Here is a 144,179-nt window from a genome sequence, read left to right as displayed (position 1 = left end):
CCCCATGGTGGCCTCAGCCTTATACCAGGGCACTGATAGAAGCGGCACAAAAGAAAAGATACCCCATGTGTAGTAGAAATGATCATACTACAGGTGCTTAGCATAACCCAGAAGAAACCACCCCGGGGTAAGCCTCTGATGTGACCCTTGCTTGGCACCCAACGAGAAGGGAAACATGGAGGATGTGATGACCACCCCATGACCCTAATTTGCAAATCATTCAGAGAAGAATTTGAATCTTTTTTTTGTTCTTTTAATGTATAAACTTGCTGTTTTTACTATTTTAGAATAAAGTGAATTAAAATAAACCAACTTTAATTATTTTAAATGTAATGTGCATTTAATGTGTAAAATTAAACAAAACTATTTGTTTATTTCCTTCTTATTTCTTCTGATTAACAAAGTCCAAGCATGCACGGTCAGCACATGATATTCAGTAGTGATTTATCTTCTGGACTTCAGAGCAGGAGGGTCCTTCTTTGGTGTCCACGTTGCTGCTTGGATTGGATGAACGCTTCTTTGCGGTCCAGAGGTGAAGATTGCAGTGGTGTGAGGATGTCACAGAGGAAGGCAGCAATGGGACCAGTCAGCAGTGGGCATGGATTCCACCAATGAATCACTAGTCTTCACTCCTGGAAAAGATACTGGAAAGGGATACCAAAGGTAAGTAAAAAAAACTACTTTCAAAGTGGTTTGGAGGTAGGTGAGAGGAAGGGAAAGATGGAAGTTGGGAAAAGTTTATATTTGCATATAAACCAGGGCCTGTATCTCTGGATTTATGGATTTTTTTCAACTTGCAATTTTCACAGAAAAACTTTTTCTGTAAAAATTGCTCCAGCAGCTCCCTTCTCCCCTCCTCACTGACAGGAGTGCCTGCAGTGTCACTCCTGTCAGCAGGGCTTTTTTTTCATTTGGAACGTGGCGGTACTCGGTCTGGAGGCACCTCTGGCCCTGCACTAACTGCTTTGATTTTTGAAAAAAGAAGCCAACTTCCTGGTTTGTGGGATGCCAAGGAGGGTGGGGGCACAGTTTCCCATCTTTGCCCTGGGCATTGGATGACCTTGCCCTGTTGCTGCCATTATGGAAATTTGCTCTCTGTCACAGGAAATAAAAGTGAGGGTAAATCCAACATTTTTTGTTGCATCCTGAAATACAGGGGAACTTTTTCAGTGAGAACACTTGATCCTGTGAGCTCTCAAAAAGGGGATTTCCTACATTCTGCTTGAGTCTACAGGTCAGAAAGTAAAGGGTAATCTTCCTAATGAGACACAGATGGCAAAAAACAGAACTTACAGAGGTTTCCACTAATCTATTCAAAATGAAAATAAGTTTTAGCATTAGATGTGCCTAAAATACCTTAAATACCAATGTATAAAGTACCATTTGCAAAAATGCAAAAACTACAGCTTTGTAATGTATATATTGCTGATCAGATGTTGCCGTAGGTAGGTAAAAGATAAAAAACAAACCAAGAAATCACTTGCGTATAAACCAGAAGTCTCTGTACATCAATTGTCTTTTGCTGGTATAAGATGTTCTTTTGCTCTAAGCTAAGGCATGGGCCAGACATAGCAATCAGTGAGTGGTTTCTGCTGCTAAACTGTGAGAAATGCACAAAGAAGTCATACTTGTGCTTCCTGCCTACCAACATGCAGAAATAATATAAGCACTGGGGGGACTGGGACGCTCCAGTTAGAGCAAGTAAGAGCATAAAATGTATGTTCTGTAAGAAGCAGAAATTTTACCTTTAGATTGTCGAGTTGTAGGATAAATGTACAGATATAGCAGGAAACTTCTTTAATACTGGATTCAGAAAATGTAAATATATTATCCACTTCCGGACCGCCGCACGCCGATATACGTCCTAACTTTGAAGCGGAATACCGTTGTTATTTCTGATAATAGTGGTCTCTGTGGTGGATTCGCCGCGAGATCACTTTTATCGGTGGCGGGAGAGGGGACCCCCTCCCGCTGTGCTACGATGCCCTCTGCCGCTTACTGGAGCCGTCAGCAGTGGCGGAGGCGATTGAATCCTTTCTCCTCTGTGGTGTGGAGACGAGTGAGGGCCATAGCTCTTAAAGGGCCATTTTTTTTTTAATTACATTTTTTATTGCATTTTAGTGTAAATATGAGATCTGGGGTCTTTTCGACCCCAGATCTCATATTTAAGAGGTCCTGTAATGCTTTTTTCCATTACAAGGGATGTTTACATTCCTTGTAAGAGGAATAAAAGTGACACAATATATTTTTTTTTGAAAGAACAGTGTAAAAATAAAAAATAAAAGGTAAAATAAATAAGAAAAAAAAATGTTTTTAAACGTGCCCTGTCCCGAGCTCGCGTGCAGAAGCGAAAGCATAAGTGAGTAGTGCCCGCATATGAAAGCGGTATCCAAACCACCACATGTGAGGTATTGCCACGATCAGTGGAGCAAGAGCAATAATTCTAGCCCTAGACCTCCTCTGTAACTCAAAACATGCAACCTGTAGAATTTTTTAACCGTTGGGTATGGAGATTTTTAAGGGTTTAAATTTTTCTTGCCATTCCACGAGCTGGCGCAATTTTGAAGCGTGACATGTTGGGTATCAATTTACTCAGCGTAACATTATCTTTCACAATATAAAAAAATTGGACTAACTTTACTGTTGTCTGATTTTTTAATTCAAAAAATATATTTTTTCCAAAAAAAGTGTGCTTGTAAGACCGGTGCGCAAATACGGTGCGACAGAAAGTGTTGCAACGACCGCCATTTTATTCTCTAGGGTGTTAGAAAAAAAAAAGTATAATGTTTGGGGGTTCTAAGTAATTTTCTAGCAAAAAAAACTGTTTTTAACTTGTAAACAACAAATCTCAAAAAGAGGCTCGGTCCTTAAGTGGTTAAACAATTAACTTTACCTATAGGTGTTTAACTAATGAAACCTATATAAAAGACAGCATTTTTGGGAGTGGAAGTATTTAACTTAAAATCAAGGCCAAAACCCACCAAATAATTACCATGATTACTGGATTTAACTACACTAACTTCTTTTACATGTAGTGCTACCCCTATCCATTCCTTGGTTGAGGGTGGATCAGTCGACTTCCAGCGTCTAAGAATAAGTTTGCGTGCTTGGAACAGAGCTCTTGCTATTGCCTTATTTGTAACATCCTCCACCAGCAAATGGTCCAGGATACCTAGAACACAAGGTTTGCGATCCACCAGGATAACCTGGAATACCCTATTCAGACTATCCAGGACTTTTCTCCAATAGCGGTGAAGCTTGAGGCACCTCCACAGGAGATGGATCAGATCCCCATGTTCTCTAGAATACCTGGTACAAGTTGGGTTCTCTCTTATCCCCATTTTAAATAATCTCGCAGGAGTAAAGTGTACCCAAAGGAGAATATATAACAGAAGAAGAATATATAACTGCACAAACTTTGGGTGACATTAAGGGAACAGGATTGTACCGCTTGTAGGGCCTCCTCCCACTGTTCCTCCTCAAACGCTCCCACATCCTGCTCCCATCTACTCTCAGCTCTCAATGGAAAGCCTTTTAGAAAAATACACAATAGCATATAATAGCATCTTGATATGAACCCTTTATAAATTTCCACTTCCGATATGTAGTTAAATATTGGGGTTGGTGACTGTACCCAATCATCAATGCCGGTTTGTGCCCTGCTAGCATGATGAAGTTGTAAGTAATAAAAATACATGGATTGTGGAAGGCAAAATTTATTTTGTAGTTCCGGAAAAGGAGCACAGCCTACCATTCTCGAAAATGTGGAATAAATGTGTGATCCCATACTTTTTACATTTGGCCCTGTATTGTAAGGATTTTGTAATGAGCGTTCTTCCAAATTGGGCTGAATCTAGTAAAGCCCTCCACCTCCTGCATCTGCCTCACTTTATTCCATTCTTTTTGCAGAAGAGAGTATGTAGGGAAACGTTTATTGAATTTACTGAAGGTCATAGCCTCCAGGCCCATGGCCACACTATTTACGCCCATCACATAAACGAGAATGAGCTTAGGTGGATCTTCAGGACCTCTTTTTGGAACGATGGATCTGGCAATGTGTTGCAATTGGGCTGCAAGGTAATATAACCAGGGGTTTGGTAAGGCCAATCCTCCACCTTCCTTGGGTCTCTGCAATTGTTCCAATTTAATTCTAGGGGGGCTAGAGTGCCATATTAAAGATCCAAATAAAGAATTAATAATGCAAAACATTTTTAGGGGAATAACCATCCGGGTGTTATGTAAGGCATATAGAAACTGTGGCATGAAAATCATTTTTATTGAGTTGACTTTCCCTACCACTGACACTGAGAGTTTAAGTCTAGACCAAATTTTGGCCTTATCTCTAATGCGGTTAAGTAGTGGGGATAAGTTCAAATGGACATACTCAAGCCGGTCAGGGGTAACGTAAATACCCAAATATTTAAATCTAGATGAAACGGGAATGTTATGGTGGACTGTCCCGGTATTACCAGAAGTATCATCCAGGAGCATGACAGACGATTTAGACCAGTTTATTGTGAGTCCTGAGTACTTGCCAAATTGGATAATGACAGCCATGGCCTACCGAAGAGAAACGTCAGTATCTCTCAGAAGAAGCATGGTGTCATCTGCATACAGCATTATTTTATCTTGAATGTCCCCATATTTAAACCCACAAATAGAAGAATTATTACGGATGAGGACCTCCTGTTGTCCAGGTCTTCCCATGCTAGCGAGGGTGTCTTCTAGAAGAGGCTGAAGGGTAGTAGAGATTCCTCTCTATTTACACAGCTCACAGCCTGGAGTCAGAGCCCCCTCAGCCCTGGGGTTCCCTCCCAGGCTCCACGACACAGTCTCAGAACTCCATCTTCCACCCGACAACAGCAACTTCCCTGCTGGCAGGACTCCACAATATTTATGGGCTGACCCAACCACCCTGCCATTCCTCCTGTCTGGGGATTATTATTATTATTATACAGGATTTATATAGCGCCAACAGTTTGCGCAGCGCTTTACAACATGGGGCAGACAGTACACTTACAATACAAATCAATACAGGAGGGATCAGAGGGCCCTGCTCGTTAGAGCTTACAATCTAGAAGGGAGGGTCAAGTGAAGACAAAAGGTAATAACTGTGGGGGATGAGCTGATGGGAAAAAACAACTGTACTTTTTTTTTTTTTTTTAGGTGTGGGTAGGATAGGCTTCTCTGAAGAGAAGGGTTTTCAGGGATCTTCTGAAAGCTAATAAAGTAGGAGATAAGCGGACAGATTGGGGTAAGGAGTTCCATAGGATTGGAGAGGCTTTGGAAAAGGCCTGGAGGCGAGCATGGGAGGAGGTGACAAGGGAGCTAGAGAGCAGGAGGTCTTGAGAGGAACGAAGAGAGCGAGTAGGTTGGTATTTAGAGACAAAGCAAGTGATGTAGCTGGGGGCGAAATTGTGGATGGCTTTGTACGTAGTTGTTAGAATCTTGAATTTAATTCTTTGGCCGAGCGGAAGCCAGTGGAGGGATTGACATAGAGGAGTGGCAGACACAGAGCAACTGGTAAGGTGGATGAGTCTGGCAGCGGCATTCATAATGGTTTGAAGAGGTGATAGACTATGTAGAGGTAAGCCAATGAAAAGGGAGTTGCAGTAGTCAAGGCGAGAGATGACCAGCGAGTGAATTAAGAGCTTTGTTGTGTCATTGGTTAGAAAGGGGCGTATTTTGGAGATGTTGCGGAGGTTGAGGCGGCAGGATTTGGACAGTGATTGGATGTGTTGCTTGAAGGAGAGTTCAGAGTCTAGGACTACACCTAGAACCTTGGCATGTGGGGATGGGCTTATAGTTGTCCCATCGATTTTGACAGAGAGATCAGAGGAAGAGGCATAGGGGGGAGGGAAAATTAGAAGTTCGGTTTTGGCTAGATTGAGTTTAAGGAAGTGGTGAGACATCCAGACTGATATATCTGAGAGTAAATTACTGATACATGAGGAGACAGAGGGAGTGAGCTGAGGGGTAGAGAAATAGATTTGGGTGTCATCAGCGTAGAGGTGGTATTGGAAGCCATGGGAGGCTATCAGTTGACCCAGGGAGGCAGTGTAGATTGAAAATAGTAGAGGTCCAAGAACAGAACCCTGAGGGACCCCAACAGAGAAAGGAAGAGGAGAGGAGGAAGAAGAGTTATAAGAAACGCTAAAGGTGCGGTTGGATAAGTAGGAAGAGAACCAGCGAAGTGTACAGTCACGGAGACCAAAGGCGTGGAGTTTTTTGAGGAGGAGAGGGTGGTCAACCGTATCAAAGGCAGCAGAGAGGTCCAGGAGTAGGAGTACAGAATAGTGTCGATTGGTTTTGGCCGTTAGTAGATCGTTTGTTAGTTTTAGGAGAGCAGTTTCTGTGGAGTGTTGAGGACGAAATCCAGACTGAAGGGGATCGAGAAGGCCATTATCAGCGAGGTGGACGCTCAGTCGGTTGCAGACCAGACGTTCGAGGAGTTTGGATAAGAAGGGGAGCAAGGAGATGGGGCGTAGGTTGTTAAGATTGGATGGGTCCAGTGAGGGCTTTTTAAGTATGGGTCTGACAAGTGCATGTTTTAGAGAGTTAGGGAAGATGCCAGAAGAGAGGGAGAGATTGAAGATGTGGGTTAGAGAGTGTAGTATAGGGCCAGAGGGTGAACGTAGCATTTGTGAGGGAACAGGATCCAGAGGGCAGGTGGTAAGGTGGACATTAGCAAGTAGTTTAGCAACTTCATCTGTAGTGGTGGGGTTGAAAGAGGGAAATAGTGATTGTGCCTGTGGGCATGAAGTGTAAAGCGTGGAAGGTGTCGGCACAGTAGAGATCTCAGCGCGAATAGTATCAATCTTCTGTTTGAAGTGATTGGCGATCTCCTGTGCAGTGAGTGAGTTGGCGGGTGGAGGCGGTGGAGGACGAAGTAGAGAGTTGAAGGTGGAGAAGAGTTGACGGGGACAGGATGATAAGTTGCTAATGAGAGTGGTAAAATAGGTCTGCTTGGCAGAGAGGAGGCTGGAGTTGTATTTTTGGAGGGCAGATTTATATTGGTAGAAATCTCTCTGGGACTTAGTCTTACGCCACAGGCGCTCCAGAGCACGACTACGTTTTTTAAGACTTCTAGTATCATCTGTTTGCCAAGGTTGAGGGGGTCTGGGCTTGATTCTGTGTGTAGTGAGGGGGGCCAGTGAGTTAAGTGAGGCTAGAAGTGAAGCGTTGTACACAGAAGTGGCTAGGTTGGTGCAGGATAGGGGAGAGATTTTGTCGTAGAGGTTGTTGATGGCAGAGTAGAGAAGAGAAGGGTTGAGATGACGTGGGTTTCTGCGGGTAACTTTAAGGTGGTTGGAGGGAGAGGAGGTGAAGAAGAGGGAGAGAGTGAAACTAATAAGGTGGTGATCAGAGAGAGGGGATGGATAGTTAGAGAGGTTGCATGGAGTGCAAAGGCGAGAGAACACGAGGTCAAGGATATTGCCTTCTGAGTGAGTTGGAGCATGTATCCACTGCTTCAGGTCAAAGGAGGATGTTAGGCTGAGAAGTTTGGAAGTGGAAGGAGTGTTAGTATTAATAGGGATGTTGAAGTCCCCGAGAATGATAGTGGGGATTTCAGAAGAAAGAAAGTAGGGTAGCCAGGCAGAGAAGTCTTCAAGAAAGGTTGATACTGGTCCAGGGGGCCTGTAGATCACAGCTATCCTTAGAGAAATTGGAGAGAAAAGGCGAATACAGTGTGCTTCGAAAGAGGAGAGTGACAGAGAGGGAGGTGGCTGAAGTACCTGAAAGGTGCTATGTGGGGCTAGCAGGATTCCGACACCTCCTCCTTTACGTCCGCGGGATCTGGGGGAGTGAGTCCAGAGAAGACCACCATGGGATAGGGCAGCAGAAGATGCAGTGTCGGATTCGTGGAGCCAGGTTTCGGTAATGGCGAGTAGGTTAAATGAGTTGGCAATAAAGAGGTCATGGAGAGAGGTGAGCTTGTTACAGACAGAGCGCGAGTTCCAAAGGGCACAGGAGAAAGGGAGTCTGGATTTGGGAAGAATAGAAATGGGAATTAAATTGTGTTGATTGCGGTGGCTGCTGCCAGGGGGTGCAGGGTGATGGGCGCATGGGGTACAGTTATATGATGGAGGCCCAGGGTTTGGGGATATATCTCCAGAGGTTAGGAGAAGCAAGAGGGTGAGGGAGGTAATATGGGAGTGGGATTTATATGAAGTGACATGCCCCAGGGTCTTGGAGATTTTTAGTGTATGTGGATTTAGAATTAGCAGGAGTTGGTGGGTGCAGTAATAAGGACAGGACAGGAGTGAGGGTGATATATATATGCTGTGGGGGGGAGAAGAGGGGTGAAGGAGAGATAGTTTAAGGATGGAGGATAGAGTTGTCAAAAGCAGTGGTAGAGAAAGCATGTTCCAAGGAAAAAGAGCTAAAGGAGTAAACAAGTTCACCTGATGTCTGTGTGCTGGTTTTCAAAGTGTTTATCTTGTGTCCTTTCGCTGAAGTGCAGAGTCAGAAGTGCATTTCACTTGTAGAAATCGCCACTTTGAGAAAGAGCCAAGTTGCAAATGTGTACCCCCTGCAAATGCTTCCCCCAAGAGAAGCTTAAATATATACTGATCGGGGTAGGGTGTGGGCGGATTTCAATTAGCAATCAAGAGGTTATAAAGCTTGGCTGGTTAATAGGGCAAAATTCTTAAGTCACAAACAGACTAGCAAGAGGGCACTAAAGTTCAGAGGGCCATAATTTTGGGTAAGACAAGGGAGATAATAAAGCATTGTAATGTGGACAGGTCTACAGACAGTTAAGTAAAAATAACATACCAGCATTATTAGAGACACATAAGAAAAAGAAAAAAAAAAAAGAAGTGTTTCAGTTTTTGGCTGGAGCTGTAGTAGTAGGAGCATACCAGAGTTAAGAGACATAGGAGACAGATTTCACTAATGCAATTCTGGCTGGAGCTGTAGTAGTAGGAGCATACCAGAGTTAAGAGACATAGGAGACAGATTTCACTAATGCGATTCTGGCTGGAGCTGTAGTAGTAGGAGCATACCAGAGTTAAGAGACATAGGAGACAGATTTCACTAATGCGATTCTGGCTGGAGCTGTAGTAGTAGGAGCATACCAGAGTTAAGAGACATAGGAGACAGATTTCACTAATGCGATTCTGGCTGGAGCTGTAGTAGTAGGAGCATACCAGAGTTAAGAGACATAGGAGACAGATTTGACTATATTTCCATGAATAGGCAGATCTCAGCCTCTTTGCCTCCATCCTCCAGCTTCTAGAAACATCTCCAAGTATCTAGAACCAGGGGGAGGTACCAGAGGCCTGACCTGTAGAGCCCTCCAGCCTGACCTACAGTAACTCCAACCAATTCCCAGACTTACACAAGCTACTGTGAGTCAGAATACATTTTCCTCACAACTAGTCTGTACACTAGAGGGTGTTACATATATATCACTTGCACAGCGTACAGACAGCACTACCGTTCTCAATGGAAAATACACAAAAATACCAGCTGCACTACATTCATATTCCTCTATTAGAGGAATGGGGGTCTATTAGACCCTCAATGTGTCCTCTGCCCTACTCTGCAGTTAATCAGCTAATCAACCACAGATGGTAAAGACTGGGGGGACGAGGCATACCTTTAGCTCCCCATAACAAAAATCCAGATTATCTGAAAGCAATTCACCAGCTATTAAGCCTGCTTGCTTAACCATGTGTATATCATACCATTTATTAACATACCTTGCTAGACATGAGGTTAAACCCCTGTAGGTTTTTTTTTTTTTTTTGCCGTTGCATTCTATTGGGGAGATTTCATTTACTTCTTGTCCTAGAAACACAACAGAAAGTGATAGAAAATCTTTAGAAAATGAAAAGAAATACCTTCAGTCTCACAGAGAAGAGTTTCTTCATTGGAGGACTTCTAAATGCCTCTTGGCTCTCCGATCACTTTCTGTCCCAGTGACAGTGGGCATAATTCTTATCTACTATATTCAAAACAAAACTGGAAGGTATAGGCTTCAGATACACTTTTGGGTAATCTGAGTGGACTTCTGACTTCAACACAGTTGTAGTGTTTGCTGCATATTATTAATACGTGCTGTCTGTTGGTGAAACATTGCTTAATAACCCTTTCATGACTAAGCCTATTTTTGAAATTTGGTGTTTACAAGTTAAAATCCATATTTTTTGCTAGAAAATTACTTAGAACCCCCAAACATTATATATATTTTTATAGCAGAGAATCTAGAGAATAAAATGGCGATTGTTGCAATATTTTATGTCACATTGTATTTGTGCAGCGGTGTTTTAAACGCAAATTTTTGGGAAAAGGGACACTTTCATGAATTTTAAAAAAACCAAACAGTAAAGTTACCCCAATTTTTTTGTATAATGTGAAAGATGATGTTAGGCTGAGTAAATAGATACCAAACATGTCAAGCTTTATAATTGCACGCACTCGTGGAATGGCGACAAACTACGGTACCTAAGAATTTCCATAGGCGATGCTTTAATTTTTTTTTACTGTTACCAGGTTAGAGTTACAGAGGAGGTCTAGTGCTAGAATTATTGCTCTCGCTCTGACGATCGCGGCGATACCTCACATGTGTGATTTGAACACCGTTTACATATGCGGGCGCGACTTCCGTATGCGTTTTCTTTGCTGCGCGAGCTCGCGGGGACGGGAGCGCTTTAAAAAAAAAATGTTTCTCTCATTTATTTTATTTATTTTTATATTTATAAATTGTGTTTAAAAAAAAAAAAATTATGATTTTTATTGCTGTCACAAGGGATGTAAACATCCCTTGTGACAGTAATAGGTGGTGACAGGTACTCTTTATGGAGGGATCGGGGGTCTAAAAGACCCTCGATCCCTCCTTTGCACTTCAAAGTATACAGATCGCCGAAAACGGCGATTCTGAATACTGTGTATTTTTTTAAAACCAGCGCCATTAGCAGTCGAGTAAACGGGAAGTGACGTCATGACGTCACTTCCGTGTTTACGATTAGGAGGCTGGAACGAAGCCGCCCACGGCTTCGTTCCAGCCTGCCCCCAGCCGCAGGAGGCAGCCGATTGGTCACCGGGCCTCCCGATGTAACGGGAGGCCCGGTAAGAACGGCGGGAGGCGGCGGGAGGGGGGACGTCCCCTCCCGCCCCACCGGTATAACAGCCGAGCGGCTTTTAGCCGCATCGGTTGTTATACCAGGAAAGCCGATCGCCCGCTCTAAAAAACAGTACCGGGATGATGCCTGCAGCTGCGGGCATCATCCCGGTATAACCCCGGGAAGCCGAGTACGCACATCTGCGTACGCTCAGCGGGAAGGGGACTAGAATTTAATTTATAAAAGACTTCCATACTGTGACAAAACATCCTTCTATACATTTATTCAGGGCTTTGTTTTTCAGAAAATACGTGCAGGAACTTAAAGAGGAACTGCAGTCTGCTCACATAATTTGTAATAAAATTTGTGATAAAAACATCTTTTCCAATCTGAAGCTTCATCCCAACCACTTTGCATATTATTTTATACATACTGTGAGTCTGTACTTGCCAAATATGCTGCAGAAATCTCCCTCCACTGAGTCTGGCTGCATCCATTTTAACTGTGGGCAGCTGAAGCTGCTGCCTGTTAACTTCCTAGATTTACACAGACACACACCGCCAGCTCTGAAGCTCTCATTGGCCCTCTTATGACTCATCCCCCTCCCTTCCTGGCAAACTCTCACATGATGTCATAAGCCTAGGCTTTTTACCAGACAAGAAACAGGAAGTGGGCTGTATAAGGTATTTACTGTCAGAAAAAAAATGTTTTACTATCCAAAGTTAAAAGAACAAGGGCAGAAGATTTAACCACTTGACGACCGCCTCACGCCGATGTACGTCGGCAAGGTGGCACGGACAGGCAAAATCACGTACATATACGTGATTTGCCTTCCGCGGGTGGGGGGTCCGATCGGACCCCCCCGGTGCCCGAGGCGGTCGTCTTTTGTCCCACGGCGATCGGAGGTGAGGGGGAGGCCATCCGTTCGTGGCCCCCCCCTCGCGATCGCCGCCGGCCAATCGAATCATTCCTTTGCTGCTGTATGCTAAACAGCAGCAAAGGAAATGATGTCATCTCTCCTCGGCTCGGTAATTTCCGTTCCGGCCCGAGGAGAGAAGACAGGTATGTGAGTGCACCAACACTACACAACACAGTAGAACATGCCAGGCACACAAAACACCCCGATCCCCCCCCCCGATCCCCCCCCAATCACCCCCCCCCCCCCGTCACAAACTGACACCAGCAGGTTTTTTTGTTTTTTTTGTTTTTTTTTTCTGATTACTGCATTGGTGTCAGTTTGTGACAGTTACAGTGTTGGGACAGTGAGTATTAGCCCCTTGTAGGTCTAGGATACCCCCCTAACCCCCCCTAATAAAGTTTTAACCCCTTGATCACCCCCTGTCACCAGTGTCGCTAAGCGATCATTTTTCTGATCGCTGTATTAGTGTCGCTGGTGACGCTAGTTAGGGACCTAAATATTTAGGTTCGCCGTCAGCGTTTTATAGCGTCAGGGACAACCATATACTACCGAATAAATGTTTTAACCCCTTGATGGCCCCCTAGTTAACCCTTTCACCACTGATCACCGTATAACCGTTACGGGTGACGCTGGTTAGTTTGTTTATTTTTTATAGTGTCAGGGCACCCGCCGTTTATTACCGAATAAAGGTTTAGCCCCCTAATCGCCCGGCGGTGATATGCGTCGCCCCAGGCAGCATCAGATTAGCGCCAGTACCGCTAACACCCACGCACGCAGCATACGCCTCCCTTAGTGGTATAGTATCTGAACGGATCAATATCTGATCCGATCAGATCTATACTAGCGTCCCCAGCAGTTTGGGTTCCCAAAAACGCAGTGTTAGCGGGATCAGCCCAGATACCTGCTAGCACCTGCGTTTTGCCCCTCCGCCCAGCCCACCCAAGTGCAGTATCGATCGATCACTGTCACTTACAAAACACTAAACACATAACTGCAGCGTTCGCAGAGTCAGGCCTGATCCCTGCGATCGCTAACAGTTTTTTTGGTAGTATTTTGGTGAACTGGCAAGCACCAGCCCCAGGCAGCGTCAGGTTAGCACCAGTAGCGCTAACACCCACGCACGCACCGTACAGCTCCCTTAGTGGTATAGTATCTGAACGGATCAATATCTGGTCCGATCAGATCTATACTAGCGTCCCCAGCAGTTTAGGGTTCCCAAAAACACAGTGTTAGCGGGATCAGCCCAGATACCTGCTAGCACCTGCGTTTTGCCCCTCCGCCCGGCCCAGCCCAGCCCACCCAAGTGCAGTATCGATCGATCACTGACACTTACAAAACACTAAATGCATAACTGCAGCGTTCGCAGAGTCAGGCCTGATCCCTGCGATCGCTAACAGTTTTTTTGGTAGTATTTTGGTGAAATGGCAAGCACCAGCCCCAAGCAGCGTCAGATTAGCGCCAGTAACGCTAACACCCACGCACGCAGCATACGCCTCCCTTAGTGGTATAGTATCTGAACGGATCAATATCTGATCCGATCAGATCTATACTAGCGTCCCCAGCAGTTTAGGGTTCCCAAAAACGCAGTGTTAGCGGGATCAGCCCAGATACCTGCTAGCACCTGCATTTTGCCCCTCCGCCCGGCCCAGCCCACCCAAGTGCAGTATCGATCGATCACTGTCACTTACAAAACACTTAACGCATAACTGCAGCGTTCGCAGAGTCAGGCCTGATCCCTGCGATCGCTAACAGTTTTTTTTGTAGCTTTTTATTGAACTGGCAAGCACCAGCGGCCTAGTACACCCCGGTCGTAGTCAAACCAGCACTGCAGTAACACTTGGTGACGTGGTGAGTCCCATAAGTGCAGTTCAAGCTGGTGAGGTGGCAAGCACAAGTAGTGTCCTGCTGCCACCAAGAAGACAAACACAGGCCCGTCGTGCCCATAATGCCCTTCCTGCTGCATTCGCCAATCCTAATTGGGAACCCACCGCTTCTGCAGCGCCCGTACTTCCCCCATTCACATCCCCAACCAAATGCAGACGCTGCATGAGAGGCATTTTCTTTATGTCCTCCCGAGTACCCCTACCCAACGAACCTCCCCAAAAAAGATGTTGTGTCTGCAGCAAGCGCGGATATAGGCGTGACACCCGCTATTATTGTCCCTCCTGTCCTGACAATCCTGGTCTTTGCATTGGTGAATGTTTTGAACGCTACCATTCATTAGTTGAGTATTAGCGTAGGGTACACAGCATTCCACAGACTAGGCACACTTTCACAGGGTCTCCCAAGATGCCATCGCATTTTGAGAGACCCAAACCTGGAACCGGTTACCGTTATAAAAGTTAGTTACAAAAAAAGTGTAAAAAAAAAATATATAAAATAAAAAAAAATAGTTGTCGTTTCATTGTTCTCTCTCTCTCTATTCTCTCTATTGTTCTGCTCTTTTTTACTGTATTCTATTCTGCAATGTTTTATTGTTAATATGTTTTATCATGTTTGCTTTTCAGGTATGCAATTTTTTTATACTTTACCGTTTACTGTGCTTTATTGTTGTTTTTTTGTCTTCAGGTACGCCATTCACGACTTTGAATGGTTATACCAGAATGATGCCTGCAGGTTTAGGTATCATCTTGGTATCATTCTTTTCAGCCAGCGGTTGGCTTTCATGTAAAAGCAATCCTAGCAGCTAATTAGCCTCTAGACTGCTTTTACAAGCCGTGGGAGGGAATGCCCCCCCCCACCGTCTTCTGTGTTTTTCTCTGGCTCTCCTGTCTCAACAGGGAACCTGAGAATGCAGCCGGTGATTCAGCCAGCTGACCATAGAGCTGATCAGAGACCAGAGTGGCTCCAAACATCTCTATGGCCTAAGAAACCGGAAGCTACGAGCATTTTATGACTTAGATTTCGCCGGATGTAAATAGCGCCATTGGGAAATTGGGGAAGCATTTTATCACACCGATCTTGGTGTCGTCAGATGCTTTGAGGGCAGAGGAGAGATCTAGGGTCTAATAGACCCCAATTTTTTCAAAAAAGAGTACCTGTCACTACCTATTGCTATCATAGGGGATATTTACATTCCCCGAGATAACAATAAAAATGATTAAAAAAAAAAAAAAATGAAAGGAACAGTTTAAAAATAAGATAAAAAAGCAAAAAAATAATAAAGAAAAAAAAAAAAAAGCACCCCTGTCGCCCCCTGCTCTCGCGCTAAGGAGAACGCAAGCGGCGGTATGTCATCAAATGTAAACAGCAATTGCACCATGCATGTGAGGTATCGCCGCGAAGGTCAGATTGTGGGCAGTAATTTTTGCAGTAGACCTCCTCTGTAAATCTAAAGTGGTAACCTGTAAAGGCTTTTAAAGGCTTTTAAAAATGTATTTATTTTGTTGCCACTGCACGTTTGTGCGCAATTTTAAAGCATGTCATGTTTGGTATCCATGTACTCGGCCTAAGATCATCTTTTTTATTTCATCAAACATTTGGGCAATATAGTGTGTTTTAGTGCATTCAAGTTTAAAAAAGTGTGTTTTTTTCCCCAAAAAATGCGTTTGAAAAATCGCTGCGCAAATACTGTGTGAAAAAAAAAAATGAAACACCCACCATTTTAATCTGTAGGGCATTTGCTTTAAAAAAATATATAATGTTTGGGGGTTCAAAGTAATTTTTTTGCAAAAAAAAATAACTTTTTCATGTAAACAATGAGTGTCAGAAAGGGCTTTGTCTTCAAGTGGTTAGAAGAGTGAGTGATGTGTGACATAAGCTTCTAAATGTTGTGCATAAAATGCCAGGACAGTTCAAAACCCCCCCAAATGACCCCATTTTGGAAAGTAGACACCCCAAGCTATTTGCTGAGAGGCATGTCGAGTCCATGGAATATTTTATATTGCGACACAAGTTGCAGGAAAGACAAATTTTTTTTTTTTTTTTTGCACAAAGTTGTCACTAAATGATATATTGCTCAAACATGCCATGGGAATATGTGAAATTACACCCCAAATACATTCTGCTGCTTCTCCTGAGTACAGGGATACCACATGTGTGAGACTTTTTGGGAGCCTAGCCGCGTACGGGACCCCAAAAACCAAGCACCGCCTTCAGGCTTTCTAAGGGCGTGAATTTTTGATTTCACTCTTCACTGCCTATCACAGTTTCGGAGGCCATGGAAAGCCCAGGTGGCACAAAACCCCCCCAAATGACCCCATTTTGGAAAGTAGACACCCCAAGCTATTTGCTGAGAGGTATAGTGAGTATTTTGCAGACCTCACTTTTTGTCACAAAGTTTTGAAAATTGAAAAAAGAAAAAAAAAATGTTTTTTCTTGTCTTTCTTCATTTTCAAAAACAAATGAGAGCTGCAAAATACTCACCATGCCTCTCAGCAAATAGCTTGGGGTGTCTACTTTCCAAAATGGGGTCATTTGGGGGGGTTTGTGCCACCTGGGCATTCCATGGCCTCCGAAACTGTGATAGGCAGTGAAGAGTGAAATCAAAAATTTTCACCCTTAGAAATCCTGAAGGCGGTGATTGGATTTCGGGGCCCCGTACGCGGCTAGGCTCCCAAAAAGTCCCACACATGTGGTATCCCCATACTCAGGAGAAGCAGCTAAATGTATTTTGGGGTGCAATTCCACATATGCCCATGGCCTGTGTGAGCAATATATCATTTAGTGACAACTTTGTGCAAAAAAAAAAAAAAAAAGTGTCACTTTCCCACAACTTGTGTCAAAATATAAAATATTCCATGGACTCAATATGCCTCTCAGAAAATAGCTTGGGGTGTCTACTTTCCAAAATGGGGTCATTTGGGGGGGTTTTGTGCCACCTGGGCATTCCATGGCCTCCGAAACTGTGATAGGCAGTGAAGAGTGAAATAAAAAATTTACACCCTTAGAAATCCTGAAGGCGGTGCTTGGTTTTCGGGGCCCCGTACGCGGCTAAGCTCCCAAAAAGTCCCACACATGTAGTATCCCTATACTCAGGAGAAGCAGCTGAATGTATTTTGGGGTGCAATTCCACATAGGCCCATGGCCTGTGTGAGCAATATATCATTTAGTGACAACTTTTTGTAAATATTTTTTTTTTTTTTGTCATTATTCAATCACTTGGGACAAAAAAAATAAATATTCAATGGGTTCAACATGCCTCTCAGCAATTTCCTTGGGGTGTCTACTTTCCAAAATGGGGTCATTTGGGGGGGGTTTGTACTGCCCTGCCATTTTAGCACCTCAAGAAATGACATAGGCAGTCATAAACTAAAAGCTGTGTAAATTACAGAAAATGTACCCTAGTTTGTAGACGCTATAACTTTTGCGCAAACCAATAAATATACGCTTATTGACATTTTTTTTACCAAAGACATGTGGCCGAATACATTTTGGCCTAAATGTATGACTAAAATTTAGTTTATTGGATTTTTTTTATAACAAAAAGTAGAAAATATCATTTTTTTTCAAAATTTTCGGTCTTTTTCCGTTTATAGCGCAAAAAATAAAAACTGCAGAGGTGATCAAATACCATCAAAAGAAAGCTCTATTTGTGGGAAGAAAAGGACGCAAATTTCGTTTGGGTACAGCATTGCATGACCGCGCAATTAGCAGTTAAAGCGACGCAGTGCCAAATTGGAAAAAGACCTCTGGTCCTTAGGCAGCATAATGGTCCGGGGCTCAAGTGGTTAATAGATGGAAAGTTGAAAAAATGACTGAAGTTCCGCTTTAACCACAACTCCCCTCCCCCATACACACATCTTCCAAACCTCATCAAAAAGTGGGTGTGGTCTAATTTCACTAACCATGGAAGGGTTTTAAAGGGGTATTAAATACCAGGAGTGCATTACATACAGAGTGATTACACACAGAGTGCAGGGGTGCGTTACTGTCAGGGCTTGGACTTGAACCTGGGACCTCTGCTTTGTCTGGCAATGACTCTTCTCGCTGAGCTACCTGAGATGCTGGACAGCACCTTGTCTAATCCATTGGACAACCCTGCCTTGTGCCTTGACTTCTGATGGACCTTGAACTCTTTGCTCCTCCTATGAACTTCCTGATTTAAGCCATATCTGTTTGCCAGATTATTATGCTCTCTCCAGCCAACATATTGTTTTTGTCTTTCTTACCGCCGTCCATATCTTTCCCGTATCTTTCCAAGTAAAACAGACATAACCACAGTCCTTACATTCTTAGCTCCACAGGCAGACTTGTCTGAAAAGCCTGTGTTTTTTTTATTTATTGTACTTTGCATAGTCAAAACAATAGAGCTCGGTAGCTTCACATTCAGCCAATCAAGCACAGGCAAACAAGAGGAGTTATACAAATCTCAACCAATGAACAATGACTAGGGGATTGTATGGGCGTGTCTGTGCAGGGGCAGTGTGTATGATTTCCTGCCCCCTGTCCTTGTAAGCCATCCTCTTCAGCTAGACAAAGAAATCATGAACGCTGTCTCCGACCAAAACGCACTCAAAGACTCCCGTTTTTACCATTGGCGTGAATCCTTATTCTGCATTGTTCAGATGTTCACAGATCAACGCATACCCAGATTATTCTACCATTCCTGTAAATGGGAGATTATCTGCAGGGACACGCAATAGCCCCCCATGTGCTGATCAGACACACACAGAGACAGGAGCGTACATCCCCCCATAACAGATAATGTCTTCGCAGTGTGAACACTCCCCCCCAGACAATCCTTTGTGCATTGCACAGGGGCCCTTCGCTGGCGGACATATCCTCATTCTACAAACACTTCTCTACATCTTACAGTAAGCTTTCCACTACCAAATGGGCCTTAAACTGGCATCAGTCTGCCCCAACTCGCTCTTTAGACCGGGCTGCAGCAGAACTAACACTGGGAGACACTGTGACAATACATTATGAATACAACTTAATAACATTTCCACAACAGTCCCTCCTCTTTTGTCCCCATGTGTCCCTTGATGAATCTTGATCTTCTTCTTACACCTGGAAATGAATCAGTCTTTGCAGTCCATATGAGTCCATAAAAAGGAAAACATGGCTTGGCTTGTAGACTCTGTTCTTCAGGAGGGATGACTTAAAGGAGGACATGAAGGCCGGTCGGTCTGGGATCCTCTGTGTCTTGTACGTGGGTTGGGATTTGGGGCGTCTCATCTTAGCACAGAAGATGTGGTCATCTGCTTGAGCTCTGTTCACTCGTCCAATCAGGCAACAGTAGCACCTCATCACAGCATATAGAAGGAAAAGAAAAAAAACAACATGAGTATATATACCCCTACTTCCTTCAACCATGATCCGATGAAAAATTAAAAAAATCCCCAAAGATTGTCAGACCCTTAAAAGGATTCCAACCTTCACTAGATATAGCTCTGGCTTTGCTTTGCAGGGATCTAACCTTAGCCATATGGGCCTGAACTTTGTCACTAGTATTTTTGATCCAGGTACAACAATCTTTACCTATGAATTCACAGAAACCCCCCTTGGATGCCAACAGATAATCATGGGCCATCTTTTAATAGAAGGGTCTTGATCTGCCGTTGTTCCTGTGGGATCTTCCTTGCAGCTTCAACACTTTCATTGAACATACCATCCACAATGGATGAGAAATCGTTCAATCGTTTCACAACTTCAATCCCCCCCTCTGTCCAAGCAGGAAACCATACCCAGACCTGGTCGGGGTTGGTGAACAATTCCATTCTAGCTCTTCCTGCCATTCTTACCTTCTCTCGCGCCATCAGATCCTCACGATCGCCCGCGACATAAGATGCTGGGACGAGTTTCACCAGGACACATGAGCCTCTTGCATTAGGAGGAATTACCTTATAAGCTGTAGAACCACATAAGTACCAAACTAAAGTTGAAGCACACTTGTGAGCTACCTAGTTGTCCCGATACCCAAACTGGCAAGAACCAGAGCTGTTGTTAAAACTATAACTAATTTTACCCTGTAGGGATGTATAATTAAGTTCTAGTGACAAGAGTCTGTTTGGAGTTTTTACTCGTTTTTCAAAATTCCTCATACCAATATGAACATCATATATGGCATGTACCGCTGTCATCGTTGGGGTACTAAAGCTCAGTGGAGATTTAGAGTAGACCCAGCAATTGGTCCTGTTCACTTTCTTAGCTAGTTGGAAAACACACTAAGCTAAAAAAAATATAAATAAACAAAGATACTCCTCATTCTTTGGTGTGGTTGAGCAGCTTCTTGCAGTGGCTGGCGTGGATCCAGTTGTCTCGTCCCTCAAGCTTTTACCAATGACCCAGTCACCTGGTTGGAAAGAATGTAAACCAGGTATTGTGTCAGGGTCCAGGAGGGACTCATGAACCTTGTGGACCTTTTGAAGTTCATGTTACAGAGACTGCACCTACCCCATCAGCTGAGAATGTAAGCAACAGCTGCTGAGGAAAGTACAACTCTGTTTTTGGTTGATCTCCAAACAAACCCCATATGGTGATAACCCAGACATGCGGGAACTCAATGACTGTGGTCACTGCATAACCGGTGCATGGCTTACCATCTGGGGTGTAATACCTGGAACCATTGACAAAAAGGTTCTTAGCATTTGGGATGAGAGCCTCGTTCACCAGTACAAAATATTTGACAGCACACACATACAAGAATGACATTTCCTGCAAGGCTAGTTAAAAACACCTGAACATATTCAAAAAATATGGGGGTTTGGTCACACTATATGGTCATATAGTGCTAAGCCCACTTAATGCGACAAAGTACCCTGAATTAGACCCACTAATTCGGGGGACCCACTGAGTGCTGGAGTGACCGTTCACTCCAGCAGACAGCATAGAACCTGTGCTCTGTGCTGGATGCTGGAGTGAACGGTCACAAGTTCAATAGTTGTGGTGACTGTGCTCTCTACAACAAATAACATTCTTTGCACACTCAAGTGGTTCTTACTCACCATTGGCAGGGTCTTTTTCCTCTTTTTGGTCCCAGTGGGTCCCCTGGCCTCCCCTCTTGGTCTGGTTTATGTGTGGGGGAACTGGGTCAGCTTTTCAGGCTAGGCACCCCTCTTTTTGAGGCACGCCACTTGTGTTGGATCTCCGGCTCAAGCAAACTGGGAACATCTTTTTGCATTCATATGTTTTTAATCTGCATGGTCTGAAAGGGTTGTCATCTCAATATATATAACACTTAGTATTCTCGCTTAATTATACCCTTGAGAAAGGAGATACACATATGTGCTCCGAAACGCGTCGGATGCAAGAATTACTGGCTTACTGCTTGTACTATGTTGTGATGACAGCACTGTAAATTTGTTTTCAATCTTAGTTTATTTTCAAAAGTAAGAACACAAAGAATATAACAGAAAAATACCATTCTTTACAGTTTGGCAACACATATAGTATACATAGAATAGTGAGGTGTACTTTACCCATGTATAAACAGGAGTGATCATTTTAACATACAGCTTTCGGTGAACTACTGGTATATCATATTGTATATTGAAATCTTTATTCTAAGAGAGGAATAATATACGGGTGGGGGCCAACATATAATGAACCTTGTAGTTTCGCGGGTTGGTGTTATCTGAGGGTTCCCTCTCAACGAATTAGACTGCTGTAGAAGTCTTTTATTCACCTATTATAGATAATCAAGTCATTTAGCTAGTCCAAAGATATGATCTTTAACTATATATGTGAGTGGTCGGTTCAGTACTTAACAAAGAGGAGACAGAAAAAGTCAGAAATAAGAACGTGAGTAGAAGTGTGGGATGGTACCTGAGGCACCAGGCACTCCAGCATGGCTAATCGGCGGGTAAGGGTGGGGTATCTCTGACCCAAAGGGAAAACTCATCAGAATAGCGAAACATGGACCATGAGGTCCAGGTGGCGGTAAACTGCTCCTCCTTTCCCACTTCCTCCGCCAACAGGCGCTCCAGATCTCTTATCTGGTCCACTTCAACCACCCATTCTCCCAAGGAAGGCACATCTGTCGTTTTCCAATGTCGGGGGATCACTGTCCTAACTGCTGCCAGAAAGTGGCGCAGTACATCTTTTTTAATCGACTTGAGGGGGCCTGGGAGTATAGATAATAGGGCTATCTCTGGTGTGGGTTTGATTGATGTCGCCATCAGCCTGCTGTAAAGATCAAAGACCTTTTGCCATAGTTTCCAGATTGGAGGGCAAGCCCACCAGATGTGAAGCATTGTCCCGCTAGAGGACAGGCATCTCCAACACACGTCTGTCAAAGAGGGGTTAAACTTTTTAATATCTACTGGGCATCTGTACCACCTCGTTAATAATTTAAACCCTTTTTCTTGGTTCTTGGTTGCCAGGGAAATCCTATGCGTTAGGATAAAGCTTTTTTGCCAATCAGTGGGGGAGATGGAGTGTTGCAGCTCCGCTTCCCATTTCTGTGTATATGTTGGAAGGTCAGGGGCATATTCGTTCAGTAGTAGGGAATACAACAGTGATACTACATGTATTGGTGGGTCTGGTTGTAAAAGCAGTTCGTCAAAGTCTGATGGGTCGGCCAGTATCTCTGAGATGGATGAGAAAGTGCGTATGTATGACGTTATTTGACCCCTTTGTAACCACATTGTTGAGGTCCCTAATTCCGTCCGAGAGGGTATGTCCGTTCTCAAGGATGGGTCAGCGCGTAAGACCTGTGCTAAACGTCTATGGCTATCCCTACTCCAGGGTCCAAATCTTAACTTGTTCGCTGCTGGGGGGAAAGCCGGAGTCCCGAAGAGAGGGGTCATTGGGCCCTGGATTTTAGACAATTTACTCGCTGAGATCATGCGGTCCCAAATCTGGAGAGTTTGGCGAGTAAGAGCAGTGGAGAATAAGCCGTCCCCACGCCCAGCCATAGGGGTCCATGGCAGGGCGCAAAGATCAGCCTCATTAAGATATTTCTCTAGTTGAACCCAAAGTTTGGAGGAAGAGTGGTGGAACCAATCCACTATACGCACGAGTACCGCTGCCTTATGGTATATAGAGGCATCTGGGACCCCCGCACCCCCCCTGACTTTCGGGAGAATCATTGTGTCATGTTTTATCCTGGGGCGACGTCCCTGCCATATAAATTTAGAGAAGATCTGACGGAGCCTTTTGAAGAACGAGGTGGGGATATAGATAGGAATGGTCTGGAAAAGGTATAAGAATCGAGGGAGAACATCCATCTTCAAGACATTCACCCTACCCAGCCAGGAGAGCTGTTTAGAGGCATATGTGGTCAGATCCGCTTGAGTTCTGGTAAGTAAAGGGGTGAAGTTGCTGGAGAATAGTTGGGATGAGACTGTTGGAATATGGATTCCTAGATAGCGGATAGATGTGGAGCTTGTCTTAAAAGGGAAGGAAGTCGTAAGCTGTTGTAGAACCGCTGTTGGGAGTGAAATGTTGAGGATTTCTGACTTATTTAGATTAACTTTAAAATTACTAACCTCTCCATACCTCTGAAACTCCTGCATAATGGAGGGTAGAGAAATTTGTGGTTGGGTTACAAATATGAGTAGATCATCAGCAAATAGGGCAATTTTAGTGTGTAGTGGGCCTACTCTAACGCCATGTATGGCCGGATTGTTTCTAAGGGCAATGGCTAGGTGTTCCATGACAATTACATAAAGAATGGGGGACAAGGGGCACCCCTGCCGCGTTCCGTTGTGTATAGTAAACTTAGGGGATAGGGAGCCGTTTAGTCTAATCCTAGCGGAAGGAGATGTGTAGAGGGACATTATTCTGGAGATCATGTTTTGGCCTAGACCTAGTTGTTGTAATGATAAGCGGAGAAATTGCCAGTCGACACGGTCGAAGGCTTTTTCCGCATCGACTGTGAGAAGGCACAATGGGATATTGTGGGCCCGAGCATAATCAGCAATGAGGAGTGTTTTTAGGGTGTTGTCACGCGCCTCCCTTCCACTCACAAAGCCAACCTGATCTAGGTGTATTAAACGGGGTAACAATGGTTGCAACCTATTAGCTAAAATTTTTGCGTACACCTTTAGATCTACTCCTATTAGCGAAATAGGTCGGTAATTAGCGCAAACATTCAGGTCTTTGTCTGGTTTGGGGATGAGGGTAATATGTGCCTCTAAGGTTTGTGGTGGGAACACTGATCGTTCAGAGATGGAGTTAAATACTTTTGTCAAGAAGGGAGTAAGAAGGGTAGCAAATTGTTTATAGAATTTCGGAGTAAAGCCATCAGGACCCGGGCTTTTACCAGATGGGGTAGAAGTAATGGCGCGGGCAACCTCGTCTTCCGAAATCGGGGCCTCAAGGTCCTCTATCGTCTCGCCATCTAGAGTGGGTAATGCAGTTTGCTCGATGTATAAGGCTTGTGTTTCCGCTGTAGTGAGGGGAGGATCAGTGGAGCTCGCTGCAGGTATATTATATAGGGATTGATAAAAGTCCCGGAACACCTGTCCCATCTCGGAAGGTGATGAGACAGTTTTCCCAGAGCTGTCCCGTATATGAGGTATAAAGGAGTTAGGTTGTTTGGTGTGGAGGGTACGAGCCAGGGATCTACCACATTTATCTCTAAATTTATATTGATGAAAAGCTAGTTTGTTCGCAAACGTGCGGGCTGATGCCTCATATAACTCTCTAAGCTGGGTGCGAGCAGAAGAAACCTCCGTAAGCAGTTCAACCGTCGGGGAGCGTTTATGAGTAGTTTCTAGTGTCCTTAGCTTATGTACTGCCGTAACTATCGCAGTTGAACGTTCTTTTTTCATGCGAGCACCCATCTGAATAAACCTACCCCGTAATACCGCCTTCAATGCTTCCCATTTCATGGGTGGTGAGGTGTCATCAGATGTGTGATCTGTGAAAAAGTTTGATATCGTCTCTGCTATCTGTGTTTCAAACCCTGGTTCAGTCAAGAGAGAGTCATTTAACCTCCATGTCCATTCTTTTATTGGTGTAGAGGGGATTGTAAGCGTCAGGAATATGGGTGAGTGGTCGGACCAAACCATAGGGTCTATTTCACAATTGGGGGACCAATCTAAGCAGCCGTGCTCGACTAAAAAATAATCTATACGACTGTATGATTGGTGGATGTTGGAGAAGTGTGTGTAGTTTCATGAGTCCGGGTACAGTATTCGCCATACGTCTATGAGATGCATATTGTAGATGGTACGTTTTAGGGCCCGTATTTTTGGAAAGGATATAGACGGACGGGATGTCGATGAATCCAAAAGTGGATCCAGGGGAGTATTGAAGTCCCCTCCGAGTATGAGCTTGCCCTCCGTGAAACCCGCCAAAATCTTTAGGTATTGCAAGGCTGATGGGACTTGGTGTGTGTTAGGCAAGTATACGTTGGCAATTGTAAATTTAGTCCCCCATAATAAAATTTTTACAAAGACATACCTGCCTTGGGGGTCCGTCACCTGATCAAGCAGCTCAATAGGGAGTGTTTTATGAAACGCAATAGATACTCCTTTAGATTTTTGTGTCGGGTTGGTACTGTGTATCCATCTATTGAAATATCTATTGGAGCAGGAAGGAGTGGAGTCAGAATGGAAGTGGGTCTCCTGCAGCAAGAGTATGCTGACCTGTCTTTTGTGCATCTGATATAGAATTTGCCCACGTTTCGACGCTATGTTAAGTCCGTTTACATTATACGAACAAAGTTTCAGGTGTGGGCGCAAAGTCACCGTGTGAGCCATGCTGGAGTGCCAAAAGCTGTAAAAGGGAGAAAGTATTAAGATATGGAGGAAAGGTATAGGGAGCAGGAAAGAAAAAGAAAGAAGAGATGAAGAAAAAGATAAACAGACAAAGGAGGGGAAGAGAGGGAGGGGAGGAAGAAAAATGAAAGGAGCGTGAGGATAATGGAAGAAATACGATATAAATGAAAAGACACCTAAAAAGATGTGTCTGGAAAACTAATGTGTCCGCGAACGCAGAACACTGCGTGAAAATTCACGTTTTAGGCACAAACCGTGCCTGTCCTATTGTGGGGGAAAAGTCGAGATGAATGGGTCTGAGCCGTGTTCCCGACAGCATATCAGGCATGCAAGTAGTATGTGTGGCACACTTGATATTTAAAACGAGTGTGGGGCATAAGGCAGCTTAACCACAACAAATGATAACAATCAACCAAGTGTGTGCATTGGATTTAAATAAGTAACCCTGAGGTATATATAAAACTATTGCATTGTCTCATGTATATAAAGAAAGTTATTGCGCCAAGACAATTGGGTGGGTATATGGAGGGCAGGGAGAGTGGGGGATCCCTCCATGGGGGCAATCCTCTGCTCCATGTGTAACGTCCTTTAAACCCTATATTCTCTGTAGCAGAGACCGAGTAAAACCGGGTACCAAACCCCCCTCCGAGGAAGGTATCCCCCCACTCCCGCTACACCTCCCCCACTGCATATATCATCATGGGAAGGTGAGAGGAATCAATCTGAGACAATGCAAAACATCTTTAGAAAAAACGTCAGATAAAAAGGAAAAAAGAAAAACACAAAAACATAGCATTGGTAGACATTCGCATTACCTGACGCTCTTCATAATGAGAGGCATAAGATTGACTCCAATCTATGTTCTCACCCGAACCCCAGCCAAATTATAAATTGGCAAAGAGCAGGGAAAGAACCAGTGGAGACAAAACAAGCCATCAGTCTCTAATTAACTGTTGAGTTAATCTTCTGGGGAAGTAGGTCTTCTTATCCCTGGGCCAGAGGAAACTGATCTGGACCTAGGACGTCTGCGGCGCTGTGGAAGTGGACCAAGTCCCACCTGGCCTGATCTATCCTCTGGAGGGTCTAACCAGTTCAAAACTTCCACTGGATCTTGTTCGATAAAGAGGAAAAAGTCGGGCAGTTGGTCTGGATCAGAGAGCGTAAACCTGTTGCCGCCCCGTGTCACCTTGATGCTGAAGGGGTGACCCCATGTATAGGTAGCTCCAGCTTGCCGTATAAGGTCAAGTAGAGGGCGCACCACTCTACGCATATACAGCGTATTGCGAGATAAGTCAGGGTATAGGTGAATAGGGGCACCAAAGAAGTCAACAGGACCCAAGTTCCATGCCTTTCGCATGATCTCTTCTTTTAAAGTGTAATAGTGGACCCGACATAGAACATCGCGGGGGCGACCATCTCGGGCCCCCCCTGGTCCTCCTACTCTGTGAACACGATCCAGTTCAATTGGTGATGTTGCCTCTCTTCCCAGTGCTTTATTGAGGATAGTTATGACAGTGGGTTTCAATTCTGCTCCAGATGTTGCCTCCGGTATGCCTTGCAGTCTAATGTTATTTCTGCGACTGCGATTTTCGCTGTCTTCTATGCGGAGTTGCTGGTGACGTATGCGCCTAAGATGTGTCGCGGATGAGGATTCAAGGGCTGTTATACGTGCCTCGTGGTCATCCTGAGCCGTGGTTAAGACCGATACTGCTTCCTCGTTAGCTGTGACTTGTTGCCTCAGGGCGTTCAGCTCCACGTGGAGGGAATCTTCCATTTTGCTTGCCCAGGATTCGAAATCCATTCTGAAGGCAGAGAGGAGGGCAGCAGCTTCCGATCTAATGGGTTCTCCTGATAGGGGATGCGTAGCAGACTGGGATTCCCCGGTGCCTGTGTCGGACGATGAGACTGACCTTGTGGAGGAGGCTGAGGGCTCTCCCGTAGAATTCTGAAGTCTCTCATTATTGTCCTCTGCCGTGTGAGCTGCTGCTGAGGCGGGAGGCTTGGTCTTCCCCGGGTTGCGGCCGGGTGCCATCTTGTCTTTGGGAGTTCGGGGATCAATCGGCGTAGTTCTAAGTAGATACCTCTGTATGGTGCCTTGTTGGGGGTCGGTAAGCTCCGTGGAGTGTGAGCTAGCTGCCGCCATGTATTATGTGGGTGTGCTATGCTATGTAAATAGCCTGTAGCTGTCGGGATAGCACGGGACTCAGGGGTGCGGGTCTTCAGCCATCCATAGTTAGTCTCTCTCCATCAAAACCTATCTTCCACGGAGATGAGGGGGACTGGGGAGGGTGACCAGGCCTGCGGGAGCAGCGGTGTCACCCTATTAACATGGGCGCAAGGCTGGGACACCGTATGGGTTCAAGGGGGAGAGCACCGTCCAGCCAGGGCACAGTTTCTGATAGTGCGGGCCCGTCTTGTAAGCTAGGCCGCAAGATGGTAAGATGGCGGCCGTCACTGGAAGTCTCTAGTGTTACCGGGGTCAGCGATGGGTCTGAGCTGGCTATAAACTTGTCAGATATGCCCAGGGGGGGCCACTTTAAGTGAGGGTGAATTATATGACCCCCTTACCTCCGGTCGTGGCGCCAAGATGCGGTGATGCTGGGGGCCTCACAGGCCTCGGGCCTGCCGCAAGCATCCAGTGCCTGCTTTCTCTGCCTTGTCTGGTGTCCCCTCCGCTCCGGATACAGCCCTCCCGGCCCCAGGGCCCCCGATCGCCCTCCGCGGCACCCGAGACCGGGGATTCTGTGTGTCTCGTAGGCCGCAAGATGGCGGCCGGCGTCTGTGGAGTGAGGCCGGCCGCGGCCCGAAAACAAGCAATCCGTCAGCCAATCTACTTAAATATTCTCAGGGAAGGACTCCTCCAGTGCCCAGTGGCTACCAGGTAGGCTTTGGGGCAGCTTTTGATGTCTGTGGAGGCCGGATGGCTGTAGATTGTAGAAGGCCGGCCGCGGCCTGAAAACAAAGTAGTCCGCCGGCTAATCTGCTCCAATGTCCTCAGTAAAAGGCTCTCCTAGTGCCCAGTGGTTATTAGATAGGCTTTGGGGCAGTTTTTGATGTTTGTAGATGCCGGATGGCTGTAGATTGTAGAAGGCCGGCCGCGGCCTGAAAACAAAGTAGTCCGCCGGCTAATCTGCTCCAATGTCCTCAGTAAAAGGCTCTCCTAGTGCCCAGTGGTTATTAGATAGGCTTTGGGGCAGTTTTTGATGTTTGTGGATGCCGGATGGCAGTGGATTGCAGAGGGCTAGACAGAGCTCCTCTGCAGTGCGTCCATTCACCTCGCCATTCGGACACGCCCCCAGCACTGTAAATTTGTTTCATTGTATCTTTGTTATGTGTTTTTTATATTTTGTACTTATTATACAGAATAAACACTTTTCAAACTAGATTAATTTTTCTCAAACAATTTCTGTGCCTTAAAAGTCCACCACAAGATGATTTAGTTTAATTTCTTTTTTGAGATATTTCATAGTTTCCAAAACAAAAACAAAAAAACAACCAGACGGAATGCTGCCTTCACTCTTTTAGCAATAGAAAAAAATACAGTGGGTAAAACATGAGAGAAGCTCGAAAACCTTGCATGGGCCAGCCACACAAAGTTGAAAAACAGGCAGGAGAATTTTAACCACACAAACGTGTACTACATATCCAACCCACTCATCATTACAGATTTCTGAAGCCACAGCCGAGTTACTTCCAAGGTATTTTTATTCTGGGGTCTCATACCTCTAGGCATCAAAAGTACCTTCCAAAGGAATACACCTTACTGTACCCTCTGACCATATATGCCAATCTTTAAGGGGTTTCAAGTCCGGAGCCCCAAACCCAATCCTCATGTACTGTGCAGCTGTCTGACTGGTGTGGAGCCTAATTTTTTTCCTCCAACGAATGGACGGCACATTACCCATGACGATTCGAATTGCTTATGACGTGTCCCTGCGTCCAGGGCACCCTTGCACTAGCTTTTGGAGCAGTACTGCCTAGTGCCCATTTTTACAGTACTGGCACCCGGCATTTCCAATTATTATACACAGCCTCCTGGTATGTTAGAATCTACTCCTCACATTTACATGTTCTACAATAGATTATTGGCAGCTTTATAAATGTGTTCGTCAGACAACTACAAAGCACAATGGAATCCTCTGCTATTCAAAACAATATTATGGCTTCTATCTGTACCTAGATGTTACAACAATAATGGGGATGCCTCCTCTACAAAACAACTGGAATTAAATTTAAAAACCAAAGTGATTTCCATCGTCCTTCCAAACACAAGTCCCTTTGTGTCCCCATGTTTGTTTCCAAAGACCCCAAGCCCCTCCCACCAACTTCCTGTTGCATACATTACATTCTGCAAAGAACTTCCTGTTCTCTGCTCAGCTCTAGAAAAATCTATCCAACTGGTTTATTTACATATCAGTGAACAAGAAGAGGGAGGGGGCAGGGAAGGCTCGTTTCCCCAGAAAGCCTCTCCCTTACATCAGGGTCCCCAGAGAGCCTCTCCCTTACATCAGGGTCCCCAGAGAGCCCATCCTTACATCAGGGTCCCCAGAGAGCCTCCCCTTGCATCAGGATCCCCAGAGAGTGCCTCCTTACTTTAGGGTCCCCAGAGAGCCTGCCCCTTACATCAAGATCCCCAGAAAGCCTCCCCTTTACACCAGGGTCCCCAGAGAGCCTCCTCCTTCCACATAGTCCCCAGAGAGCCTCCCCCTTACATCAGGGTCTCCAGAGAGCCCCTCCTTAACCTGCACTCTTACCCTCTACATAGTAACTTTGTCTCAGGAGCAGCTGCTTGTTTTCTGCCTTTGCCAACAGTACATCCTTATATTCTTGTTGTACCATTTCCCAGTTAAGGAATGCCTCCGGATTAGGTCTTGCCAGATTTTGCCTTTCTTCCTCTACAACCTTATTCATAATACATTTTTCCCGTTCACTGTTTTGCCTTTTTTTTCTTGCTACCCGTTGTATTAAGGACCCGCTGAGAAATACCTTGAGGGTATCCCAGACCACCCCCAAGGGTGCTGTGTCATTGTTTATATTCCAGAATTATACAATGGACGATATCATGCCCTCTTTATCCCCTATTATCTCTAACCAGTATGGCATACTCCTCCCCCTGGCATATCAACACTACCAGTGGGAAGTGGTCTGAGAGACCCTTAGGCATATAGTTTATACTCCTAACAAGATGCAATAATTCCACACTACCCAGAGCCAGGTTAATTCTGGAAAGCGTAGCATGAGTTTTTGAATAACAGGAATACTGTCGTTCCGTTGGGTTTCTCATCCTCCACATATCCAGCAATCCTATATCTCCCACTATTTGCGAGAGATGTTTCAATGCCTTTTCCTATATGCATTCCTGGGAGACATCTATCTGCACTCTCATCCAGTACCATATTAAAATCACCTATTACCAGTATTGGGACATCAGGCTTATTGGAGATAAATTTCATCAACTGATATAAAATCTCAGCCTTAAATGGAGGCGGAATATATCCATTAGCCAAGATACATCCTATACCTTCAAAAGTGCGATGTAGAAAAGATATACCGGCCTTTTTCATCTATACTAGTCTGTCTGCAGGAGAACCCCGCCCTCAAACCATTTAGAGTACTTACTCCTCTGAAGTATGACATATACACAGACTGGTATTGGGTTTGAAAGTTTCTCCAATTTAACCACTTCCATACCAGGCACTTTCCCCCCTTCCTGCCCAGGACAATTTTTAGCTTTCAGCGCTGTCGCACTTTGAATGACAATTGCGCAGTCATGAAACACTGTACCCAAACTAAATTTTTATAATTTTCTTCCCACAAATAGAGCTTTCTTTGGTGGTATTTTATCACCTCTGTGGTTTTAAATTTTTGCGCTATAAATGAAAAAAAAAACAATTAAAAAGAAAAACTGATAGGCACTGATAGGCGGCACTGACGGCACTGATAGGCAGCACTGATGCCCACTGATAGGCGGCACTGATGGGCACTGATAGGTGGCACTGGATAGGCAGCACTGATGCCCACTGATAGGCGGCACTGATAGGCAGCACTGATGAGGAGCTGACAGGCATTACTGAGTGGCACTGATTGGCACTTTGATGGGGTACTGACAGGCATTACTGATGGGGCACTGATTGGCACTTTTCCTCTGCAATTCTGGGGAGTAATCCAAAAAGAATTAAACTTTGATTCCATTATAGAGTATGTTTCTCCTTTCTCTTGCCTTCTGAAGTATAATATCTTTGTCCTTAAACCCCATGTACACGGGACGCTGCTAAACACATGTTCAGAGGCAGTTGGACGCTTTTTTCAATTGCCCCTGAACTCAATTAATGTTATCCTATGTGACCAGGTACACATTGTCATTTATTGCCGTTTTTAGGCAGTTGCGTTTAACAGCGTTTCTTTGAAAGCAAAAAATGGGTTCAGACGCCAAAGATTTTCACGTTTCAGACGCCAAACGTGGCTAAACGCGGGTACCGGCATTTAGCCGCGTTTTCATTTATAAGCGTTTTTAAAGGTGCCCTATTTTTTTTACATTAGAAATTTCAAAAATGATGGCAAATGATGAAAAACCATTAAAAAAATATTTTTAAAAATTGTAATTGCTTGCAATGAATCATAGACCATTTATATACCCTAATGAGCCCTTGATCCAATCCAATACACCACTAGCATTGCTGTTACCTGAAGTATAATTGGAATTTGACCCATATGTTGTTAGATTTGAACAAGCAACTTGTGGCAGGTGACGTGGCAAGTGGACAATCCACAACTTGTGGCAGGTGACGTGGCAAATGACAATCCACAGCTTGTGGCAGGTGACGTAGCAAGTGGACAATCCACAACTTGTGGCAGGTGACGTGGCAAATGACAATCCGCAACTTGTGGCAGGTGACTTGGCAAATGGCAATCCGCAACTTGTGGCAGGTGACGTATCAAGTGGACAATCCACAACTTGTGGCACGTGATGTGGCAAATGACAATCCACAACTTGTGACAGGTGACATGGCAAGTGGACAATCCGCAACTTGTGGCAGGTGACGTGGGAAGTAGACAATCCACAACTTGTGGCAGGTGACGTGGCAAATGACAATCCAAAATTTGTGGCAGGTGACATGGCAAGTGACGTTGCAAGTGGACAATCCACAACTTGTGGCAGGTGACGTGGCAAGTGGACAATCCACAACTTGTGGCAGGTGACATGGCAAATTACAATCTGCAACTTGTGGCAGGTGACGTGGCAAGTGACATGGCAAGTGGACAATCCACAACTTGTGGCAGGTGACATGGCAAGTGGACAATCCACAACTTGTGGCAGGTGACATGGCAAGTGGACAATCCATAACTTGTGGCAGGTGATGTGGCAAATGACAATCCGCAACTTGTGGCAGGTGACGTGGCAAGTGGACAATCTACAACTTGTGGCAGATGATGTGCCAAGTGGACAATCCACAACTTGTGGCAGGTGAAGTGGCAAGTGGACAATCCACAACTTGTGGCAGGTGACGTGACAAGTGGACAATGCACAACTTGTGGCAGGTGACGTGGCAAGTGGACAGTCCACAACTTGTGGCAGGTGACGTGGTAAGTGGACAATCCACAACTTGTGGCAGGTGACTCTGGATCTCTCACGCAATTTTCTACGTCGTTCAGACAGAAATAGAGGCGAATACAAGTAGACAACTGCTCTCTTTGCTGCTGCTACTCACTCTGGTCAAAATGGCTGAAATAGTTAACTAACAATGTTTTTTGAGCTTGGGGAGGGTCTTAAATGAGGTAATCTTAATAAACGCTTCTAGACGCAAACACGGTTATACGCGGCATGCAAGCACGGCTAAACTGGCATTTTAAATGCCGGTTTCAAGGTGTCAAACAAATTCGATCAGAGGACTTTGCCTCAGCGTCCTGTGTACATGGGGTCTTAAAATAAAACATTCTTACCAAATATTGCCTGGGCTGCCCCCTTGTGGTGGCACTTTGTATGGCACTCTCTGTGCTCTCTCTATTGCAAAGGGGGAGAAGGATTCCTTCCCAAAAATTTCCACAAGCCACTTTTCCATGAAGCCTGCAGGGTTTGGACCCTCACAGCGTTCGGGGAGCCCTAATATTCTTACGTTGTTTCTGCACATTCTTTTCTCCATATCTTTCATTTTAAAGGTATAAACATTCATTTTTTCACTCATTATTTTCAATTCCTTCTGTAATGGGTTCAGATCGTCCTCTACTGAGCTCACCCTCCTTTAGTACTTCCTTCAGAGAGGGTTCTTCCCCTCCTACCGCACCCTTTTCCTTGGATAATACTGAGTTCTCTGTTGCCCTTACTTCTTTTGTGCCTATATCAGTCCCTTTCGGGCCTAGGCTTTTCTTTAGCCAGCCTGATTTTTAGCTTGTAAAGCAATTTGATTACTTTTAGCAGGTGTGTGTGCAAACTTCTCTAGTTTAGCTGCTGCCTGGCTTCCTTTATCCTTTGCTGAGCACTGTGACTGTGGGTTTGCACTCCCCTGTTGCAGGGCCTCCTTCCCCTTCTTCCTTGTGATATTTATTTTTGCTGATATTGGTGTCCTTTTATGAAAGTGCGGTAAAATACCGCTTTTCAGTTCTCAGGCATTCTCAGAGGAGATCGCTCTCCTCTGAGTGCCTGTTTATGAAAGTGTGTAGATCGCTTCTCATGTTGAGTTGAGGAGCGATCTACAAATGCCAGGAACTCTTGAGAACGGCTCCTCTCACTATAATCTCCCGTGATATAGCGGGATTACAGTATGAGGAACCATAAAATACAAAAGTTTAACACAAATCAGCACACATTATTCCCCAACATATTAATAAAATAATAAAGTTAAATTCCCCCTACACAATATACATTAACCTAATTATAAAAAAAACATTGTTTTTATCAATATTTAAAGATCATACATGTCCCTATTTAAATGTGAATGGTGTATAGTAAATGAATGTAATGCACATATGTAATGCAGCTATACACCATTCATATAAATGCAAAATAAATTTATAATCATTAAAAAAATAATTTTAATAAAGTATACAAGTATAAATATTTATTAATAAATTAAAATAAATTATATTTCATAATTGATAAACATAAAAATTGATAAACTGGTGCAATGCGAGAACACTGCGAATCCACTGCGGGTTCCTGCATCGCACCGACTCGCATGTCAGTTCACACTGCCATATGCGAATCGCTGGGGGGTGTCAATACATTGTTAACGACACTCCCAGTTCAGCTTGCATATCGCACTGCGAACTGACAGTCCGGACATGAATCGGATCGCATATGTGTGAACACACATGCGATCCGATTCTGGTCCGAACAGAAAAAAGGGTCCTGTGCGTGTTTGCACCGAATGCGGTGCAATATCAGCCATACTATCTGTACAGCTGATATCGCACCGCACAGACATCGCATGTAATGTGAATGGCAGTGTGCTGCGAATAACATGCGATGCCTGTGCGATGTCCGGCATCGCACAAGTGTGAACTGGGTCTAAAAGTTAACAACACCCCCAAATCAGTTCGCATATCGCAGTGCGATCTGCAAACTTGGACAGTAATCGAATCACATGGGTGTGAACACCCATGCGATCCGATTCTGCTGTGGACCAAAAAAAGGGTCCTGTAAGAGTTTGGTCCGAGGGCAATGCAAATGTAGCAATACTATCTGTATGGCTGAAATCGCATCGCACAGAGATCGGATGTGATTTTGCACTGCAGTGCGGTGCGAATCACATCCGATCTCGGACACCGCAGCAGTGGGAACTGGCCCTAAATCATATTGCATTTGCACCAAAATGGTACAGGACCCTTTATTTGGTCCGCACTGGAATCGGATCGCATGGGTGTGAACACCCATGCGATCCGACTCCTGCACCATTACATAGTTCGCACTGCGATCTGTGAAATGATCTGGGGGTGTCATTAACTTTACATTGACACCTGCAGTGGTGCGCAGATGTCAATGTAGGTGCGATGTGAAAACCCACACAGGAATCACGCTGGTTCACGCATCGCACAAGTGTGACCCCAGCCAGAGACGTGAACATCTAGAAAAAAATATATCTATCTATCTATCTATATATATATATATATATATATATATATATATATATATATATATATATATATATATATATATATATATATATGTATATGTATATATATATATATACACACATATATATATATATATACACACTATAAATTTCTATCCTGCTGGTTTTGGGGTGTGTAATGGTGGGGAAGGTGTGCTCTGACTGTTTGGTGAAAGAAAGAAGTCAAAAGACTTCTTTCTTTCTCCAGAATATCAGCCAGTTTCAGGCTTCTCACTCTGATTCTACACTTCTGAAATGGTGAATCAGAAAGTGAGAATTCTGTCACAGATCGCCAGTGAGGTGCTGAGATCGCACCTTCATAAACTGGCCGTTTCTGTGAAGTCAGTTACAAATTCTCACTGTGCTGAGATAATCAGCGGAGAACATGTTCTCCGCTGATTATCTCAGTTTCATAAACTGGTAATGAGCTGAGATCAGCGGTGAGACTCGAGATCGCCGCTGATCTCAGTTTCATAAAAGGACACCATTAATATTAAAAGCAAAGTATCAAAGCAGCAAGCAAATCAGAAAAAATAAGGGAAGGCACCAGAGCCTCCTTTGCGGGAGAGTCTATCAATTTGCCAAGGTAAAAAGAAAACAGCCCTGCAAATTCCCCAGACCTGTTCTCACCTCCTCCTTGCAGGTCACCAGCAGTGTCCTTGTCTCCACTGATGGCTTGATCCATGCATTCTGAGTGCAAAGCACTCCTGATCCCTGCATTCTGAGTGTATCGCACTCCTGATCTCTGCATTCTGAGTGCAATGCACTCCTGATCCCTGGATTTGGAGCGCAACGCACTCCTGATGCCTGCATTCTTAGTCAAACACACTCCTGATCCCTGCATTCTGAGCGTAACACACTCCCAAACCCTGCACTCTGAGCATATGGCAAACCTGATCCTTGCATTCTGAGCACAACACACTTCTGATCCCTGCATTTTGAGCGCAACACACTCCTGATCCCTGCATTCTGAGCGCAACTCACTCTTGATCCCTGCATTCTGAGCGCAACGCACTTCTGAACCCTGCATTCTGAGTGTAATGCACTCGTAAATCATGCACTCTCTTGTAATACTTATTTTTATTTTTTTGCTCACAAACACACTGCGTTTGTGAACTAGGTTTGGGGTTAACAATGTATTATCACCCACAGTAGATCACAAAGGCAGTGTGTTCTAACCATGGTGCAGGAAGCACACATGGAACATGCCTTTCTGGCACCACGTTCTGGTGTAAACTGGCCCTAACAATGGGATACTGAGCCCGGTGATCTTTGACTTCATCAGTGTTGTTCAAGTAGATCTCCATCTCTCTAAGGTTGCCTACCCCTGCTCTAAACAATATTTCCATGTGCAATTCCCATGTTTCTAGCACGACGAATGATTTGGACGGTCTCTGTTGTCTGTGACCTATAGCGAATTTGATTTTGTTGAGTATTTTTTACCGAGCGCTATAGTGAATTCCATTTTCACTTTAATTTACATGGTTTGGCTATTTTGTGAATATTTATTCGTGCATTCGCATATTCGCGTTATAGTGAGTCAACATTTGGTAATTTTTTATGAAGGAGCACTTCACTGTGATTGGGCAATATTGAGACTAGTGTGGTGATTGCACAGTGGAGTGATAGCTGCTCTTTGACGTTTTTGTTATTCAGTTTATTTTATTTTTTATGAGAGTATAATTGCGTGGGGTTTTTGCACTAAATTTTACATCTGCAGGAGAACTTGTTTTGAAAAACAAGACTTATGCCCCGTACACGCGGTCGGATTTTCCAACAGAAAATGTGTAATAGGACTTTGTTGTCGGAAATTCCGACTGTGTGTGGGCTCCATCACACATTTTCCATCGGATTTTCCGACACACAAAGTTTGAGAGCATGCTATAAAATTTTCCGACAACAAAATCCGTTGTCGGAATTTCCGATCGTATGTACACAAATCTGATGCACAAAGTGCCACGCATGCTCAGAATAAATAAAGAGATTAAAGCTATTGGCTACTGCCCTGTTTATAGTCCTGATGTACGTGTTTTACGCCACCGCGTTCAGAACGATCGGATTTTCCGACAACTTTGTGTGACCGTGTGTATGCAAGACAAGTTTGAGCCAACATCCGTCGGAAAAAATCCTAGGATTTTGTTGTCGGAATGTCCGATCAATGTCCGACCGTGTGTATGGGGCATAAGAATTGGTAAGCTACATATAATAAATGTTTGCTTTTGAGTTTAATACCAGCAGAATACATTGAAAAATTAGGGCTAGGTGCAAATTTACTATAGAAAAACTGCACAAGCTAGGGTTTTATCACAAGAATTAGGATGCGCAAAGGCTACAGAAATAAAAAAATGGCCAGTAGCAGGACAATTTCAATAAGGTATAGTGGACATAACTGGTATTACGGTATTATGCCTAACTATAATTTATCTATGGGTATAAGGGGGTGCAGTGAATGTGAGTTTTATAATGTGAGGTGGTTTAGGTGTACATCGTTCTTGCATCTCTTTCTTTCAAATGATGCGGCAACTTGCTGCAAACAAAAGGTAGCTCCAAGATCAGATGGTCAGTAACAAGTGAATGCTGTGCTTGAGCATCTAAACCCTAAAAAAATGAACTATTGACATGATATAAATATTTAAACAGCCACAAAAACCCCAGAAATGAAAATCCTAAAATACCACTCTAAAAATAAAAGTCCATGTTTGCCTTGGACTGCTGGTCATATGTTAAAGCCGTGCAGTGCAATATGGTTTACAAAAGTCTACAAATAAATTGTCTGGAACCGCTAATCTCAAACCTGCAGGATTTACCTCACACTCAGGCTACAGTGCCTTGCAAAAATATTCATCCCTCTTGGCATTTTTCGTGTTTTGTTGCCTCCCAACCTGGAATTAACATGGATTGTTTGAGGATTTGCATCATTTAATTAACAGAACATGCCCACAAGCAAACAACAAATAGGACAAAATAACAGAAAAAGTCAATGTGCATAACTATTCACCCCCCTAAAGTCAATACTTTGTAGAGCCACCTTTTTGTGGCTATCACAGCTCCAAGTCACTTTGGATTAGTCTCTATGAGCTTGCCACATCTTACCACTGGGATTTTTGCCCATTCCTCCTTGCAAAACTGCTCCAGATCCTTCAAGTTGGATGGTTTGCATTTGTGAACAGCAATCTTTAAGTCTGACCACAGATTTTCTATTGGATTGAGGTCTGGGCTTTGACTAGGCCATTCCAACACATTTACATGTTTTCCCTTAAACCACTCAAGTGTTGCTTTAGCAGTGTGTTTGGGGTCATTGTCCTGCTGGAAGGTGAACCTCCGTCCTAGCCTCAAATCACACACAGAGTGGTACAGGTTTTGCTCAAGAATATCCCTGTATTTAGCACCATCCATCTTTCCCTCAACTCTGACCAGTTTTCCAGTCCCGACTGCTGAAAAACATCCCCACAGCATGATGCTGCCACCACCATGTTTTACTGTGGGGATGGTGTTCTTTGGGTGATGTGATGTGTTGGGTCTGTGCCAGACATAGTGTTTTCTTTGGTGGCCAAAAAGTTTAATTTTAGTCTCATCAGACCAGAGCACCTTCCTTCATACATTTTAGGAGTCTCCCAGGTGCCTTTTCGCAAACTTCAAACTTACCATTTTGTTTTTTGCTGAAAGTAATGGCTTTCTTCTGGCCACTCTGCCATAAAGCCCAGCTCTATGGAGCATACGGATTATTGTCATCCTATGTACAGATACTCCAGTCTCTGCTGTGGAACTCTGCAGCTCCTCCAGTGTTACCTTAGGTCTCTGTGCTGCCTCTCTTATTAATGCCCTCCTTGCCCGGTCCATGAGTTTTGGTGTGCGGCCGTCTCTTGGCAAGTTTGCTGTTGTGCCATGCTCTTTCTATTTGGTTATGATAGATTTGATTGTGCTCCTAGGGATCATGAAAGATTTGGATATTTTTTTTATAACCTAACCCTGACTTGTACTTCTCAACAACATTGTCCCTTACTTGTTTGGAGAGTTCCTTGGTCTTCATGGCAGTGTTTGGTTAGTGGTGCGCTTAGGGGGCCTTTCAAAAAGGTGTGTATATGTAATGACAGATCATGTGACACTTAGATTGCACACAGGTGGACATCATTTCGCTAATTATGTGACTTCTGAAGGTAATTGGTTGCACAGGAGCTTTTTATGGGCTTCATAACAAAGGAGGTGAATACATACGCACATGCCAATTATCATTTTTTTTATTTCTGAAAAATCGTTTAATGTATATATTTTTCTAATTTTACTTCACCAACTTAGACTATTGTGTTCTGATCCATCACATATAATTCAGATTAAAAAAACATTGAGCTAAAGGCTGTAATGTAACAAAATAGGTAATACTTTTGCAAGGCACTGTAGCTGCAAACCTGAACCTCATCCCAACTGTTCAATGATTTAGAAAGCACCATAGCCAAAGGCTAGAATGATGTCATCAGTGGAAGCCTACATATTCCTCTGCACCGGTTTCCATTATTGCAATGATCAGCACATGCCAGCAGAGGTCATTGTTTACCAGTATACAACATCAAGTAGAGGATAAAAGCAGATCATGAACTATACAGGCAATGACAGCTCTTTTTAACTTGTATCAAGGGACCGAATCCCATTCCCCGATACATGTAACAAAGCTAAACAATAAAAGCAATCCTCAAAGGGAGATTTGTTGCCATATATATCCCATGTTGCATCTACAAATACACTAATAACATACATTTTCCATTCAGGCCACATGCACATTTTCTTTTATTCCTAGAATACAATGATAAACCAGGTGACATACTGCCAGGTACAAAGGTTTGATTGGTGACTGCAGAAGGGCGAACAAGAACAGCCATTGTCATTTTTTTTGTTGTGATATCTAAGGTCAACAAACAGGTGATGATAATAGATGACAGGCAACAGACCTTGTCCTCACTCTGGGACTGTGCACATAATGCTTTCTAAGCTACACAATGGGTAATTCGGTGAAGAAAGGGAAGCTTGTCTTAGCGGATCAGAATAAAGTTAAGAGCCTGAGTCTCTACAAAGCAGGTAAGCTGGCATTTTGTTTGTCTTAATATGTTTACTTGCATATTACTTCTAGGTAGTATATTACATAATTAAACATTTATTTAACTTTTTTTTATAATGTGGCTTTTTTTTTTTAAACATATTAAGATTACATTTTCATATAGCTGTTTGTTTCTTACTTGACACATTGTTCAGCCTTCTTTGTGCTTAATGTTTGTTAAAACGGCATATATTTTACTGAAGCAGTATTTAGCAGACTATTTGAGTAGGTCAAAGAGAAGTAATAGCAGCAACAGGTCAGAAATAAACTTTCTTTAGTTTTCCAAGTTTTTGAAAATGTATTGGATTGGTTGCAATGAGTTATTGCAACATAACTAATCTTTGTAGCATGTAGTTAGGAAAGCATACGTGTGTCCTGTGAATTGTTAATGCTGTAGTATCAGAACTAAAAACATCTTGCTTATACCATCTCTTCTATCAATGTATCTGAGCAGAAAAGATGACAAACAGGTGTATCTATTAAAATTAAAAAAAGGTTTCAGTTGGCTAAAGCAACCAGTAAGAATCATCAGCTCATTTTAATTTCTGCATTGCATAGAAGCTAATTGGTTGCTGTGAGCACACGATAAAGTTTCTTGTTAATACAATTTTCATTAACAAGTCTCAGAGATATTGTTGCATACCTTATTTGGAGCTGTATCATTTGTTGGGTAGACTACCTATATGATTACGATTATATAAATTTATTTTAAAAACTAGAATAAGTGGGATTCTCTATATGCTCCCACATATGAATAATAGATACCCTTTCTTTCAGAAGAAGGAAATAGGCCTTTTTCTTCTTCTTCTTTATGCTCTAAAACAGTGATTTTTGTACAGTATCGCACAAAAGTGAGTACACCACTCAAATTTCTCTAACATCCACCAGCTCAGTGATGTCGTCATGGAGGAGTGGAAGAGGCAATCTGTGAAGCTCTGGTGAACCCCATACCCAAGAAGGTTAAGGCAGTGCTGGAAAATAATGGTGGCCACCAAAAATATTGACACTTTGGGCCCAATTTGGACATTTTTCGCTTAGGGGTGTACTCACTTTTGTTGCCAGCGGTTTAGACATTAATGGCTGTGTGTTGAGTTATTTTGAGCGGAAAGAAAATGTACACCGTTATACAAGCTGTACACTCACTACTTTACATTGTAGCAAAGTGTTATTTCTTCAGTGTTGTCTCATGAAAAGATATAATAAAATATTTACAAATATGTGAGGGGTGTACTCACTTTTGTGAGATACTGTATCTTGAATTAAATAATTTAGTATCAGACTGGGGTACCTGAGGCCCACCACAGAAATATACATTAATGGCCCACCCTTAGTAAAAACAGGATAAAAATGATAAGAGGTAACTTGAAAGCTTACATTAGTGATGGGATGTAGCATATTTGGAATTGCAGTGGTTAAAGTGTTTGTTATCCCAACATTTCATATTCCTGATACGTGCCTGCTGTACCATATGCTTGTATGAGAAAGTATCCTGTTCTCTTTGTATTGCTTCCTTTGTGTGAAATCCCTGGTGTTTCTACCAGTCGCTTTGCTTTCCTATTAAAAACTGACCACACTAAGCAGTAGAGCACACTGTGGTCAGTTCTCTAGCTGTGCTGGGAGCTCAGTGTGCTCTCCTCCAATGATCAGACTTGTCCTGACACACCTCCCCTACACAGTCATTCACTGGGAAGCTCAGTGTACTCTTTCTTCTCCTCCATCTTAGCTCCTATGCAGCCGAGAACAGAAGGAAGAGAGGGAAGGTGATCACTTATAAAAAAAAGGGGGGAAAAGGATATTTATATATTTTTTTATATCTATACACAAATGTTTTGCCTTTCATTTATATTGTAAACTGAATGGGTTGTTTTACAAGGCCATTGTTTACAATCACTTTAAGCCCAGCATGAAATGGTAGGTGTGCATGCCTCATAGAGTCCTGATAGGCAGGCCAGCAGGCGACTAAAGGAGTGCACAAAACAGACTGTTACTAATTAAGAGTTAATAGCTTAGCATTGTCACCCTACAGCAGGAAGTGCTATTACTGGCAGGATCTCCAGGTAAGAATCTTAGCAATGGATTAAAAAAAAAAAAGATTTGCTAAAAGTACAACTAAAGGTTCCCGTAAATTGTTCTAAATACCTACATTCAGCTGATGCACAAGCCTCATAAAGTTAAAAAAAAAAAGACTTCCTTTTCCTTCCCTGACTGCGCCAAATCCTCTTTCATTTGTTTCTCAACTGCTCCCCCTCTCAGACACTGCAGCTCACAGTGGGATGGTTAAAGCAACAGAGGCAGTTCAGAAAGAAGTGGGCAGGGTATGGTGTGGCCAGGTACCGATTGATGAAATATAGGCTTGTAATTCAGCAGTGACATTGCTGATAACTGTATGCCTCCTGCAATTTTTTTTCACCCCACTTTAGTGCAAGCAGGCACAGCCTACATGAGAATGGCATCTCTTCTGTGAATTCACGAGCAGTGCAGCATTGTTGTCACACCATCACAGGGAGCTGGATTAGGTGGATTTCACTGGTATCTGTGGGACTTTGCAGGGGGACTAAAAGGAAACTGTAAGTGCAGATATACTCATAATTGTTGTAACAGTGGAACCTCGGATTACGAGCATAATCCATTCCAGGAGTATGCTCGTAATCCAATATACTCGCACATCAAAGCGTGTTTTCCTATTAAAGTCAATGGAAACGAAAATAATTTTTTCCGCATTGACTTCAATGGGATGCAATACCGCATGCGGCCAGAGGCGGAGGGCGCTTAAGAGCCTCGGAAATGGCCGAAAAGGCCTGAGCACACTTCAGTGGACCTTGGCAAACCTCAGAAAGACTCCGTTTGCGAGCCTTTGCCGAGGTCAGCCGAACTGTCCTCGGGCCTTTCCGTGCATTTCCGACTTTCGGCTCTGCTCGGCTCCGGCGCCCCCCACCTCAGGCCAAAAGCGGTACTGCACACCGCTTTTGGCCTGAATCCTGCTCGTTTTGCGAGACAACAATCGCAAACCGAGTTAGGATTTTTAGAAATACAGTGCTCGTTTTGCGAAACGCTTGTTAACCGCGTTACTCGCAAACCAAGGTTCCATTGTATTTTGTTAATATATTTATTTATTATAGGTATTTATATAGCACCGTTAATTTACGTAGCTTTTCACATATATATCGAATTTACATCAGTCCCTGCCCTCAAGGAGCTTACATTCTAAGGTCCCTATCTCACATTCATAAATATACTGGGGCCAATTTAAATAGGACTCAATCAACCTACCAGCATGTCTTTGGAATGTGGGAGGAAACCGGAGTACTTGGAGGAAACCCACGCAGGCACAGGGAGAACATGCAAACTCCAGGCAGGTAGTGTCATGGTTGGGATTTGAACCCTAATGCTGCTAGGTGTAAGTGCCAACAATTTTCTGCCACCGTGCTGCCCACCACTTAGCCACTGTGCTGCAATATATATCTACTTTTTTTAATTGGTAGGCTATCATTCTGCTTTCAGTTGAAAGGAATGTACAGTGAGCCATTATGTCGAACATAATGAAAAACTGATTTAGGGTTAAAAAAAATGCAATATTCACAAGGAAATCCATGTTCTCACTCAAACATATCTTCATCCCAGAGAAGCATAATTAAATGGAAAATAATAGGGACTTTCTTGCTATGACTCAGTTATCGTTTCACAACGTAAGACAGGTTATTATATTGTTAATGAGTATAATTAAAATATTTCAATTGATGTTCTCTATGTGGTACTATTAAAAACAATGAGGGAAATAAAAAAAGTAGATCTACTTCAAGTGTAACTAAAGGCAGAACTTTCTTATAGTATTGGATAGAGTGGAAGGGATTAGAGCACCTGTTCATTTTTTATTGCTGTATGTATCCCCGTTAGAGAGATTCACCCTATCTGTTTGTCCTGTTTATTGTTATCATTGAAAATAAAAGAAAATCACAAATTTTGGGTTGACATCAGAACATTACAGGGGAAATCTTCCAAAAATGACACTAGTTCTGGTGACACACTGGGATTCCGTTAGTTTGCAGGGATTTCTTCTCACTTCCTGTTTTGGCTATGGGATAGGACCTGTCAGATCGGACCTCGAATATGGGATGCACACTTTCGAATATGGGATGTGAAAAAAAGAAAAAAAGATTGTTTTTTCCATGAAATGTGTCATCCATAGTACATTATATGCCCTGCACTGACATTTAAAGGGGAAGTACAGCCAAAGCTCATTTGGCTGTACATCTTCTGTGGATCAGAGGAGCGCTGTTCGTTCTGCACTCCTGTGACCCGTTTCCGGCCTGACATCACAGAGCTGGTCGTGGCTGGGGAAAGATCATAACCATATGGTCGGGATCCACCTAAGAGCCTGGACCGGCACCTGTCTCAGCCTTTCAGGGATTCGCTGAGAGCCTGAGCCAGCCGCTCCCACCCCCTCCACAGCCCAGCACTCTAGTGAGCACATGGGGGCAGAGCAGACAGCGGTGACCGACAGTCACCAGCTCTCTGCTCAGAGTGGCAGGGAGAACTGAGCGATCAGCAGTGTTTGATCGCTCAGCTCTCACGCTTAGAGCCGGCGGGGGACAGATGCAGCATTGGATCAATGCCGTATCCACCTAGGTAAGTATGATTTTTAAAACAACGTCAAACCCATACTTCTCTTTTAATATATGAATCACTGCAAGGATACCACTTCGATTTTAATGGTACGCCACAGTAAAGCTCTATAAAAAAATGTTAATTATAATGTACAACAATGAAATAACCTGTTTAATTTGTTAGTGATTTGATTATTGAGTTGTACAAAGAAAGTCCTGATATTTTTTTTTTTTTTTTTTTACAGATTTAGGATTTACAGACAATTTGATAATTGGCATATGTCCCAGTCTCTTTGGCTTTCAGTGTTATATGGCACTGTACCTCTAGCAAATGTTTATTCAGCCCTAAGCTCTTGTCTATGAATGTGTATGTAAATATTTGTTATAGGATGCTATACTAAACATTTAGGAGACAAGGAGGATTTTTTGGGGAATGTTATATTAAATATAATTTTGCGCTGAAACCTAATTGTGCTGTTTATATACATCTTTTTCTCCCCGACATTCAACAATTTGTTGAATTTTAATACTAGCATTATAGGTGGACAGGACAAATATTTTTATTTACCCACCAACACTGAGGCACTGATTTTATTAGCTTTATCATTTTTTTTTCTATTTATCTGTTTTTTTTTTTCACATTATGTACTAGACAACCTTTTTATATCTTTATTCTTTTTAAAATGATGTGCAGCACTGGATCTACCAACCTGCTATATTGCCCTTTACTACCCTAGATCTCCTACCCTGTTTCCCCGAAAATAAGACCTAGCGTGATTGTCGGTGATGGCTGCAATATAAGCCCTACCCCCCAAATAAGCCCTACCCTGAAAATAAGACCTACAAGGACTTTAACTAGGGCTTATTTGGGGGGTAGGGCTTATATTGCAGCCATCACCGACAATCACGCTAGGTCTTATTTTCGGGGAAACAGGGTAACAGTTACTTATCACTATCATTGTTTTATGAAGCACTTGCATTTTGATCAGCATTGTATTAACAAATTAGGAATGAAATTACAAACTTCAGACAAGTCTGGAATATGATACAAGGACAGCCCTAACTTCTGACCAAATGGGGTTACAGTCTAAGAGGTCAGGGAATATTAATATAGCAGATAAGCTACTCATGCAGTCAGTGCAGACACAAGAGGCAGGCCTACTCTCAAATCATATACCGCCTGGAAAGCGATGGAAACTTCCTTTGATTCCCTGCACCTCCATGTTATATAACAGATCAAATGGGACACAGTTAACGAGATCCAGGATTTTAGCGACTGATCTTTTGAGCCTGCTTCTTCTGTCTACAATGACTGAAAAGCAAATGGTAGGAGAGTAGGGAGTCAGATATGTATGCTTACACGGTAAGACACAGTGGACCCACTGGAGAATACTCTGGTCTTCCTCTGGGGAAATTTTCCTCTGAACACAAACTGTCTTGCACAGATTGCTAGGATACAAGAACTTATAGTCATTTGATAAGTAACAAGGAAAGAGCCTGTTTGGGCAGTAAAGGGTCCCAGAATGATCAGAACAGGCATTCCCAACAGAGGAGACTGGACAGACAGGTGTTGCCTACCAGTGGTAAGATGTTTCCAATCAGTCAAGGTTCCCGTCTGTTGCAATAGTAGCATGTGTGAGGACACATAAAGAACACATGTCTAGGCCTATCTGGTCCAACAGACAGGCACTGAAATCAGTGAGAGCTGGAGACTGTTTACAGACAGAGGGAGTCTGTGTCTGAGCTGAAGAACCACTAGCCTGTGTATAATCAGACTGATGTCCCAGTTTGATGAATTTGAGAACCAGTTCACCAGAAAGGCTTGTAGGCGGTTGCAGTCTATTTTCTCCACTGTAGGTGGCGCTCTTTTGCAGCAGCACTATTGTTGGAGAGGAAGTCAAGAGGAGCTGTGATATGGGGGGCTTTGATGTGAAAGGGGGGGTAGTGTTGGGGGTGGGGGTGCTGTGATTGCAAAGGGGGTTGTGATGTGAGAAGGGGGATGGAGCTGTGATGTGGAGGGTTGTGATTGCAAGGGGGATTGTGATGTTAGGGGGGCTTTGTTGTGAGGAGGGGGACTCTGATGTTAAAGGGTGGGTCTGTCATGTTAGTGGGAGCTGCGATGTAAGTGGGGGTTGTGATGTAAAGGGGGGGTTGTCATTTCCAAGAGGGGACTGAAGACACTAATGTAAAGGGGGCTGTGATGATAAGGCGGGGGGACAGCGCAGTGATGTGAAGGACCTGAGTCATAGAACAGAAATTAGATTCAGGCCACTGAAGAAAGAAAATGTTACAGACCGGACCTCTGTGAATTTTAATTCAGTACCCCTGCTCTATGGTTTCCTGTGTTACTGGGGAAGCTATCCTATTGGAAACTGCGGCTCCATATGACTCAATCAGCCATTTTGGGTCAGGCAGAGCCTATTTAAGGCCCTGGATCCCATAGGTATCCTGTCTGTTAGGGACAGTTCTAGCAGTAGGGAAAGGTTCCTGATAAGGAGGGAAAGCAAAGAGCCGTCTTGATTCGGGAACATTTTGCTCCTCTCTTCAGATGATGTCAGTCCAGCTGGAACCTGCTCTGTTCACATTGCTGGAAACAGTGAGTGCACCTGGCTGGAAAGTCTTTCCACGAGGTTTGTTGTGAACTGTTGCTGCATTACTTGAATACATGTTTTATATTGCACCTACTGCCGCTGCACCACGCTGCACCTCTCCTACACTCTGGGACTGATGAAGCTCTGTCTTGTTGAGGAAATAGAGCATTCCCTGCACCGTAAGAACAATTATAGCGGTAGTTCAGCCGCTTGATTGCTCTTACAGGCGGCGGAAGGGGACATCCCCCTCCTCCCATCACCCTCTGCTACTGGTCCATGTGATCCGGCGCCAGTGGATTCCTTCTCTGGCTCGCGGAAGTTGATCATAGAGATTTTTGTGGAACAGGTGGTCCCTAGTCATCTCTATGACTCTCGGAGGCCCGGGCGCAATGTTATGATGTCAGTTGTAAATACTGCCATATACTCGGCTGGAAAGCTGAGATTGTCCTGTTTTTCTTTTTTTACCTCAGGCTTTCCAGCTTGGAGCAGAGATGTGGCGTCTTATTGACCCCACATCTCTTTATAAAGAGGACCTGTCATGCCCTATTCCTATTACAAGGGATGTTACATTCCTTGTAATAGGACTAAAAGTGATAAAAAAAAAAAAAAATTTAACGTGAAAGTGTAAAAATCAAAGAATGAAAATAAAATAAACAATAAAAAAAAAAAAAATTTAAAGCGCCTCTGTGCCCGCGAGCTCGCACGCAGAAGTGAACACATATGTACGTCGCACCCACATGTGTAAACGGCATTCAAACCACACATTTGAGGTATCACTGTGAACGTTAGAGTGAGAGCAATAATTTTATACCAAGACCTCCTCTGTAACTCTAAACAGGTAACCTATAAAAAAATGTAAAATGTTGCCTTTGGAGATTTTTTAGTACCAAAGTCTGGCGCCATTCCACGAGCGTGCGCAATTTGCAGGCGTGACATGTTGGGTATCTATTTACTCAGCGTAATATCATCTTTTACATTATACGAAAAAATTGAGCTAAGTTTAGTGTGTTTTTTTGTTTTAATTCATGAAACTGTTTTTATTTTTTTTTAAAAACACGTTTGAAAAATTGCTGTGCAAATACCATGTGACATAAAAAGTTGCAATGAGCGCCATTTTATTCCCTAGAATGTCCTACAATAAAATTGCAGGTAAAAGTGCGGAAACAATCAGAATTGTAAATTGCTGTCTGATTTGTTTCATAAATGAATGTACTAGAAAATATTACGACTCCGGGATGAGTCAATTTCCTAGCACAGCCTATTTCCCCCTTTGCATGAAATAGCCCTCTACTCCTCTAGGAGTGTGTAACTAGTCTCTGTGCTGGCCCAGCTACTCCACATCTCCCTTCACCTTCCTACATAACCTTTTATGAAGTTGCTGGGGGAGGAGAGAAGTGGAATTCTATGGAGTGTCAGTTGAGGAACAGCTCTGAGTCTGCTAGGACTGCTGACATCACATGAAAGATGGCAGGGAACGGCAGCAGCAGTTTCAGGATTTTTGGATGCCTACAGAAGGGAGTCTTTTACAGCTATATAACATGCATACATTTTTTTGTTAAATACACATATAATCTCATGAGAAGATTTTTGTTGAAATTAAAACTTTGGCGACAGGGTCTCTTTAAGGGTTTGTCCATGCCATGTCTATTGAACTGAATTTTTCTGCACACCATGCATGTATGGTGTGAACAGGGAACATAGAAAACTATTGTTGAAGACTGATTTGTTCTTTCAGACTTCATTGTACAGCTCATCTACGTTTTCCATTCAATGCTTGTAACATGCTGAAAATTTCCATTTATGCCTCTAAAGTCAATGAAGCTGTTAGACTGATAAAAGAAACACCCCAAGCAATTACCCAAGATAGACTTTGTAACATAGTGCTGTCATTATTGATTGATTGACTGTTTCTGATTAAAAAGATTCCAAAACGTCTTTCAGGGAAAAGTAAAAGATATAGATGTGTCTAGATGTCATGTGCGTAAACGTTAATATTGTTATTATAATGTATCTCCAGCTAAATTTTTTTTTTTACATTTTGGATACAGCAGGGAAGGCTTAGTATATATATTTACTCTTTTTGTGGATTTGGGTTCTTGGACAATGCTGTCACCAGCAGGGTGGATTTCATTTAAATCAAGTCCATTTAAATCATGATTTAAATCACTAGTAAAAAGGCTTGAATTAAATCAACTCGATTTGAATCATAATTTTTTAAGAGCTACTGTCATCTCTGTCCCGCCACGGCTCCTCCTCTGACCCGCTGTTGACTCACCAAAAGTCCCATTCACTTTAATGGGACGGCTGGTGATGTGGCAGTGACACAACAAGGTGAGGGACGTGGCGGCAGCAGGTGAGTGGATGCCCGCTAGCAGGCGCTGCCACGATGGATCTGAAATGACAGATGCTCTTTAAATGTAAGGACTCATTCTTTCTGGTAGTTAAAATCTTTAATATTTGCAAACAAAATGAAGGTTACCTATTTAGAATAATAAGCTGTCAGGTTAGTAAAACAGTGATATCAGAACCGATTTAATCATACAGTTTGTAGGGTATGTAGATTTGCAAAACAATGAGATAAAGTAATATTCCTGAACATGGTTACTGTGAAATTGTGTGAATGCATCAATTCAGTGCATGTTATCCAAATTATTAATGTATCTTAAATAGAAAACTATCTTTAGATTTTTACTCCAAAAGCATTTTATTAAAATACATTTTATAAAAATCCAAAAAATCGATTTAAATAAAAAAAATCAGATTAAAATTTTTTTTTTTTAAATCATTGATTTTTATCCACCCTGGTCACCAGGACAGAAAACGAGGGGGAAAAAAAATATTTTAAGTAAGATGGGGAATTTGGAATTCCCACTGCTTTGTCCATTACTGATTTTCCCCTAATGCCTGTCTGGTAGTAACGTTGTCACTAGGACCAAGAGTGTGGAAAATCTCCTATCTTTGGAAGTTGAGTAACTGAAAATTTGTATTTTATTTGGATTTTATGTGATAGACCAACACAAAGTGGCACATTATTGTGAAACACAAAAAAGGATAAATGGCGCTAGAACATACAAACATGCATATAAAGAGTCCAAAGTAAATGTGAAAAAACATCCAGGGTGTGATAGTCAATAAAATTATATATATATAGAAAAATTAGACTACTTGCACATCCTAACGTGGACAGCGCTTCCAGGAGAACCTGCACCATGCACTTTGCCCACATCTGAGGAGGACGTCCCTGGACCCATTACTTGTCCTTGCCTTAACCTATTTCATCTTTGTGAGTAGCCATTTGGCTGTTTGTCCGTTTATAATTATCTCATTAAAGTTTCATGATACTGCACTTAGATTGGCGCTTCTTGCTGTTTTTTACATTGTTTTTTGCACATTATTGTGAAGTGGAAGGAAAATGATAGTTTTCCAAATTTTTTACAAATAAATATCTGAAAAATGTGGTGTGCATTTGTATTCAGCCCCCTTCACTGTGATACCCCTATTTAAAATCTAGTGAAACCAATTGCCTTCAGAAGTCACTTAATTTGTAAATAGAGTCCACCTGTGTGTAATTTAATCTCGGTATAAATACAGCTGTTCTGTGAAGCCCTCAGAGGTTTGTTAGAGAACCTTTGTAAACAAACAGCATCATGAAGGCCAAATAACACACCAGACAGGTTAGTGGAAAAGTTTAAAGCAGGGTTGGGTTATTAAAAAATATCCCAAGCTTTAAACATCTCACAGAGCACTTTTCAATCCATCATCTGAAAATGGAAAGAGTATGGCACAACTGCAAACCTACTAAGACATGGCCATCCCCCTAAACTGACAGGCCAGGCAAGGAGAGCATTAATCAGAGAAGCAGCCAAGAGGCCTATTGTAACTCTGGAGGAGCTGCAGAGATCCATAGCTCATTGGGAGAACCTGTCCACAGGACAACTATTAGTTGTCCACAAATCTGGCCTTTATGGAAGAGTGGCAATAAGAAAGCCATTGGTGAAAAAAAGCCTTAAGAAATCCCTTTTGCAGTTTGCGAGAAGCCATGTGGGGGACACATCAAACATGTGGAAGAAGGTGCTTTGATCAGATGAGACCAAAATTTAGCCTTTTGGTCTAAAAGCAAAACGCTATGTGTGGCGGAAAACTAACACTGCACATCACCCTGAACACACCATCCCCACCATGAAGCAGGGACAACGAAGATGATCAGAGTTGATGGTAAGATGGATGGAGCCAAAACCTGTTACAGTCTGCAAAAGACCTGAGACTGGGGCAGAGGTTCACCTTCCAGCAGGACAACGATCCTAAACATACAGCCAGATCTACAATGGAATGGTTTAGATCAAAGCATATTCATGTGTTAGAGTGACCCATTCAAAGTCCAGACCTAAATCCAATTAAGAATCTGTGGCAAGACTTGAAAATTGCTGTTCACAGATGCTCTCCATCCAATCTGCCATAGCTTGAGCTATTTTGCAAAGAAGAATGGGCAAAAATGTCACTACCCAAAAAGACTTGTAGCTGTAATTGCAGCAAAAGGTTGGTTCTACAAAGTATTTATTCAGGTGGCTGAATACAACTGCAAGCCACACTTTTCAGATATTTATTTATAAAAAAATTTGAAAAACATTTATCATTTTCCTTCCACTTCACAATTATGTGCCACTTTGTGTTGGTCTATCACATAAAATCCCAATAAAATACATTTAGGTTTTTGGTTGTAACATGACAAAATGTGGAAAGTTTCAAGGGGTGTGAATACTTTTTCAAGGCATTGTACTCACAAAATAACCTTTAATTACTATACTTTGTATGGGAATTCCATGTGCATAAACCTAAAGTATAGAATCTTATAGAATAATCCCTGCTTCTTTACTTTATTTGGATATTTCTATTATTCTTCCACAGATGCAAGATATTCCCTATGGCTACCCCTAGCATAGCCATAGCAACTAATAAGGGCCATCCCTTCATGACTCTAATGTAGTATGGGAAAATAAAAGTTTTAGTGGTTAGCATGCCTTACAGGGGCAAATACTTGTAAGGCCTATTATTTTCATAATAAATATGTAAGGTGGCTTGCAAAAGGCTGTGTATTGGTATCAAGAGCACAAGTCCCTGCCCCGCTTCTTTCTGCTAGAACAACCTCTTGCTTGAGGCCTTAACCCTCTGCCATATTGTGCCCATCTCCATGCCAAAGGCCTCCCCATGACATTGCCAGCAATTAGCCTTTGTATCCCGAAGAACGGAATGTCTGCTGTTGGATAAGAAAGTCGCTGCATTTCACTGATGTTACTAAATGGCATTTACAGTCACATCACATACACATACTATCTGGGTAACTTGACAGTGCTTTGTCAATCACATAAAGTGGACGTCCTGCAGCAGTCACATGTGAAAAGCATCCCACAGTACACCTCTATTAAGCCATCTGCCCTTACTTAGTCCCTCTCCTTTTCAGGGTCATTAGTAGTCACTCAGAGGGCTCTGGCTTGCCTTAAGCTATCTGTATCCAGCTCACAACTTTTTGCATGTAGTTCCTGAGACAGGATCAGTGCAGTTTACCTTTGCTTTAGTATACTTCTCAGGTCCTCCAGGGGGATATACTCACTTCAGGGAACACTTGGCCTGGCCTAAAGGGTCTTTAAAATCCCACTCTAGCCTTCATAACCATAAGAGACAGGATGACTACAGCCAACTCTTCTGAGTGCAGAACTACCTCACTCTGTCCTCCAGCCCTGTCCAGGGCCACCATTTAGCTGACTACATCTGCATGCTGGGGATGTATGTGTAACTTAAGAAGAAAAAACTGAATTTAGCTCAACCACCTCCACTCTAGACAAGACAAAAAACTCTCACAGCCTACCGTACATCTCAATAAGGCAAAAAGTTTAATAGTATAAAAAAGTTATAGAAAGCTACATGCAAAAATACACATATGACAAAACACATACATTGCTAAAAGAATGTGACCACCTATATAGTTATATTGTAAAACCATAGGTGCTATTATGTTGTATGCATTATATATAATGTCCTCTATATAAGCACTAAGCTACTTGGAGGAAGAGACATTGATGGGATAATATACCCTGCTAGTGGGCAAAATTGTCCTGTGAGGTAAAGAATTAAAGATGATCCACAAAAAACATGGATGTTGCACCAAAATCCCAACTCCAAATGAAGACGGATCAATGGCAGTGGTGAAAGCAATCAAACACTGGATTAAATGTATCTGGAAGCTGGAAATAGTGGTCTAGAGGAGGTTCAAATGTCAGGAACAAGATTATGAAAATAAAAGTAAAATGTCTTTTATATATTCATATATCCTCCCTCCCTCGCACTAAAAGTAGATTTACAGTCTATAAAGCACTGGGCTACCAATGAGAAGCCAGTGCGGTCCTTGTGGAGTGCATAGTTCGGACTAGGTGATTTGTTATACAGTCAATATTCCTTTAAGATAAAATATGAACAGGTACTGTTTGATTACTTTCACCACTGCCATCGGTCCGTGTTCATTTGGAGTTGGGATTTTGGTGCAACATCCATGTTTTCTGTGGATCATCTTTAATTTTTTACCTCACAGGACAATTTTGCCCACTAACAGGGTGTATTATTCCATAAACGTCTCTTCCTCCAAGTAGCTTAGTCTTTATATAGAGGACATTATATATAATGCATACAACATAATAGCACCTATGGTTTTACAATACAACTATATAGGTGGTCACATTCTTTTAGAAATGTATGTGATTTGTCATATGTGTGTTTTTACATGTAGCTTTCTATAACTTTTTCATACCATTAAACTTTTTGCCTTATTGAGATGTACGGTGGGCTGTGAGAGTTTTTTGTCTTGTCTAGTGTGGAGGTGGTCGAGCTAAATTCAGGTTTTTTATTGTTTAGTAACACATATATGATTTTTGCTGAAAGCTCCCGCTCCTATTCTTTTCCTCCTCCCCATCTATTTGATGTGGACACATAAATACTTTTTTATTTTCATTGACATTAGTATAAATAGACTTTACCTTGAGGGTTCTTTCTTTTCTGAGTGTTGCATGCTGGTGCGGTATCTGGCTCCCATGCCCCAACTGCACTCAGGCTCCTCCTAGCCTGGCTTAGATATGGACACTGACTCCCCCATGACATTACTGCAGGAGGGCTCTAGCCAAAAGGACCCAGCTCCTGATTGCACTATTCTCTGTCAACACACGCTATTTTAGGACAGAGTCACCACGTGGCAGACTAGCTGAATGCACCTGTTTACGATTTCTATTCAATTTAAACATCTCATATTGGATTAAGTGGATGCTACAAAACAATGTTCAAACATTAGGTTGCCTGAACACAATCTAGTATTTGGAAGTGATTTAACTAAGGCAGGCCATTCGTGGTTAATTTTTTTTTCGTTCAATCAGCGGGTTGAACGGAAAAAAAAAAGATCAGATTCCCCCATCCACACTGCATTCCCACTGAGCTCTTGTATTTTGCCAGCAGGGAGGCTTCCCCGCTCACAGAACACAATGATCCGTGTTCCTGGCTATAGCCAACATTGTTTGGGAAAAACCCATAGTTTGGGAAAAACCGAACAAGCTGGTTGTACACAAGTCGATCATTAGCCAGCATTGTTTGGGAAAAACCATAGGTTGGGAAAAACCCAACAGGCTGGTTGTATACAGGTCGATCAATTGATCGACTTGTGTACAACCAGCTAGCCCATACATGGATGGAAGTTCGGTCAGTCACTGCTTAATCAGACGAGTTTTGGTTTAAGTATGGCTGGCCTAAATCACTTGTCATTATTGGATAACATGGGGAATAACAACAAGCAAACATGAGAATCAGAAGTGTCTGTGGTTGCTTATAGAGTGTTTCCCACATGAAAACTATTTTAGGATCTTGCTCCTTTCTCAAAGAAAGGCGTCATCAGGAAGTTCCGGTGAAATGCATTGAGGTGTTGGTAGTGGCAGAACTTTGGGGTCTTGCTGACGTCACGTCCTGCTCCGGTGGAACGCACGCCGGCTCCTAAGGGCGAGCAGCGGGAATTATAATTTTACAGGTGGTTTAAGCTGGTGCCGCTTATGGCGCACTAAAATGTAAATGAATTGGCATACAGGCAGTCCACGAGTTACGAACCCCCGAGTTACAAACGGACCTCAATGCCGGCCATTTGCTCTCCACGCTGGTCCTGGATACTTCCGAGCAGCTATCTTGCAGCGCTGGACACATCCCACACTGCAGTACTACATGTACTGCATGGCCAGAAGAGCCCCAGATAACATAACTGCATGCCCAGAAGCATCCGGAACACCCCACATCCCTGCACAGGCTGAAGTTACACCTAAAAATGCACTGTTCTGACTTACACACAAATTCCACTTAAGAAAAAACCTACAGTCCCTATTGTGTTTGTAACCCGGGGACCACCTGTATATGTATTTTAAATAAGGATTTTTTAAATAAACTTATTGCACGATTATTGTTTCCTATTCTGGGATTTCTCTATACTGTTGGACATGAGAGGAGAGGAGGAGGATGCAGAGCACGTACCATCCATAGGATTGTAATTGTTAAAGCTGAGAGGGTCCTGGTGGCCCAAAGAGATCTGGTGAGTGGCTCCCCATACAATAGATTGTGGAGCACAAAGAATGGTGAAGCACTAATGAGTGTGAAGAGCATGTTTTACTAGTGCCACGTGGTGAAATAATAAATTGGTGGAATAGAAGATTTCTTCCAGAGATACACTAAAAGTGGACTTTATTTGTTTTAAGTTTGATCAATTAAGAATTTTGTGCTGTAATAATACACTTGCACGTATACATGGTTGTATTAGTAGTTGTTTAGGTTTTTACACTTGAAATAAGTAATCACTGGTTTAAGCTAGCGCCTCATTTATTTGGTTTCTTTTAGCATTGACATGAGCCCTCCTGTACCTATTAGAATCCTCCCCTTTCACACCCTCCTACCTCCTCCTGCACCATTAGAATCCTCTTCTTTATACCCCCTCCTGCCTCCCATGCATTCCTATTGATCATAGTGATAAACCAATGGGAATGATGGAAAGTGGGAGGAAAACACAAGCTCCGACACAACCCGGAAGCATCAGGATGCAATTAAAGTAATTGTACATATTTGCAGGCACCTCCATAGTCACAATAAATTATTAAACTAATATAACTTATATTAAATTGATAACATTCACATGTGTATTAAAAGCACTGAACACATACTACAGTTTAACCTTTAGGAAACAAGTTAATAAATATTTTTAACAAAGTTTATAATCTCACTGACCAATATCAATGTTATCAAAGTACTAAGAAAATTAGGTTATACTTGTTCTTGTTTTACTATTTAGCTTAAAAATATATTTGTACAAAATATAAAATCCATAGTCTTTTTTAATAATAGTGCTTTGATTTTACCAGCTGTAGCTGCAGGAGATCAATGTGTAAAGACACCGGAAAACAGACCAGCCAATATGAATGGGAAAGGCCAAAACATGCAAGAGCAGAAAAAGGGAAAGACTCAATTAAGAATTCAAATCCAGGAATACATCAGCAGTAGTGATGTTGTGATCTTCAGCAAGACGACTTGTGAAAACTGCTCCAAGGTACCATATATACTTTCCAAAGGGTCACCATTTCATGCACACACATTTCAATCAATTAGTAGTTTTCTTACTACAATGAAAAAAATATATTACAGAAGCTCCCTTGGGTATTTCATAGTCTAAAATGGTTTGATTTGTAAACCCCGACGTTCCGGTTACGCTTCAAATTTTCCAGAGCATTTTAAACCCAAACTGACTATGTTTTTTTTGGCGATTTTGCACAGAGCAGCCCCAATCCTCCTCTTCTCGGGTCCCTCGCCGGCACCCCTGGCCCCTCCCTCCTACCGAGTGCCCCCAGAGCCAACAGCTTGCAATGTGGGCACCCGAGCCGAGCCACTGGTTCTGCATGTCCATTCACACACACTGTCTCAGCCAATGAGGAGGGAGAAAATGCATAAAGGTAAAAAAGCTTCAGCTTTTACAACCAGTTTAATATATATAAGGAAGCAGGTGTACCTGCCAAAGGTTTCCTGTCATCAGATTTACATAGTTCTGCCATACATCACAACCGTGTCTTGCAGGGTAGAAGTCCTCATTTTTCTCTACTACACTTAAGTAACACAGGTCTCTTTCCTCCGCCAGCATGTGAATAATGAAAGCAAAAGCAGAAGACTGATAAACTCATCTCTCAGCATGTTCCCTATTATTATATGAACACTTCAGCACAACTGACTGGGTCCTGGTGCATCTAAAAATACATTTAATATTTAATGAAAGCTGTAGTAAACCACATTTTTTTAAAGCCTGCTAGGCAATTGCATAATGCGCTAGTATGCTTTGCATACTAGCATATTATTAAATATTTACCTTAGAATGAAGCCCTCCAGCGTCGCTGTTGCCACTGACAGAGCTTCCATCTTCACCCGGTTTTCCTTCTGGGTTTGCACCCTCTGGCCATCTGATTGGCTGCGCCGTGATGGCATCACTCCCTCGAATGCATGCGGGAGTCACGGACTGTGACATGGAGCTCTGAAGGGACAACACGGGTATTCAAAATCTAGTGGAGAAAAAAATTAACACTGCCCCAGCACAGCCTTTCCATAACCTTAGTGTGGCGGAGAGACGAGCCCTTATTGACCTCAAAGCTCACAAAGAGCACCTACTAGTGGATCACCCAGTTGTCCCAGTGTTCCACCACTTACCCAAAATTCACAAGCAGGATATCCCCATAAAAGGTCGTCAAAAGGTAGCAGGTATAGGTTCTCTTTTACAGAAACTAGGTGAGTGGGTGGACCAATACTTACAACCCTTAGTAACGAGACTGCCAGGTTACATAAAAGACGCGGCTTCAATTTTAAAACATGTAAATGACATTTACTGGCAAAATGATTTTTCTTGGGTCACTTTGGATGTAAAGTCCTTGTACTCCTGCATCCCACATTCCCTGGCACTGGATGCATTGAAATTTAATTTGTCCAAACACAGTACATATAATTCCCCTAGTGAACCATAATAATAATCCAATATATAATATAGGTGCTATACAATAAAAATAATAAATGAATAATAAATAATAAATAATAATTACACACCAAAATATGGGGATCAAATAGCCTCTATATGTACAAGGTTAGCCATAAACTGCCAAAGTACAAACAATAAAAACAAATAGTGGATAGGCAATGAATCCCCGCTATTTAATAGGCGGAATCAGTCCTACAGGGAAAACTGTCCAATCTTATGCCTATAAACTTGCTTGCTGCTCCACTCGACACGTCGGGAGGAGGAGCCAGTGACGGCATCTAATGTGATTGTCAGCACAGCAGATGCTGTGTGAGGAGCGGTGTCAAACTTCTGACCATTGCAACCCAAGCGCTATAGCTACTACACAAATGTGAGTGGATTCAATTAATTTCTTATTTATTTCATGTGAATCATCATTTAAACTGTGAATCTGAGTGGAGCAGCAATATTATATATTGGATTATTATTATGCTTCACTATGGGTATACTTACCAATCATCCATTTAGCAGGCTGGGAGGTTGATCTCAGCGCATCAATACATTTATATTTTATTTTCAGTCTTGGTGTCAGAGCACTATCAGATTGGTTGCAGCTTGCATCATTTAGTTATTTCTCACTATTTGCACTTATCTATATCAGCGCTATTAGTATGTTTCTATATACACATATACTGTAATTCCCCGTTGAAAGAATTCATCATTTTATCAGTTTCATTTTTATTGCAACATAATTATTTCATTTTCCATTAAGTTTTTTTATGTACAATGCTGTGGGGCTTCCATGGGAGCCAAATTTTCCCAGTCATTAGCCAATCTCTATATGGGCTGGTGGGAGGAATACGTCCTTTTTTCTCAACAGAACATCTATGCCTCCCATATACATTGGTATGGGAGGTATACAGATGATCTAATCCTTATTTGGAATCATACAGACTCTGCTCTTCTTTGTTTCATATCTAATTGACAACAGCCTTAATCTCAAATTTTCTTATAAAAGCAGCAAAGATAGAATTGATTTTCTTGATATTACTCTCAAAGGAGACCAGAGCACAGACAAAATAGATACCAGGACCTTTCGCAAATCCATTGCAGGCAATTCCTTACTCCTCCTATAAATCATATCTAAGATTACCATTTTTTTTATTTGTTGAGACAGCGCTGGTTATATATACTGGTACTTATAATTCTTTACTCCTGGCCTCCAGTTGCCATCCTTCCCATACAATAAATTTGCCAACTGGAATAGAATGTATCAGGGCTAGGCGCAATTGTTCCACTCCTGACAGCTTCCAATCAGAATGTCTTAACATTTCTTCACGCTTAAAAAACCAAGGCTATCAAGAGTGGCACATAAACAGAGCCATTGCCATTGCCACAAATAGGGACAGAAACAACTTAATCTGCAATAAAAATAGTTCCTCACACAATAAAAATAAATCGCTCCATTACTTTTGTTACCACTTTCTCCAGAGATTTCAAGCAAATCAAACATATAATCAAAAAAAATCTTCCTGTTTTCTATAGTGATAAGGACCTTAATGAAGTACTCTGCAATGGTTGCAACTTCTCTTGACACCGTGCCCGTATTTTGGGGAACTCATTGACTCCCAGATTGTATCAATTATCCCCCACAGCTAATACCTGGCTCAGCACCAGGGGCTGGTATAGTTGTTAAATACCTGCCGATAATGTGATAACCACAATAGAAATCACAAATCAATCACCTCATACCACAATGGCAAAGTATTCGCTATTAAGGATTTTATTAATTGCAGTACAAAATATGTGGTATACGTGGTTGAATGGGGTCTCTGTAAGTTACCTTATGTGGGATGCACTTCAAGGGCCTTACACATATAGATTAGTGAATATTTTAATGGGGTAGCTTATAGCTATGAGAAAAAGATGTCTTTTTTTTTTTTTTAAATCAAAAGGAGTTTATTGAACAAGTTTAACCAATTTCCAATGTACAACCATGCATTTGCATAAAGTTACATTTACATTTCGTGTTCATCTCAATGCTCTTTACATTTATCCTGTCTTCATGACCGTCAGATCCACCATATATTGAGGTACATGTATTCATACATTTTAAATGGAGTTTAGCATTTCAAGCTTATTATTGGGCTCCTCCCGTATTGCCCTGTAAGATTCTAGACATCACCAATTCCCTGGGGCTAAATCCAGGGGTGTCTAGCCAGGGTGACCAGATTCTTTGAATCTACCTGGGCTTCCCCTATGTTGGTAAATATATCTTTCCATGATCAATGTGTTCCCCATATGTGTTATCCATGAGGCTACTGTGGGCGGTGAGAGGGGACGGCTGTCTGGAACACTTGATTAAGCGTCCCAAGCACCGCCTTCCAGTACTGGTGGTACTTTGGGCATCTCCATAGCAGGTGAATTAGATCTCCCTGGTGTTGCCTACACCTGTCACATAGGGGGTCTGGCCTCCTACCCATCTTATGTACTCTGAGCAGGTTATAATGCACCTGGAGCACTATGTATAATTGGGAAACTTTTTGGCCCACATTAAGAGAACATGTGGTGATTGATTGCACAGCTTCCTCCCATTGGTCTCCCGTCAGCGTGCCTACGTCTTTTTCCCATAGGGACAGTGCCTTAGTGGGGTGTTCCCTTAGATGGTGCATCAGTAACATTTGGTAGCAACTTAAAATGATCCCTTTGGTTTCAGTGCTTGTGTGTAAAAGGTGAAAGATGGGGGTAGTAGACATAGTCCAATGGGTAGCCTCTCCTTGCGCGCCCACTGCGCGCCTGAGCTGGAGATAGAAGTAATACATGGTAGATTCAACATAGGAAAGGTTCCCTCATATCGGGCTATATTCAGTGAAGCCTAGCACCTCCTGCAACTGTCTGCCCCTGTTCCATACTTTTTTGGATTAGAGTAAGGGTGGGCGTCTGTTTGTTAGATTTATGAAACCTCTGTGCCTCCAGGCCCATTGGAATAGTTTCCGCTCCAGAGCCGATCAGCATCAATCTTGCTGAGGAGCCCTGGTATACGTATCCCTGCAGGCAGGGGCGTCTTTAATATTGACTGGACCCTGGGCAAACATTTTCTTGGGCCCCTCTTCCATGCATTTTCACTCTCCGCATGATTTGAGACATACAATAAATACCAGATAGACTCAAAATCAGTTTACTGAATCAGATCAGGCAGCGATTGCGATTGGTTGCCAGAGGTTACAGCACACATTATGGCTCACTGTTATTTTCTAGAGGTTACAGCACATGACTTCCGCTTGTTGATTGGTTGCTAGAGATTACTGTACATCATAACTGCTCACTGATTGAATGCTAGAGGTTACTGAACATGTTTACCACACACTAATTGGTTGTTAGAGATTACTGCACATTATTACTGCTCACTGATTGGTTGCAAGAGGTTAGTGCACAGCATTACTGCTCACTGATTGGTTGCTAAAGGTTACAGCACATCATCGCCTCACTGTTTGCCTGCGTATTCACATGCACCAAAATTCAGGCTGCTGGGGCACCATATTATTTTGAAGAAGGGTTCCACCTCCAATTTGCTTACTTTTGCAGAACATGATGGTAGGCTTAATGACCACAATTTTAGGCAGGACTTTCAAGCATGCTCCTTTACCTCCCCAGTGGGCAGCATTTAGCAGAAGTGATGGTGGATGTGACCTCAGGGGGACATTATATACATATGAATGCCCACTCTATTTAAATATCAATGCCGCAGTCCACGACTGTTTACATATTAATGCTGCCACTATTTACATATCAATGCAGGTTATTTACATGTAAACACAGGGTCTGCAGGTGAGTCATCTGTACATGGCAATAGGGCAGAGCTGGGCAGCAGCAGCAGAAGTTTACACTGAGATATCCAAACAAGATATTTGGGGGGCACACTCTAAAAAATGCATTAAAGATGGTGCAGCCATAAGACCATACAGTAGAAGAAAATATTACAGCGCACACATGCAAAAATACATTTACCTCAAGCAAGGCTAGTTTAAAACACCTAAGCATTTCTAGAAAAACATTATCAAAAAATATGGGGATTTGGTCACACCATATTGCTATATGGTGCTAAGCCCACTTACTGCGACAAAGTACCCCATAATCAGTGGGTCCTACACTATCCATGGAGTGGGAGAACCTGCATCTCTGAACCATGAGAGCATTGCACTCTTCTAAATGGGAGAATCATAAGGTCTCCACCCATGACACAAGTGGACACTAATTAAAGGTACTTATGTTATGTAGTGAGGTGCTCCGCACCCAAAAGGATTTGGTCAGAATCCATACAATATACAAACAAGATATTTGGGGGGCACACTCTAAAAAATGCATTAAAGATGGTGCAGCCATAAGACCATACAGTAGAAGAAAATATTACAGCGCACACATGCAAAAAAGACATTTACCTCAAGCAAGGCTAGTTTAAAACACCTAAGCATTTCTAGAAAAACATTATCAAAAAATATGGGGATTTGGTCACACCATATTGCTATATGGTGCTAAGCCCACTTACTGCGACAAAGTACCCCATAATCAGTTGGTCCTACACTATCCATGGAGTGGGAGAACCTGCATCTCTGAACCATGAGAGCATTGCACTCTTCTAAATGGGAGAATCATAAGGTCTCCACCCATGACACAAGTGGACACTAATTAAAGGTACTTATGTTATGTAGTGAGGTGCTCCGCACCCAAAAATCTTTAGAGTGTGCCCCCCAAATATCTTGTTTGTATATTGTATGGATTCTGACCAAATCCTTTTGGGTGCGGAGCACCTCACTACATAACATAAGTACCTTTAATTAGTGTCCACTTGTGTCATGGGTGGAGACCTTATGATTCTCCCATTTAGAAGAGTGCAATGCTCTCATGGTTCAGAGATGCAGGTTCTCCCACTCCATGGATAGTGTAGGACCCACTGATTATGGGGTACTTTGTCGCAGTAAGTGGGCTTAGCACCATAAAGCAGTATGGTGTGACCAAATCCCCATATTTTTTGATAATGTTTTTCTAGAAATGCTTAGGTGTTTTAAACTAGCCTTGCTTGAGGTAAATGTCTTTTTTGCATGTGTGCGCTGTAATATTTTCTTCTACACTGAGATATCGGGACACAGCATGGGACTAAAACTTCAAGGGATAAGGGAATTTAAACTGGGATAGTTGGCAAGTATGAGGCAACTGCTTTGGGCCACACTACAATGATGGGGCCCAGGGCAGCTGCCCCTTTTGCCCTGCCTTAAAAATGGTCCTGCCTGCAGGCATGAACCACAGATGGGATGTGGATCTCTCCCTGAAGTAATTCAATCTAAAACTCATGGTTCATGCATATGCCTTCTGGTTCCCTGTGATGTATTTTCTGTGTCTGTTCCCTCCCACCATTTTTCTTTACCCGTGCTTCTCAGAGAAATGTTTATTTTTCTTATTCTGATACTTTGTGCATTTATATAGTTGCAGTTGTACTACTATGAAGCAATTACTCATTATAAGCCCTTTGCTTTTTGGATTAACATATCCTAGTCTTCTATATAAACTGTACCCACTATTCTATTTATATATATATATATATATATATATATATATATATATATATATATATATATATATATATATATATATATATATATATATATATACACAGTGGGTACAGTTTATATAGTAGACTAGGATATATGTTTCATCATTTTAAAGTTCTACTTTTTTCCCTATGTAAATTTATTATCAATAATGAAAGGAAAGTCCGGATGTCTGCACACCAAACTGAGATCTAAATGTCTTTATTCACATAAAACCATGAAGAACATGAGGAGCACTACATGTACAAGCCAGGGAGACACGGCTTACATGTTTTGCCCACAAATTGTGCTTTATCAAATTTATTATCATTTTGAATGTTAATTTTAAGGTGTTTCATTCTATCTGTGAACCTTGATCGCCCATTTTGATCTGTTGTCTGTCTCTTTGGCTTTAGTGCAATAACCACCCAATTAAATAATTATATCAATTAAATATGATGATTCCTTTGAAGGTGGGGTTTGTTTTAGATATAAATATCTTGCCATTTCTAGTCTAAAATTAGCTACGGCTAAGGCTTCTGCCCAAACGCGCCAGATTTATACTATTTTTGTCACTCTGATGTAACCAATAAATGCACTTTATGGACTACAGTGTTGCCGGCTCCATCTATTTATTTTGTCCTGTTTGAGTGTGAAAGGACACACTCAGCCTTGGCACCTGTGCGCAGATCTAGTGATTGGACTGGGCTGCCCCCATTGTGAGTGCTCCTTCTATCAAGCCTTTCATGAGGGATGGCACGGGTATGCCGTTCCTTCAGAGTGCATGTGCTGGTGACATCACCAGCTGCATGTAGTGTAAATATCTCCTAATCTGTGTAGGCTTGAGAGATACTCACTGTACCTACAGGTAAGCCTTATTATAGGAATTACTTCCACTTTAATATGTGTCTTTTATCTCTACCTGGAGTTCAGCTTTAAAGAGGAAGTAAACTTCCATCTCTAACTTTTACCTATAGGTACATCTATAATAAGGCTTACCTATAGGTAGTGTAAATATTTCCTAAACATGCACTGTTTAGCAGATATTTACTGTACATGCAGCCAGTGACATCACTGGCGCATGCATGCTGAAGGAACGGCCGCCCGTGCCGTTTCTTCAGTGCCCTGTGCTATGACCGGCAGCTCCTGGGTGCATGTGCGAGAGTGACGTCATTGCGGCTAAGCATACTAGCACATTGTGCCTTTGCCTTGCAGGTTAGGGGAAAAAAAAGTGCAACGATATACAACCACTTTAAGCATCATCTGTCCACTTCAATGGGTTTCATGGTTGACGTATATTTAAATCAAAACCTTTTAGTTGTGGATAGAGTAGGGATTGATTTAAGCCCTTATTAGAATGTTTCACACTGATGCAGTGTGGTTTTTCCTTCACTTCCTATTGTAAAATCTCTTCAAAGGTAGCAAAGTCTTTCCTAGACAGTCATCACTGGAACATGTGTCCCCAATAGAGGATTTCCCCTCCATTCTTGTTCCAGTGACAACTCAAACCTTTGGATTTTTTTCTTGCTTTCAGCCCCAGCAGTGTCTTTTAAATGCAAAGCAATGTACATGTAATGAAGACGCATATCCTGTGTAAACAAGTCTTAACACAACCACCTTGAATTTTTCAAGCTTAGTCATGGGCAAAACATTGTTCATGTTATTTGAAGCTGAATAACCACAGAACTTTCTAATCATATAAATAATGCCCTTAGCTTTGCCTGGCATATTTAATTAGCAAGTCGATTCTTGCTACACATCTTATGAAAATCAATACTTTTCTTAAACTGAATAAAACAACATTAAATAAGCAGTAATGTGCTGTAAAATTGAACATTAACTCTGCATCAACAGCTTCTGCATTCTTATCAGCTTCAATATTAAATTTAAAATTGAGTAGAAAGCTGTTTTTAATTTTATAAGCAGAAATTGTGAGCTGTAAACTTAGCAACAGATGGTGAGTTGATAGCATTCAACTTTGTTTTATGGCAGTTTACCATGAGACATTGTATAAATGTTCTGGCTTGTTTTTCTTCTAGGAAAGTCTTGGCTGTACTTACATATCGTAATAGATAATAGTCTTAATCTTACTCAGCCTGCTCAGTCCCTTTATACTGTCCCTATTTACTAGCATGTGCAAGTCACACTTTTCTTCAAAATCTGGAGATTCAAACTTGGGTGAGATTTACTAAAACTGATGCACACAGAATCTGGTGCAGCTGTACATAGTGACCAATCAGCTTCTAGGTTTTACTGTCAAAGCTTAAAGAGGTAGTACACTGCTGCAGAACTACAAAAAAAAAAACACCTGTAAGACAATGGCATAATGAAATACAGTACTTAGTCTAGAGCGAAGAAGCCCTTCCAGTGGCACGCTGTCACCGCTGAGAGGGCTGACATCTTCCCCCAGGCTTTCTTCCAGGCTCGTGGGCTCCATTGCTGTGAGTGGCCGGAGCCGCGATGACGTCACTCATGTGCATGTGCATGGGAGCCCTTAGTTGCAGCAAAAATCACTGAAGGTCCAGCACGGTATACCGCACCTTTAGAGCTCATGCGAGGGTGATGTCAGCAGCTACATCCAGGGTGAAAATCTCCTAAATGGTGTACATTTAGGAGATTTTCATTTTACCTACAGATAAGCTTTATTATATGCTAACCTGTAGGTAAAAATCACACAGTGGGCTTTACTACCACTTTAATTTAACAAGCTGAAGTTAGAAGCTGGTTACTATGCACAGCTGCACCCAATTCTGTGTGCACCAGTTTTAGTAAAGCTCCATTCACACTTGTACGATTCCAAAGTTGTGCGGACTTTGGAGTGCAACTTTGGTGCAACTTTAATGCAACCTTGACACAACTTTTGATGGGTGCAACTTGGATACGACTTTGGCTTTGACCAGTGATAATGGACAACTGTTGCACAACTGTTGCATTGTATAACATTCAGATATGTCTTTGATGCAACTTTTGAAAGTTACTATCGAAGTCTATGGGCCTGAATTTGCATTAAACTTGGACCTTGGACCTTTAAGTCGCACATATATGAATGGTTATCATTGGAAAACATGGGGGAGGACTTGTCATGCAACTTTGTTGTCCAAAGTTGCATAACAAGTCGCACAAGTGGAGCTTTGTGCCTCGTACACAGGATCAGATAATCGTACAACTAATCGTTCGCATTTTTTGCATAGTATTAATGTCAAATTCAACAGTGCATTTTGCGGTCTATGAAATGTATGATTTTTTTCATACAATTCTGGAAAACCTTTCTGTTTGCGTAGCTACATCTATCAGAAATTATGTCAAATACGTGTGACCCCTGTCTGCCACGCCTTTTGCCTATTTCCATTCATATTGTTCTCTCATCTCCTTCCGGGTTATTTTTGTGTTTCCGATCATGCGCGGTGTTTGTCTATAGATTTTTAGCGGACATATACTGTACTGATTAAACGATTGTCGTTCGCTGGGCTATAGTCCGAGCAAAGTTTTCATGTTTGTCCCTTTGGATATTGTTGGACGAATAGTCGTGATCAGCTGTCAAAAGCTGTGTACTAGCGATCAGACTATCGTGCGATCAATCTGAAAGACGATTATCTGATCGAGTGTACGAGGCATAAATCTCTCCCATATTGTCACTGAATAAAGGTCCTTTACAGTGCTCTGTCAATGAGCCTACATAAATAATTACTGCTTGATAGGATTCTTTACTGTCTTTGAGACAGAAACTAGGAGGAGGAAATTGTAGTGATGATTTTGGCAAGGTGGCAATGTTGTCTTTGCTACCTCTGGAGTTTTCTGTTCATAGTTCTAGCTTTATGATCATAGTTCTTCTTTGTTGTTGGGTCAGGATAGACCATTTTGCCACCAGAAACACTATGTCCAGGTTACATGTTTTTCTGTCTACAACTATTTTCCTTGTAAGAAGAGGCAGTTAAGCAGAACAATTCTGTTGCATTGCAAAACAAGAAGCAAACACTGTGGTTACTATGTGGGCTACAGAATTACGATTACAGATATGATTTTTTCCCCCCTATAGGTTAAAAGCCTCTTTGATGAACTGGATGTTCCATATTTGGCAGTGGAAATAGACAAAACAGGTAAGACATAAGCTTGCAAGCCTGCAGGGTAGATCATCTTAACACAGAAAAACATGTTTTAGGTTGTCTGTCCTTAGGTAACCTGCAATAATCCAGGTATTGAGAAGATGTCAGTGTTTATATAACCTTTGTGCATTATACACATCAAATTTAATAAAATCTATTAAAGAACAATAATACTGCACTCACAGTGAAGAAGTAGTGAATACGCCTGTCATGAGCCTGGGGAGAAGCATATTCACTTCTCCTTTACTATGAATTCTTTATTAAGTATTATCTGTTTGAATGCATGAAGCACTGTGCAAACTGTTGGCGCTATATAAATCCTGTATAATAATAATAATAATAATAATAATAATAATAATAAAGGTAGTTGTGTCCTATTGTCATCTCTTTTTCTTATTCATTTCAAAGACCATATCTGTCCTGTTACAAAAGGTGCTGCATGACTAGTGCATTAAAGGACTTACCTTTACTTTTAAACAAGCTATCCCTTTGGGAACCCTGAAGAGCACGTTGCACTTTTTTTTATTTAACCTGAACCCTCCTCTGGAGTTGACTTTTGCTATGTCATAAAATACCATACAAAATACCATACAGCAGTTTAGCAGGACAGGTTCCACTCAGAACAGGCCTCACAATGGTCGACCAAAGAAGCTGAGTGCACGTGCTCAGCGTTATATCCAGAGCAGTGGCGGAACTATAGGGGTCGCTGCAGTCGCACTTGTGACTGGGCCCTGCCATTCTGCCGCTGTGGGGGGGCCCAGGCCCCGGCATCTCCCCTGCACCTTTGGCTTGCCATTTGGAATGCAGTGGGGGGAGGTGGGAGGCAGCGATCGGCAGCTCTGTGGGCGGTGGGCTCTCCCTGCAGCTTGTAGTTCTTCCCGAGTGTCAGTGTAAACAGTGGAGAGAAGAGGGGAGGGGCCTCTGACCCGGGCAGGTATCAGTTTCACTTTCAGTGAGTCGGCTCTGCTTGTCCACTGCTGCTGATACATGCCCAGGTCAGAGGCCTCTCCCCTCTCCACTGTATACACTCAGGAGAAGAACTACAAGCCTCATTGAGATTCTCTGCCTGTGGACACCATAGAGCTGCCGATCGCCGCCTCCCACCTCCACCAGCCAGGTACATGGGGAACCTCTTGAAGGAGGGAGGGAGGTCAGCAGCAGCAGTCTGGGGACCCTGATGTAGGGGGGCTTTCTGGGGACATTAATGTAAGGAGGGGCTCTCTGGGGACCCTGATGTAAGGAGGGGCTCTCTGGGGACTCTGATGTATGGGGGGGGCTCTCTGGGGACCCTAATGTCTTGGGGGGCTCTCTGGGTACCCTGATGTAAGGGGGGATCCCTGGGGACCCTGATGTAAGGAGGGAGGCTCTCTGGGGACCCTAATATAGGGGGAGGCTCTCTAAGAACCCTGATGTAAGGGGAGGCTCTCTAGGGACCCTAATGTAGGGAAAGGGGTCTCTGGGGACCCTGACGTAAGGAGGGGGCTCTCTGGGGACCCTGATATAAGGAGAGGCTCTCTGGGGACCCTGATGTAAGGAGGGGGCTCTCTGGGGACCCTGATGTAAGGGGGGCTCTCTGGGGACCCTGTTGTAAAGAAAGGGGTCTCTGGGGACCCTGACGTAAGGAGGGAACTCTCAGGGGACCCTGATGTAGGGGGGCTCTCTGGGGACCCTGATGTAAGGGAGGCTCTCTGGGGACCCTGATGTAAGGAGGGGCTTTCTGGGGACCCTGATGTAAGGGGGGCTCTCTGGGGACCCTGTTGTAAGGAAAGGGGTCTCTGGGGACCCTGACGTAAGGAGGGAACTCTCTGGGGACCCTGATGTAAGGGAGGCTCTCTGGGGACCCTAATGTAGGGGGGATCTCTGGGAACCCTGATGTAAGTGGGGCTCTCTGGGTCCCCTGATGTAAGGGGGGGATCCCTGGGGACCCTGATGTAAAGAGGGGGGCTCTGAGGACCCTAATCTAAGTAGGGAGGCTCTCTAGGGACCCTAATGTAGGGTAGGGCTCTCTGGGGACCCTGATGTAAGGGGAGGCTCACTGGGGACGCTGATGTAAGGGGGGATCTCTGGGGACTCTAATATAGGGGGAGGCTCTCTGGGAACCCTAATGTAGGGGGAGGACCCTTATGTAAGGGTAAGCTTTCTAGGGACCCTAATGTAGGGGGAGGCTCTCTGGGGACCTTGATGTTAAGGGGAGCTCTCTGGGGACCCTGATGTAATGAGGGGGGCTCTGGGGACCCTAATATAAGTAGGGAGGCTCTCTTGGGACCCTGATGTAAGGGGAGGCTCTCTAGGGACCCTAATGTAGGGGGCCTCTCTGGGGACCCTGATGTAAGGAGGGCTCCCTGGGGACCCTGATGTAAGGGGGGTTCTCTGGGGACCCTGATGTAGGGGGGGCTTTCTGGGGACATTATTGTAAGGAAGGGGCCCTCTGAGGACACTAATGTAAGGGGGGCTCTCTGGGGACACTGATGTAAGAGAGGCTCTCTGGGGACCCTGATGTAAGGGGAGGCTCTTTGGGGACCCTGATGTAAGGAGGGGCTCTCTGGGGACCCTGATGTAAGGGGGGCTCTCTGGGGACCCTGATGTAAGGAGGGGCTCTCTGGGGACCCTGATGTTAGGGGGGCTCTCTGGGGACCCTGATGTAAGAAAAGGGGTCTCTGGGGACCCTGATGTAAGGAGGGGACTCTCTGGGGACCCTAATGTAGGGGGGCTCTCTGGGGACCCTGATGTAAGGGGGGCTCTCTGGGGACCCTGATGTAAGGAGGGGCTCTCTGGGGACCCTGATGTTAGGGGGGCTCTCTGGGGACCCTGATGTAAGAAAAGGGGTCTCTGGGGAGCCTGATGTAAGGAGGGGACTCTCTGGGGACCCTAATGTAGGGGGGCTCTCTGGGGACCCTGATGTAAGGGAGGCTCTCTGGGGACCCTGATGTAGGGGGCTCTCTGGGAACCCTGATGTAAGTGGGGTTCTCTGGGTACCCTGATGTAAGGGGGGATCCCTGGGGACCCTGATGTAAGGAGGGAGGCTCTCTGGGGACCCTAATATAGGGGGAGGCTCTCTAAGGACCCTGATGTAAGGGGAGGCTCTCTAGGGACCCTAATGTGGGGGGGGGGCTCTCTGGCGACCCTGATGTAAGGAGGGCTCCCTGTGGACACTGATGTAAGGGGGGTTCTCTGGGGACCCTGATGTAAGGGGAGGCTCTCTGGGGACCCTGATGTAAGGGGAGGATCTCTGGGGACCCTAATGTAGGGGGAGGCTCTCTGGGGACCCTTATGTAAGGATAAGCTTTCTAGGGACCCTAATGTAGGGGAAGGCTCTCTGGGGACCCTGATGTAAGGAGGGGCTCTCTGGGGACCTTGATGTTAAGGGGAGCTCTCTGGGGACCCTGATGTAATGAGGGGGGCTCTGAGGACCCTAAAATAAGTAGGGAGGCTCTCTTGGGACCCTGATGTAAGGGGAGGCTCTCTAGGGACCCTAATGTAGGGTGGGGCTCTCTGGGGACCCTGATGTAAGGAGGGCTCCCTGGGGACCCTGATGTAAGGGGGGTTCTCGGGGACCCTGATGTAAGGGGAGGATCTCTGGGGACCATAATATAGGGGGAGGCTCTCTAAGGACCCTGATGTAAGGGGAGGCTCTCTGGGGACCTTGATGTAAGGGGGGGCTCTCTGGGGACACTGATGTAAGGAGGGGCTCCCTGGGAACCCTGATGTAAGTGGGGCTCTCTGGGTACCATGATGTAAGGGGGGATCCCTAGGGACCCTTATGTAAGGAGGGAGGCTCTCTGGGGACCCTAATATAGGGGGAGGCTCTCTAAGGACCCTGATGTAAGGGGGGGCTCTCTGGGGACCCTGATGTAGGTGGTGGATACCTGGGGACCCTGATGTAAGTGGGGGATCCGCATTCAGATATGTAACGAGATATATATATATATATATATATATATATATATATATATATACATACACATATATATTATATATATGTGTATGCCCGCCAAAGTGTATGACATTCCTTACTTAGCTGCTATGGGCTCTGGCCCGAGATCTTTTGTAGACCTAGCAACGCCACTGGAGGGGCCCTCCATGGTTTCTTGCACCGGGGCCCCGAAGATTCTAGTTACGCCTCTGATCCAGAGATTGTCTTTGGGAAATAGATGTACGAGTGCTGCCAGCATTGCTGCAGAGGTTGAAGGGGTGAGGGGTCAGCCTGTCAGTGCTCAGACCGTATGCCGCACACTGCATCAAATTTGCATGCATGGCTGTCATCCCAGAAGGAAGCCTCTTCTAGAGATGATGCACTAGAAAGCCTGCAAACAGTTTGCTGAAGACAAGCAGACCAAGGACATGGATTACTGGAACCATGTCCTGTGGTCAGATGAGACCAAGATAAACTCATTTGGTTCAGATGGTGTCAAGCGTGTGTGGTGGCAACCAGGTGAGGAGTACAAAGACAAGTGTGTCTTGCCTACATTCAAGCATGTTGGTGGGAGTGTCATGGTCTGGGGCTGCATGAGTGCTGCCGGCACTGGGGAGCTACAGTTCATTTAGGGAACCATGAATGCAAACATGTACTGTGACATACTGAAGCAGAGCATGATCCCCTGCCTTTGGAGGCTGGGTCCCAGGGCAGTAATCCAACATGATAACAACCCCAAACACACCTCCAAGACGACCACTTCCTTGCTAAAGAAGGGTAAAGGTGATGGACTGGCCAAGCATATCTCCAGACCTAAACCCTATTGAGCATCTGTGGGGCATCCTCAAACGGAAGGTGGAGGAGAGCAAGGTCTCTAACATCCACCAGCTCAGTGATGTCATCATGAAGGAGTGGAAGAGGACTCCAGTGGCGACTTGTGAAGCTCTGGTTAACTCCATGGCCCAAGAGGGTTAAGGCAGTGCTGGAAAATAATGGTGACCACACAAAATATTGACACTTTGGGTCCAATTTGGACATTTTCACTTAGGGGTGTACTTACTTTTGTTGCCAGCGTATTTACTTTTGTTGCCAGCGATTTAGACATTAATAGCTGTGTGTTGAGTTATTTTGCGGGGACAGCACATGTACACTGTTATACAAGCTATACACTCACTACTTTAAATTGTAGCAATGTGTCAGTTCTTCAGTGTTGTCACATGAAAGCACATAATAAAATATTTACAAAAATGTGAGGGGTGTACTCACTTTTGTGAGATACTGTATATATATGTGTGTATATATATATATATATATATATATATATATATATATATGGGCGTAGGTAAGGGGGGGTCAGGGGTGTTCAAACCCCCAGAGCATCCTGACAAAATGCCCAGACAGTGTCCCTGCTGTTTAGCCTCAGCATTAGCACAATAGAAGCATTTAGAGTTTCAGAGTGCAGCAGCCAGCCCCCCTTCTATTGTGCCCCATCCCCTCAGTTTAATAAGAGATCCCACTGAAAAGCATGAAATTACTGCGAGGTCTCAGATGCCGGCAGTGCATGGTTGACGGAACTCCTAGACTCCTCCTCGAGGTATCCTATCACACAGCCGAAGGGAGACTGGGGATGCAGGAGTTTTCCTACTCCTTTTTCCCGTGCTGAATCTGAGGTCTGGTAAGTGGGGAGGCATGAATTTTCTGTTTTGGGAAGGAGGAAGTGAGAATTCCAGCCTGGGGGAGTTTCTTTTAGTGGGGGTTAAGGAAAGGGGGGTGGGTTTGCTTTTGGAGAAGGGGGGAGTTTCTTGTAGAGAAGTTTACAGGGGGGTGGTTAATGGCAGGGATTTGCTTCTGGGAGGGAGTTTAATTGGATGAAGGGAGATTTTCTTCATAATTAGGAATCTTTGCTGGGGGAGAGGGTGTTGACTGAGGGAGGTATTTTTGCTTTGGGGGGTTGGTTTAGAGACATTTACATTTTTGGAAGTATATTTGAGGGAGGGAGATATTTTACAGTGGGAATCTTTGCTTGGGGAGGGAGTGTTCTTAGGAGGGAGAGGGTTTTTTTCCTTTAAAAGAGATTTGTTTTTAAATTATACTTACCTAGGTGGATGGAGCATCGATCCAATGTTGCATCTGTCCCCAGCTGCTTCTAAGATCAAAACGGAGCGATTAAAGACTGCCGATCACTCAGTTCTCAGCCTTCAGTGAGTAAAGAGTGGTGACTGTCAGTCCATGGCTCTGCCCCCCCCCCCCAAGCTCACTGGAATGCCAGGCTGTGGAGAGGGCAGGAGCGGCTGGCTCAGGGTCCTTAGGGCTCACTGAGAGGCTGAGTGAGCTACTGATCCAGGCCCCTGGGTGAATTTAGGATCTTTCCACAGCCTGGACCTACTGATCGATGTCCGTTGACAGCAGGCTATAGATGGCTGTCGGCTAAAAATGGGTCACAAAAGTACAGAACGAACTGCACTCCTCCCCAGGAGAAGTACAACCAAGCGGGATGCCGTCCCTTCAGAGCGCATGCACCGGTGACATCACTGGTTGCTTCCCATGTGAATATCTCCTAAACACCACATGTTTAAGAGATCTTCACTGTACCTATAGGTAAGCGTTATTATAGGCTTACTTGTAGGTACAAGTTCAAAATCTGGGTTTACTACATTAAGACTGAATAAAAAACAACCATATTGACCAGGTGCAAAGGACACCATCCTGTGGTAGGCAGTGCACAACATTTTTTTTTTTCATCTCTTAAAACATTTCATAAAATTTCTTAGGACACAGTTTTTTAAGGTTGAACTGCTTGCTGACCAGCCACCATCATTTTACTGCTGCAGGTCGGCACGATCCCGGGAGCCGTCGTAGCTATACGGCAGCTCGCGAGATCGAGACAGCAGGCGTGCGCGCAACGCCGGAGACGCGCACCCGCTGCACAGCGGAGGTGCCGATGCTCGTGGCCGACGGTTGCGATGACCGCTGGCCACGACCGATCGCGAACAGGAGAGGCAGAACAGGGAAGTGTGTGTGTAAACACACAAATCCCTGTTCTGTTCTGTGAGGTGTGACAGATCATGACTTCCTATTAGCTAGGAACCACAATCCATCACTTCCTCTAGGTCAGTCCCCTCCCCCTACAGTTAGAAACACAAACAGGGAACACAGTTAACCCCTTGATTGCCCCCTAGTGTTAGCCCCTTCCCTACCAGTGACATTTTTACAGTAATCAGTGCATTTTTTAAAGCACTTATCGCTGTATAAATGCCAATGGTCCCAAAAATATGTCAAAAGTGTTCAATGTGTATGCCATAACGTCACAGTCTCGATAAAAATCACAGATCACCACCGTTACTAGTAAAAAAAAATTAATAACAAAAATGCCATAAAACTATCCCCTATTTTGTAAACGCTATAACTTTTACGCAAACCAATTAATATTCGCTTATTGCAATTTTTTTACCAAAAATATGTAGAAGAATATATATCAGCCTAAACTGAGAAAATAAAAAGTTTTTTTACATATTTTTGGGGGCTATTTATTATAGCAAAAAGTAAAAAATATTGTGTTTTTTTCAAAATTGTCGCTATTTTTTGTTTATAGCGCAAAAAATAAAAACCACAGAGGCAATCAAATACCACCAAAAGAAAGCTCTATTTGTGGGAAAAAAAAGGACATCAATTTTGTTTGGGTATAATGTCGCACGACTGTGCAATTGTCAGTTAAAGCGACGCAGTGCCAAATCGCAAAAAATGGCTCTGCCATTCAGCAACCAAATCTTCCGGGGCTGAAGTGGTTAAATAAATCACTGAATTTACTGCCTACCACAATATGTTGCCCCTTGCACCTGCTCAACTTTCAACATAAGGTTAGCTCAAATCCAGTCTTGGGTCTCATTCATACATCCTACATGACCATGGTGCAGCAAGTATACTGCAAATACCTGCACTCGGGATCTCAGATGTTCCAATCTCTTTTCAGCCTCAGGTGAACAGGCTGAGGAGCTGACAGAAAAAAAAAATCTGGGATCCTTGCTGTAGTTATTCATGGTATATTTGCCATTCCATGGGCATTTAGAATATGAGTGAGCTCTAAAGCCTGGTTCACGCGGTAAGTTTTTTTTAGTTCAACCCAGCGGGCTGAACGAAAAAAAAACTAGGAAGCTTAGGAGGAGCTCACTGTACTAATGAGTACACTACTGCACCACAACTGCGTGCATTGCGTTCTATTCAGTTGAATGGGGATAATTTTTGCTGTGCTGCATTGCAAATCCTCATGGCCCCACTCTACTGTCACATCTTTTTACTGTACCTCCCCCAACATAAAAGTGTAAATGATACCTTTAAGTTTGAAAGACCTTAACCCCCACCCCAGGAAAATTTTTTATATTTTTTTTAGATTACTGGCATGTGTGTAGCCTAAAAAAGTAGACATATATTACTGACACTAAACTAGGTATGCTGCTGCATGCTCTGGAGGGAGGACTCTATCTGTGTAAACTGGAACTATTGTGGAGGCGATCAGAAAAACTGATGATAGCGTACACTTGTCTGGTAAACAAAGCAGAGGGAGGAGGGAGGAGCACAGCGCAAAAACCATAGTGTAGTATCATAAATAAAATGCTTTATTAGAAATAAAGCATCCTACTCACAGGGTTAAAAACATCACTGGCAGAGGAAAATGAGAAACTGCTGGCAAGATGAAAATTAGATGACTTTGGTCTCTTCCATGCGCCCTGGCCAGCGGCATGGGTGCAAATGGAAAAGCAGTGTCCAGACTGCTGGCACCCTGGAAAGCCTGGTGTGATTACACTGCTTGTCCCCAGTTCCGAGAGTCCCCCCTCATGTGACGTCACAACCGGAGTGTGCTCAGGACGCGTTTCGAGGCAACTTCCTCTTTCTCAGTTTACCTAACAGGGCTACCTACCCCAGGGTGGTGACATCCCATAGAGGGGGCAGCACTGTTGGAACTGGGGATGAGTGTAGCTCATATGTCACCTTGCCAGGCTTTCCAGGGCACCAGATGTCCATCTCTACCCATGCCCTTGGCCAGGGAGCTTGCCATAGCTGCCCCATTTTCATATTTCCAGAGGTTTCTCATGTTCCTCCGCCAGTGATGTTTTTAATCCTGTAAGTAGGATGCTTTGTTTCTAGTAAAGCAATTTATTGATGATACTACATTATAGTTTTGTGCTGTGTTCCTTCTTCCCCCTCTGCTTTGTTCACCAGACCAGTGTACGCTATTAACAGTATTTCTGATCGCCTCCACACCAGTCCCAGTTTCACCAGATCAGTGTAAGCCAACAACATCATTTATGATTGCTGCCACACCAGACCCTAGTGTCACCAGACCACTGTAAGCCAGCAAGAGTGTTCCTGATCACTGCCCCTCTAGTCCCAGTGTCCCCAGGCCAGTGTATGCCAGCATCAGTGTTCTTGATCGCCACCACACAAGTCCCACTGTCACCAGACCAATGTAAGCTAGAAACAGTGTTCCTGATTACTGCCAAACCCGACCAGTGCAGCCAGCAACAGTGTCCATGATCACTGCCACACCAGACCCAGTGTTACCAAATCAGTGTACTCCATCAACATTGTTTCTGATTGCTGCCACACAAGTTACAATGTCACCAGACCAGAGCAGCCAGCAACAATGTTCCTGATTGTTAGTTACGTCAGTGTCACCAGAGCCACTGTAGCCATCAACAGTGTCTCTAATTGCTGCCACATAAGTACAGTGTCACCAGTGCAGCCAGTACAGTGTCCATGATTTCTGCCATACCATTGCAGTGTTGCTTCTGCCTGCCACCTGTACTGACCCTGGCCTGTTTATAGAACATGTTTCTGCCTGCTGCCTGGAGTAATCTTTTGCCTGCTGCCTGAACTGACCCATCTGCATGTCCCACTGGCTACGTTCCTGCAAGACACCAGTCCCAGCCATCCTCTGTGGACAATCACACTCCTGGAGCAATGACGACTCTTTTGTTCCTAGTTTCTTCAGCCGCCTGTACTTCCTGGCCAGTGAACATGGCGTTCCTGGGGGCAGCCATGTACCAGTAGGCTAGGCTTGCTTGGTTTATAGTAATGGGGACTGCTATAGGTAATGCTACACTACACCTCTATATTCCCTCACTACTCATATAGAGGTGACCTTTACAGTGTTTTTGATACAATTGGTTGATTTTTGTTTTACTTAAGATACAATGTATGTCCCTGATGTGTGAAAAATATCTTATTAAATTGACAACTGTGTGTAAAAAAAGAAATTTTCCTGTTCTTGAAACTTGAAATCTTCAAAAGACTCACCATGTCCCAAAAAAAGACCTTGGGGTGTTTACTCTCCAAAATGTGGCCATTTTGTGTGTGTTTCTGTTATTTTCTTTCTCATTTTCAAGAAACTTGTGGGAAAAAAAATTTAATCTTCAAAAGACTCACCATGCCTCTAAGTAAATATGTTGGAAGGTCTACTTTGTAAATTGGTATAATTTTGTGGGTGATCCTCCTATTCGGGCACTTTAGGGCCTCAAGAAATGTGATTGGAAATCAAAAAATCTGATGCATTTTTTATGCCCCTGAAAGTCTGATGGTGTTTCTTAGATTTTGGGCCCCTCTTTGCATCTGGCAGCAAAAAAGTTTCAAACATATGGTATCACCATACTGGGGAGTAGAAAAATGTGTTTTGGGTGTAATTGCAAATATGTCCATGCTGTGTGTGACAAATAACTAATAACAAATAAAATAAAATTTAACATATTTTCCTGATTTTACAAAAATTGGGGCAAAAAATTACAACTTTAAAAACTAATCACGCCTCTTACTAAAGAATACCTTGGACTGTCTACTTTGCAAAAATGGGTCATTTTGGGGATGTTTGTACTGTTTTGGCATTGAGAGCCAGTTAGTACATCAGGGTTGATACATTTCACATACAGTATATATACCATAGTTTGTAGACTCTATAGCTTTCATATAGATAAACTATTTTACACCTATTTGTCTATTTTCCCAAAGAAATGTAGCAGAATACATTTTGGCCTAAATTAAGGAGATTGCAAAAGATTAATCATTTGCAAAGTTTTATAACAGAAACTAAGAAACCCATTTTTTTCTCAAAATATTTGGTCTTTTTTGCTTTAGATGGTAAAAAAAACAACAAAAACTGTGATTATTAAATACCACTAGAAAAAAGTTATATCTGTCTTAAAAACATGATAGAAAATTAATTTGGGTACAGTGTTGCATGACTAAGTCATTGCCATTCAACTATGACTGTAATGAAAAGTTACCTAAACAGGAAGGAGAGGTCTTCAAGTGGTTAAGGATTGTGTTTTTCACATGCCGCCCTTGATTTTGAATTAAAATTGTACCCTCTATCTGCTGTACAGTATTTTCATTTTTTTTCTTTTGTATTAGGAATTGGCATGGCAATGCCCATCTCCCCATGCTGGGTACTGTCCCCTTAACAGTCTTTTGCCCTCTAAGCCTAAAAAAGGCCAAAAATTATTTTCAAGATTCCCCCCCCCAATAGACTACAGTGGGGTGTGGTTTTAACTTGGCAATTTTTGTACTTTGTGATGTGTTTGACAAATGCAGAGCAAACTGAACACAGGCACATTTACTCATCCCTAGTAAATGTGTAGTATTTTATTTTAGGCCATATGATACTAATTGCTGACAGGAGGACTCAATTCAGTTAAATGTATGACATCTGAAGGCAGTTAGTTGCACTAGCATGTGTGCTCAACCTGTAGCCCTCTAGCTGTTGCGGAACTACATGTCCCATCATGCCTCTACCCTTAGGAATCATGCTTGTAATGGTCAGCCTTGCAATGGCTCACGGGACCTGTATTTCTACAAAAGCTGGAGGGCCACAGGTTGAGTACCCATGCGCTAGAGCTTGTATAGGGATCTCATAATAAAGGGGATGAATATTTATGCAACAAAGGTTGCAAATATTTTGTAAATACCCTTAAAGACTATGTAGATTTTTCCCTTTTTAACATTAAAGATTATTTCATGTATGTCAAATACATTGATCCCCATTACATCCATTTTATTTCTAAGTTTCACCAATGTGAAAATTCCAAGCCGAGGAAGTAGAAACCTAATAGAAGCACCTCTAGAGCAGTAACACGTTTATATAAGCTGAGATTTGTGCTTTGTCATTATGAACCAAGCAAGTTGCACTACTTTTACTTTTTCCTATAACCTAATTATATCTCTCTTACATGTGATCATGTGCATGTTAAACCGGTTGGTTTTAAAAAAAGAAATCTCCACATATAACAAACATCCATGGACTGCATGTCTAAAGAAACATCAAGCAATACTAAAATCATGCTACCATAATGGAATCAGTCTAACAATCAATAGATAGCTAATCCAAGGAGACCCAAGTGTCACTGTGAGCAGAGTTATAAAATTATGTGTTCTCTCTAGGGGACAATTGAATATTTTGTGTTTGTCAACAGTACCGAACCACTAAATCACAAAAACTAAGTTGCTACAACATTTACGCAATCTGAAGTTGTTCAATTATGGTCCATTTTTGTTTTCCGGTATATTTTGGAAATGTAAAATTTTTATCTTGTTTACAAGATAACTATTCAGAAAAAAAATATATATGTTTAGTGCTTTGTCTTTCAGTAAGGGCAGGTTTTATACTTGCCCCCTTTCTTCTTGGCCTCCAACCACTTTCTAGGCCTGGTCCCTCCTCACAAACTGGCATGCAACATTGACCTTTTTTCAATTTTTTTAACTCCGCTTTTGCACTGTATTTAGGGTGGATTTTTGCATAGCCAACATGAGGATTAGAGAGTCTGGTCTTTGTCAGAGCTGTTAAGAATATGAATGGAGTATGCCCAGACAGTTCCCCATATGTAGCCCATGGGGCTGCCTAGATGAATAACCACAGATAGGCAGAGAAAATATCAGAACACAACATATGGGAACAGAGAAGTTATAACCTGGAGCATAAGGCTTACAAATAGGATCAGAAGCAAAGTCAATAGAAGTCAGCATCTATTCACAATATTCAAAACATGCATAGTCCAGATGCAGGAATAGACAAAGGTTGGAGGTTGGAGTACTAGAGTCCGTAAACCCTAACTCAGACAGACGCACCAGCACTGGCTGGTGAGGATGAAGTCCTTAGAAAGCAAAATCTCAGAAGAGATCAAAAACGAGTGAAGACAGAGACCTGAGAGAACGTACACACCAGACTTCTGACTCCGTCGGTTGACTTACTAAGTCACTGTTCACTCCAGTGCGACTTGTCATGCGATTTGACAGGTCTGAATGGGATGACAAGTCACACCCTATTGTCGCCAATGTCACTGACTTTGTGGTGCCGCACCGATTTGAAAAATACATTGCTGCACTATTTTTGACGATTTCAGGTGTGCATTGCATAGACATGTGTGAAGTAGCACAGATGTCAGCCAAGTTGCAAGTCGCACTGACATGTGGTTTTGAAATTGTGCTATTTTAAGTGAAGGTGCATGATTTCAAAGTCAGATTCGGTGTGAACGGGGGCTAAAACTGGAGCGTGAAAAATCTGGTGCAGCTGTGCATGTGTAGCCAATCAGTTTCTAACTTCAACTTGTTCAACTAAGTCGTGACATAAAAAACAAAAATGAAAGCTGCTTGGTTTTATGCAGATCTCCAGTTTTAGTAAATTAACCTCTGTATGTTAAAATAATAGGTTGCAGACTGTTGCCCTGCCTGCCAGCACAACCTAGCACGGTCTTCATTATTGCCATTTATGTAATGTTTGTACATTTTTTTTTATGGAATTGCTTAGTGCACAATTATGGTTCACCAATTCTGGGCCCCTACATCTAGAACTCTAAAGCTATTAGAATAAGATAACAGTTTGCCCTACTCTTCTAGTCCTCAATCTTGTACTCATAGGCTGTTGGCATCTTTCTGTGTGACTATGACATCTAATGTAATTAGGGTGATACTAAGGTACGCTGGTCAGTCGAGGTAGATGGAAGAAGCATAAATCCAGCACTGTGTTTCCAATGTGAAGAGTTCATTTCTATTGGGAATAAAGGATATTTTTCTATGAAAACATGAGGAGACCTTAACAACAACTTGGCACTGTTATGGGGACCCAAAAAGAAGTATCGGAATAACTGATTATTGTCAGGAATAATAGGACAAAACTTTGAAGCCCCCTTTTTTTTGTGTGTATACTTAATTTTATGTTACATTTTAATTCTATATAGAGGCTGAGAACCATGCAAATCATTTATAGACTGTTTTACTGTTTTCATCTTTTTTACAGATCTACATGTAAAAAAAAAATAGCCTTTTAAACCCATTCTAATTGGTAATCTGGAAAACTAATTTGATTAAAAATACACAATGATAAGTTTGTAAAACACAGTTTAAGACTATAGGAACTGTAGACTTTGCATGGCTTTGTTATAAGACTAATATAAGAAGAATAAGCAGTAAACATTAGCTCAGGTGGGGATATTCCATTTTTTTGTTAAAGTGAAAGGAAAAACAGTTTGGTAATATATACATCGATATTTAAGCATTAATATAAGATTTCCTCTTTGGATATATCTTCAATCCCCTGCTAAGTCCTTTGAAAGTTGACCTATCTTCCTTGTATCTTTTGAGATTTGCAAGTCACACTTGATGACACATTTAATGGGGAATCATTAGATGTGTAAGGAAGGAAGTGATAATAAGGTTGTGAAATTTTCATGTCCCTCCCTGTTTGGCTCATCCTCCGTTTATAAATTAAGTGCTCACCTATGATTTCTTCACAGACTCAGGACTAATACTTGAAGAAGAACTTTATGAATATACCATGGAAACTGACTTACCTAATGTTTTTGTGAAGGAGAAACTTATAGGTGGCTACGACCAAGTTTTTCAGGTAAGGTTACGTTACCTTGTAAGATTTATCATGCTGAAAGACATCTGTATTTGTGCCTTGGTATGGCAGTTATTTATATTTTAATAGAGTTTATGTAAAATCTTGTTGACTCCTATAAATCTATCACAGTCATATTTGTTTTATTAGTATCAAAAATTGTGTTTATGTTGATTTGATATGACGATATATGAATTACATATTATATCTCATATGTATTGTATTGACACATTAACAAGGTAATTAAGGCATAAAGCTTTCACTCTTATCAGTTCACATTTTATTTTTATAAATCTGTTTATTTGGATTTTTGCCAAAAGTACAGGAAGTATAACAATTCTAATTTAGACATCCCCAGGGAAATTCATTCTTCGCATTGAACATCCCTGGGATAACAAGAAAAGGCAATGTAAGCAATAGTTAGTTAAAAAGTTTTATATATATTAATAATAATAAATGTTCACTTTACTTCATACTTTAGGAAAGATGCTAGTTAATGTTTCAGTAAGATTTTGGGTTGTGGGAACTAACCAGAGCACTCAGAGGAAAACATGGAGAATATGCACAAGCTGTGTAGAAGGGGCCTCCTAAAATATATCTAAAGCAAAAACCTTTTTGAGTTTTCAATGGAATAAGGAATGGTTAAAACACCCGTCAAGATTTGTTGCTGTCTGTTTCTCATTGTGGAGATTTACCTTTACTCCCTGCCTTCAGATATAATACAAAGTGGTCTGGATTAGGTATCCCCATTGGAAGATTGCACTTTTATCCTTATTCCATTGACCACCTTAAATTTCAGATGTTCTCACACTTTCATTCCCAGTGACAGTGGGCACCAGAACAAACAGGGAAATATCCCCAGAAGTGACACAAACATCAGTAAAAACCTGACAGAGATTTTAATTTAGCGGTGGTTAACTCACTTGTTTAAAGGAGCTTCAAGTGCAGCCCCTAAAATCACCAAAGGGCTGCCCATAATAATCAGTGAATCTAACACTAAAGAATCTGTCAGAGACTGCAGCCTGTTACAGAAGATAGTCAGACATGGAAGACATGCTATATAGTGTTGTCAAAAACTTGGGATATGCTTCAGGAGACAGTCATAGACTGGAGAAACATTACATGAGACTGCTAGAGATCACTTCTATTACAGCCCCTTTACAAACCAATGCTTCCCCATATGTGCTCCATACAAACCCCATAATAATTATTTGAAGCATATTTGTTAGTCTTAGTCTTTATTAGTATTAGTTAGAAACATAAACAGAGAAAGGTGATGGACAGTACAGAAAAGGTAAAATAGTGTGTAAGAAATACAGGTCACGCAAAAAGTGCCAAAGCATTTCATGTAGTCCATGAGTCCAGGTGGAGCATCAGGGTTCAAACCCTTCTCTTCTCAATTCAGAACTAAAAAATAAATTGGCTTTAGATACACTATAAGGGAGCTGGAGTCAGGGCCAGATTTATACAGGGGCAAAGGGGGCTATTGCCCCAAGCCCCCTGACAGAATGGGCCCCCCTCAATACAAAAAATTATGCAAAACAATAGAAAAAATTATAAAATAATAGAAAATAAATAATAATAAAGTAATAGAAAATGAATAATAAAAAACATACCTTCTATTATTAAATTTATCTTGGGAAGTATTATTTTGCTGTACATCATCTGTAAAACTTGGGACTGGTTGAGTGTATTCTTTTTCAAAAATGAATTTTTGGCGGCTCAAGCAACTACAGGACTGGAAATTTAATAGTATCTGATGAGAAGAATTTTAACAAGCAACCTCAGGGCCCTCGTGTTAGATGGAAACCCTCTTGAGCTTGATCACCCTTTGTCCTGTGATTTACCTTTCTGAATGTAAAGCTAAAAAGCTGTTTGCTTGTATATTTTCTGGTGATCAGCGTAATGTTTCAGTATAATGGCTGCACATGGGATTCTTCATTAATTTGATGGTTTTCTAACAACCATCATCTAATGTCAATCACCTCTTTGTAAATGTAAGATAGGCTGTATATACCAGGAGCAAAATATAATTTTATGAACCAGATAATTACGTTTGAAAGATGTTTTATTTATTATACTTTTGACCCTTTACTCAGTGTCTGTAGACTTGTAAATAGAAAAAAAAGGAAAACTATATGCATTATTAACCCCTTCATGACTGAGGGTAAAACACACCAGATCCAATTTTGCAACCTTGACATGTGTTAGTAAAACTGTACATATGATCACAACTACTTTGTGTTTCCAGATCAATTTTACCTCTTTTGTGGACAAATGGGGCTTTCATTTGGTGGTAAATGGTAACGGATATCTCCTGAATTTTTTTTTAATTATTATTATGAAAGAATAAGTTCACCTTTCTTAACATGTTATACCCATATTCAGGATATAACTTGTTAGTGTAGCACTGGCCCCCGCACCGCCCGATCCTCTGCTGTGACAGTGATTGGGGGATCTTCTCCCCTTGCTCGCTGTCACAATTATAAAAAAAACATCGGCCACGTCACTCATTCACAGGGTTCTGTGAATGTGAAACCTACAAGGACCGACAGTCTTTTCGGCTGTCGGCTTGTAGTTCTCAATGAACTACAAGGGCGCTGTTGAGCGCTCTGGTAGTCCATTGATTCTTCCTGTCAGTGTGAAACTGCCTGCCTGTTTGATGCACGGGCAGGCAGCTTACACTGACTGTCTGCAGGAGTCCTGCATGGCATAAGCAATTTGCTGATCACAGGTGCAATGTTTTCCAGACTCCTACAAAAAAATAAAATAATCCACAATTATTTTAACTACAAAAATGTGCATTTATTATTGTTTTTTTAAATAACTTATCCTTTAAAAGAAAACTGTCCCAAAATAGTTCAAAAAAATATTTTCTTTCAATTTAGCTGTATCTTTCTTGCTCTTACCATAACTTACCATCAAAGAACAACCCAACATAAATTCTCCAGCTCCTGGCGATTGAAGCAATACCACATATTTCTATGTTATTTGTTGTTTGTACCTGTAGGCAGGGCTTTTTTCCTCAAACAATAGGTGCTGGAACTTAACCATGGCCCCAGAAAGCCACTCCCCCTACACACACTCTCCAAATCACATCAAATAGTGGGTCTGTTCAGTCAAACTTCAGGAAAACAGTAGGAGGGTCTTAAAGGGGCATTAAATACCAGGATTGCATTACATACAGAGTGCAGAGCTGTCACTTGTAAACAGAAACCAGACTTCTGTGTTTACAAGTGATTGTGGTGAGCAGACACCAAAGGGTCTGAGCCAGAGGTGGTGGAACTCAGTTCTACCAAGTTCCCCCTGAAAAAAAGCCCTGCCCGTAGGGTCCAGAAAGAATAGTGCACATTTTGCTTTTTTATCCTACCTAAAGCACACTGACATGGGATACAATTGTTGAAGTTCTGCCCCCCCATCACAGGAGTACAATAGTTAATGTGCTCCTGTTACCCTAGAAGAATTAATGCAACTATCATAAATACAGGTATCTGAATAGGATTTGATGTTAGGCTCTGTATAGCAGCACTCTAGACTGGGAGAAGGAGGGGCAGCGCTTTTAGCCATTTAGGTGTTCTGCAAGTACATATGCTTACAAAATACAAATATTTATTTATCAGTCTCTTGCTATTTATTCATTGTCCAATCACAAGCTGGTGGCCTTGTCTTAAATGAAATAGAAAAAAGTCAGGTCATCAAACTGGATCTGGGCTGTGTAAATCTCAGGATTAGATGGACAGAATTACAAATCCTTTGACAAGTAAAACAGCAACCATATCTGTATTTCAGTGGTGTATTTAGTTTACCTGGAGTTCAGCTTTAAGGAATTCCACATGTGTAGCAATTAGGAATGCAACTGCTAGAAACTGGTTGATATGAACATACAGTATAATGCACAGGCAATATACAATGGAACCTACAAAATTCAAAATGGACAGGTCAAGTTTATTGTTAAACCAATATATTATCATATTTTAATTACTCTAGCACAATTCTGCTATCTTTAGTTTTAAGCCTTGCAATACATTTAGGCCACAATAACTGAATTCAATATTCTCAGCTATGGTGAATTCAGTGGAAAGCCTTGTCTCAGTAAACAGTCGGTAAAATTAGATTCCAGCCATCCAAATTATATTTTCTAACCTCCTTTAGTGGAAAATGACTACTAAAATCTTATTGGTTGCTATGGAGAGCACATACATTTTTCATTCTCCCTATTATATATTCACCCTAATATAACAATTTACCGATGTGCTGCACAAGTAGTTTCTTGATTGAAGGCTAGACATTCAAAGCAAAGTAAGTTGTAATGGCTGTAATCTTATTTGTTTGTGTATTCTTTGGCATTATCCAACGTAATTACTTTAAATTTGCAGCACCTGACAGGCATAACAGATTACTTAAATGTATCACAAACAATATGCTCTGATTGCAGTGAAGTGTAAAATAGGTTTACCAATAAAGCTAAGTATAGATAACAGGAAATGCAGTATAGTTGCAGTGAAAAAACCTTCCTCTGTTTTAAATCTATACGTTCTCTTCTTCTTTGCCCAAGGTTAAAGTGGTTGTAAACCCTTTAAAAAAAAAAAACAAAAAAAAAACTGCAAGACAAAGGCATAATGAGCTAGTATGCATAGCATACTAGCTCATTATGAATTACTTACCTGAGATCGAAGCCCCCGCAGTGGTCCTCGTTCATCTCTCCGGGGGGGGGGGTTACTTTCGGGTATCACGGCTCCGGCGCTGTGATTGGCCGGAGCCGCAATGACATCACTCCCGAGCAAAGGCACAGTACAACTGAAACAACAGCACGTACATGCCATTGCTTCAGTTTGCTTAAGTGCGTATGTGCCGATGACGTCGGCACATGCAAATACAGGGAAATCTCCTAAACAGTGCAGGTTTAGGAGATATCCAATGTAGCTACAGGTAAGTCTAATTATAGGCTTGCCTGTAGTATAAAGTAGTTGTAAAGGGTTTACAACTACTTTACTTCTTGTCCAGGATGCAAATACTGAGGTAGACGTTTACGCTTTACTCTTTTACAGCTACTGCTGTTAGCAATAACTTAACTATGTTAACATTTGTTTATGTCAAACTGTCTGAAAGAACTGTATTATGCATAACATTCAACCAGATAATCTCTTCCCATTTTTACTTACTGGAAGAATGAATTTTAGAATCTGAAAGGTTGATACTGGCATTATAGACAGTTCAATTTTTAGGCACTTATTTCAAGGAGACAAAGGCCCCGATCAGGTCCGCCTGTCAGTTTTTCAGGCGGAACTGATCTGAACCTCCATTCACTCCTATGGAGCCGCGGTGACATGTCTGCTGACACCCGCTGCTATCCGATCCTGTCCGTGAAATCTAGATGGATGGTGACCCTATTTTCCATCTGTCTGGCAGATCGGATCGGATAAAAACGGACAGGCGGTCCATTTTCATCCGATATCCCCATAGAGGAGAGCGGGACTCTGACAGGTCCATCTCAGCACAGTGAGCAGAGACGGACTTGTCATCCGCCTGCTCAGCGGGGATCAATGGAGTGCAACAGCACTGAAAGCTGAAAATTGGCCTGAGCAGAATGGGGATGAAAGTTCCCGATATTGAAGTGGTTAAAATATCAAACGATTGACTTCTGTCGACCTGGGACTGCCACCTGCTGAGCTGGCTGAAATGATCTGTGTATGGCCAGCTTATGTTTACCTCTGTTCTAGCACAGTACACCAAACATTCATACTTTTTGGATGCTGAATAGGATAAATAAAATCATAATAGTGTAGCGGTGCCCCCCCTCGGGGTCGCTGCGTTTTCTAGCATACACACATTTCACCCTGCTGGTCAGACATCCATTTTGGCACACTTTCCCAGGCAATGAATAGTCTCTTGCTTGTTTTTGTTATTTTTATTAGGGGATTAAACTTGGATGGGGAAAAGGACATGGGATGCCCAAATGATGAATACTTCTCAATGAAATCAATGTTGGTTGAGTCTAAATTTGACAGTCTTTTCCTCTGCACATCTCCTCCAGCACACTACATGAGATCACTTGCTTTACTTCACTGTCCAATTCTAAGTTCCTGTCACCATTAGCACATGGCTACGCATCACTCTGAATAAGTACCAACGTTTTTCTAGTCGCCTTGTACAGGCAGGGGTCTGCAGTACCCTTTGTGGGAGCAACAGTTTTAGTTGAGAAGATTAGATATGCTAACTGACACTTGGTGGACTACTGATCCCAGCACGTTCAATGCAAATCCTGCTAGCCCTCGTGGCTGCAACGACTTGACTTCAAAACAACACCACAGTCTCTCCCTCTGGCTCCACATCCAAATCCTGGCATGTCTCTCCCAGAGCTTCACACTGTGCTTCTCACTCACCGACCCCAATATGGATCCCTCCTGAATGACTTTCCTGGCAGTGCTCCCAACTGTCCTCTTCCTGTTCCTCTCAATGACCATGTAGAGAGAGGCTCCCTCCCAGCTCCCGAGCTCCAGGCCGGAGGTCACCCCCCAAAAAGGGGGTTTCCTCAGACCACGACAGTCTAACATTCCATCATCCTGTTCTTCCACCCAACAACTCCTCCCACAGCAGGCTGACCATGGGTATATATAGGAGGCCTGCCCCCTGCCATTACTAGTTGGGGATTGGTACACCCACATACACCCCGTGTCACTCCAGCCCTCTGCCCTGCCTCTTTTCCAGAACCTTCTGAAAACCAGAGGAGGTGCCCAAGAGCTGAAGGACATGTCAGTCACCTGCTGCTACACTAAACTACTCCCCTGCCCCCAGATCAAAAACAAACAGGCCTAGCTCACAGCATAGGCCTGCCTAAATTTGCCTGCGCTGATAGTATAAAATAAACCCACTACTCTAGCACCTACCTAAGGTAGAGGGTGCTACACTAGTGAAGCCTATAGCATCTAATTATTAGTCATTTCATGTCATAGATCAGAAATTTCTAGCACTACAGAGGTGTACAGAAGTGTGCCATTGTTATACTGGACAATGGAGATATTGTTACCATGACACAGGACAGAGGTCTTGATTATGTATGGAATAATGTACCATTAAGATCTGGGAAGTTTGTTTGCAATAAAAATGCATGAGGTTTTAGGCAAAGTGAATATATAAAGGTAAACAAATTGCTCTGTGAATCATAATGCCTTTAAAACATATCTTAATCCAAGAACAAAAAATTGATAGTGTTGCAGCTTAGGGTCCTTTGATGTGGTGGCTGCATTGGTTTTCTTTGATCACACTTTTTATGTTCCTTTATTTTAACCTGGTAATCCTGTCTTTAACACATTTCCTGTCATAGAATGACAACAAAACTAAGCAATGCTGTTTCCCTAGGACCGGAAGTATGTTAGGACTACATTGCACCTCCCTCTCTGCTCCATAACAGGGGAAGGTGTTTTGCAGTTCACGGAGATAGCTAGGAACAATGATATCAGTCCAGAGGCATAGACCAAAGGAAGGTATCAGCTGGCTGGATGAATAGCTATTTTATTTTTTTTTTGCACAAAAAGATATAAAAAAAAAAACACTTTTAGTTGTATGCAATACATAAAATGCAGCGCAATCACATAAATTAACATAAAATAATAATAACCTAAAAAACATAGAAGTCCCATCTACAATCTCCTACTAAGCGTCCAAAAAATCCATCACCAATGTGCTGTAATCGTGATCTCTTCAGTTGCTCTAGGTGACACATGCATCTACCCCTTGTGCATTCAATATGCTCACCTTTCTAATTTGACCTCAATATGAATCAAGGTCTCAATGTGCTTATTGCCCTACCTTGGGCAATCTAGATATCTATGGCCATGAGAAATGGAACTCTGTTCTCTGTCTCTTCACCAGCTTCACTCCAACTCAGGTACTGTAATGTACAATAAATATGATTAGAAATCGTGTTCTCTGTATAGTACTTGTTTATTAAAAAGCTCCTAAATGGGTAAACTCACAATGAAAAGCACCCTAAGTGCTATGTAAACAGCATTAAAAAGGCAACAAGGTAACAGCATCCACAGTGAATGTATTTCAGAGTTCCTATACGCGTTATGTTCCCAGGTAGAGCTACTGATGAAGCTCTGACTGGGAGCATTAGGCATACAGGAACCAAGATGGAGCTGGTGAGCTACATTCGCTGTGGATACTGTTACCTATGTCTTTTTAATGCTGTTTACATAACACTTGGGGTGCTTTTTATTGTAAGTTTACCCATTAAGGAGCTTTTTAATAAAATAGTCTTTATCATTTTATTCACATAGCACTTGGGGTGCTTGTTTGATGTGAGTTTATTCTTGGAGGAGTTTTTTAACAGTTCTATACAGAGAGCACTATTTTTGGTTCCATTTTATTTGAAATGCATACCTGCCTGAGGTGGAGTAAAGATGGTGGAGAGTCAGAGTTTCAACCCCTGCGGCCACAGATAACTAAAAGCCTATTGTGGGGCAACAAGTGCATTGAGGCCTCGATTCATATTGAGGACAAATAAATAAGGTGAGCATGTTGGATGCATATGGAATGCATGCATGTATCACCTAGAGTTTGGAGGAACTGAAGAGATTACTATTACAGCACATTGGAGGTGGATTTTTATGGATGCATAAGAGGAGATTGTAGATAGGACTTTATGTTTTTTTATTATAATTATCTAAGTTCCTTTTATGCGATTTGATGTGATTGCACTGCATTTTATGTATTGCATACTTGTTAAGAGGTGTAGTGAAAAGTACTGGATAATGTTCTAGCAGGAATCTTTTTTTGGGTATCATTATAGGACTGCTCTGATTGTTTTTTTGAGCAATTCCAATTGTATATTTACCAGACCAAAATGGAGCAAATAAGAGAAATGTATTGTAATGCCCGGTACACACGGTCGGATTTTCCGACGGAAAATATGTGATAGGACCTTGTTGTCGGAAATTCCGACCATGTGTAGGCTCCATCACACATTTTCCATCGGATTTTCCGACACACAAAGTTTGAGAACAGGCTATAAAAGTTTCCGACAACAAAATCCGTTGTCGGAATTTCCGATCGTGTGTACACAAATCCGACGCACAAAGTGCCACGCATGCTCAGAATAAATAAAGAGATGAAAGCTATTGGCTACTGCCCCGTTTAGAGTCCCGACATACGTGTTTTATGTCACCGCGTTCAGAACGAACGGATTTTCCGACAACTTTGTGTGACCGTGTGTATGCAAGACAAGTTTGAGCCAACATCCGTCAGAAAAAATCCTAGGATTTTGTTGTCGGAATGTCCGATCAATGTCTGACCATGTGTACGGGGCATTAGAGTTTACATACACTTTAATAATTTAGTGCAGGGTGTACTTATAATAAACCAAACCTAGCATTTACAAAGGCTTACATACACAGACTGATGAACAGATGGTGATGGGCAGACTAGACTGTCAAAGACACAGACTGACAGACATTGATTGATGAAGACATATGTGGGTTAGGGATGAGGTTTGGGCTCACCATTACGAATGGGTCTATGGCAATTCCTAGGGATTTGCAAAGTTTATGAACTGGAAACACTTTGCCGAATAGTTTACAGGTTCACTGACAGAGATAAGGAACAACCTGTAATGCAGTGCATAGCTTTTGCCCCAGGTCAGCTGAGCCGCAAGAGTCAATAATTGAAAGAAATGGATAGCTGAGCCCCTTTCTATAAAAGAGTGGGCTCACATGAGGCATACCATCAGTGTGTTTTGGACCTGTAAGGGTGACCTGACAATTTAGTGTCAGGGAGGGATACAGTTTTCTCTTTTTTATTTTTTTATTTTGGCATTGGTACATTCCAGAGATGAGCTTGGGTGTCATTTGAAGTCATCTTTATCCAAACGATCGAATCGTGTTTTTTTAAATCCAACCAGCTGCAAGCCAGGCCATTCCCTGCCCCACAGCACACATTAACAAATGGAAGGATGCCATTGTCTTCTAATTGTGCTCCTGTGATGTCACCCTTTCACATGCACCCCTGGTATAATAAAAGCAATCATTCCAAAACATGTTACACAGCCATGGTCCACCATTGTCACTTTTAGCAAATTAACTCAGAGTAATTGTTTATTATACACAGCGATTTAGCAAACTAAATGACCTCCAAGAAGGGTTTAGAGCTACTATATACAGAACACTGCTATTCGATGGAAAACTGCTGCAGATATGACTCTTACCAGTCAAATGGTGCTGGACACATAGTTGTGTCTTCCTATTTTATTAGAGACAACAGAAACATGAAATTACATTATAACCATGTAGTTCCACTAAGAAGAACAATATATTATACAAGCATTAAACGCTGCCACCTAGTGGAAGAGCTACTAATTACAGCATAGTATGTGAGAATCGTTGTTACAGCTACAGTATGTCTGTATTAACAGCATGCTAACAATTTTTTCTCAGATATTACTGTTCCACTTAACAAAAGGCACATGAGGTAAGCCCAAAATAGCTATATTTTATAATGAAAGCAGGCCAGTCAGCCAAGTTGGTCACCTCTCTGAACTATAGATAATGTTAACATGTTTGTACCAAACGTCAGTACTTGCAAATAGACATTTTAATAACAATTGTCATTTGATGATCATGTGAATGGCACAAAATAGCATATTCTATCTGTAATGGAAGAACTTTCTATCTTATTTCTGAGAAGTACAGTCATACTGCTGACACACACAAAAAAGCAGGAGAGGTTCCTTCAGTCTGGAAAGTGATGCGTAAGGTGCTGGGATTTTCCCACATGTGGCAGCTTAAATAAGCAAAACCGGAATATGGATGAGTCAGATAATAAATTCATGCTTCCTTGCATATATCGTGAGCCCATCTGATCAAGTTAGTGTGACTGATATAATTAACTGTTTTGTGACATATTATTAAGTACTAGGCAGGCATTTCATTTGTTAATGAATATGCACACTGCTGCTATACAGTATATTATTTTGAAGATAGTGGGGAAGAATTAGAACATTTGTTTTTATTGGTGACTGTTGCCCCATTGGGATGATTTCACCTTATTTCATGTCCATGTGACAACATTGACAAGAGGGATATTTCCCCAGCAACACTCATCAATAACTATAACTTTGCACATATTTCTGGTTGAAGTAGTGAATCTTTCTACTTTACAGCTTACAGTCTTAGTTTTAGTCACACAAGTTTGCCACTGTTTTTTTTTTTAATAGTTTGCACATCTCTTCTTGATGCTATTAGCATGACACAGCAGGCATGCATGCTAGTATCCATATAGTATTAGCATTGTGATACTTACCCAAATCACCTTCATCATTAGGGGGTAGCTTTAGAGGGTGTACTCAGCAAAAGGTTACATCTCTTCAAAGTAGTGGTGTCTGATGCTTAAGAGCACTGCACTCTTTTGGCACCTACCTGATACCTGTAGGTGTAAACAGATTGCCAGAGCTGACAGCACATTAGCTGCCTTGTCAAAAAATGACAACAAAAAGAACGGATTCTCTTGACTGATACTTATAAAAATGATCATAACTCAAAAATTCAACCCAAACTAAACTATGATAGGAATTGTCACCTGTTCACTGTTATCAGTGATTGTTTCTGTACTGTTCTACAAAATTCCACCATATCACCCAGTAAAAGAAGAATGCAGATCAATCTTTGGTTACATAATATATTCAAGGGAGACAGCCAGTTTTTCCATATCAGGCATAATTCCTCATCCCCACTCCAGGCAAAACTTTTTTCTTTAATTTTGGGACACAGTAGGGAGGGAAACCTCAGGTTATTATTACTATCTGTGTCTTCCTGTTCCTGTGACTGAGAATGAGGTGAGATCTCCAAAATGGGGAGTTTGCATGCACCTTGATAAAGGAAACCTGGCCTAAGTGGGGGAATCAAATGATGTTATAATAAAGAGACTTTTCTTACTAAAGAAGTGCTGTCAACTTTGGAATTCCATTCTGTTGCTACGAGCATTTATTGGTGAGAAGCTTTATGTTTGCTGTCAGGACTATACAATCTCTACAATAGAGTCGGAGACTTGTATAAAAACCTTATTGCCTGAAGTCGGACTTCAAAGAAAGATTAATATGGGCAGTGCTATATTTTCTCTTGTGTTTGGACACCCATGCATGCTTTACACAAACATTCTGGTGTAAATATGTTTTAAGAAGCATAGCCAAGAAGAAGTGATACCTTTCCTTTAATGATGTTTTCAGATTTTTGACAAAGTATGACTACACTAACCAGAGCTACAATTATTCATATTTCAGTTGTCTAAGGATGGTCTTTTCCAGAAACTGCTGGAAGGTAAGGAAGATAAACCCAAAGCGGATACCTATGATTTTGACCTCATCATTATTGGTGGAGGATCTGGAGGTCTAGCAGCTTCTAAGGTAAAAACATCAAAAATATATTTGTATAGCTATTCAGTGGAAGGAAAACACTAAAAAAGCTTATATTTGTTGTTACTTAGGAGGCTGCAAAGTATGGCAAGAAAGTGTTGGTGCTGGATTATGTTACCCCATCTCCTGTAGGAACCAAATGGGGTAAGATGGAAAGGACTATTTAAACATAAGCTAATTATTTGCCTTCTAAGTTTATCTGTAGTATTCCAAATAGTTTTCCCAAATTGATCTACTAGAGGCAGCTAGAAAACCTATAAAAATTACACAACAAATGAGAGTTCAGATGAAACTTAGGGATCTAGTTATAAATGTTTTCCCACGAGGTTCACACATTTTTCTAATTCAGAAAAATGTGTAAATCCTGGATGAAAGTTGTGTGAATCTTATGTACAAACACTGAAAATAGATTCCTAATTGCTATGGTGTTAGCATTACAATAGAATAGGCCCATTTCCATTTGTGGTTCACTTCAGAGTTCATAAAAAACATAGGTCCACCTGTTATCGTACAATTATACATAACAGTGTACAGATATGCAGGATTCCACTACACCTTTGCTCACTACACCATGTTACAGGTTTGCACGAGCTCCTGATGTTTTTTATTTCTTAATAAATAACCACCTGCAGTCATTTTGCATTCCAGTAATGTATTTTCTCTTTTATAGGTCTTGGAGGCACATGCGTAAATGTGGGCTGCATTCCCAAAAAGCTAATGCATCAAGCAGCCCTACTGAGACAGGCTTTGAAAGATTCAAACAAATATGGCTGGCAAATTGAAGATAATGGTATGTCATTAATAAAGCAGTGTTCCTAAACAGCACTTATTCTCTTGGCTCCACTTACTCATAGTGAGGCCGCACAACATGATGAGAGGGAAGGGATTAATTTAAATGCCAGTAGCTGAATGCCCAGTCATTCCTGGTGCCAATAAAACACAGAAGTGTTGAATTTGTTAACATGATTACTGTGCATCTATGTATGTATTTTCCATTGTAGTAAAGAGGCAATCAAATTTAAAAAAAATGATATACTCATTGTTTTAAAATGTCTACAGCATGTAAACCACTATTTGTTAGGATAAGGAGCAAGATGCAGTAACCCATAAGCCAAGAATCATTTTTTTACTGATTTGCCTTTAATAAATACAAATATGTTCGGTTGCTTTGGGTCACTGCACTTTCATCATTGTTTTTTGCATTAAAGTGCTACTGAGTTGATTACAATTTCAATTTTTATTGTAAAAAGAAAAGTGATGCCCCTCTACTATATATACATTATATTATGGACTTATGTTAGTTTCACGACTGCTTGCCTCTAATGTATCTTTTACTTAGCATATACATTACTTATCATAAACAGGTGATAATTAATAGCAAAACAATAGTTACACCATAACATACAATAACTGAATTCCATGATTATTTATGGAAGCATCCACATCGTTACTGGCAACGATATCATGACCATTTACGGAGAATTGTAGAGAATTGTTTGAAGCGATTACCTGCATCCTTTCTTTTTACACTTCACTGATTTAGCAGCAAGGAAACAGAGAATTGTTAATTTGTGAATCTCTTATACTGATGCTGGGCACATTGTTACTAAAGTTCAAATTAGCATGGGGGGTTCAGATCTGGACTCATCATGGTTAGGTTATATGTCCCTAGACAGAATAGTGACTGTTGTTTGGCTTAGAAACACTATCAGCTTGTCTCTTGTATAATAATCCAACTTCTATTTTTATCAGACTGGGTTTTTAGTTATAACTTTCTATTGATTAACTTAATAGCTTGGAAAACTGTTCAGTATATCATTTTAATTCATGTTAAACAATAATGGCAGGGGTCTCCAAACTATGGTCCTCCAGTTGTTCAGGAACTACAATTCCCATCATGCCTTGTCATGTCTGTGAATGTCAGAGGTTTACAATTCCTCATGGGATGTGTCGTTTTGCAGCAGCTGGAGGACCTGTAATTTTGAGATTCTTAGTTTATAGTATTATTTACAGGGAGCTTCCCTTGACCCATAATTTGCAGAGGATGCAGGCTTTCTAATCAGATAGGACAGCACAACCTGCTTGCTTTTTCTGCCTTTGTGAAAATAAGATATTTCTATCTCTGGAACAAGAGAGTGAAAGGGGATGTGTCCCTGTAATGTGTGCAGTTTGATTTCTTGCTGTTCAGGTGTATTCACAAGGTAGCAGTTAGCTTCAAATGTGCCAGCCTTCGGCTGGCTGTCAATGATAAATAACAATTATTTATGTAAAATGTTTCAAAGTTACCTTTTTAGAAATGTAAAACATTTTTAGCAAATTGTATTGAGTTAAACATAATAAATTGAATGATCACTTTAAACAACTTTTGGAGAAGGGTTGAATCTCTTCCAGGTCTATTGGAAAGATTTCCCTTTGCTACCTGTTAGCTTAGGAAGTTGTCAGTGGCGGCTAGTGCTCAATATTTTGGGGGGCAGCAAATAAACCTGCCCCCCTCACTTGCACATACCGCCAACGCCACCCCCCCCCACCCCCCGCTGCACAGGCCGGCCTCTGTAGGTACTCACACTGCTCTCTGCTCTCTGCATTGGCTCCCCAATCTCCGCATTTGCTCCCACTCATCTACACCTGCTCCCCACTCTCTGCACCAGCTCCTGCTCGTCTGCTCCATCTACTCCCTCCCAGGCAGCCCCTCCCATTACAGGCATTGCTTCTCCCCCTGGGCAAACAGGAAGTGAGTCCTTAGACCCGATTGGCCAATCGGGTCTCAGGACCTGCTTTCTGATTGGCCAGGAGGAGAATCAGGAAGACAATAGTGAATATTAATTCGCTATTGTCACACAACTGGGTGGGCTCAGGGCACAGTACTATGCACCCTGAGCCCACCCTTTTTTGAAGCCTATTAGAGCATCAGGCTCTTCCGAATGGGAAGTGAGTCCCCTGAAACCTGATTGGCCGGGAGTTCTAAGACTCCCTGGCCAATCGGGTCTCAGGACCCACTTCCTGACTGGCCAGGAGGAGAATCGGGAAGACAATAGCAAATATTAATTCCTTAATATCACACAACTGGGTAGGCTCAGGGTACAGTGCTCTGCACCCTGAGTCCACCCTTTTTTTAAGCCAATTAGAGCCTCAGGCTATAATTATGTGCTTACAGAAAAAAAAACAAAAAAACATTGAAATCCATGCATCTGGCACCCTGCATCTAGATTAGGGGCGAGGAACACATGGATTAGAGGGCGGCGCCCCTGCACCCCTAATGGAGTGGCTGCCACTGGAAGTGATCTTTCTACAGTGGGGGAAAAAAAGAGGGGTTAATATTACTTTCTGTCTTCCTGTGCCACTGATAACTGCTCCCCTCAATAACCATATTTGCATGCTGTCCCTCTTAGCAGTTGCTGTTTTATATCTGGTCTATAGGTCAGCTGAGAATCACATTGACTCACTGAAAGCAAAAGAATTGCATCCTCTTATTCATTTGGCAGTCATTAGTCAGTAGCGATTTAGCAAAACTGCTGATTGCACTTTCTGACATAGAGAGCACCAATAGTGGAAACATTTACAAACCTATATCTTCAAACAATATGGCACAGCAAGCAATTAAAACTGATTCACATAAAAAAATTAATCAAAGATAAACTTTACAGTAATAATTCTAATTATGTATGTACTAAAAATGTATGGCACCTTTCTAGAGTTTCATTTTGATATACATTGGATTTCTGAGTATTTAACTAGCTGTTTATACAATATAAAATGTCTCTTTTGCTCTCTATTACCAGTGCAACACAACTGGGAGATGATGACAAAGTCAATCCAGAGCCAGATTCGCTCTCTGAACTGGAACTACAGGGTGTCACTCATACAAAACAATGTGGAATATGAAAATGGTTTTGGAGAGTTTGTGGAAGCACACAAGATTAAGGTATTGAATTTTAATCGCTTTTTATAGATAGATTAGGCTGTATTACTACATATGGCGATGGCTTACGTATAATGCCTGCCATATAAAGGTAGAGATTATCACAAAATATGATTGTCTTCAGTGTTACTGTGAATTATTCACCCAGTGTAGGGTGCATAGATTGTCATTTTGGTTTAATACAAAAAACAGGCATAGGCATCACTAGCAGACGAGTGTGTTGGATTGTTTAATATGATGTTCTGTTAATTTTGCTGGTAAAGTAGAGATGAACAGTTAACACTAGGCATATCTGATTACTGCCAGGCGTAAGATTATAAGCATCTGAAGGTCTAATCACACATTCTGAACTACCACATTCTCCTGCCTATAGCCATTGTAATATGTCAATGGGAAAGGAACTCAGAGGAAATCTCCCCAATGGTGATGGAGCAAAAAAAAAAAGCAGTGTACTTTACCGTTCCTCACTCTACTAAACATAATAATTAATACTGTCTTTTTCTCTGTTGAAGAGATGTGCTATTCTGTCAGGAAACTGTTTTTTTTTAGGCATTGGAAAGGTGCCTGTGGACATGGAATGATAGTATCATGTCTGCATTAAGGCCCCATTCACACTTGAGCGTTTTGTAGCTTGAAGCCTGAAGCTATAAAACGCTGGAGGGGAAAAAAATCTGTTATTCTCTATGGAGATGGTTCACATCTCCACTCTAAAACGCCTGATGCCAGAATCTCCAAAACGCCTGAAGCTCAACCAAGTTCTGGAACTTTTTTTAGGCAGATTTGGGTGTTTTTCTGCTGTTTACATTGACCCTTTGACCTGTACAAAATTGCGCGACTTTCTGCCTGAAAATGCTACGCTCAGGTGTGAATGGGGCTTAAGAGATGATCTCATGTGTGTGAGCAACATTTCCAGCCAAAATATTTTAGGAGAAGAAGCAATTGGACATGGTAGATTGCCTTGTCTGCTGAATATTGTCTTTATAGAGAAAAGTCATGATAGTGTAGGTGCTGTGCCTCCCCACTACCTATTCTCACAGTGTAAACAGGAATAGTTATGTAACTGAAGGCTTCCTGTTTAGGGTTGAAACTATATGATAAGACATTGTTAGATGCTTGGATTGTGCTTACATGTCTAACATCAAGTGTTTTTTGCACAGCTTAAAGAAAACTTGTCATGAAAAAAAATGCATTCCACCCTTGCTGACTACTGTGATATTGGGGGAAGCTCAGTGTAGAAGCATTTGTAGTGAGTCCACGTCAGTCAAAATTGTGGTTTTAGGGCTTGTCAGCCCAGTTTTTTTTTTTTTTTTTTGCACAAACCTAAAGAAAAGCAAAGCCCTTTATTTTATAGTACATCAGGATTCACTTCATCTCTCCCAGTCCTTCAGACTCGTATAGCTAACCTGACTCTTTCAGTCCTGTGGGGTAAGGAATTTCTCCTCCAACATGGAGTGCTGTCTCCTGAGTACAGCAATTTTCCTAATGGGAGTCTCCTGAATGTAGCACACACCTGCCTCCTGACAGGAGCCCTAATCTATGGTCATGTCCTTGATTATAAAGAGTGTGCACACCTGCCCACTCACACAGCCTGTAGGTCTCCAGTAAGACCTGGACACAGGATTGAAGGCATCACCCCACCTAGTCTTCTCCGCTCAGACACGATACTCCAGAGCCCTGCACTTTGCATTAGTGTGAACCCTATTTTACCTTTCTCAATACTCACGTAGTAACAGGGCCTAAAACTGTCACACTTCTCTTTATGAAAATCCTTGTTGCTTGGCTGTCACGCTGTCATGCTGACCCTCTTACTTTAATACATTCATTCACTGACCCATATGCAGAAAAGAAAGTAAGCAATGGCAGCGTTCATGCTTATGTGATGATAGGTCTCTTTTTAATATGTATTTTGCCTTTTCCTTAAAATACCAATTTTGTTCTGCAGTCAACAAATCCAAAAGGAAGAGTGAAATATTACACTGCAAAGACATTTCTCATAGCTACAGGAGAAAGGCCACGCTACCCTGGAATACCTGGAGACAAAGAATACTGTATTACCAGGTACCAACCTAGATCATTTTTGTTTGTTTCGTACATGTTTTTGTGATCCAACGTGTACTGAACAATACTTGATAAATAAAATAAAGGGGTATGTAGAGTCTTATGGTATTTGTATGATTGTCCATACATACATGATAATATATAACTTGTGTATACAGTAGGACCTTAATAATAGTCATAAAGCAGTATATGTATAGCCAAAACTTTTATTTTTAATTTCAGATAGAATCGGTAAAGGTTAAAAACCCTGACAGTATATTTTTTGCTGTCTGTCTTGCTGAGGTTCTTTCACTCTGTGTGCTGGAGACACAACAGAAATCTCTCCAAAGTGAAGGGAATTCACCTCTTAAGCAGTTATTACTGGAACAACATTTGCCCTGACATCTTGTTCTGGTGACAACTGTAACATTTTGGTTTTCCCTTTGCTTCCTGTCTCAATAACAATGAGTACTAGGACAAACAGGGCGAGTCATTCCAGCAGAGGCAACAGACAGCCATTCAATCTTTAAAGAGGTTCTAATCCTTTTCTACTCCATCTAAAGGAAAGAAATTGTTTTGACTATACACACACTTTTACTTGTGAAAATTACATTGTTGATACTAACCATAAGTTTTAATGGGATTGCAAAATCTTCTCAGGTGAACATTTATTTTTGCGTTTTTTTCTTTTACATTATACAACAGTAATCTTTTCTGTTTCTGTTTAATTGCAGTGATGACCTCTTTTCTTTGCCATACTGTCCAGGAAAGACTCTGGTGGTTGGTGCCTCCTATGTGGCATTAGAGTGTGCTGGGTTTCTAGCAGGACTTGGTCTGGATGTCACTGTAATGGTGCGCTCCATTCTGTTAAGAGGTTTTGACCAGGAAATGGCTAATAAAATTGGCGAACACATGGAAGAGCATGGAGTCAAGTTCATTAAAGAATATGTGCCTACAAAGGTACCTTCCGAATTCTTAGCTTTGTACAACAGCTGTAAAGATACTGTATCTTTTTGTATATGAACTGTCAAAACTGTAATTATACTTTTAGGGTGTTGATGGGCTTTTGTTCATGTTGAACTGGTTTTGCATTTCCAAACGCGTATATGGGAATGCAAAACTGGCTAGAAGCAGATGGCATGCTGGTTAGAAGGAGGTCAGTTGTTGATAATCAATCAAGGAATTTCAAATGATCTCAGAAGCATCTCAAACTGATGGCATAGACGCAAGCTTAAAGTCTTTCAACTCAGGCCTTTAAACGTATCATTTCACAAACCTGGGCAATTTAATCTGAGCCTATAATGAAAGTGGCATAATTAGTGGGTACCCTTAGAGAAAACCACATGTCAGAATGATATGTAGTTTCAGAGCTATACACAGCTAAATTATGTGACTGTACCCTGCCCTCTTCCACAGTCCAAACCTTCCTATTGGTCATTTAATATTGCCTGATTGACTATTAAGGCAACTTAAAAGGTGGAGGATTCAAGGCCATGCTACACATTTACAGCAAAAGTCAATATTTGGATATAATCCCTGGTATATGTGTCTGAATTTACAAAATATTTGATATATGAATTTCATTCTAGGTAATCAATCTCTGTTTATAAGTTATGTTTGAAATGCCCAGCGCGTTTTTTTGTTTTTTTTGTTTTTTATTTTTTTGTGCTCCTTTTCTTTTTTCCTCTTTGTCTCTGTATTTGTTTTTTGCACCCAATTAGATGTTTTATTATGAAAATGTTCATCGTCAAATGGTAAAATATAATGCATTATATTCTTATTGTTCACCATTTGTTTTAACTAAATTGAGTATTTCTGTGCCTTTTAACCATTAATTATAGAAATAATTATTATAGATAATAATTATAGAAAGAAGGAGTTCTTCCTAAGTGGAGATTACTAAATTAATTATAGTACTTAATGATGCCATCAAAAATACTGTCTGTACGATAGTAAACAGAATCCTGTTAATTTAATATATAACTTGTTGAGTGATTCATTCATATGTGTGGGATTACTTTGTATGTCATTATGCTTGCATATGATATCTCGTTATCTTCTTCTGGCAGATAGAGCAGATAGAAGTAGGAGCACCTGGGAGGCTAAAAGTGACATCTCAGTCAGCTGACGGTAAAGAGATTGTTGAAGAATACAATACAGTGAGTACTAAACCCGCCATAATTATCTTTCCCAATTACTGAATAATGACATCCCTTCAATACTAACCAGAAGTCTTTGTAATGATGACAGTTACATATATCAGTATTTTTTCTTACAGAAAATGTCAAATATATCATTACAGCGGACTATAATTTGGATGACATGCTAATTCAGATGAGGTTTCTAGGCCAACATACTATTTATGCAGTCTCATCATAAAATGTTGTATAGTTAAATTGTCAGTCCAACCAAAACTGATTCTTTTTTGATACTAGTGCTGGAGAGCTAAACCATCTAATACTTTCTTTGATCTTTCAAAGACTGTATTTCTCTGCTCAAATTCGTAGTTCTGCACGCCTCCTAAGTGGGCACAAACAGAGTTGGGAATTATGGCAGAGAAATCTTACTCTTGACAATTAGAAAAACCAGGGGCTAAGGCCTGCCTGCTTCAGCTGAATGGGAGTGCCTGGTAACACATGCATTGCAATTCGGGGTGTAAGGAATTAAAAAAAAGGAGGTGATAAAACGCATCCTCGCCGTCTGTAAATGAGGCATCCAATTACCAGATTTCACCTATAATTAAAATACTGCTTTTGGGTGGACTTGTTCCTAAAAAGACTGATAATGCTTTGCTGACAGAGACTTACTCCTATACTTTGTGTTCCAGTGCTGGGTAGACCTCTTCTTTCTTGAATCTCATACATTAAAAAATTCAGAAATTAGACCATCCCCTACTTCCCAAGAACAACCCAAATATTTATTGTTCTGCAAGCTTGAGATCCTTGATCTCTCACAGACCAGCAATTAATTAACCATATGAATTTTAGCATATCTTTATGGTTGTTATAGGTTCCCACTGATGAATTAATTACTGTGTATTTGTCATTCATCTTTAAATTCAGTTTTTGGACTTATTTGGGATAGTATTGTGTGTCAATTGTGACTACACAATTATTGAAAATGCACTTTAGCTTATTTGGATAATGTTGCTTTATACTGATTTTTTTTAAATATTACATTTGATTATATATTTATTGTGTGTATGCTGTGTTCTATGAAATTCAGTTAATCAATGTGAGTGACTTATAGTTTTAGAAAACCAGTGCTTTTTTGCTGAGTAGGTTGGCTGACAAATAACACAACGTGAGATTTTATACTGCAGATAACAATGGGAAGTGACTTCCTGGTGTGGAATTCAATGGATATCTTATAACTTCAATTAGTTGGCATCATATCTATTACAACATGATAAATAATACCAAAGCATAGACAGGGCAATTTGCCTTATGTCCCATTAATTCAGTTGACACTCCAGAGCTGTAATGGTGTGCTTTGAGAAAAGTTTGAAGTGCTCTACTTTTTTCAGCGCAGCATGGTAAGATGCAATGACCCGCAGCTGTGAATAAAGATGAATGAAGTGTCACGTAACATAATAAAGTTGGGAAAAAAGAAAAATGAAACAGTGTGATGCACTAATGCAACTAGTTTCCCTTTAATCTTTTTAGGGGGTATAATGCAGCTGCTGATGGGAATGAGCCATTATACACTGGAACATCCTTTTAACCTTGTTAAGTATTTCAAGCACACATGTTTCTGAGCTAATGAATATGCCATTATCAGCCCCTGTATGTGTGCAAAAACAGGGAGCTCTATTACAGATATTTAGGTTATTAGATATTTGTTATAAATAGAAGTGCAGCAGGTAGTAAATGTTTTTAATATGGCAAATGATCCTTAAAAAGGAAAAAAGAATAGGGCTACTTTCCTCGGAAGCCAGTTAGAAGTTATTTTCAATTCCCCAACTAATAATGTAGCTTTGATCTGATTGGTTGCTACAGAAATTGTACAGAAATTGTCTGAGCTTTCTAATAATGATATCCTTATTCTGAAATTAGTGAGGATTCCCTATTTATTTTGGAGGTATAATCTATATCTATCTGTTATGTGAGGCTTTCATTTGATATTTTATGTTATGTATCTGTAAACAAATGTCTGCTCTTTATCAACAATAATAATGAGATATTATATATACTTGTCAGGTGTTACTTGCAATTGGAAGAGATGCGTGCACAAGAAAAATTGGCTTGGATATACCTGGAGTAAAGATCAATGAAAAGTATGGCAAAAACTAGCAAAAGTACTTGTGTAGCTAATAATAAAATACATGACATACATGCCACTAAGCAGCAATTTGTATCCCTGGGGTTATATGCAAGTCACATAGGATTGAATGACATTGCTACATGTTGTTCTGATTACAGCATGATGTGGAGTGGGGGACATGTTCAGTCACCTTGAAAAGCATGGACCAAACCCTAAAGAAGTCTGCTGAAAACAGAATAATCAATTCTGGGAAAGATTGTCTCCATGTGCTTATTCAGAAGTTCCTGTAATGATGTGCTATAGCTGTTATTTTAAATAATTTTCATAACATTTTCCAATTAATCTCCTACAGGACAGGAAAAATTCCAGTCAATGATGAGGAACAGACAACTGTACCGTATATCTATGCTATTGGCGATATACTAGAAAACAAAATAGAGCTTACCCCAGTGGCTATCCAAGCAGGTCGCCTTCTGGCTCAGAGACTCTATGGTGGATCCACTGTGAAGGTCAGTTATCCAAAATATAAATTTGTATTATGTCCATGGTACAAGGAAGATCAGTCCTCATGGGAAGTATACAGACCAGAATTCTGGCACAAACAACGATTTTTGTTGATGGAGATATTACAAATACCTAAGCAGTTGTAAAGATCATGGCCTTCTAGAGCAGCCTTTTTCAAACCAGGGTGCCTTTAGTTATCTTCAGGGGTGCCTTAGCAAAATGCCTAAAAATTGGCCAAAATGTTTATACATTTCAGAGGGTGGCTTAAGTCTTCCTTTTAGTTACACAAAGCCACAGGTTTTCATTGTGCACCCTTACAACCTTCCAGCCCCTGACCTCCCAACAACCAATGACATCATTGGTTGATATAGAGAATGTCAGGCTCCTGCACAGAATTCTTGTATTTCCCTCCCCTGGCCATCTCCATCACCACTGGGGTAACATTAGCTGAATGAGAGAGAGAGACTAAGGTAGGAGAGAAACATTGGAATATTAGTTAGTACCCGTGAGTGAAAGTGTATTTTTTTGTATGGATAAATCACCTCTAATGTTGGGTGTCCTACATGTGTGTATGTTGCTGTGCCATGTAAAACTATTAGTTTCGTTTTTTACATTTTAGAATGGGGTGCCTCAAGATTTTGCAGAACTTTAAAGGTTGAGAAACACCGTTTTAGAGAAATGTCAATAGCTAATAACAGAGCTGAGTTTAACTGTGCTTATTTACAATCTCTTAAATAGTGTGACTATGTAACTGTCCCAACTACTGTATTTACACCACTGGAATATGGAGCATGTGGGCTATCTGAAGAAAATGCAATTGCCAAGTATGGGGAGGATAACATAGAGGTAAGACACAGCCAACCAAACGAGTGTGATGGTACCATTCACTTTCTGTCACTGTAGAGCTTATTAAAGGCAGTGTATAGTGTTTTTTAATATATAAATGTTGCTCAAAATAAATTCCTTATTCTTTTTTTGTTCACTTAAATATTGCATAAATAACAGTATGCAGTCTTCTATCCCAGTAGATAAATCTCTAGTTTCCTATAAAAGTATCACCCTCAACTGTGCTGAAAGAATCTAGTTGTTTACAAAACTGATGTGCCATCACAGCAGAAACTCATTCTTCTCCATTAGCTCAGTAGGCGATGTGAATCTGACAAAAGGAGCTGCAAAGCAAGCTGCTCTATGCTGCTATCCCTTTAGCTAAACCATGGTACTTTGGGAATGCTTGCCATTTATGCAAATGTCATTATATTTATTACATTTATAAAACAGATTATATATAGACAGTTAAAGACCAGATACAAAACTACATTTTAAAATAAAAACATAAAAAACAGCAAATTGACCCAAAACAACCAGTTTCCCTGTAACCATTTTAGGACAGTAATCCACGACTGCAAAAATATATCTATCACTTAATGTGAACCTGAACTCAAAAAGCGAAGATTTGCTATATTATAGGGGACATCCATACATATTAATTGTTTAAGCTGCACCCCAAAAGATTTTATCTTGCATTTCCTGGTATGAGAGGGTGGCTATGCACTCCTGTGCTTACAGCCTCATAGCTGTACATAGATGAGATCTAAGGAACTGCTGCCTCTGATTGCTAATCTCACTAGATTTGGAGTGATATTTGGTGATATTGATACTGAGTTGTGGTGTTCTCCTTGCTGGAGGCTCTGACACAACAAAGCAAAGCCCTGCCTCTACCAAGATGGCTGCCTCCATACAAAGACACAGTGCAGGTTAGAGCATGGTGGGTCAGTAATCAGGGGAACATCAGTTGGTGGGAGACCACAGACAATACTGGTGAGCCCCTTTCCCTCTGCTTGCCTTTTTTTATGTGCAGCTTCAATAGTTCAGTTCCTAAGCTTGGGAGTTTATAGCCCATCTACTGCTTTGCATAGCACAGAGACACACAAACATATATTTCCGAAATGAATACATGATCTACATTTTCATTTTTACTTTGTGTGTAGTTTTAATCTTGTAAGCCTGTATTATTTCCTCTTGCAGGTCTATCACAGTTATTTCTGGCCCCTGGAATGGACAGTTCCAGAGAGAGACAGCAACAAATGCTATGCTAAAGTCATCTGCCATATAAAAGACAATGTAAGTAAGGACATGTGTGTGTGTGTGTGTATATATATATATATATATATATATATATATATATATATATATATATATATATATACTGTATATGTGTGTATACTGTCTATATATTTATATATAGCTATATATATAGACTGTATATAAAAATATTTTGTATGTCTGTATGGCTTATGGTTGCATTTATTTAAAATATAAATGATAACTATATGAACCAGAACTCTCAATAGTTAAAATACACAGGCCATTGTACAGCATTAAGAATACTTTGGACATTTAACCCCAAAAAATCAATAATGCTTTATAAAGGTAAATTCATGTTATTGCTCCATTGATTTCCAGTATAGATTCCCCTGTATTGCTTATCTTTTTGTTGCTTTTACCCATGCTGTTGTAAAATTCAGTACAAAGATTACTCACACCTATCAACTACTGAAAATTGCACGTTATATATAGATTTTGCCTTTTTCTGTTCCTTGCAGTCATTCTGAAGTGCTCTTAGCTACATAGGTGCCTGTAATGTCCTTTATTTGGATTGTTGGTGAATTGGGTAGAAAGTCAGTTCTGTGTAGGAAACATTAGGTTGAAGTATATTTTATCCTCAAAACTAAAATATATTATAGTCGCGCTTACCAGTCTTTACATGTAGTGGATGCCCTTGTTTTCTTTTTTTAGGCTTTTTTTCTTTGTTTTTCACCTTGTAGTCCTGGCACTTTTTGAATTGATATACTAAAATGCTTTGCAGTTGGCTGGGGGAGAGGGTATTAGAGGCTTTAGGGGGCACAGTCTGAAGGCTTAACACATTTGGTATCTATTTACTTGACACAAACTCATATTTTATTCTGTACAAAAATTGGGGTTTAAATTGTGTTTGTGGGCACTAAAATGTATTTTTGTGTATTTTTTCCAGAAAATTTAGATTTTATGAACACTTGCATAAATATCATGCAACATAAAACATTGCAACTACCATCAGGGCCTCTGCTATAAGAAAATATATAATCTTTGGTGGTTTTATGTAAGCTAAGCTAAAAATGCTAATTTTAACATGTATGAGAAAAATAAAAAAAAATTGCTCTTAAGGGAAAGTGGGTAATCACGCAAGTTCCTTTAAGACAAAACCTATAAATGTCATTAATTCCTTTTTTTATAAAAATCAAGATATAATTAATTCACTAGCTCATTAATTCACGTATGACATATACCATGAAATAACCAAGTAACTATTCTTACAACTTTCTAGTTGTGATAGGATTTCTGATCTCATGCTACATTAAAATAATGTGATTACTTTATTTCATGTGCATTAAATTAATTTTTTGAAGAGACATAAAGTTTATCAACCTCAAGAGTTATTTGCTGACTATAACTATCAAAGGCTTCATTAGTTTTATACAAGCCGTTAAAATTAAAATGACCATGTTGAAATGTTTGATATTAATGTCAATATTTAATATGGATACAAAGTTTATATTTAAATGCATTGTTTAATCAGTAGGAAGAAGACAGGCTTAATAGAGTATAACAATTTATTATGGGGCAATCCCATTACAATAACTAGATTTTTGTATAATCAATGTCATATTATACAATTTATATTAAAAAGTGACCTATTTATACATGACAGAATGTGAATTGGTGATGCAGGAAACAGTTTTCTGCATAGAAGTGCTTAAAGGAAAATTATCATAAGAGAAACAGGCTGCCGATTCTGACTTTTTTTTCTGAAAATGATAGTTGTCTTGCTGTCATGTTGATACTCTGGCTTCAATAACACTCGAATGCGTGTTGCTTGGTTTGCCGCGATTTGGAATTTATGGGCAGAATGACGAAGATTCTGCCCGCAATTCCAAACAGTTCCTAAATGTGAATGGGGCCTCAGTCACTAACATGGAACAAGTATAAACATAGGGAATACTGACACTTTTCTGACACTTGTGCTGTATGCTTATTCTGGGGTTTTGACTCAGAAATACTTAAGCGAGGCATAGTCAGGAAGCCAGGATTTTTTAGAAGCTCTCATAATAGGCATTTTCTGATATGCAGGTGAATACACATAACTCAAACTGTGATAAACTAAGTGAATTTACTATATACTATACTCTACTCTATTATACTATACTCTACTTTATTTACTATATAATCCTAATAACTAAAATTTCATATAATCTATGCCACATTATTATAGGTTCAAAAGTTTTCAATCATTTAAAAATATTATCTTTCATTAAAAAAACACCTGGTGATCTGCTATGAATATAGGTTGACAGCACCCCCAATGTCTCTTCCGAGTTGTCACCCGCTCTTATGATGGAGACTACAAGTAGCCATGCCATTGATTAAGCATGTTCCACTAAAATGATGTACAGCAGTTGCTAAAGGACATGCATGTAGACATGAAGTGGCTGCAGGAGATCAGCAATGATGATATGCAACATAGGATGAAAAAAAAGGTGAACACAGTATTTTATTTTAAAAAATGTCAGTTGCTTATGATACAAGGTGCTTTGGTAAACTAAAAACTATTCAGTAAGAGTTCATATCTCATTTTCTAGCCCAACAGTGGGCACAACAACTATACCCTTGCAATGCACCCTGCAAGGGTTAAATGCTCATTATGTCTAGGGGTGCTGGAATAAGGAGAAATATCTAATTCCTTTCTCCAGCACGGTCCTTCTAGTCATGGGTTCTGCAGCCTCCTTTCTAAGCCGCTCAAGGCTTCCGTCACACTTATGCCCACTCCATGTAAAATGCAGGATTAATAACCCTGCTTTGAAAGTGATGATGTAGAGAGACCCCCTGGATGGGTGGATGTTACATGTTTATGTTTTATTAAAGGGTTTTGTTGTTTAAAATTGCTGTCTATGGTTAGATTTATGTGTTAGAATATTGCACTGTTTAGTTGTGTTTGCCCAGCTGAGGTGGTACTCCTTCAGAGGGAAAGGTTAACTCTGCTGGCCACGTTTTCTTGGCTTTTTGAGGAAGTACTGCCCTCTACTGGGGCAAACATATATAAAGGGAAGGAAACCACTTTTTGGGGGCGCTGTAGTTAAAAATATGGCTGGAGGTATGGTTCCAGGTCTCACCACTCAAGGAACAGTAGCTGAGCTAGGATGTAATTGCCTATATGCCTGAAACCACCCCCTGTTGAGAACCCAGTCGGGGTTCCAGGAATGTAGACTTATCCTTTGGCCTTAAAGGGACTTTCTAACCTAATTAAGTTTGACTACATCATGGGGCATTCACGGCACCAGTGGACTAAGTAAGGGGCACTTAAAAGATTGTGTACAGGAATGTTTAGTGAACACAGGTGTAGTGAAGATAACTTGTTGAACTGTTCATCTGTTACAGTTCAACTTCAGTAAAGAACGTTTATCGGTATTCAACTTGGCCTGATCTGAAGTTACTTGAGGACAATCTTAAAGGGGTGCCATGCATGGCATATCCAAAAGAACAGGGCTTAATCCGGGTACAAGGAGAGACAGAGAATATATATAAAAGATGCAACACAAACGTCTAGCATGCAGTGAAGCTTTTCAGAGGAGGATATATTGTCATTGCTAATGACTTCAGTACCAGTGTCGGGTGCAGCCAGCTGGTCAAAAAGCGGTGACTTGGTAAAGGTGATGGAGGCCCTGATAGTGAAGGAGCTTGTGTGCTTAGGCTCCTTTCTTAGCGACTGGGACCCCACTAATGGATCTGACATCACGGCATGGGGCGTCCTAGGGACTCAGCCTGGCAGTCACGGAAGATGGAGTGAGGCCTCGGGAGATAATAAGCACGGGTTATGTACAAGTTCAGCTTCCTAATATTCAGGTGAAACCTACAAATCGATATCACTGGGAGTGAACTGACTGGATACTGGGCTGGTGTAGTCTAGTGCAAGCTCAGCGGTACTGGCTCAGAAATGTTGTACAAGAAAAGAGAGAAGAGTTAAGAAGTATAACGAGGAAGTGTAATCTAACGTGTACAGAGTGTAATGGGTTATGAACTGTGCCATGAACTACAAAGAGGTAATTGTGTTGTATTGGACACTTTTAAGTTGGAGTGCTGCCTTAACACCAGCATTGTGTTAAACGGCAGCCTCAATCTGCCATTTGGGGCACTAGCGAGATCTCTCTCAGGGCTCCCACTTGGGTGCAGTAAGCCCCGCCCACACGTCCACAGACTTGAGTTTTGGGGAGAATTGTGCAGCCCCGGAGCAGGGGATGGGGTAAGTAATAATGCCAGTTCCCCCACCCACTCGACATAACCAGCATGTAACTCTTGCAATGTGGGGGGCCACACTGCAAGGATAGTTGGGCTTTAAAGATAAATTCTAGACTGATATAAAAGACACAAACTAATATGTATATATAATATATAATCAAACATTATTTATTGTATTTGCTGAATGTAAACTGTGAAAGTATCTGAATTTGACCTGGTATCACCTCCTTCAGGCCCTGTACAGTAGGGCTTGACTGGAGAAAAAAGCAGTAAAATGAGTCCATCAGTTCATGTGCTGGCAAGATTTGGCAGAAGGAAAGAGTGGACTGACAGAGAGGTGAGCTTATCAGAGTGCTGCCTCTCCTTTCTCATGTAAAGTCAAAGGTTGGGGAGGGTCCAAGACAGCCTGGGCTCAGAGGAAGTGAGTGAAATGATGTTGGATATCAGACTAAAATAATATAGTGGTGTTAAAGAAGTACCAAGGGGACATCTCTGGATTGAAGGTGAATAATTTAGCAAACATTGCTTTATTTATCTTTTCATTGGCTAGTTTGTCAATTTTTCTCTTGTTATTCTTTGCTGGAGTTCTGCTTAAAGTACAGTATTTTACTGGATAACGTTAGAAGCTCATTGAATGCTTCTAATTGTAAAAACAATGCAGAGTAATGAAAATGCATTATGCTTTAGTGATTTGACCACATTGTGTATTACCAACCCAGGTATAACCAGCATAAGCCATAATATCAAGTCACAGATTATCATTATAACTTTAGTAATTGGCTATCTTTCTAGTTTCTTTGACAAATAAATTAACTTATCATCAAGGCCCTCGGTTAATTCTAAATTTCTGTAAAAGGTTTGGTATTCTGCATCTCTGACAAGAGACTGGCTATAGAAAACTCAAACCCCAATTTCAAATAGTGTAACAAAATATACAAAGAAGAAAGAAGATTATTTTATTTGTTATCGGTTATGCTGTACATTTGTAGCCCAGGTTTCACGTTTGCAAGTCAATGGATAGTCAATGCCATCTCAAGCATTATACTTTCAGTTCAAAAAAAAAAAAATCAAAACTGTAAATATACATAGAGTATTTTTTTGCTCTGTAGAATATGCAGTCATTCCGAGCATTCTGTATGCATTTTGGTGACAAGCAAAACCATTGAAAATAACTTTGAAAGTGTTTTTCATTTTGTAGAGAAATTGCGCTGAATGCCAATCTAAATATACCTATATGAAGAATTTTGAAAATGTATAGACAGTTTATTTTTATTATATTACTTTAAATCAATTATTTGCAGGGTTTTATTGAATGTTACATGATTTTTTTTTATAATAGTCAACTACATGCTCCACATTGATTGTTTAATAACTGTAAAGGTTAGATAACTGATTTTGCATTGACCAGGGACTGTGTGCTTATGGGAGACAGCACATGGAAAACTACCTAGGCTTTTAATGTTCAGTTAATGGGGCTAATGGCTAGAACTGTGTTATCTCCTAATTTACCTGTATGTTAATGGAACATAATTAACTCTGTTAAATCTTTTGTGTTAAGTGCTAGAAACAAATGCTATGCTTCCCTGACACCATGAATGAGTGCTCATGTTCATTTTTATAATAAAACCAGGTTTTATTGCTCCCAAGCTGATACTGGGACATTTCCCTATAGGGGCCTTGGTCTGAATGTCTTTTTGTTAGCCCGAAGAGCTCTTTGAATAAATGGCTGTACACTAGACATGTGCGATTAGTTTTGTACAAATCAAAAATTCGTACAAATTTCTGTAAATTCGTACATTCGGGAGGAATCCGAAATACGAATTGCTATGCTTCTGAATTTTGTACGAAATACAAAATTTCCTTTACGAATTTCAGATACAAATTCCTAACGAACATTCGTAATTGTTACGAAAAGTTAACAAACCTAAAAGTTAAAAACCCAGGAAGTCAGCACAGCACAGGGATGGTGGGAGCCCTTCGTAATGATAAATTCATCATAATGAACATTTGTAATTGTTACAAAAATTTAACAAACCTAAAAGTTAAAAACCCAGGAAGTCAGCACAGCACAGGGATGGTGGGAGCCCCTCATAATGATAAATTCATCATAAAGAACATTCGTAATTGTTACGAAAGGTTAAGGAACCTAAAAGTTAAAAACCCAGGAAGTCAGCACAGCACAGGGATGGTGGGAGCCCCTCGTAATGATAAATTCATCTTAACGAACATTTGTAATTGTTACGAAAAGTTAACAAACCTAACAAAAATTTGTATTTCGTATGAAATTTCGGACACGAATTACAAAATACAAATTAATTCTAATACGAAACGGAACGAAAGGAAACAAATTTATTGAAGGCGCACATGTCTACTGTACACACGGGCAGAATATCAGGCGGCATCAGCCGGTTCAATAGAAACCAGCCAACCGGTGTACAGCGGCCGATCTGGCTTCTTTTGAGGGGGCATGACTGAAAAAGGTCTGCCTGTCGGCATTCGATCAGTGCTCTCAGCCAATGGCTGAAAGCGATGACTGATGTATTCTGGGGTGGAGGACAGTCCCCCTGTCAGAACTCCATAGCTCAGTAGCTCAGCAAGGGGAGATTGCTGTACTAACATTGGATTATTAGTGCAGTAGCTCCTCTCAAGCTATTCTTTTTTTTTTTAGTTCAGCAAAACAATAGTGTGTACTAGGCTTAAGTCTGTTGCAGGGCAAAACCTACCCTGTGTGCGGATACATTTCTACCTCTTGTTTGCATATTTAATGCTGCCTGTCAGGTGGTCATTACATTAATACTGTCAGTCAACATACAGTGGGGACGGAAAGTATTCAATTTAAATTTAAATTTAAATTTTTCCCTCTTTGTTATATTGCAGCCATTTGCTAAAATCATTTAAATGCATTTTTTTTCCTCTTTAATGTACACACAGCACCCCATATTGACAGAAAAACACAGAATTGTTGACATTTTTGCAGATTTATTAAAAAAGAAAAACTGAAATATCACATGGCCCTAAGTATTCAGACCCTTTGCTCAGTATTTAGTAGAAGAACCCTTTTGATCTAATACAGCCATGAGTCTTTTTGGGAAAGATGCAACAAGTTTTTCACACCTGGATTTGGGGATCCTCTGCCATTCCTCCTTGCAGATCCTCTCCCGTTCTGTCAGGTTGGATGGTAAACGTTGGTGGACAGCCATTTTTAGGTGTCTCCAGAGATGCTCAATTGGGACAGTCACGGAATTGTTGTGAAGCCACTCCTTCGTTATTTTAGCTGTCTGCTTAGGGTCATTGTCTTGTTGGAAGGTAAACCTTCGGCCCAGTCTGAGGTCCTGAGCACTCTGGAGAAGGTTTTCATCCAGGATATCCCTGTACTTGGCCGCATTCATCTTTCCCTCAATTATAACTAGTCGTCCTGTCCCTGCAGCTGAAAAAAACCCCCACAGTATGATGCTGCCACCACCATGCTTCACTGTTGGGACTGTATTGGACAGGTGATGAGCAGTGCCTGGTTTTCTCCACACATACCGCTTAGAATTAAGGCCAAAAAGTTCTATCTTGGTCTCATCAGACCAGAGAATCTTATTTCTCACCATCTTGGAGTCCTTCAGGTGTTTTTTAGCAAACTCCATGCATGCTTTCATGTGTCTTGCACTGAGGAGAGGCTTCCGTCGGACCACTCTGCCATAATGCCCCGACTGGTGGAGGGCTGCAGTGATGGCTGACTTTCTTCAACTTTCTCCCATCCCCCGACTGCATCTCTGGAGCTCAGCCACAGTGATCTTTGGGTTCTTCTTTACCTCTCTCACCAAGGCTCTTCTCCCCCGATAGCTCAGTTTGGCCGGACGGCCAGCTCTAGGAAGGGTTCTGGTCGTCCCAAACGTCTTCCATTTAAGGATTATGGAGGCCACCGTGCTCTTAGGAACCTTTAGTGCAGCAGAAATGTTTTCGTAACCTTGGCCAGATCTGTGCCTTGCCACGATTCTGTCTCTGAGCTCTTCAGGCAGTTCCTTTGACCTCATGATTCTCATTTGCTCTGACATGCACTGTGAGCTGTAAGGTCTTATATAGACAGGTGTGTGGCTTTCCTAATCAAGTCCAATCAGTATAATCAAATACAGCTGGACTCAAATGAAGGTGTAGAACCATCTCAAGGATGTCTGAAGAAATGGACAGCACCTGAGTTAAATATATGAGTGTCACAGCAAAGGGTCTGAATACTTAGGACCATGTGATATTTCAGTTTTTCTTTTTTAATAAATCTGCAAAAATGTCAAATATTCTGTGTTTTTCTGTCAATATGGGGTGCTGTGTGTACATTAATGAGGGAAAAAAATGAACTTAAATAATTTTAGCAAATGGCTGCATAACAAAGAGTGAAAGATTTAAGGGGGTCTGAATACTTTCTATCCCCACTGTATCTCCTATAATATGATAATCTACAACTAATTGCATCATTTAAAAATAAATGGAGAGTTGCCAAAATGTTTGCTATTTTTAAGTCCTTGTATATCTTTTTAGAATATTTCCTACAAGACAGTATAACTATACAGGTTATGAGAAGGGACTACCTCAATTTAAAAGCTCCCACTCTAATCAGTGTATAGCATAGTAGAATATTCCGTAAAGGCATGTTGCAGTCTCACTCACATGAATTTATTAAGAATTACTACATATAGCCTCCAGTCACTTTCCCCATTTTTTGATGATTAGAAACTGAAAGTTTTAGCCTGATTGGTGGCTGTGTGATACCCAGTAAAACAAATCAAAAGAGTCTATAAATAAAAATAAGACGTCCTACAGGTGTAACATAACTTGTCAGGAAAGATCAACATAATTATTCCAATTTTTCTGTTATACTAATGATACATTTTAGGAAACCATTGACCTTAAATTAAACTGCGTAAAGTTGTTATCTACTTAATGAATAAGATCACTGTCAGAAATCCCCTAGATAATTTTAAAGAGTTTTTTAGTCCGCATCTTAGCATTTCAATATTTGGACACTGCCTTAAAGTGTCTTAAAATCCTTACAGTATTAAAAAAAAATAGTTACCCTAAAAAACTGCAGATTAATGTAAACAATGTCTGTCATTAACATCTTCTTCATAGAAAGAGGTTATATTTCATTTGGTACACTTTAACTATTTTGTTCAAGCTGTATTTTAGGTGTGTTTTGACATAAGCATGTCTAAAATACAATTATTTTATGTTTAATATTATATTGTAATTTAAACATTTTCAAACTGATATTCAATATGAGTTTTGTTTAGTTATTAGTAAAAGAACAAAAACAAACTGTATAGTGTTACTAAACCCACAACAGAAAAATCAGTCTGTATATGCAGTAAAGCATGCTTGTTATACTCACTGTGGAACCTAAGAGGTTAATCCTCTGCATTGTGTAAAAAGGCTGTTTGATCTGTCTACTTTCACTGTCCCCAAACCATCTCCTGATAGAACAGAGGCTGGGGGAGAAGCTGCACATGCTCAGTTTGGTGTGTATTGCTAGAGTTTTTTTTCTTAGGAGAGTGCATGTGATCAGCACAGGGCCAATCAGCACTGTTCAGACAGAGGATCGGGGTCCTGCAGTCTTATAGGACAGTCAGAGCAGAATGAAAACTCCTCCTACAAGCTTTAACCAGACACTGAAAGAATTCACAAGACTGCTATATACTGCTGATGAAAAAAAGATATTTAGAAGTTTCTATTTACTTAAACTATTGCATTTCCGTGTATTGTGGTAGACCAGATATAGAGAATGCAGGGTCCTGGGTTTAGTAACACTTTAAACAAACATTTGCTGAATGAATTGTGGTTGCCTGGGTTAACTGACTAGTTAAAAAATTGCCATCTCTGCTAGGAGAGAGGGAGGGGGGTGTTCCCCTCCTCTGAGTCTCAATTGTTTTGTTGTCAATCTCCTGTTCAGGTTTGTTCACTGTTATTCATTACTGTTATTCATTTATACCAGTAAATAAGCTTTTATAAAAGTGGAAAGTAACTTCAAGCTCACCACCTTCTTGCTGCAATTATGAAATATTAACCACACACAATTTCACTGACATAACTATAATTAAATAAAAGGACAATTTTAAAGCATTTCGTTTTTGGTATGAAACATAATTTAACTATATGAAAAAAAGTACTCCAGATTTCCTTTAAATTACATTTTACAAAATCAATTTATTGGTTCAGCTGGTAAACGTGAACATTGCCTGGTAACTAGTTAACCAAGGAATTGGTTAACATAAGGTAAAAATGACAACCACAGAAAACAGATGGTGCTCATGTATGTGACAATATCTTTCTCTGCAGAAAGTGAGCTTTTTGGCTTCTCGTGTATAATTAGAGTGCATATTAGCACAGCCGTTTACAGTAAAGCTGAAGAACTTAATTGGGTTTACAATGAGGAGATTTTATCTAAGATTAAGAACCCGTGGTGTGTTTGTAAATGTATTAAAGGGTCAATTTACTCAAAATTGATATTGAATTGTAGGGTAAATTCCACTTTTGGGTGTACTGGCACTTTAAAGAGTGTTATATCTTATCATTTGTGATGGGATGGTACTTTAAAGAGGAGGTAAGGTCTTCCTCTCTAATTGTACCTACAGGTAAGCCTATAGTAAGGCTTACCTGTAGGTACTGTAAATATCTCCTAAACTTGCACCACTTGGCCCGCTCAAGCTGTTTTTCAGGACCCGTACCGTGGCCGTTGGCATGTGTGGGAGTGACGTTATCGCGGCTCCGGCCAATCACGGCGCGGGAGCCCGCGAACCCGAAAGTAACTCCGGGAAAGATGTTGGGCATGGGAGTGCAGGCGGCACTGTAGGGCATTGTTCTTAGTTAAGTATTTCATAATGAGGGATGCATACTAGCTCATTATGCCTTTGTCTTGCAGGGTTTTTTTTGGCATTTTTTTTTGGAGGTTTACAACCTCTTTAAGCTAACATTTTTTCCCAGCAATATTGTGGTTTTGCAGCAAAAAAAAAAAACAAAAAACGACCATGTTCTTATGTTGGACATAAGAACATGAAGACCTTACAGCTGTTTAATGGAGAAGTAGGGCCAAAGCTCTTTTGTGCAGAACGAAGTGCACTCCTATGACCCGTACTCATCCAACAGACTCTGGAGGGATCTCAACTTTAATGTCGGGATTCGCCCAGATTCCAGACCACCAGCACGTGACTGAGAGCTTGAGCCAGTTGCTCCTGCACCTTCCACAGCCCAGTGCCACCTCCAGTGGTCAATGACAGTCACCAGCTCTCTGCACACTGCACACGAGAACTGAATGATCAGAGGTCTTTGATAGCTCAGCTCTTGGTCTTAGAGAAGGCATGGCCCAGATGCAGCATCAGACCAATGCCGCATCCAGCTAGGTGAGTATGTATGTTTTAAATGGGTTAACAATGAGACTTTCATGAGAACTTACATTGCTATAACTTACAGTTGCACTCCAGGCAAACAGCTAAATACACAGATAAAATACATATATGAAAGCTGTTCCACCTGCTAAAGAATTTCTATTTACATACATTACATAGTTATTACATAGTTGTTAAGGTTGAACAAAGACACCAGTCCTTCCAGTTCAACCTGTGTGTGTGTGTTTATGTCCATATTAAATTCCATATCCTTGTATGTTGTGATCATTAAGATGCCCATTTAAAAGTTTTTTTAAACTAGCGACACTCCCTGCTGATACCACTGCTTGTGGAAGGGAATTCTAAATCCTCACCACCCTGACAGTAAAGAGCCCTTTACGCAGTTTAAGGTTAAACCGCTTCTCCTCCAGTTTCAATGAATAGCCATGTGTCTTTTCAAACTCCCTCCCACTGTAAAGTTTCTTCCCTATGCTAGGGTCACCACCAGTAAGATATTTGTATATCACTATCATATCTCCTCCCAAGCATCTCTTCTCCAGAGAGAATACGTTAAATGCTTGTAGTCTTTCTCCATAATTGAGGTCCTCCAGTCCCTTTATTTGCTTTGTCCTTTATTAGCTGTCCATTCTGTCCTGAGATTTAAGCTGGCTATAAATGGATCAGTATTTGGCAGGTTCAGCGGTGACCAGCCGAATTTTGATCCATGTATTTTCGATTTCACTTGACAGAAGTCAATCTAATGATCGACTTCTGTCCAACGGGAATGTTGGAAAACTTGTCGATCAGTGGCTATGGCCAATTGGCTGCAGCCAACGATCAGTGTATTCTGACAACGGAGGAGTCCCACTGTCAGAATACAATGACACAGAAGGAAAGATTTTTCCATCCACCTCACTTGTGTGGATGGGGGAATCCGTTATGTTTTTGTGTGTTTTTTTTGATCAGCTTTCAATCAGCCAGATTAAAAAAAAAACAACTGTAATCTATAGCCAGTCCAACAAATCTCTGCCCCACAGCATAGATCTGTCTTATAAAGGAGGGGACTTCTTTCTTTGCTGCAATTTAACTTTCACTTTATGGTCTCCTCCCTACCCACACCCTGCACACTAATGGGCTAATCTCTCTGCCCTCTTCTCCAATCAGAATGCTTCTTGCACTGCAACACATGTAATTGGATCCTTGTGCTTCTTCCCTTCCCCTCTCTGAGCTCTGCTTTCTAGAAGCAGTCTAATTCATATACCGACACTGCTTGTATTCAGAAACAATTAATTTAATTAATTATAGAGCTGAACTAATTAGTCCCTTATAAACCTGGAGTTCAGATTTCAGATTTGGCCTATGATGCAAAGGGGTTGATTTACTAAAGGCAAACAGACTGTGAACTTTGCAAAGTGCAATTACATTCTGCAAGTGCAATTGCTCCAGAGCTTAGTAAATGAGCAGAAGCTCTGCTGACTTCCATCATCCAATCATGTGCAAGCAAGTGCAGTTTTTTTTTTTCCTGCATGTGATTGGGTATTCTTTGCAAAGTGAAGCTTGACCTCATTTACTAAGCACCGGAGCAACTGCACTTGCAGAGGGTAACTGCACTTTGCAAAGTGCACAATCTATTTGTCTTTATTAAATCAACCCCACAGTATTTTATAAACAGAGGCTTATGATCTCTGTCATTAGAATAGAGCCTGACTTTTCCTGAATGATGAGACTGACTAATGTTTGTACTCTAATAAAACATGCTGTAAAATATGCTGATATAGATAACACAATTACTTTTCCATCATTGTCACTTCTAGCCTCCAATTTCCCTGCACATCCGATATCCATGGCATATTATGCTAGGCTAAATAAGAAATAAGAATTGAAATAACCATTCTCCTTGGATGGCGGCTGTCACCTTGCACCACTCACCTGTGTTGTGCTGACTATGGTAATGCGACAGGCCATAATCATAAAGATGATGAATGGCAGGAGAATAGCATCAGTTCTACTAACCTGGCTTGTGAAGTCTGCTGACCCCTATAAAACAAGCTGACTTATGTGCTACATAACTGGGATAGTGATTGCCTTAAAAACTAGACATTTAACATATAGTGACTTCATCTCAGAGAGATCACATATCATCTCCCTACAGTGAAAGTGAGTTTTTAAGGGATCTACTGACATCTAAACACTCCTATCCAGCAATTAGAAATTATTTAATGTTTTATTTTAGTTTTTCTTTAGTTTTATTACAGAGCTGCACAGTGAATCTTAAACAAATTCCTTATAAGCCAACAGCGATTATTAAAAATCATAAGAGCCCTTGCACACTGGGGTGGTTTGCAGGCGCTATTGCGCTAATAATAGCGCCTGCAAACCGACCTGAAAGTGCCGCTGCTGTGTATCCAGTGTGAAAGCCCCGAGGGCTTTCACACTGGAGCGGTGCGCTGGCAGGACGGTAAAAAAAGTCCTGCCAGCAGCATCTTCGGAGCCGTGAAGGAGCGGAGTGTATACCGCTTCTTTACCGATCCTGCCCATTGAAATCAATGGGACGGCGCGGCTATACCGCCGGCAAAGCGCCTCTGCAGAGGCGCTTTGCGGTGGTATTTAACCCTTTCTCGGCCGTTAGCGGGGGGCAAAACCGCCCCGCTAGCGGCCGAATACCGACGGTAAAACGCCGCTAATAATTGGGTTTATAAAATGTTTCTAAATTGGTTGTTCTTCACTTTGGATATGAAAATTTCCCAATACAGTTGTCCCTCTTAATAAGAGCCTTATTCTTGCTATCCTACCAGCGTTGTCCTCTTCCTCTTATACTGTGAGTGCAGCGTGCCATGGGGATACCTCCCCTTATTGATTTACTATAACTGAAGAGTGCAAAATCTGGTACAAAATCTGGTACACCTGTGCATGTTAGTCAATTGGCTTCTAATTTCAGCTTGTTCAATTAAGCTTCGAGAAAAAAAAACTGGAAGCTGATTGGTTTCTATGCAAAGCTGCACCAAATTTTGCACTCTTCAGTTTTAGTAAATCACCCCCATTGCCTTATGTGGATGGTCCATGAAAACGTGCCTTCACAGGAATTGTATTGTATGATATTGGATGTCATTTAGCCCTGGCAACATCTATTGATGGAAGGCAATTACTGCTGGCAACAGCTTCAGAGAGGAGGGGAGTAAGGCAGCAGACCCTTTACTTCTACGTCTAAATCCTCACCTTGTAAAACAACCCATTCCGTTTAAAATAGAAATGAAAGGCAAAACATTTGTGTGTACATATAAAAAAAAAATATATATATATATATATATATATATATATATATATATATATATACTTTTTTTCCTTTTTTGTGATCACACACCCTCTGTTCTCAGCTGCATTAAGGAACTAAGAGAGCTGGGGGATGAGAAACAGCAGGACACTGAGCTTCCCAGTGAATGGCTGTGCTGGGAGAGGGGGGGGTCAGCAGAAGTTTGATTGTTGAAAATAGAAAAGCAGAGGGACTGGCAGGAACACCAGGGATTTCACACAAAGGAAGCAATACAAAGACAACGGGATACTTTTTCATACAAGTACATGATACAGCAGACACATATCAAGAATATGAAATGTTTGGTTTACATATTCTTTAATGCATAAGTGAAGTTAACGGCCTGAATTCAGCATTTGCTTAGGATCATTTGTAGAATAACACCGGTATTTCCAGGCACTGCAAGATTTGTGCACTTCAGCAGCTTTCAAGTACTTTTTAGGTTCATATTCATGTAAAAAAACATATTAATGCAAATCATTTTTTGTGTGTCTGCAGTGCATCCAAACTTCTTTTCACGTTGTCATTATGGGGTATTGTTTCTAGAATTTTAAGGAAAAGAATTAATTTAATCTATTTTGGAATAAGGCTGTAACATAACAAAATGTGGAAAAAGTGATATGATGTGAATACTTTCCGGATGCACTGTTATGTACACTTATTTGTGTACACTGGTGTAGCCAACTGTAGTTATTATATATGAACGCTGTGGGGTTGATTTGCTAAAACTGAAGAGTGCACAGTCTGGTGCAGCTCTGCACAGAAACCTATCAGCTTCCAGGTTTTGTGTCAAAGCTTATTTGAACGAGCTGATGCAAGAAGTTGATTGGCTACCATTGCACAGCTGCACCAGATTATGCACTCTCTGGTTTTAGTAAATCAACCCCTGTGGGGTTGATTTACTAAAGGCAAATAGACTGTGCACTTTGCAGAGTGCAGTTGCCCTCTGAGAGTGCAATTGCTCCAGAGCTTAGTAAATGAGGTAAGGCTTGACTTTGCAAAGAGTACCCAATCCTGTGCAAGGAAAATTAAAAAAACAGCATTTTTGCTTGCACATGATTGGATGATGGAAGACAGCAGATCTTCTGCTCATTTACTAAGCTCTGGAGCAACTGCTCTTGCAGAGGGCAACTGCAAGAGCAGTTATTTTTCCCTTTAGTAAATCAACCCCTGTGTATTCTGGTTAGTAATTCAACACAATGAATGTACTTTACTGTTCCTTCCTCTTAGTGAAAGTTTGAGCCTGCCAAATTGGTTAAAAATAAAACAGCTCGTTATCTTCAAATACCCTATGTTAAAAGTAATTTAGCAAAAAAAGAAATTGCACTTGTGTGGTCTATAAACAACTAAGGGCAAAATATGATGACATGTATCGAGCAACTAGCATGTACAAATGTAAACCATAAATATTGCTTAAATATAAACTGCACAGTAATAATACTTTGTAGTCATTGAAAATACACAATAGTTTGCCTTTCATGGATACCTTTTGGAAACATATAGGCTGCCATTGCTGACTTTTGTATCTAGTTTCCTGACTGTCATGCTAACCCTCTAAGTCACTGAGCCAGAATTAGTTTGCATATACTTGATTTTGCTCTGACTTCTCCAAATCTGTATAATTATTCCAGGTTAGTGAGTCAGAAAGTATTAAACCCAGGTGGTCAGTAAAACTAAGCAACTAAATTTTTCTTTTTAAAATTATGATTAGCAATGGCAGCTTTCTTAGAAAGTGTTTAAAGTAATGCTGAAGGGACCCCATGGGAAATCTTCTGTGTGGCTTCTATATAGTGCCAGTACATTCAATACGCTTTTCTTACATGGAGGAAATGTTATGAATGGATTTATATAATGTATTACAATATTATGTACGTACATGCTGATGGTGAAATGATGTTTAAAGGTCATATGCACTGCATTTTGTTATAGGAACGAGTGGTTGGCTTCCATGTCCTTTCACCTAATGCTGGAGAGATCACACAAGGATTTGCAGTAGCAATAAAATGTGGCCTCACAAAAGAGCAGCTGGACAGCACGATAGGAATCCATCCAGTATGTGCAGAGGTATGTGTGTTCCTCTCCTATCATTGCTATTTGATGTGTTTATTATCAAACTGAGCTCATGATAAGACCTAGCTACTGAGAACAGCTGCCTGCAGACCATTCATCTTACAGGCAGCCCCATAACCAAGACATGTGGTGTTGTAAAACATATGGACAGTATCAGCCATAGAAGTCTAATTAGAGTGTTCAAACTACTTTACCTAGACAGTCATTTCATCCTAATGATTTGTCATAAGCCTGATTACATACAAAGCAGTTAAACAGTCAGTCTATTCAGGAGTATAGGTGGAGCCTGGGAGCATGTATTTGTCTTAGTGTTACTAAACTCACAACAGTAAAATCAGTCTGTACATGCAGTAAAGCATGCTTATTATACACATTGTGGAACCTAGGGGGTTATTCTTCTGCGTTGTGTAAAAAGACTGTTTGATCCTGTCTTTTCTGATACTCCTCTTCTTCCACAGTCCCCAAACCATCTCCTGATAGAACAGAGCCTTGGGGGCAAGTTGCACATGCTCAGTTTGGTGTATATTGCTAGTTTTTTTTTTTGTTCTTGGGAGAGTGCATGTAATCAGCACATGGCCAATCAGCACTGTCCAGACAGAGGGTCAGGGGTCCTGCAGCCTCAGGACAGTAGGGGAGAATGAAAACTCCTCCTACAAGCTTTAACCAGTGCTATGCTGGACACTGATACAAGTCACAAGACTGCTCTAACTGATGATGGGATTTTTGCAGTATTTAGCAGTTTATATTTACTAAAACTATTGTATTTCCACGTTCTATGTACTGTGGTAGACCAAGTAGTGAATACAGGGTCCTGGGTTTAGCAACACTTAAAATTTAGCTTGAACCCCAACCATGGCACTACCTGCCTGGAGTTTGCATGTTCCCCCTGTGCCTGTGTGGATTTCCTCCCACACTTCAAAAGTTTTTTTTTTTTTGTAAATTTATTTTTATTATTACTGCACAAAAAGAACAGGTAACAAAATACCATGCCATGCAGGACGGGATTCCACAATAAGAAGTTACAGTTGAAAAAAACACCCTAAGCACCCTTCCTCCCCCCCAGTCCAGGCTCACCACCCTGTGGATAACTTCACCTTCACGGATACAAGTCCCCTTAAAGGTATAGGAGTGCCAACATTAAATTATATACAGCAATACAGTGATTTTGCAGTTCCCGGGGCAATAAGGCCATTAATCACACCTACATGCAACCATTTAGGCAGCAATCAGGCCCGAGATAAATTCCATTGTTGAGACAGGAATTCCAGAGCAAGATGCACCCATAGCCACCACCACCCAACCAACCTCCACCCAAGTAGTAATATCCTAATAATCTTTAGGGTGACAGAAACAGGACTATCTAACCAGATCTTCCAAACTTTGTCAAACTTTTTAGGGCATTCCCTGCTCAAGTACATAGCTTTATAAAACGGAATCACTTTATTCACAAGCCCTTTCCAGTAAAACAATAAGGGTGTCATGGGCTTCTTCTAATAGAGGATCAGCGCCTTGCAAGCATAAAATAATAGCAGGCTGAGCAGAGTGCACTGAGCCCTGGTAGGTACCAAACCCTCCACTAGGCCAAGTAAGCATGTCTCCACCATCAGAGGCACTGGCACAGAGGTAATCTCCGTGATACAGCACCCATTGGCAGATCAAAACTCTTTACAATGCCAAAAGACGTGACTAAAATTGGCTGGAGAATGTGAGCAGTGCAAAAATTCTGCTGAGGTTCCCGGGTAAATTTTAGATAACCTTGCTGGAGTAGAATATATCCTATGTAGGAAATAACATTTATTCACCGATGCCTAAGTGAGTGAAAGGGAAGCTCCACATGTCATCGCATTCTTCTCCTCCCAAACCCGGAACCTCCGTCACTCAGTGCTCCCTACACCTGGCTACCGAGGGGGGGAGGAACAGGGAAAAGTTCAAACATGCTGGTAGGTTAATTGGCTCCTATCTAAATTGGCCCTAGTGTGTGTATGTATAAGGCCTCATGCACTCTGGACGTTTTTGGACATTTTTACAGCTGCTGTTTTTGGCTTCAGATGTTTTTTTCTACAGTCAATGAACTCTCCAGCATGTTATCCTATGTGTCCATGCACACATAGGCTGTTATCAACTGTTTTTGGCTGGGGCGTTTTTTGACTGTAAAAAAACCCCCAAAACTAGTGGGTTCTGAGAGGAGTTTTTCAGCTGTTTTTAGCTGTAAAAACACTCTAACGTCACAAAACGCCTAAAGCTCCCAAAAGCTCTCAAAAACGTGGCTCACCAGCGTTTAACGTTTTTAATCCATTGGGAAAAAATAAAAACGTTAACGCTAAAAAAACGCTATTGCAAAAACGTTGAAAAACTCACTGCAAAGCTACTGGTGCTTTTATAACGTTATTATAAACTCCAGTGTGCATGAGGCCTAAAGGTGAGTTAGGGCCTTAGATTGTAAGCTCCTTGAGGGCAGGGACTGATGTGAATGTTCAATATATATGTAGAGCGCTGCAAAAATTGATGCTGCTATATTATTAGCTGCAATAAATAAATCAATAAAATACTCTATCACCTATGTTCTCCTGCCATAATTCTCAGGTTGTTTTCATTATAAAGAAAGCCAGCATGCCAACAAATCCAAACCCATAGTCCCATATCAGGAAAATAATACAGTTTTGAGGGCTCGGTGCCACTTTCTTTGAAAGATTGGTGTTTCTTTCCTGATATGTAATTCCAGTAAACTTCTTGCTTGGATCTGTTGGCGTGCTGGCTTTCTTTACAATTGGATTTTAACAGCACCAGCCTTTAGCCATGTGCCCACCCCTACACAAGGGTATACAAAGTCTGTGCTATATGGTATGATGAACTTTTGGGATTTTACCCAAAATTTATTTTGAAGAGTCTCCCTTTCTGTTTGAAGTGCTGACCCTTGTCAATGGGACAGAAAGTGATGGGTAATTCAAAATTTAACAGGTGTCACCAGAACTGGAGGAAAACGAAAATCCTCCAACTGGAACAGTATTTCCAGTGACAAATGTCTAAGATTATATCCCTGTATATTTTAGAGATATTTCCTTTAACTTCCTGTTGTATGCTGTGCATACTTGCAGATTATGGTAAAAGCTCAACCCCTGCCAACAAAGTTTAGTTCCGCATTAGGTATTTTAATTTAGAAGAGATCATAAAGTCAGCGCTCCTAGAGCTTGCCATTACATAAGATCAAAACTGATGAATTCTAGCAGCATTATTCCTCATTAGAAGTCTGCTACTGAGCCTGCTATCTAAAGAAAGAATATTGCTTCCAAATTATAAAATCCAGCCTTAGAAGAAATTTCAGAAAAGTTAATGCCAGCTAGAGTAATTTGCCGCTTTTATTGGCGGCCTTGCTTAAGAGCTCTCTCTTAGGCAAGGTCAGAACTGACATCTAATGTGGTGAGTGGCATTGCAGAGCAGTGCCCAGGGCAACAATTTATTAAAAAGTATTACAGCTGAGCGCTCTTATTCTCTGCCTATGCTAATGGGAGTTCAGCACTGCAAAAAGTTTTAACTTCCACGGAATATGGCTTGGATGTCAAGTATTTTTTTTTGTATAATCTCTTTTTATTAATAAAAGAAAACAAATAACATGTCATACCGAGCATTTCAGTATATCACAAGCCTTATGCCCTGTACACAACGGATTTTCCGACTGAGAAAGTGCGATCGGATTGCGTTGTCAGAAATTCCGATCGTGTGTGGGCTCCATCTGGCTTTTTCCATCAGAATTTCCAACACACAAAGTTTGAGAGCAGGATATAAAATTTTTTGACAACAAAATCCGATCCTTTAAATTCCGATCGTGTGTAGACAAATCCGACGCACAAAGTGCCGCACATGCTCAGAATAAATTAAGCAACGAAAGCTATTGGCTATTGCCCCATTTATAGTCTTGACGTACGTGTTTTACGTCACAGAATGATCGGATTTTCCGACAACTTTGTGCGACCGTGTGTATGCAAGACAAGTTTGAGCCAACATCCGTCGGAAAAAAATCTGATGGATTTTGTTGTCGGAATGTCCGTTCAATGTCCGATCGTGTGTACAGGGCATTGGATGCAAAAATGCATGTGTAACAGACAGATACAAGAACAGACAAACAATACAAATAAGAACAACAATTGTAGCTTAAAGCCCTTATCGGGTCTTGGCGTAGCAGGCGAGCCAGAAAGCCAGCACTAGGCAAGTGGACATTGCTTGAACCATCTAATTAATCACGGGGTAGCCCAGCAGCACTGACTCCGGAGGTGAGGGGCATAAATAGCCTCCGACAACTGCGGTGGCGAAAGCACTAGGACTGTAAGTCGGGCTATGTTAATGACATATTGGGCCGAAGCCCCCAGTCTTGAACCCTGTAAACAAAAATAACAGAGAGAAAAGGAGCGGAAGAAGAAAGAATGAGAAAAAAAAGGAGGAAATATGAGCATACCTGTAGTCTCGCCTTGAGTTTCCCCTTCCGCACCAGATCTAGCCCTCTGCCGTCCAAAGAGAAAGAGTACCTGGAGAAGGAAGACATCCCACCCATATGCCAGTTATGCCCCGGCTCACGTCTAGCTAGGTTGGTTTCGGTGTCTAAGGTATGGCTCAGCCAGTTCCAGCAGTGCCAGATCTAAACTAGATGACAATTGCCCTGGGTCAGAGGTGTAATCCGTCCAGGATGACCAAATGTTGGCGAAGCGGTCTCGAGTACCTCTGCAGGTCGCTATCCATTCCTCTGCTTCCCCGATTTAATTTACCTTATGGATCCAATCCCCTCTGTCAGGAATCTGGGTTCTCTTCCAGAATATAGCAATCGAGCGCCGCAACGCATTCAAAAGATGAGGCACTGCACTCTTCCTGTATTGGCTAATTGGTAGGGAAGGGATGTGCAAGAGGTAGTGAAGTGGGGAGGAACATCTAGGCCCAATGTCTCCTTTATCTGAAAGTACCGTATCAGTACCATTGTGACAAAAATTTGTAGTTCGTTTCCTGCTGTTTCTAGATTCAATAGAGCTAGAATGTGTGAGCTGGTATAAGTGTGTCAGCTGGGCTGCAGTGAACTCGAGCCCCATTTCTCTTTCCCAGATCCGGACATAGGCTGGCTTTGCTGCAGAGGTGGCAGAGCCAATCAGTTGATAAAGTTCAGACACCATATGCGGTATTGGTTCATCCTCAATAAAGAGGCGCTCAAAAGGTGTAAGAGAGGAGATATCCCTTTATAGAATCTCAAAAAAGTGGCGGAGCTGTCTATACCTCCAGAAGTCCATAGGGAAGCTTCTATATCTAGTTCTTAGGGTAGTTAGAGGCAATAGTTTACCATTTCATATGAGCTTGCCACAACGCACACCACCATCCTCCACCCAAGGGCCAAAAAAGGGCAGTTGTTTTCCAAGGGGGAAGCACAGGAACCCTGCCAGCGGGGCTAGCGGGGACATAGGGGGGGCCAGACCCAGAGATGGGTTGATCCTATCCCATACTGCAAGAGCATGGGTCATCAATGGGGACGTAGTGTCCGACAAACCCCTGTGCCCCTGGGAGAGCCACAGGGCATATGCCAGGTTCCTGCCAGCCATGTATTTCTCCAGAGAAACCCATAGCTTAGTGCGGGTATGGAAGCACCAGTTGAGGAACTGCTGAAGAACAATAGCTCTGTAATACTTTTGTATATCTGGGAGCCATTGGCCTGTTTGGGGCGTCTTAACACTTTCATGGCAATACATGGCTTCCGTGAATTCCACACAAACCCTGAGTTTATACTAGATAGTTACATGAAGAAGCACCCCCGGTAAGGGGACAGGGATCATCTGTAAATAGAAAAGTATTCTTGGGAGAATGTTCATCTTTATAATGTTAACCCTCCCCAACCAGGTAAAAGCAGTCTTAGTCCATTGCAGTAAGTCAGGGTGTCATATCGGTCTGTGAGCCGGATGGCTAAATATTTTAATGAGGATTTGGCCCAAGTGAAAGGAAAAGCCGCCTGTAAGTTACTTGTTAGGGAGGGGGATAACTGGATAGGAAGAATCTCTGATTTTGTAAGATTAATTTAGAAATTTGATAATGTCCCATAGTGATGAAGTTCCCGCATCAGGTTAGGCAACAAAATCAGAGAGTCCACAAGGTGGAACAGCACATAGCACATAATCAGCATACGCTGACAGCTTGTGTTCCGTGTTACCAACCCTCAAGCCCTTAACACCCCTATTCGCTCATATCCTACGCCATGGTTCAAGTACCATGGCGAAAAGGAGGGGCGAGAGGGGGCATCCCTGCCTCATGCCAATCCTGTTTGGGAACTTGCAGGAGAAGAGGCCATTAACTTTGACCTGTGCGCTGGCTGTAGCGTATAAGGCCATAATCCAATTCAACATGTTTGGTCCCAGCCCCATAGTCTCTAGTACCGCTTTCAGGTAGGACCAGTCTACACGGCCAAATACCTTTTCTGCATCCATAGAGAAGATTAGGTAAGGCACAGGGTCAGGGCAGGTACGGACCTAGTGAATGAGATGGATTGCTCAAAGCGAGTTTTGTCTCTAGCTTCACGACCAGCAATAAATCCCATTTGGTTCAGGTGGATGATATGTGGCATAAGGTGTTTCAATCTGTTCGCCAGTATTTTTGCCACAATTTTAATATCCACATTTAGGAGGGATATAGGGCAAAAACTCTGGGGAACAGTAGGGTCTTTACCCTCCTTCGAATGTCAAGTATTTTATACCCATTTTTCAGAACAATAATAGTAATAATACTGCTGGCACAAATGTTAACCTTTGTGCTAATTACAAATTACATGCTAATAATGGAGCAGAGCAGTACACTGTTTTACATGCTGCTGCTTTTGTGTCTTTGACACCATCCCCTATTGTTCACTGCTGCAGCTCCTTACTGTCCTGCTGTACCATAAAAACATACTTCTGCAAGGTTCTCTGTGTGCTCCAGTTGTAGGGTGGTTGAAAACACCTCCCCACGCATCCTGTTAGATTGACAGTCATGCAATTATAAAGTATTTCTAAACCCTAAATGGATGCCATTACGTTTTCTTAAAGCGGAGCTCCAACCAAAAGGGGAAGCTCCGCTTGTCTGCTTTCCCCCCCCCACTGCCACATTGGGCACCTTTTCGGGGGGGGGGGGGCGCGGGTACTCCCACTTCCGGCTCACTTCACCGTGGCCCCTCCTCCTTCCCCCTGCAGCAGGCCCATTCACAAAATGCAGAGCAATTCGTGCATGCACAGTAGGAAACCGGCAGTGAAGCCACAAGGCTTCACTGTCAGTTTACCTTAGCCAAGATGAAGGTGCCAGCACCCGTGAGCCGATTCAAGAACCTTTTTGGGTGAGGACACAGTTGGATGCCTGGACAGGTAAGTGCCTTATGCCGCGTACACACGATCAGAATTTCCGACAGGAAATGTTCCATGTGAGCTTGTTGTTGGAAAGTCCGACCGTGTGTATGCTCCATCAAACATTTGCTGTCGGAATTTCCGCACACAAATATTTGAGAACAGGTTCTCAAATTTTCCAACGACAAAACTTATTGTCGGAAAGTCCAATCGTGTGTACACAAGTCCATCGCACAAAAGTTCACGCATGCTCTGAATCATGCAGAAGGCTATTGAACTGGCTATTAAACTATTAAACGTCCTTTTTCTCAGCTCATCGTACGTGGTGTACATCACCGCGTTCTTAATTTCTGACAACATTTGTGTATGCAAGACAAGACAAGTTTGAGCCAACATCCTTCGGAAAAAAAAATCCATGGATTTTGTTGTCGGAAAATCCGATTGTGTGTACAGGGCATAATAGTAAAAGTCAGCAGCTTTTTTTTTTTTTTTTGGGGGGGGGGGGACTCCTCTTTAAGCACTGTGTATAATAAACAAAAGTAAAGAGGTTTTTTTAAAGAAATATTTTTAGGCTCCATTCACATCTGAGCATAACGCAGCGACAGCTGCTGCATCAATTTTTTTTAGCTTTTTTGTGTTTTTTAGTGGAGCATTTTTAGAATTGCACCATGCACAGAGCCAGGAGCGTCTGATATTGTGATTTTTGCTGTGATTGTATTGTCGCTCGATGATTGTGGCAAAATCCCAACCCCTTTGGGTTGCCATTGAGAAATAATGGTTTTGCAAACATGTCTTGCATTTTGCCATGATTCTGGAATCGCGGGCAGAATCTTGGCGATTCCGCACGCGATTCAAAATGCCTAGGTGTGAAGACCTCATGCACACAGGGCTTTTGCTCATCTCTCCTAAATTACTTTTCTCTTGGCAGCAGCATTTTTAAACCCAAAAAAAAACCCCTTGATGTTTGTAAACACATCTAGGCGCGTTTAGGCGTATCAGCTACTTGAGTGTTAATTAATTTTATTGAAACAAAATAATGCTCTAGCAATAGAAGCGCTAGCATTAATGTGTGTTTAGATGCGTTTACACTCGTCAAGCATTTTTCTGCCAAAACATAGTTGCTCCTGGATGCGCTGACAGTGTTTTTTCTTTTTCCTGCCTCTAAACGCCTATATGTGCATGGACACATAGGCTAACATGAAGGGTTTAGAGACAGGAAAAAAAAATTCCAACTGCCTTTAACAGCAGCGTTAAAAGCGTTCAGTGTGCATAAGGCCTTATTCTTTTGTTAACATTTTGAGTGCTTCGGATCTCCTGCAGCCTTTTGACAGCATTTTTTCATGGGCTGCTTCTTTGGCTGCACATCATTACTCTGGGGGGTTTCCTAGTGGTGATAATGGAGGAACATGTCAGCATAATGTGTACTGGAAGACCTGTTTCTATAGTCTGCATTATTAACACACATGACAGGCAAGAAAGCAATAGGGAGGTAGGAACAGAACACGGTCACATTATATAAGGAAGTGCCTGAACAAGGGCCTTCATAGCAGGATCACAAGGTATTATTTTAACCCTCCTGGAGGTAATCCGGAGTGTGGCTCGGGGTTAAATTTCAGTACCATTAGCGGTAACCCCGAGCCACACTCGGGATTGCTTTGCAGAATCCTGTTACAACATACTTACCTTGTCACCAGGATCCTGCGATGTCCCCCCCGCTGTGTCCTACGCCGGATCATCTGCTCGATGTCCTGTGCTCCGGGCTCCGTTCCCTGCGAGCCTCACGACGCATGGGGGCGGACCCTGGCAGCAAATTCAATTACATTACTGTATGAAATAATTTCACCTCCCTTTTGTCCCCAGTGCTTTGTCCAGTGCCCTGCATGCAGTTTTATGTGATATATACTGTTCTTTCTGCCTGGAAACTGGAGATTGTCCATAGCAACCAAAAAGTGTCCCTTTAGGTCAAAAGCAGTATTAGACCAGCTAGAAAACAGCGATAGTAAATTAGAACACTTGCAGAATTGAGCGATAGTGAATCGTGGGGAAATGTATTTTATTATTTTTATATTATTATTTTTTATAATTATTTATAGTTATTTATTATGTTATAATTTATGATTTCTTGTTTCAAACTTTATCTTACCCGGGATGTCTACTAGATTCTTGTTTGGACAGATTTAAGTGTGTTATTACTAAGAATTCCAGGCCTACAATATAAAACGCCAAATTTCTATTCAATGTACCAATTTGAGATTCAAAAATCTGACATAATCATACCGCTAGGGAGGTTACTGAAAGCTGCAGATTTAAAAGATTGAAAACTACTTTTGACATTTAATCGGCTTGTTGAAGATATCTAGAGCTACCCCCCAAATTGCTGCTGCATAAATAGGTCCTTCTGCTGTTCCCCAGTGATGAGCCACCCTGTCTGAACCCAAATGCACTGACACACTTGTGGGCTTTATTAAAGTAAAACTTTATACTTTAATAAGCAAAACCCAGCAGGGAAGTTGAACAACAGAACAGTAACAATACAAGTTCACTAATAAATTTAGAATTGAACACAAATGTAACAGACCTCTAAGAATTAAAGGGGCTCTGCCTAAGCCACTAACCAGTGGGTTCATAAACAGTCTGCCAATGCTGGGGCCCTGATTCTCCTGTGGGAGCACTCAAATGAGGGTGTCAGCAAAGTGCCAGAAACAATGGGTGGCCAAAATGCCTCTCACCACAAATGCACTGCACAAGTCAGCTCAGCCTTGCTCTCCAACCACCTTGTGGCTCAGCACAGATCTCTTCTCTGCTTGAGTATGCTGGGCAGGGCCGGGACAAGGGATGAGCAGGAAGACCGGCTGCCCTGGGCACTGTGGTATCATGTGAGGTGGAGGGGCACCACTAGGAGATTGAGGGTGAGGAGATTTGTGTTGAAAAGGGTAATTTGGGGGGCAGAGGGTAAGAACTTTTCTAGGAGGGCGATCTGGGGAGGTGTGCTAGGAGTGGTGATTTGGGGGGATTTGTGTTGGGTGGAGGGATGGGGAAAGAGGATTTGTGATAAGCGGGAGGAATGGGGGTTTGTATTATGATAGTAATATTGTAGAGGAGATTTTTTTCTTTATTGGGGGGGTGCTAATAGTGATTATTGGGGGGCATTTGTGCTGGAATGAGAAATTTAGAGTTCCCATGCTTTTTCAAGGTTAGTTAACATCTTGAGACCAGAGACAGCCAGGCAAGTAGTATTTTTAGAAGGAGATAAGCACCTGCAGTCACTGTATTTCTCTCAGCTGAGAGTGTTTTTATGTTTGCACTGAGTTCTGCTTACAACTGCCCTCCCTATCTGTATTTTGACATGGAAATATGTGCATAATTGTTTTGCTATTGAAAGATGCCGTGGCCTTCTGTTAGGCTGCTTCAATGAAGAGACATCAAACATGTTTAGCTGACAAACTGTACAGTGCACTTGTTCACGCAGTACATTGATGCTCTTACAAAAGACGTTTTTGATATAGTTAATTAAAGCCTTTGAAGAACCATAGGCCGACACAATGTGATTCCCTATAATTACTCTGTTACAACGGCAATTTCTCTTTAATTTATACCATGCAGCATGACATATTGCAGTTGTGCTTTCCATATCAAAATTTGACTCACATACATTTTTAACTCATTCAATACCTTAAAAAGAGCAACTGTTTTATTGCTGTAGTTAAAGGACTATCTTAGCCCTCTCTAACCAGTTTACATATGTGGGCCCATGTCTATTATTTCATGCCCACACACAGTAATTATAATGGTAGATATGGATATTGTAGACCTAGGCTATCATGCATCATGCTAGGCGACATCCTAGATGGTTGATGATTATATGATTTGGCAAGCCATGTCATTCTATGTTTTCAATCTTTGACTGTTGATGCTTACTGCTGAATTTCGCTGAATAATTCTGCACACTTAGAGGTAAATTTTCATTCATGCTGCACACTTTTATAAAGCATTTAACTTTGATTGGTGTGTGACAGTTAAATGCTCCTTAATTGCCTTTCGCCTCAAGAACAAAGGACTTAAACTCGGTGTGGCTCCTTCCAATCACGTAATACGCCTCCCTTTGATTACAAACACGAAAGATGATGAGATTACCTTATAGCTCTCATTAAAAGGGTCAATGTGTGTAAGAATACCCAAAGTAGCTTACATTAAAGGACAGACTGTTCACTGTTCTAATATATGTCAACATTATGTTTACTTTCAGATTTTCACCACCCTTACAGTGACAAAACGCTCTGGGGAGGATATTGTTCAAGGTGGATGCTGAGGTTAAATCTTGCTGTTTGTTGCTGTTGCCATGGTCTTAGGAAAGCAGAGAGAAGTTATCACCTGATAATAAAATCACTGTAAGGACAGTTATAAAAAAACAAGGTCAACAAACGAAGAAAAACTTGGTGATGGAAGTTCACAGTCTTCTGACATGGCAACTAACATAACAGCAAAGTCCCTGGAAATAAGCTGCAGCAGGGCACAGCGCTAGTGCATAAGTGACGTTACATTCCAAAGCCACCCGTGGTGGGATGTGACTGAAGACCTGCAAGATCAGTTTATTGATGTCTATTCTTCTGTTAATTATATTTGTGGTTTCTGTTATTTGTGAATAGTTTGTTATTAATGAAATTTTTTGTAGAAAAATGTAATAAATATACATACCATATCTCAGTATTAATAACAGTAAAATATGAGGATCTGTTCATACAACCAAATCTTCATTCATAATAAGTGTATAGTTTCTTTAGTAGCTATACAGTTCAAAAAAAGTTGGTGACAATCAGTTTTAGGTTAAGGCCTCATGCACACTGCTGCTCCTAAATTGACGTTTTTGGGGCTTTTGGTATTTTTTTGCCTAAGCCCCTGAACACACCTTGATAAAAACCTATGGGGTTGATTTAATAAAACTGGAGAGTGCATAATCTGGTGCTGCTCTGTATAGAAACCAATAAGTTTTTTTGTCAAAGCTTATTTGAACAAGCTGAAGTTAGAAGCTGATTGGATACCATGTACAGCTGACAGAGATTTTTAGTAAATCAACCCCCATGTGTCCATGCACACATAGGCTTTGAGGCCCCATTCACACTAGCGCGTTTTTTGATGCATTTTGCATTTTGCAGAAATGCACGGGAATTTTTTAACATGGGTTCCTATGGAACATGTTCACATCAATGCTTTTTTGTACCTCTGCGTTTTTGGAAAGGGTCGGGGACTTTTTTTCATGCAAAAAGCAGCGTTTTGCATGTAATGGTTTTCAATGGACAAGCATCAAAAACGCAAGTGCACCGTTTTTGCAGCGTTTTTGCAGCATTTTTGGTGCGTTTTTGGTGCGTTTTTGCCGTTTTTTTTATTTTTTTTTTTTTGTAATTTTTTTTTAAGACTAAAAAAAAATGAAAAAAAAAAAAAAAAAACGCAAAACGCAAATCGCGGCAAAAACGCCGCAAAAACGCCGCAAAAACGCGGCAAAAACGCGGCTCAAAAACGTGGCAAGCATGAAAAAAAAAACTCCAAAAACGCTCAAAAGCAACATGCATAGGTGTGAATCCAGCCTGAGGCTGGATTTACACCTATGCATTTTTAGTGCTTTTTGCAGATTTGCACTACAGTCCATTTTACATGGTTTCCTATGGAACACATTCTGTAGTGCAAATCTGCAAAATGCAAAAAGCACTAAAAATGCATAGGTGTGAATCCAGCCTCAGGCTCTATTCACACTAACCCGTTTTTTGATGCATTTTGCATTTTGCAGAAATGCATGGGATTTTTTAAACATGGGTTCCTATGGAACATGTTCACATCAATGCATTTTTGTGCCTCTGCGTTTTTGGAAAGGGTCAGGGACTTTTTTTCATGCAAAATGCAGCGTTTTTCATGTAATAGAATTCAATGGACCAGCATCAAAATCGCAAGTACAGCGTTTTTATAGCATTTTTGATGTGTTTTGGGCGTTTTGTTTTTTTTTTTACACTGTATACAGTATTAAAAAAAACTAACAAAAAAAAACGCAAAATGCAAAACGCGGCAAAAACGCGGCAAAAACGCTGTAAAAACGCTGCTCAAAAACGCGGCAAGCACCGCAAAAAACACTGCAGAAACGCTCAAAAACAACATGCATAGGTGTGAATCGAGCCTAAATGCGTCTAAACACAAATGAGCGTCTTTAGCACTATAGCGTTTATTCATTTAAATGGCCAGAATAAATAAAAATTCTGGCCAATTAAATAAGTAAACACCCAAGCACCAAAACCTGCTAAATTTGCCTCAACTGGTTTGAAAATACGCAGCTTAGGTGAGCTTTTAACGCTGATTTTCTCCTGTTAAGAGAAAACAGTGTTTACAATATGCCAATGTGCATGAGGCCTAAAGAGCCATGGTATAAAACTTTGAAGGGGCAAGTGCAATGGTAATAAAATACATAGATTTTTTACAAGGTTATCTAAATGATAATTTTAATATTTTAATAAGTATGTCTGTTCTTTGCAAATATATGCTTTTACAACATTGTTATTTCAAATTAAATTATTTTGGTTTGAAAAATGTTCAAATAAAGTTGATAAGCATTGAAACATATTTTATATCCTATTATTTTACTATTTATATACCTTTTTAACTTCACTGGAACAGAAACAGGGTGCACAGGTGAGAAGCATGCTCTCCCATCAAGAATGATAACATTACTTAAAATACAAAAGTATTACAATGGATAAGACAAACAAATACCCAAGTGCATCCAGTGAGTGCATAATGACTGTAGAAAACACATATTCAAAAAAGGATGGATAGGGAGAAGATAAGTGAGGATACAAAGGAGAGGTGAGTCCCACAGCATCTGGGAAGGATGCAAGAATTAGAGAAAAGGCTGAAGGAGCACGGGGGAAATTAGAACATTCAATCCAGCGCTTTGTTACTACTTCTTCCCTGCACGTTGTTACTCGTAAGTTGTATTTGAGATTTAATTACTCTCAGATGTGATTTGGTTTAATGAGAGTTGTTTGACCATGAGTGAAAGCTTTAACACAATAACAAAAATGCATTGGTAAATAGTAAGGATGCCTAAACTTAACACAGAAATCTATCTTTTGTACAGTAAAAGGGTAAATATCATGGATTACATGAAGGAATACAGAGTATAATACTCAAAACATTAATCTACAAACAGCAGGACAGAAAAGACATAAGACAAACATTTAGATACCAGTACAATGGAGATATTCCATAGTTACCATGCTACTGCCCACAAAGGTTCCATTCTGGTGGCTACTCTACCAGAGTGTGTACCCTCCCATCTAGTCTGTGTATATCATTACAGGCTAATGCCTCATTGGTTAGCATGGCGCAGCTCTGATTGGTGGACATCCCTATTCCTAGTTAAGGATTGGCTAAATCTCCAATCCCTATATTTTGCATAAGTCAGCCCCCTTTAATGCAAATCCTTGGCACTGACTATTTTGAGTGGGAGATTTAACTTAGGTACATGACCTTTTCAGGGAAGTTAAGTATTGGTGACGGGCTTGCCACCTCCTTACTGCACATCTAAACGAGGGATCCTTTGAAGTGAATATTTGTAGAAAATTATGTTTTGGGTCCCATTGTTTAGATAAACAAGCGTAGGCACCGAATCGTCTGTATAACAGGGACTTCTGGAAAGCTATGTTGCACCCACATAGATACCACTCTAAATTCAATATATTCATAATTACCATATTTTACAGCTATTAATAGAGATTACACAAAAACTCATAAGGCAACAACATCCACCAACAGGTTGGAGACCAAAGAGAAGATTTTGTGCAGCATAGAAGGACATCTGCACCATTTGGTCAAAATTTGTAATTCCCTTGTTGGGTTTGGCTTGCTATGCTTGTTTTAAAGGTCAGGGAGAAGGACTTCTCCCAATTATCAACATGGAATGAGTGGCCCGATTCTTTTTCACACTCTCTGGTGTAAAAGGTTTGATTTCGGGAGAACATGGGATAGTAACGTATTACTGTATATAGTTAAGAAATCATATGGGTGTGATCCATCCTATTTATGCATAAATCTTCATATTCCTAGAAAGCTGACCTAAGGTAATGAAATGAGAATAGAAATGTTGAAGTTGTACATAAGCAAGCTATTTACCCTGATAAGGAATATCTGCTAGACAAAGCCCCGTCAATGTTTTTAGGGCAGCTGTATTCATAGCTTGCATAATTGGAGAGGGGTTTAAGGAATACCATTTAAGAAACCTTTACACTTATGGACTTGCCTCCGTAATCCAAACCTACCTGGGCATCTGCACAAATCAACCCATATTATATATCCACCATTTTCTAGCTATATTTATTTATTTAAAGGAACCCCTCGGACTAAGCACCAGGTTTTTATACTTTCTTACTTCATTTAATAAACCTCAGACACGACATTCCCAAAGAGGGGAGTTAAGCAGCTCACAAGTGACAAAAGGTTTTGGATACATATTTTGTATTCCCACATGTCCAAAAGAGTGGTTATTAGGGGTAGAGTGATTGTGGGGGTGGACTTTAGATCAAGTGAATCCACAGCTTAGTGTGCATCAGAAATCCATTCTGTGCAAATAGGTACAGCTGACGTAGTAAGCTGGCACCTCCATCCTGCTTTCATTTAACTAGGTTGTCCTTCCTTAGGCATACTGGAGACCGAGACCAAAAATAACAAAGTAAAGATGAACAAAGAACCTGAAAGATCAAAAGCAGGATTTTCAAAAGTAGTGTTTGGAAGAGATAGAGAAAGGGAGGCAGGGTGTCCATTTTATAAACTGACATGATACCAAACCAAGAATGTTTCTTGGCCAACCAAGGGCACACTATTTATATAAAATGAAATATTTGTAATGTGAATATTCAGTTTGGTACAGGATTTACCCCTACCAAAGGATTCACAGAGCAACCTAAACTACGTTCCCTTTAAACAATGGGTCTTTCAGTTAAAATATCCCTTTTTATTTTCTTTATTTTTGTTTTCCAGTTTTGTGTGGATATTGACGTGTTCATCAAATTTATTTATAGATTTTGCACTTTAGTGCTAAGAAAAAGGTTTTGCAGCAGGCTTTTGCCTAGAGAGAAACATTATATTTGTTTAGTTGAGTTATTTATAGTGTAATATATGTTTTATTTTGTAAACTTAGTGACAGAAGCAATTTAAAAGTTGAAAGAACCATCAATACTTCAAAGTCTGAAAGGCTACAGGGCTTTTTGTATAGTATAATGCAATGTGCACAAGGTTGCTATAAAACCTAGCAGGCTAGCATTTTTCGAGTGCAGGTCAGGAAATCAAGGTGATCATTTTGTTGGTTGCTATAGGTTACACAGCAGAATAAAACACAGTTAAATTAAGTTGCTTGCCTATCTATAAGGTGCAAGTTGATTTTCTTTCCTTTATCTTTTATTTTTCATAAATCAATGTTTTTTGTTTTATTTTCTAAATTCTATTATACAATAAAATGTGTTTATCCCTGTAATGTCATTAGATCTGAAATAGCCAATTCACCTTCCACACCTGTGGGGAAGGACCTATTCCTCCATGCAGCCAGTAAATCCATGCAGACTTTGAGGGAAGTGGCGACCTCTAGTGGCAAAGGGTATGTGGAACTGGCAGCAAATTCAGCAGTCTTAATACTTATTGTGAGGACCCATGTATACTGTAGATATCATATAGGTTCCTAGTAAATTTGGTTGCATAGAATTTCAATTGATGAGTAGAAAGCAACTGCCATGTGAACCCTGGGTTCCATTAGACCAGTTGAACTTGGGCTTGAAGTCCTGATGGAAAGGCAGATGATATTTGGTAATTTTATGTCCCCCGCAGTCCCCCCCCCCCCCCCCCAGGTGGTCTGGGATACCTGCATAGCGTATCCTACATGCACATTAGACAATTTGTATAGTCTGAGGAAATGCATAACCAAAACAAAGAAATTTGCAAGATAAAACTTTGACAGAATGTTTTAAAGGGTAACCACTTTTGTGGGGAAAAAATAGCAAATAAAGAAAAAATAATATAGGGCCCCTGTGCAAGAAACCATAAAGGGCCCCCCTGACCCCCAGAGCGACCCAGACCCATGCTTGAGGGGGCCCATGTGTCACCCCTGTACACCTGGATAGGAGGAGCGGCGGGGGCAGCATATAGTGGAACCAACCCCCTCCATTTTCTTCATGCAGCCGCTGAATTCTGGCGGAATGGAGAGGAGAAGTAGGCTTTCAGTGACTGCAGGAGGAAAATGGAGGGTATTGGTTCCTCTATATGCTGCCCCGCCACCCCTCCTTTCCAGGTGTACAGGGGTGAGGCATGGGCCCCTTGGAGCATGGGGCTGGGATGAGTGGCAGTGAGCAGTGGTGGTAGTATTGGGGGAATGGGATAGGATGAGTGGCAGTGAGGGTGGGGGGAATGGGATCAGTGGTAGCGGTGGGGGTGGCTGTGGAGGGGATGAGTGGCAGCATTGGTGGAGGGATGGGCTCAGTGGTGGTGGTGAGGGGGTTAGATCAGTGGCAGTGGTGACGGTGAGTGGGGATGGGATCAGTGGCAGTGGTGGTGGTGGGGGGTGGGATCAATGGTGGTGGTGGGGGGTGGGATCAATGGCAGTGGTGGGGGGCGGGATCAATGGTGGTGGTGAGGGAGGTGGGATCAATGGCAGCAGTGGTGGTGAGGGGGGGTGGGATTAGTGGCAGTGGCGGCGGTGGTGAGGGGGGTGTGATCAGAGGTGGCAGCGGTGGTGAGGGGGGTGAGATCAGTGGCGGCAGTGATGCTGGTGGTGGGGGGTGGGATCAGTGGCAGTGATGAGGGGGGTGGGATCAGTGGAAGCGGTGGTGGTGGTGAGGGGGGTGGGATCAGTGGCGGCGGCGACGGTGAGGGGGGTGAGATCAGTGGTGAGGGGGGGTGGGATCAGTGGTGGTGGTGGTGAGGGGGGTGGGATCAAAGGCAGTGGTGGTGGGGGGGGTGGGATCAGTGGCGGCAGCGGTGAGGGGGGTGGGATCAGTGATGGTGATGGTGAGGGGGTGGTATCAGAGGCGGCGGCGGTGGTGAGGGGGGGTGGGATCAGTGGTGGCGGTGGTGGTGGTGAGGGGGGTG

At 41.6% G+C, this 144,179-nt stretch overlaps 1 protein-coding gene across 1 annotated transcript; it reads left to right on the top strand.

Annotated features, from left to right (window-relative positions):
• The first annotated feature begins 40,642 nt into the window (after positions 1-40,642).
• On the top strand, positions 40,643-138,611 carry TXNRD1 (thioredoxin reductase 1). The gene is made up of 17 exons (XM_073620292.1): positions 40,643-40,780; positions 57,420-57,604; positions 68,669-68,729; positions 83,424-83,533; positions 95,805-95,927; positions 96,008-96,080; positions 96,607-96,726; positions 99,716-99,858; positions 101,798-101,913; positions 102,627-102,852; positions 103,962-104,051; positions 106,092-106,168; positions 106,508-106,664; positions 107,398-107,505; positions 108,685-108,780; positions 125,590-125,724; positions 137,311-138,611. Exons 1-17 carry the CDS (start codon positions 40,702-40,704, stop codon positions 137,371-137,373), a joined length of 1,962 nt encoding a protein of 653 aa, XP_073476393.1. The 5' UTR covers positions 40,643-40,701; the 3' UTR covers positions 137,374-138,611.
• The last annotated feature ends 5,568 nt before the right edge of the window (positions 138,612-144,179 follow it).

This window comes from Aquarana catesbeiana, linkage group LG03 (assembly GCF_042186555.1).
Source record: "Aquarana catesbeiana isolate 2022-GZ linkage group LG03, ASM4218655v1, whole genome shotgun sequence".
Taxonomy (NCBI): domain Eukaryota; kingdom Metazoa; phylum Chordata; class Amphibia; order Anura; family Ranidae; genus Aquarana; species Aquarana catesbeiana.
Note: the sequence above shows the minus strand (reverse complement) of the source record. Positions and strands in the feature narration are given on the sequence as shown.

Bases quoted from the DNA above. Each gene is read 5' to 3' on its own strand.
- TXNRD1 (XM_073620292.1), top strand. From the start codon at position 40,702: ATGGGTAATTCGGTGAAGAAAGGGAAGCTTGTCTTAGCGGATCAGAAT. The intron at 40,781-57,419 runs GTAAGCTGGCAT...TGATTTTACCAG, and splicing joins CCTGAGTCTCTACAAAGCAG to CTGTAGCTGCAGGAGATCAA. The intron at 95,928-96,007 runs GTAAAAACATCA...GTTGTTACTTAG, and splicing joins GAGGTCTAGCAGCTTCTAAG to GAGGCTGCAAAGTATGGCAA.